The sequence below is a fragment of the Gymnogyps californianus genome, chromosome 5 (genome assembly GCF_018139145.2).
Source record: "Gymnogyps californianus isolate 813 chromosome 5, ASM1813914v2, whole genome shotgun sequence".
Classification (NCBI taxonomy): domain Eukaryota; kingdom Metazoa; phylum Chordata; class Aves; order Accipitriformes; family Cathartidae; genus Gymnogyps; species Gymnogyps californianus.
The window spans coordinates 14,923,539-15,067,717 of NC_059475.1; the positions used below are offsets into that span (position 1 = coordinate 14,923,539).

The window sequence follows — 144,179 nt, forward strand, 5'->3', positions numbered from 1 at the left end:
TCCTGAATCCTTGTCTGCTGCTGTTATTGACATCTGGCAAACACTGGGATTCTGGGAGGGAGTGTGTTTGGGTTCTTTAAAAAAAAAAAAAGGAAAAAAAAAGGAAAAAAGCTCATATAGTTAATGAGAGATGCTTGATTTGACCATATATAGAAATGATGTTTTCATTAAAAACACTCCAAACATTCACAACTGTACTCATTTTTTCAATAGAAAACAAGGAAATTTAATTCCTGCTTTAAGTGTATAAAGGGCTGCAGTGTTAACTCCAGTCATAATCTCAGCCCTGATAATATAACAAATAATTTTATAATTGCTAATACTAATAAGATTTAGCATACATGTTAATGTAGAGTAACTATTGTTAAAATCTAGCTTTTAACAAAGTTATAAAAATATTGCAAGAACAGCTATCATACATTAAAGTTTTAATGGCAACCATTGAAACAATAACTTTTGTATAGGCTCATTCTGGAAATTCATGAACCATAGATGATTGAGAAAGAAAAATCAAAACCTGCCTACAGTGCAAGGAGTGTGGAAGTTAAAGAGTTACACACATGCAAAAATCCAAATGAGTCAACAAATACTGTGAGAGCGCCAAAAAATAGTTTAGTTGAACATGTGTGCTTCTTGTTTATGCAAGCTTTTCAGAGAATGTTTTTCATAAAAGAGATGTAGCACTGTTCAACGCTCAGTCACTGTGTTTCTGGGGATATGTCTTGGCTGCACTATGATCAAGAGTTTAGACGGCTACTGAAGGAGGAAACAATTCTCTCCTGAGGCAGTTATGATTTAAATCTCCTATTAGGGTGGAGAAGTTTGTTTTTTCCCTCCTTTTTTTTGCCGTTATTTGGCGCACGTGGCATCCATCAATTTCTTGCTGCATATTTTGCACGCAAATACAAACAGATAGAAGCATGGTGTTGCAGCTGCAGGACAAATGCATGAAAACATCAATTCTTAAAGGCCAAACAACACAGAAAAAGTATTAGAAAGAAGCTCTAACAAATCATTAATGCAAACATCTGTAAAATCCATGGTCATCAGATGAACATTTGATCAGAAATGATAGCACATAGATTTGGTGATTTATATTACAATGGGCTGAGGAACAAGAAACAGGATTTCATTATGTACTACTGAATGCTCAGTGACTTTCAGGTTGCTTTACCTCATTGGAATCATTCCATGTTATTATAAGTAGAAAGTTAGTTAGAATTTCTCAGGAAAAAGGAATCCCTTTTTAATTTTATCCAATGCTTTTAACAACCACAAATTTTTTTTTCTGCTTGAACAATTGCCCTTTAAAAGCTTTCAGTATGAATTGATGCTCTTACTTATCGTATATTCTTCAAAGCATATACTAAGTGCTCCTAACAAAACCTTGTCACTGCTCATCCCCCTCAATTCTCTGTTGAAGTTGATGAGAGTTTTGTTACTGAATTCAGTGAAAGATTTCATTCTTTCTCATTAGAGGTATTCAGACACCACAGGCTTTTGTTTGGGAAGATCTAGTTTCCATTTTATCCAAACCATCAGAGCTCAGGGAACAGGCAAGGTCAACTCCTTAATGAATTCTGAGATCAATTTGTGTATTTCTCTGTCAACTACAGAATTGTACTCACTCAACTCTCAGGTATTCTTTAAAGTATTTCTTCTTTAGATTTTAAGCATTAAACTAAGACAAGGGGACAAATTCTGTTTCCAGTGATCTTAACATAAATTTAAAGGGCCTGTACTTATACTAATGAAAAATAAGAGATATGGCTTTATTCCTTTCTTTGTGGCAGGGATACTTAAATAGCTTGAAAAGCTGCAAAGCGAAATTTACTCAGATTATCTAATTGATTACCTTAATTCTTCAAATAACTTGTACCTAGAAAAAATGGCTCTTCTGGAAAACATAGTTCAAGTACACTAGTTAGTCATTAAGAAGTATACACATCAGCATCTCTGTACACAGCCTGTATCCAAGTGCTTTGTAAGTGAAGTCCTCCAATACTTAGCTCTGCACATGAAGAAACGTAATTGTGCAATTGTCAAATTTTCCTTGTCTTGAATTTGAGAACCTTAGTCATAAAGGTGGCTCATTATAGCCTGTTAAGTCACCAAGACAAACTAGCTGTTTTATACATAGGGTAAATCAGTTAGTGATTTCATAGCCATTTCACTTCCAGAAGTGTCATATATGTAAGTGGGTGAGGCCACCCACATGGTCCAGTGTTGTGGTCTGGTTGCTCTGTTGGAAAAAGCAGCATAAAGTCAGTTTTTTGGCTTCTGCCAATGCATCCAGATGATTTCAATTTGTTAGGATTCCACTAGAGTGGTCAGCATTACTTTGACAAAGCTGTGCCAACAGACAACTCTTTCTGCAGCCTTAAGAATTTCAGTACACACTGGGACCAGGCAGAGGTAGAGAGCTATCTGCTTTACAATCCGTTACCCATATGGCTTCTCAAATTTGGGTCCATTAGGTAGCTCCCATATATACAAGCGTTTATTATGTGGCTTACACATAATAAACACTTTACTGAGCTCAAGTTTCTACTGATGGAGTAAGGAGAGATTATGACAATAGCCTTACCTTAGGGAACCATATATTGAGTTCATTTTTAAGTACAGTTCAGGCTCCTGAAACTTACGGTGAGACATTAGACTGAACTTACCCATTAGTAGTCAAATCAACAAGTGCCAAAAAAAAATGACATTACAACTTTTATGCTTGTTTCTAAGTAACTTATATTTCGTATGTGGGACAGCAATACCACAGAGGTCATTCTCTTTTCAACTTACGTTTGGCAACCCTACCTATAAGGATGAAAAGTCCTTTGGATCATATAAGATTATCTGTTGCTCACAAAAAAGTTTAAGTATTCAAAAGGTGCTCCTTGAATTTTCTGATGGAGTTTTACTATGCAGTAAAAGAGAGGAAATAGTCTTGGCACTTCTTATATTCCTGGTGTTCAGCAAGTTAACCATCAGCATGAGTCCAGCCTCATATTGGCAAGAATTTCATGTTCTCAGAATTTCCATCTACTAGTTTCTATTTCATTAGAGAGATGGTGTGTGGAGAACAAATGGGTTCTCTTTCTAGACATTCAGACTGTTGTATAGGTTGTTAAATCATCAGAGGAATTAAGTGTTTTAAAAGTATTTGGGACCAAGACTGCGGTGCATAACGTATAAGAAACATTTCTTAGCTAAGTACTGTATGTACTTGGAAAAGCAAATAACATTGCTGATGCCACTGATTAACTCATTACCTGTAACAAAATTTCCAGTTCTGGAACCAGACCCCAAGTAGCAGTTTACTACTTGGAAGTGACAGCAAATGTCTTTCCTTGTACTTCCTCACCTTGTCCTTCTACCTTCACCAAACATGTAAAGATGACTTATAGAATGTGAGATGTTTCTACAACAAAGTGTAATATACAAGTTGAGCGCCTGGACAGAGACAAAGATCATTTCATGACACTATTTCCAGCAGTCAGGGAACAAACCCATCAATTAATAGTAACCCAGCTGGTAGGCACACACATACTTTCCTGATTTTTACTAAATTTATGAGCTTCCTGAGCCAACTAAGAATTTTATGTTTACAGAACTGCTAAAGGCTTGGAACATTTTACAGACCTAACACTGAATTGATATTCTACCCAAGTTAATAAGTCTGATGCACAATGTAAGTGGATTTTACTCCCCAGTAACAACTTGACCTATTTAACAATAGGAAGTCAGGATCATCTCAATGTCTTTGCATGTTTCTTTTGAAAGATATAGACAATAAGTAACTGAGATTACTATGAATTGACTGTGGTACGCAGCAGCAGAAAGGACCAAGCAGATAGTACTTCTCCTTCTGACTCAGCAAATATTGAGCTGAAGTCCAAACACAGTGCTAACAGACAAAGCTATTATAGTAGTTCAGTCTTGTGAACAGTTAGAAAGTGAAGTTTATGGATGCTATAGCTTCTGTGGCATCTTCCCAAAATTAACTGGGGAAATCACTGGTTTCAGGAACTGAAATTTTGCCACTTGTAAGAGATATGCAAAAAACAAAACACAAACCCACATCTTAAACAACTATGAGAAAATCATAGGCTACAAAGTCAAAATATTCTCTTTCCAGCACTGTAGAAACCTCTATAGAAGAAACCATGCTCCTACCCAATAAATCAAAGACATAAAACCAGTATTATTCTTCACATATATGTAGAAACTAACAGATATGCAGATCAAGTCACCCAAACACACAGTAAGATTTTCTCAGAGCTCAGGCTATGACTCTAAGCACCTAACAACTGCAATACACTGTTAAATTCTCTACAGTCTCAAAAGATTCATGCAAGGTCCTGAGTACCTCTGTGTTGACAAGAGGGCAAAAGTGTTCATCCTTTCTGAAGTCATTCAGCACTTATCTACGCTTACTGTATTAAAACTGTTCAGTCAATATGTAAATTGGTAATCTGTTTATTTCAAATAAATGGACAAACTCAGCCTATGTTTCATTATCAAGGAAAGATTTTCTTGCAAGAGTTCTCATCTCACTGGAACGAAAGAGCTGCCAGCTGCATAGAAAACTTTGCTTAAAGAAACATCATTTTGGGAAAACTTAAAATATCCCTGTATCCTTTCCACCTCTTTATGTGTATTTAAATGAGCAGCAACATACCAAATTTGAACTCTTAAAATAAAAGTCTGAACAATGTAATTTCTATATTTAGCATACTAGTAGTCTCATGCCAAGATTTAGTCTTTGGAATATTTGCTGCATACGTACCACATGCATGTTACTACAAGAAGTAACAAATATGTAACATCTGGCATTTTTGTGTTCCAGTCTCAAAACGTGAAAAGTAAATGAGGTATTTTTGCACAAACTAAAAATGTAAAATGCCTAATAGTAGTACATCCAGGCTTAGCTTAGGAAATGATCTAATCGCTAGCACAGGCCATTCTCCCATCTCACGAACACAGGACTTTTTTGAAAGCACTGAACCCCAGCTAATATTTCAGCCAAGCCTGTCTGATCTACTTGGTGGCAGCAAGCCATTAGAACAGTGGACTTCACTTCTTTTTGCTCACAGGGGACAGAAACGTTTCTCTTCTTAAAGGTCCATCCAACAGTTCCAGTATTCATACTAACAGAATTAAGTTGCCATTAAATATCATTCTATTCAAAGAGGAAAGGAACAAACATATTTTAAATTATCTAGTCTTGACCTAACAGTGCCTGGACTTGAAAAAGATGATGAAGGTGCTATGCCAGAGTGTCTTTAATAAGACATCCTGCAAACTACCTTCTAAGCTTTTTATTTTTCTCTTCCACAGGATGAGGAAGGTACAGATGCTGTCACCAGGGAATGAAGTAAGAACGTATCAGGCAGAAGAATATGAATCTGGAAAAGCTGTGTTCAGATGGTAAACACAAGAGACTTCAAAACCAGCACAGACAGCACATCCATCATTAGGATGCAAAAGGAGAACTGATGAGGATGATTAATCTGTGATTTGTATCCAATAAAAATATAGGTAGTAACAGTATAAGAAATTATTGAAAGCATAAAGGAGACGAACTGAATCCAAACAGAACTTAAAAAGAAGATAACCAGATGTTTAAAATTGCATCTTTGTCTAAAAGTTATAGCACTGACCACTGCATAATGGAATGTGCACATTAAGCTTGTTTTCCAAGGATTTTTTTTTAAATCCAATTACACAGACTTTATTATCAATACTATATATATCCAATACTGGAGCTGATTGAAAAAATTCTATGTGATTTCTTGCCGGATACAAATTATATGCCTTGAATAAGGATTAGCTGGATAACTCACAAGTCCCCTAGGGAAAATATGTTGTACAGACTACTCCTCATAAGTGGGGATTAATATCAAATCCCACAGGAAGTCATGCACTGCAGTGTTTGTTTTCATTTCGTTTTATATTTACTGGCAGTTTATACTGTTCTTTCAGCTTGTGTTTAACAGACATTGCAGCATGACAGATTTTTCAGCACATGTAACATCATGTCTCAGATTTTGGCCATCTGATAATATTTACTAGGTATAATTGTTGTCCAGTGGGTCTTACAAAATTGAAGATGGCATGAACTCAAATTTACCACATGGAACGTGTTCCTTTATAGAATTTTTATACTTAAAACATTTCCAAACTTAATATGGTATTGATGTGGCAGCTGCTGCCACTACTCACCATTAATCTCAGTGGTGATGTTCTCACCCTCAAGCAGTCTTCATTCATATTTTACTCTTGTTAAACCTGGATATTTTCCCTGTATCTGTACATTCCCTATTGCTTTAGCTTGCAGCTTAGTTTATGCCATTTCTGGCCAGCTCTGATTACTCTTTTTGTACCTTTCCCCACATTTTCAGAACTCAGTTCTTCCCTGTCCCATCACCAGCCTGTCCTTTGAGATCAGAAAAAAACTTGTCATTGATATAGCTGTGAAAAGGAAAGAATGTCATACAAAAGAGTGTTCAATACATCCCAACACTGATACTATAAAATAAATTTTCCTCTTCATAGCATTCAAAGCGGAGGAATTGTTTGAGCTACCTAATCCAGTATTCTGCCATCAGCTAATTTTAGATACTTTTGTCATTGGCATAAAAACAAACAAATCCAATGGCAGGCAATTTCTACTAAGTTTCCTCATAACTCTTCCTTCAAAACTTGATTGGGTGTGATCTGCACCACCGTGATGGAACTTCAGTCGGCCCTGCTTTGAGTGGAAAGGGAAAAAGGGTGCAGACTAGCTGGCCTCAGGAGGTTTCTTCCACTGAAATTTTTCTATGATTCTACTCATTAACTACAACCTGCCTAATACCCTAAACTGTATCTCTAATCGTGAATTTGTGATTATAGCCATAGCAAGGTCTCATTTACTTAGTGAAGTCAGGCAAGAAGAGCCTGACACAGGCACAGATGCAGGAGCCAGAACACTTATTACTGAGGTTAAATGAAAAGTCAACTATTACTCTGCAGAGCGCCTCAGGAAAGGGAGGGGAAGAAGAAAAAGTGATCGTACTACTGATACTTTTCTATGTACAATCTCTTGACATGGAAACCTTTCTAAAAAAGTGGCAAGTAGGGAGTGTAGGAGAAGAGTTGTTCATTCACTACTGAGAACTACAGAGACAGTGAATGGATAGTACCAACGGCTTTACCTACTGATAAATGCCAGTGCGGTAGACAAATCTTCCATCACATTACCTGAGGCTCAATGTTTGTAAGTCCTTGTGTGACTTACTAGTCTTATTTTTATGAAATACTCATATGCGTCAATGTTATAACATTGTATACATCACTCATGTCTGCGCACACATGTATCATCTGAATTCTTTTAGGTTTACTCTTGTCATCTTTTCAAATTCTCTCTAAATTAAAGAAATTTTCTTTCTCAATAAACTGTCTTGGCCTGCATTACTGTAAGGCTATTGCTATGCTGTACAGGAATCTGTTACTGCACATTTTGTGTATGTTGCACCTTGAGTCTCTCCAGAAAAAGATCATGGAGGGATGGTATAAATTGAAATACATTTGATTGATAAATGATGTTGTGTCATCATACCAAAAATGTCCTTATATCAAAAACAGAAGTCTAGCTGTCCATCCAGTATTGCAACAACAGGCAAAAAATCTGTGCCTAAAAAGGTAAATTTTAAGACATAGTAGTGCATCTCTGCTAACTTAATCTAAGCAACATAGGCAAAGGAGAGCGAAGGCGGTGACAGACTCCAGCATATGCTAACATGTCCTTAAGACTTTGCACTGCAGGTGCCAGCACAAACTAAACCTCACATTGCATGCAAGTGCAAAACATGGTAGAAACCTTAAAAAAATTCCTATTCAGTAAGATCATGTGTGAACCTTCCCTGCAGTGTTCTTCATTCCATGACTGCTTGAAAACCTTTGTAATATTTTATTTAATAGTTTATTTTTTATTGTAATAGTTTTTATTACAAACAATAAGAAGAAATCCTTTATGATCACCAGAGTTGGTCATCTATAGTCTTTCTCTCATCGGTGTGGCAAACACACATTAAATGCTTCAAACGACATTGATTAACAAAATTTAAGGGGGTAAAGGAGGGAGGCAAGGAGGATGCAAAAGAAACACTGCACCTGTCTAAGCAGTGGTTTGCATCTAAAATACTAAATGTTGCCTATGACCAATCAACATTAGCATTACAGGAGAGTCACCTACAGGTAGAGACAGTTTTTATTTGCTCCTTGCAGGTTTGAAGTGGGGATTGGCTTTTTAATTGTTTTTTCACAGTTGGATTTTCCAGTAGCAATTTTGACCACAACTTTTAGGCATTAGAAAACAATTGGATAAAGGGTTGAGAATATACATCCATTCATCTATACATTGTCAAAATATCTTGGTTTGATCCTATAAAGACAGGTAACAATATTCAAGCCTTGAAACTGTTTATGAAGTAATCAGTATTTAATTTGTTCTGTTCAGATTTTAATTATATACCATGTGCCTTCCTGAGAGGACACTACCAGAAGTATAGCTGTCAGATGGAAATTAATTTGCTAGTAGATGACCACATACTTCATGAATTATACATGAAACTGTCTCATGGTGACTGTTGCTAAAAGACTCTTTCATCACTCTTATGTTTAAACAAACCACAATAGTTTTTAAATAAGTCTGATCAGCAGTAAGGAGATTATGATAAAGTGCTAAGAGTGACTTCTAAAATAGTATTTGAGGCACATTTCATATTGATGTGTTTTGCTGCAATTTGGGTCACGTACCTCTGCTCTTAGTTGTTAGCAGAATGATGGGCAGACCATTGCATTCACTTTCAAACACAACATTGATAGCTGGATTTACATTTCTTTTTCAGACTTAGCTTTTGCAAACAAGCCTTAGATTTCAGACATAATTCTGTTATTCAAATGGGAGAAGAGTTTGATAGCTATGCTAATCACTTTTATCTGAGAAAACATAACTAATAGCTTGGTTTACATTTGCCTGCATTTATGAGCATAATTTTAGCACATAATTTTATTGCACTATAAAACATAATACTGCATTAGTCCGCTCTTAAAAAAAAGTTACCTTACAGTAATTTGCACTTAAACCTTCACACTACATTTAAATAACAGTATCATTTTAAAATTTTGACCTTTTAAAATCAATTTAAAAAAAAGAATCTCATATAACAATTAATCCTACAAGGCTATTTTCTGTAGAGATAATATTCAATGAATGTATTTAAGGCAGTCATAGCCACATTGATCACAGGACTGTTTTGAGTCAGTTATTCTCTTGTATAAATTGGACTGAATTAAGATAATTTGTTCTTACATCGCATCAAAAGAATCTCTTAAAGTTCTCCATCGCTGTATACATTAACAAATTATGTGGAAGAGGAATGAGCCACACAATCTTTTTTTTTTTTTTATTCAGTGTTTTCAGCACCGGAAACTGAAAAGGAAATAATGCCTTATATTTTAAGAGGGTCAGTTATTACTTTCAGTGGCACATAAACATAAAGAAAATATGCTCAGAAGAGCTCCATTTTGTAGTATTGTACTTAACATTTCCTCTTGGAATAGTCATAGCTAATAATGATATGAGAACTATTTTCCAGGACGCAACTATGCCAATTGACACAATATAGTGATCTTATTATTAATAATGCACATACGTAGCACGTTTCCTCTCAGAATTTGAAAATACATTTACAAATTTAACCTTACTATTCCCTTGGAGGCAAAAAAGCAAGGTACAAAAATGCTAGACTCCCTGTGATACCAAGAAATTATCCATGACAGAACCTGGATTTTCATGCAGCTCTCATTTTCTAGCTCGTCAAAGACCTCTTCTAAGAAAGCTCTTAGAGAGTCAACAATTGGTCTTGTAATTGCCTGCAGCATGCAACGCATTTTATCCCTCACCAAGTCCCTTCTCCCCCACAATGGATTTTCTTCTGCAGTATGGATTATTACCAAATTAATATCCCTGTTCCTACAAACAGATATCCAGAAGGTTAACCTTAGCAATATGAGTAAGTCCACATACTTTGATCTTAAAGGTAAACACAGGCACATTAAAGGGATATTTTGTCTTCCCTAATATTACAAAAAAATTGTTTTGAAATGACTTGCTTGCTTACTGACTGCAAATTATAGTACTAAGCTATATTTTTGGTACTTGGTTTGATAAGTTTTTTTATTTGTTCTTTGATTTTACAGGATCTTGGTGCTCGTGGAATACTTCATATGGTATATTACATTAACTATAATACTAATATGGCTCGATTGTAGAGTTATTCCATAACATTTACAGACTCTTGTCAGATTGAGACATTGAGAAATTTGCATGCCAAAATGACCACTAAACAGAATCTTTTTACATTGTACTGTAGTGCCATGAATTCATGGTAAGGACAACAGGGAAGATTTGGACATATTATTTTAGTTTAAGAATAAGGCCTTCTCCCAAACTCAATCAGAGAAGTTAAAACACTAAGAATTTCTAACCCAGAAAATATAAGCTGTAAATTGAGAACAAAATACAGCTTTCCATTCATTTCAGTAAACAACACAGCCAAATCTCAATTTTAGGTAGATTGTCACTGCTTCTGAAGAGAGATAGTGTGGCCTAGTTGTAGATGTCCAAAACAAAACTGCTCAGGTCCTGCTAATGGTCCATTCAGCCCATATTGCTATGGAATATGGCACTCGCTGGTGATGTTTCTGCCTCCATCAACTGTAGAGTGTAATTAGACTAGTTATTTAACTTAAGTCATATCAAATAAGATGAACTCCACCAATCTTTTCCTTTAAAAATGCAGTTTCTTGATCACTTCATTTCACAAGAATCTTTTTTTCTATTTTTTTTTTTTTTAGAAGAACATGAAGTTCATGGCCTCATGGTTATAAAAAAAAGCCTTGAAAACATGACCAAAAGTCAATTAACCAGCACAGAATGAAGAAAGCATATAGAAAGGAATGCAAAAAAAAATCATTTAAATAAAAACGCATAATTCTAAGCTCATGCTATGACTTCTGGCATTTGAATCCAAATACCAAATGCTAAATCTTATTTCAAATCTGTTACTGCTAATAATGTCAAAACTGTGCAAGGCAGGTGAAGAATAACCTCGAGTATGACAGCACAGGTTAAAAAGGATTGAGCAGGACAGCAGGAAATGGATATTTTCAGTAGTGCAGAGGTGAAAGAACTAAACGGTTTTCTCTCCCTACAGTAGCATGAGAGTCTCTAAAAACTTCAAGATAGTGCAAAGTAATTTTTAAATTAGTATGGATGTGTGTCATGTAAAGTCTTCCTTCTGGTCCTTTCTTTTCCCTGTTACACCTGAAAGAAAGGAGGAAAAATGGACTAAAAATCCTATTCCTGTGAACCAATGTTTTTCCCCCCACAAAGCTGGCTGCAGAGCCCAGTTAGACTGTTGGTGGAACAACCACTCTGCAATGAAGAATTTCTTCTGCTACGTAACAACGCAGCGTACAGAATTTGTCCTTATCCACAACACGTTAGGCAGAATTGTGATGGGTTCCATCTAAATTTGATGTGAGAGGATATTGGGACTCAGTTATTGTATTTGCATGGATTTGTTCATATTCCTTCACATCTAATACTAGACATTTAATATGTAAGAATAAAGCAGTAGCCTTTTCCTTCTATGGTCAGACTGTGGTGGTCAATGTGGTTAATGACCACCAGCACAAGGGCACCATTAAATCTTCCACCAATAGAAAAGGCATAATGAAAAAGCTAATGTCCAGAAGAAGGGCTCACTTACAGATACTGACACCAAACATATATTTACATATGTATATATACACACCACGTATATTATAAGGTATTATAGACTGTATTTTTATTTTTATATATATGCACACACACACACTCTCCCATTTGAATTCCTGAAAATTCCCCCACAAAAAGATTCTTTTACTTCAGAAAAACTTCAGTTTTAAGTCAGTGTTTCCCCATCCATATAAAAAGGAGTGACTGAATTTTTTAGATGGGGAAGGTTTGTTGACACCAGTATACATCCACTTTTGAGTTATGGGACACCTTTTATTCACTTACAACCCCAAAGAATTAATCCTGGAAAACAGAGTATGGGAGTCACATACGTCAGCAGAAAGTCATGAAATTCCAATTTAAGATTGATGTTCCAGTGTTAATTCACATCACTGTGCGCACCGTGAAGTGGTGTTGAGGGGATTACAGTGGGAAAAAAGCCAGAAATGAGGGCAGAGTATCATCCTTAAATTTTAGCTCCCTAGCTATCTTTAACTTAAGCAAGTCCTCTACCAATTCCAAAGTCAACAAAATTGCACTTGCTCTGTGCTGTGACTGACATTGCCTCCGTATGTCATTAAAAATTAGCTTTATTTCCTTGGGCATTTTATTTGATTGAAGGCTGAATTCTTTGAAAAATGGAAATGATCATTCTCTTCAGTACAATATCTTCAGTGAACAATGCTTCTCAGAGCTACTATCTTTCAGCATCATTGACTTTTTTAAATATCCATAATTACATGTCTAAATTGGTCATTGTTAATTAAGACATTTTCAATTTTTATTCCTAATGCTGGAATCCATATTTATGGAGCAAGCCAGAAGCAACCTCACCAAGCAATTTCCACAAATATGAAAATGAAAATCTTTTATTTAATTATCACATAAATGGCTTTAAATTGAGAATGGTGACAACATTTAGCACTTAAACTATGGGAGCTTGGGGTGGGGAGTGGGGCAGACAGCTCTACTTTTTACATGGTGGAAATCATTAGCTTGGAAACATGGCCTGCTGTTGTAGCGATTTGGTCAGCAAGTCTTTTAAAGGTCTTACTTAACAGTTCCTGGAAAAATTTATTACAAACCAAAGACTTTCAGTTTCTAGGTCTGAGTCTTAACATTGTCCTCAGTGGGCACTATCTGTCTATCACTCTCAAATAGCTTTAACATATGAACTTGTAATGGGCCAACACTTTACTAAAATGAGGATCACAAGCATAATAAATTAACTTAGTGCTGACTGATACTTTGAGAGGTCAAATGTCAGTGCCCCAAATAATTGCAGTTTCACACTCACATTCACCTGAGAAAATAAAATTATTCTATTCTATGAACATGAAAGATGAGCCATGAGGTTATAAAAGACTGGCAGCAGGATTACACAGGAAGTCTGTATCAGATTTGGGAGCAAAGCCTCAACTAAAGTGAAGATTCCAGAAACATATTCATCTTTGGGGGGGCAGGGGGTGCATTTGTCCATTTAATTTGTTTTTTTCCCCCAAGTTATCTCCTAGATTCATTTTTGTGTAACATTTTTATCACTTAAAATAGTCAGACTCTTTAAGATAATAAAATCAGCATGTTTTCTGTCACTCTGATTTTCTCCTAGACTCAATTTTGTAACCGTGATAAAAACTTTCAGAAACTCTGAACTTCAAAATGTATGCATTGCTAGACCTTGAACATAGCAGCATAATATAATATTGACAGGATAATATCTAGCTAAGTAGCTGTTCACTTAGCAGTTAATAGTTCATTCATTTCTATAAGAACTAGGTTCATGTCCGGATGATGATGAAGCTTCCAGTCAGAGAAAAGTGAATAGCAACTGGAGTATAATAAGAATGTAAGAAAATAAGAGAAAAAGGAAATTGGGAAAGCCATTTTGTCCATGACGGGCCATCTAATTATTTCCTAAATGGGAAAATGCTTTTGCCTTACCTGGTTGGCCACTGTGCACATTCAGCATGAAAAATGCTTCCTGACATCTGTTCTGAATTTTCGTCTTATTTCCATGTATGCTCCTTTGTCCTGTCATTTGTGTCAGCCTGCAAACAACAACATGAAATGACAGGTTCTAATCACTTAAATATTGAAAATTGTCCTTTTTCTTTCTTTTTTTTTTAAAGAAAAGGTTTCAATAGCATACTGTTTCCTCTATCTCAGTTAAGTGTCTTCTAATTGCTGTCATGTCACAAAGTTCAATAACGCAGAACCAAACAGAGGTTTTTAACTGAGAAAATATGGGCTGCAAGACACGAAGAGTGAAACTCAGATTTCCAGAGTGGAAATTGGGCTCATTGGAAACACTGATTACCCTCCCCTTTCCACCAGACAAAACACTTTCTAGCATGAATTCTTATTTGTGGGTCTGCCTGCCATTTCTAAAGTGCCTGTTACTCTTATTACTATCTCTCCTCTAGCACTGACACAAAGAGACTACATAGCCTGAAAAGAGGCTGAAGTTGCACGAGTACCTCAGGATAAGTCTCATGAGTTAAAGTCTTTCTGCATTAACGTCATACTAACACAGGCCAATGCCAGTAGGTGAGACAGTGACACCTTCAAAAACCTCAGAGCTTCACTGTAGGATGTATGTGCCTGGTTTGGTTTATATCTCTAGGAGACCCTAGAGACTGAAAGAAGCTAACAAGCACATGGATTATTCCCAGTGTTTTAAAATGGGGAGGATTCCAAATATTGGTCATTTCTGTGACAAGAAAATAAGGTTTGCAAAGTTGCCAATGGGTCTGTTTTGAAGACTTTCTTCAGCCTCTCTTCGTAGGTGTACCATAAAGAGAGCAAGGCTCAAATATCTAGACTATCTTCCCAGGCTCAGGCAATTAGATTTGCAGTCCATGCTGATATGCAGATATATGGATAATGGAACTCAACAGCCACATTCCCATATGAAGATGTGGTGGGTTGACCCTGGCTGGATGCCAGGTGCTCACCAAAGCCACTCTATCACTCCCCTCCTCAGCTGGACAGGGGAGAGAAAATATAACGAAAGGCTCATAGGTTGAGATAAGGACAGGGATATCACTCACCAATTACCATCACAGGCAAAACAGACTCGACTTAGGGAAATTAGTTTAATTTATTGCCAATCAAATCAGAGTAGGATAATGAGAAATGAAACCAAATCTTAAAACACCTTCCCCCCCACCCCTCCCTTCTTCCCGGGCTTAACTTTACTCCAGATTTTCTCTACCTCCTCCCTGCCAGTGGCAGAGGGGGACGGGGAATGGGGGTTGTGGTCAGTTCATCACACGTTGTCTCTGCCACTCCTTCCTCCTCAGGGGGAGGACTTCTCACCCTCTTGCCCTGCTCCAGCGTGGGGTCCCTCCCACGGGAGACAGTCCTCCACTAACTTCTCCAACATGGGTCCTTCCCATGGGCTACAGTTCTTCACGAACTGCTCCAGCATGGGTCCCATCCATGGGGTGCAGTCCTTCAGGAACAGACTGCTCCAGCATGGGTCCCCCGCTGGGTCACAAGTCCTGCCAGCAAACCTGCTACAGTGTGGGCTCCTCTCTCCATGGGTCCACAGGTCCTGCCAGGAGCCTGCTCCAGCACGGGCTTCCCACAGAGTCACAGCCTCCTTTGGGCATCCGCCTGCTCCGGCGTGGGGTCCTCCACGGGCTGCAGGTGGGTATCTGCTCCACTGTTAACCTCCATGGGCTGTGGGGGACAGCCTGCCTCACCATGGTCTTCACTATGGGCTGCAGGGGAATCTCTGCTGGGGTACCTGGAGCACCTCCTCCCCCTCCTTCTTCACTGACCTTGGTGTCTGCAGAGTTGTTTCTCTCACTCCTCTCTCCAGCTGTGGTTGTGCAGGGTGGGTTTTTTTTCCCGCCTTCTTAAGTATGCTCTCACAGAGGCGCTACCACCATCACTGATTGGCTCAGCCGTGGCCAGTGGCGGGTCCGTTATGGAGCCAGCTGGCATTGGCTTTATCAGACATAGGGAAAGCTTTTAGCAGCTTCTCACAGAAGCCACCCCTGTAGCCCCCCGCTACCAAAACCTTGCCACACAAACCCAATACAGAAGACAATGCTTAAATGAGCAACTATTTTCACTGAACTGAGACTGGCATGCAGGTCAGCTTGCTGTAACATTTCATCAAGAAACTCAGGATAAATGTGCTGAACCTTGACTAAGGTCAGGGTTTGGTTCCGGCCTTTTTCCCCCCCCCCCTTCACGAAAAGGCTAAATAAACTTAACATGAGACCTGGTGACTAGTACCAATTTCAGATAATCTACTTGGTTGCAAAGTAGTCATTAAAACATTTATATTGTTCTCTGATATAAACCTATACAATATATGCTATTTGCTAATCTCACAAGTTAAATCCGCATAAGCACCTCCAGGTCTGATTTAATTAAAAGTAAGTTTCACAGTATATAAATTATCTTCTGCCCAGTAGCTGACAGCATCATTATTTTACTGCCCACAAATGAAATATGGGTATCTGGAAGGTTTCTTTTTTTAATCTGTAAGAAAACCAACGTAATGTTTGTAGCTAGAATTTGCATCTAGCATAACAATAGCTATCATTGTGCTGCTCTGCTGCACTGAGAAGTGTACCTGAAGGAGGCTTAGAGTTCTCTTTTCATCTTCTCCTTGCATCCCCTCCAACTGTAAGTTTTAGGCCCCAATCCTGAGGAAATATTTGTGCTGACTGATCTCTTCACCCTCATATAAAGTCCCACAGAGGTCCATAGAGCTGTATGTGCACATATCTCCCAGTTTGAGTTTATTACTGAAGAAGGCCCTAGTAAGGGTTTTTCTCCTCTACCAGAGTTGGTCCGTGTTTTCCAGTAAGTTTAGCAGTCAAACTTGCAGGTTTTCACTTACTACAACTTCAGGCCTGACAGAAATTAATTTATTCTTAAATGTCAGGTATAAAACGATTGGCACCACAAGAAATGCCCTCTATGTCTGTTGCAGATTTGGCAGGATGCATTATGGAATTGTTGCTGCTGTAGCAATAGTCCATACAAGTTTAACTAGCAACATTACATACTGGGCACAGCTGGAAGCCCCATCTGATGATCTGATCTGCTGTGGTTAGATGTATATTTCTCTAAATACATGAAGACATTAAGACTCAAAGACTTGAAGGCTTTTTGGTTTGTTTCTTTTTAATACCTAGTATAGGGGATCCTTTGGCAAGAGTTTGTGCAGCTGAAACTGGTGGTGCAGAAAGATATATGATCAGAAAGCAAGGTAGGAAGGTTGACTCATGAGCTGATTTCCAAGAGCAGCTAAGGTGTGTCAAAATGTGTTCATTTCAAAATTAGGTAGGCTTTACCTAAACTGCCTGAACTGCTTAGGTTATACTAAAATCCACTGCAATTTCTGATTATTAAAAGACAGAATGTTTATTTAACTTCATATTATTTCAACACATTGTTAAACAGCATGGACAAAGCATAGCTTTGACCCAGCTCTAAATGGAAATTAACATTTCCATTTTTTAGTCTGATCCAAAGGCTACTGAATTCAGTAGGTGATTTTTCACAAACCTGAGTTTTGGATTAGGCCTTATAAGATGACATTTTCTTCTTTTTCTTCTTCACTATATCATAGTTTTTGAATGATCTTTTGGTGGTTCATTCAGGAAAGAGCCATGACGAAAGGACAAGGGAAACAGTTTCATTAACTGCAAAATCAACCTAAGTCTTTGATGCAGGCTTCACTTTTGTCATTAATTTACACATCTATAATGTACAGTCCCCAGAGAACAAAAATAAAAGGTGTCTAAGTTGCTGCTGAGTTAGGGCCTTAGTCATAAAAATAATACTGTGAAAAATTTAGTCTGTAGGTAACAATGAAAAGTTAATATAAATGGTCATTGACTTCATTATAGAACTCTTTGGCAACAACTTTTCCAGACTCATGTTAAGCCTTGAGAGAGAAACGTTTCAGCACAGAACCACTTAATCATTTATATGAATGAAAATGAGTGCAAACAGAATGCTGAGATGGCTTTAAGATCACCTCTTTTTTCTTGTACAGAATATCCACTATAATTACATTTTGCTTGTCAGTTCATAAATTTTGCTTATTACAAAACGGGCATTATTGATTGCTTTTTAAAAGTACTAAAACTAAGCTAAGAGCAGTAGATCTCTCAGCAAATTCAAAACATACTATCTTCCAAACTAATCACTGGCAAAGGGACTGTGGAAAAACTATCCAAGTTTATTGTAAGCCTAATGCAAAAAATTGAAGTTACCATGAGTTTTAGGTTAGTAACTTGGCTTTGAGCTTAGCATGTTTTAAGCCACAATGAAAAAAAAGATAAACTTATTTGGCAAAGCAAGACACTTTTAAAGCCAATATCCTGTAATTGTTTCCTCATTTGGCCTGGCAGCTTAAATAAGAAGAAGAAGAAAAAGGAAAGAGGAAAGAGGAAAGAGGAAAGAGGAAAGACAAGAAAAAAGAAGATGGAGAGCGGAAAGGAGGGGGAAAGGAGACAGAAAAATGGCAAAACATTTTGAGAAAGAAAGAAATGGAAGGGAACAAAGAAATCAAGCTATTTGTCTGATTTGTAGTAAATGAATATATAAGTGACCTATTTGCTCCTTTTGTATCCCATTTTAGGTAGCAGTCAACAAAATGAAATGAAGGCAACTCATTGTCTTGTGGGAAAAAGCCTGAATTTAAAATTTTTTTGGTTTGAATTAGTGCAAACAGTGGATATCCTAACACAGTTGACCCTAGCAATGCAGAAGAGCCAAAGTGATAGCAGGCAGCATAAAAGGACTTGGACTCTTTGAGATCAGTTGATTAAACATCTCCAAGTGAGATTAATACATGCTGGGAATATCCTTATTTAGAACCAGTACGGAATAAAAGTGATCAGAAGGGATTTAGAGCTGCCATTCTCATTGAAATAAGGTTAGAGACTGACAGCTACAAATAGTTATAGGAGAGGGAGGGGAAATCTTGCAAAGAAGAAATTAACAATGTTTGCTATTGGATTAAATCTAAACAATCTCTAGGCATACTCAAACTTTTAATTCTTTTACTGCTGTATTGTTGCCAGTCCTGAACTAATACTGAAAAAAATCGATGAGGTAGCTACTGATCTGGCTGGGAAACAATGTCCTATTCAAAGGTAGTATCTGTTCTAAGTATCAAGCAACAAAATAAGCTGTCCTCTGTAAAGAGGGGGAAAAAGAGAACATTTAAGTCAACGTCAAGCCAGGAAAGCACTTTTGTATTAACCTAAGAAGTTAACAAAATAGAATACATAAAAGTATTTTTGAAGTGGAAATAATTTAAGAACCTCCTAAATATCTTAACAGTGCACTTGGCTACACTTAGATTTAGGGAAGCAATATTTTACATGCAGCAGTAGAATTTTTTACAGCTTTAAATCCAAAGACAGGCCTGTACTCCATCAAGAAATGACAACAGCAAACTTAATGCCACTGTGAAAGTACCAAATTAAATTTAACAGTATTCAGAAAATGGCCATAATGAGCAGGATTCAGAAATAAGGCTGTGACTCAACAGGTACAATGAGGGCAGCTGTGTTCAGAACAGTTGCATTTATGAAGCCATTGACACATGGTCCCAGTGTCAGTTGAGTGACAGCTGGAAAAGCCTTTGGTCGCCAAGCTTTTAGATACACCAGAGCAAATCCTATGCAATTATCTGTAAAACCTATTACAAGAGCAAAATGTGTGCAAAATGCCTTTGCAGCACCAGTCGGGGTAGAAAAGAAAAATAATTAAAAAAAGGAAGACTTGGGCTCACACTACTGTCCTTTGCACTGTTCTGGTGATCTAAAGAGACTACCAAGGTACCCTTGCGAGGCAACAGATAACTGTGTAATAAAGGTAAATGATCTGCTGATATACCAGAATCGGAAATCAACTCTCCATATTTTCCATGTTAGCAATCCAAGAACAGAAAATTACTAATATGTAGCGTAGTAAGAAGCTTAATTTTCTCAGGATACACCATGAACTATGTATCTGGAGTGAGAATAAAGACTGCCCTAGAAATAAACAGCAGGAATATGTTGGGAGGCAGGTCCAGGTCTGCTTCTTTGTGGATTATGTGCCTGAATTTCCTTTCCCTGGCATCTAAGTCACAGAGGACAGGAACTCGCATGTGCCCAGAAAACTCAGGTGTTCGGAGATCTGTCCTTTCCTTTGCCTCTGACTCAGCACTTGCCCTCAAGGGGACAGGGGTGGTAGAATGGGAGAAGAAATCAGTCTTCCAGCTACTCAGTTTTGTCCCATGTAGACCCTTCAGCTACAGAGTGACAGTCAAAGCAAACGGGAAATTTAACTAGCTTTTTATGTACTTTGGGGCACCAAACTAGAGCAAAGAGTTGACAGACCGTTGGGATATCTGCCGAGTTGCCTCTTGACAAAGTATATGGGCCAGATTCGTTGATAAGCTGTTGCTGCATGTAGCTGGGAAGTAGCCTACTCTTGGGCCAATGTTCTGGCTGAAGGATACATTAGGTAAGATTGTTGCCCAAACTGGTAGTTCTAGCTTTCATATAGATTGGTATTTTCTATTATTTCACATAGTGTTTACTGATCTCACAATTATGATACACAATCATACCTTCTATAACAGTTCTCCATCTTGCACTATATCAAATACTAATTCCAATAAGATTAGATCTACCAGTGTTGGTTTTTTTAGTCTGGGAAATCAGTTAAATCACCAAAGAAAGATGCAAGGTTAGCCTGTTGCCGTCCCATTTTCCATTAATATTGTTAACTAACCTTTCCTTAAACATTTGTGCATGCCAGCATAGCAGACTTAGAGGTCTGTACATGCTCCAAAGACTTTCACCACCATCTTAAATACTGTGTTTGTTATTCTCCAGCCAGCTGGTGCCTTTCACAGGTGTATTAAAAGCCCTTAAAACAAGACCTGCAGCTTTATTTCTTTCAGCATTCTACACTGAAGGATATCTACTTCCCCCTGTCTAAGCATATTCAGCTCTTCCAATTTTGGTTCCACCTTGGTTAAGTTAATTTCCATTTCCATACTATTATTCCCTAGTCATTTTGCCTTTATCTCTCTATTAAACTTCCTTCTAATTGTTATCACTCCCAACTTGATAAATCCTGTCCTAAATATGATATGATGTTAGATTACATTATTGTAGGAATTTCTGATAATTATGCAGCCATTAATTACATTCTGCAAAATGTTATCTAAAAGAATTTTGTAAGCTACCAAGAGATGTGAAACAGCTTTGCTGCAAACAATGAGAAAAACACCACAAGACCTTTTGTATTCTTGAGCATAACCTGCCAACAGAACAAATTCCTCTATGATTCAGGTAAGCAAAGCTTAGACTGCCAATACCACAAGGAACTACACCGTCCAGGAAATGTGTCATAACTGCAGTAGTTCTCTGGTTATGTTTTACATAAGTACATCTATGTATTAGACATCTTCATCTGCCTACAGCTATCACATCACATAACTATGCTCAAGTCAGTACATTCTGGGAGACTCTAGGCAACATATATTCATAATATTCTTAGTTACTTAGAATACAGCAGAGGGGTGTGGTTTTTTTACTTGAGGACAGTATAGGATTATTTGGTTGTATACAGAGATGAATCTTGTTACAGCTTCATTGTTACTAGCTTGGTTAAAATAGAGTATATTCATACAGTTACATATGTGAAGTCAGAACGTTAATTCTGTGGTGTACATAGGATCTTATGCCATTCCCAAATTATATTATTAACAAAGAACCTCTGTTCTTTAACTGTGTTGAAAACCCAAAACGTTTTGAATGTCAGCCACAACCTCTTTCACAACACTTTTCTCACAGACGTTTATGAGGTTTTATATGCTATTTTGTGTTTCAATAGAGAGGATTAGTAGAATCAGCTATGTTATATTTAATTACAAAGCTGATAACCTCAGAGGACTTGTCTGTGTGGAAGTTTATCTCATAAGTAAATCCCACAAAGTGTATCAAGGAAAGAAATACCAGGTCACACCAATATGTTTAATAACTTTGACTAAAAAAAGTACAAATACTTGATGGTAAAAAACCTTGAAAGCCAGAGAAATAACTCCTTTCACAAAAGGAAAGATCCACCTCCTCCATTTTGAGTATCTTCTTGGTAAAGAAGTCTGTTCTTAACTGAGAAGATGATAGCTGACTAGAAAATCTAGGCATTGGCCTCTTGGCAAGCAGAACGAAACATGCAGAAATTTGTTAAGTCTGTGGGTTTTTATCGCTGAGCTTTGAAGTCAGAAGTCAAAGATGGAAATCCTGTTCTTCAAAAAGGTAGACTATGGACAAGAAAAAACAATAGCAAACATCATGCCAGAAAGAGAGTGTAATGTCATCGAGCTGTCTAAGGAGGCTTGTAGGTCTTCCCATGGAACAGGATTGAATGCCAAGACTTAATGCATTTTGTAAAAAAATCTGTGGTAACCCCCAAGCAGAACTACAAATCCAGTAAATAAACTGATGAGAAAGGGATTCGGCTTGGCAGTAATGGCAACTCTATTGCCCTGCTAGTAAAATAGAAATAAAAATATCTTACAGGGAAAAAGAAGAATCTTACCAGAGTGTATATTTTGACAGTTTGCTGCAACACTTTAAAGCGGTCAGGTTATTCTGCTGGGAGATGGTGTCCCATTGAAAAGGAATCACGATGTTCCACCATGACAAAATCTCTAAACTTTCTGGGAAGATACAGGTTTTGCTATTTCAGGGGGTGTTGAACTGAATTCCCATAAACTGGAGTGGAATAAATAAGATCTGGTCTAATTCATGGTTCCAGAACAGGCTCTGCTTGGAAAAGAACACAGGGATAACAGGGCTCAGTTCTCGGGCTGGTGAAAGGCTGTTCCGGTTGACAGATTATGTTAACAGCTTCTGTGCTGGGAGTCTGGCAAAAGGCTTCAGGAAAACTGTCTTTTTGCTTTCATTCATATTTTATATATGTTATATATACACACAGAGAACCCTACATGTATTAGCCTGTAATTTTCTGTCACAATCATGGTCGTCACACTACGTATGTGAGTAGTCACAGCTAAGAAGGGATATTTCAGATCTTATTTAATAGTCTCCATTCTTATATTCTGGCAAGGAGATCTGAGGAACATTACCTTACAATGTTAAGCAGTGTTCCCTCTCATACAGCAGATGCCACTTCCAGTGCAAATACATATGCTTACAAGTTTAATGTTAGCTGTCAGTAGGTACTCAAGCATGAAAAGTTAACATTTGCTTTCTATCAGGATTCACATGACCAGTGCTCAGTGGCTTGAGTGTTAGAGAAAAGCAAGCACAGAAGGTCCTTGACACCAGAGTAATAAAGCTTTTAAATTTAAAATAAAGCTTTACAGATGTTTTGGCATCTCCCCAATACAATTTAAAGAAAATAACAACAAAACCAAGCAAATATGCAGGTAGTTAACTAATTAGAAATGTTTTTCAGTTGCACCTCAGTTCAAAGCTTACTCATCTGGTAGTTGACTGAAAGCCAGAAATAGCTGATGTTGCACACTGTGATACTGAGGACATTGCTCAGTAGCAGTCCCCCTAGAAAATCCAGAAGGATCCAAGGCTGGTTCTATACTTGTTTACAACAGCAGAATTTTAGGAGTATGTAAAAACAACTGGGTGATCCAACAGATGGGTAATCCAACATGGATTCAAAAGTTTCCTTCCATCATTCACAAATATATCGTGTCAGATCCAATCTAACATTTAAGCCACAGAAACTCAAAATAAATCCCCACATTGAACGAGCTTTCCTTTTCAATTGCTTAGAAATTTTTTATATTGCAAACTATTGAAAAAAGTTTTAACTTTTCAAACTGAATGTAAGAAGTTTTCAAAGTTCCAAACTGTTAAAAATTCAAGAAGGCATTCCAGGTTAGACTGGCAGCCAAATGTAAAAGGCAGGACTATGAGCTGACTACAAGTACTCAACCGGAAGTCTGAGAAGTTACAGTGCATAGAATTATATAAACATTAGCTCAGTAGTGGTCAAAAAAGGAAATGAAAGGTTAGGAATGTTGGAGCTGAAAGGGTAGTGATCAATACTTCCAAGACTAATGGCAGCTGGTTACGAGGAACGTTCCTCAGGGGATACTACTTGGACAATATTGTTTAGCGTGTTCATCAGTAACTCTAAAACAGAGCGCACCCTCGCCAGCTTCACAGATGACACCACACCGTGGGGAGCAGTTGATATGCTGGAAGGCAGGGCTGCCATTCAGGGACACCTCAAACAGCTCAAGGAATGGGCCAACATGAGCCTCATGAAATTGAAAGTCAATGCCAATTCTGGAAGAAATACTCCATGCAGAAATACAGGCTGGGATTCATTTGACTAGAAATCAACTCTGCAGAAAGGAAATTGGGGGTCAAGTTTAAATGAGTTCCAGTGGCAAAGAAGGTCAACCACCTACTGGTCTGCATTAGCAAGAACATAGCCAACAGGTCAAGGGAAGGTGCTCAGCACTTGAGAGGCTACACCTGGAGTACTGTGTCCAGTTTTTGGCACTCCAGTATGAGAGAGATTAACAAACTCCTGAGAGTCCAGAAGAAAGGTCTTAATACAGTTAGGAGCTGGAGCAAATGATATAGAAGAGGCTGAAGGAACAGTATTTAGCCAGAAGAGAAGGCTAGGGTGGGATCTAATTGCAGTCTTCCGTTACCTAAAAACAGGTCATAGAGAAGATGGAATCAAACGCTTCCCAGAGCAAAAGAATGAGATGCAATAGTTACAAGTTGCGATAATGGAAATTAATGTTAGATATGAAGAAAAAAAAATAATGCAGTGGTTGCGGTTAAGCACTGGAACAGGCACTCAGAGTGCCTGTGGAATCTCTATCTCAGGAAATTTTCACAACTCAGCTGGATAAGGCCCTGAACAACCTGATCTAACTTTGAAGTTAGCCCAGCCTTGAGCAGGAGGTTGGATTGGATGACTCCAGATGTGCCTTCCAACCAAAGTTTTTCTGCAATTATATGAACTAGCAGGAAAAGACAAATGACCACATTAAAAATATCATTACCATATAAATTCATTATTTACTTATTCCTCAATTACAGCATGCTGTTTGGCTCCCAATCTCAAAAAGGATGTTTTAGAACTAGAAATAGTCCCTTCCATATAGAAAGTGACTGACTACATTAGGACTCTTTGGCCTGAAAGACAGAGTGTTTAGAAGGTAGTATAAGGTTACAACATCATGAGTGGCATGAAAAAAACCAGATAGGAATCATGTGTTCACTTTTTCCTAATACAAGTATGAAGGACTACCAAACAAAGCTGGAAAAACAAAGTTTAAAAAAAACAAACCAAAACAAAAGGTGGTTCTTCATACAATGGATGGTAGACCAGCTGAATGTTTTTCAAGCAAGGGCACACCAGCACCTTACACTTAAAAAAAAGAAATACACTACGAGTTACTAAACAAACACACAACATGAGGCTCAGGAATTCTAGGCTGAAAAATAGAGGCTAGGAGAAAGCTGGGTTAGAAATATCACATATGTTTTTCCTGTTCTTATTCTATGCTGGGGCTTATTACCACTGTTGAATAAAGGATACTAGGCTAGATAGATCCTTGGCCTTAATCAGTGCTGTCATTCTTACAATAATGTCTTGCAAGGTTCCTAACCCTGTGTTGGCTATCCAGTCATAGCTCTGCAACTTTTGAGTTTTAGTCATCACTAAAAAGAATTATCTTCATGTGATGGTCAGAGTCCTTTGAGTTTTTTGTGAGAGATTCCAGTAACACACACACATGCACGGCAGCTGGATATCTTACAAAGAACCTAAGACACAGGTACTGTTTTGGTATGATGTTCTGTGATATCAGACCATATCATTTATTTAGATAAATATTTTTATATGATAGAAATATATACAGAAAAGAATGTGAAACACCAGAAGATGCAACCACATGAATTAGCTTGATAGAGATATGCTGATTTATGAGACAGAGGTTTATCTGAGCCACGGTTTAGATCAATAAACACACCACTGATTTATAGTAGATGCTCTGCCACAACAGTAAAAATTACAATAGTGTACCCAACAAACCTTTTAGATAGACAGATAATGAAACATGATTAAACACATGAAGCAAGTCAAAAAGATCACACCGAGTACTGAATGTATGCAAAACGAGAGCTCATGTCAGTTGTGCTAATATACAACTGTTGCAACTTTTATTTTACATATAGTGTGATCAGGCGAAGTTGTTTGTTATAAATGAATAGAGCTGATTATCGTTGATTACAGATGCACTAATTAACTCAGTTTTATTTGTTCCAAAACTCTATTAATAATCAATTCTGAAAGATTTGGGCAGCCATGTGTAATTTGACATAGTTTTTATCACCACCAGAAGAAAATGTAGCAGTCCCTTCAGAGAATAATGAAGAGACAGGAAAAAAAACCCAAGAAAAACAAACATTTGGCAGAGAACAAGTGTACCTAAAATAGGCCACTTTTCAATCTAAGCAGCTTGCTAATCACCTTAAGCATCCTCACAATTTAGACAATGAGGATTTAGAGTTCAGCCCATAAAACAATGTTTAAATGAGAGGTGCAAAATTGTGCCAGAGCGCTCTCATATATGAGCCAGGGAGGCTGTGCTTGCGCTTTGCAGAAAAAAATATTAAAAACTTGCCCAGATGTATACTGTTCTGGTTTAAGTGAGAAAAAGTTGCCACTGAGAATCAATCATAAGTCTGGAAACACCTTTTCTTTATCCATAAAAGGACTGACAACATAGGCACAGTTGGGAGTTAAACAGGGAACGATTACTTTGCTGTTATATGGTAGTTAGGGTTATGCCAGCGTTTACTTTTCAAACACTCATGAGCCAGAGACTTACAATAGAGCCATAAACATTCTCTCTAACCTGAGACTAAGCTCTATCTTGAGATCTTATCTCTTTCACCATTTCTGGACAAACACGCACACAAACTGTTCAGTTATGCATGTCTGAAGAGAAAAAGAAGTTTGTTGCACTGAAAAGCTTTTAAAGATTTTTATCTTGGAAAAAAAAACATAGTTCTGGCATGAAGAAAGGCCCTTGGCAAGACATTAGTCCATAGTCTGCTCTACTATCTGTTAGCATTTCCAAAGAGAAGCAAACCGTCTAGTTAAGCTACTGAGATTTCTATAATCGCAGTAACATTTTCCTCTCACATCTTCCAGGGGGATTTCACAACCCAGGGTAGACATAGTAATTTATTACTCTCAAAAATGACTTTTTTTTTTTTTTTTTTTTTTAAACTGGCTGTGCAGTGATGTGCATGAACACTCATTTCCACTCTATCAAACCTAGGTATTCTGTCTGAGAATTTAGTAAACCAAATAAGGTTTGACCTAGTGTTCATGACAGCATAAGTTCTCAGCCAGATATAAATTGAATAAGCTGATCTTATAAAGATCCTTGAAATAAGTAAATACAAGGAAGCAAATGGCAATGATTTAACTGTGTATTTACTGCATGTTGTCTTGATTTGGTTTTCACACTAGTTTGACCCAGGTATAACTCTAGCTTCTGCAACAGATCTGCACTGGGCCTTGTGAAGTCAACTCTGTTTCTGCAGTACCCTTTTATTCTCCAGGTTATCACATGGGAGAAAAAAAACACGATGAAATAAAACATCATGCAAAATCCTCTCATCTCTCAGTCACCTACAGGACCATGACCTCAGTCTGACGACCTCTATTTAAAGTATGTCGTCTTTAATAAAATCACATCAAAATAAAAGAAGGTACACAAGAGACAATAAGCAGTAAATGCAGCTGATGTTAAGCTATTAATGGGACACAAGGCTGAAGAATCTCACTAAATAAACAGCAAGAGTAAGATCCAATGCCCAGTGAACTTAATGGATAAAATCATATGGAAGATATGGACGGCACAGAAACCTGTGTCTACTGGACCACTTACTAAGTTACCTCTGCTTAATAATGAAAGTAACTTAGGGTATGGAACAGGCTGCTTGTGTAAGAGACCTCACTAAGTCTGTCTGTCCTTTCACATGTCTAGCCTCTCCCTAAACTATGCCCCTTCATCCACTTCCTTCATTCACAGCTGAGAGGATAATTATTAGGCAAAGGAACGCAAGTCCCTGACACTGTTCTTGTCATGTCATTGTCCTTAATGTATAGGATCTTGGGATTTGGGGAAAGACCTTTGAAATCAGTGAATCCATTCACATTCCTAAGATTAACTATGTACACACTTTACTGTATAGGGCCATATTATTTGGCATCCTGGAAGATTAAGCCTGTTTGTCAGAAGCTGCTTTTCCCCTTCAGCCACAGGAAAGTGAGACAAAATAACACAGAGGATGTAAGATGACAAAACGTGCTCTGGGTTGACTAGAAAAATGTACCTAGACCGATGTGTTACGCTTTCAGAAAACACAAACACAAGGTGAAAGCATATTTAGGAAACAGGTGAGGAACAGATGCTCTAAGACATTTCCCCTTCACCTCCAACTGCTATGCCTATAAACCACTCAACTTCATTTATGTTCTTTAGAACAGCAACCAGAAGTCCTGGAGGTTCTGAAATTCCCACAGAAGGAAACAGAGAACGTTTCCAAGCATTTTCTTTGCAGATTGAATGCAGAATAATTCCTCTTTTAGTAGTGACTGATGTGGGCAGCCCTTGAACTTTCTAGGAGGTGCTAGAAAAGACCCTGCTGCATGTTCATCAAAATTACAGCAAGAAGCATGGCTAAAAAAACCCAGGAATCGTTGCTTTCATCATCGTCATTATTCTGTGCCTTTTCACATGAGAGGACAACACAGATGCCTGTGTGATTTCCACTGGTTCACAGACTTGCTGGCCTGAATCTTTTTCCCAGCCTACAGGTGCCAATCCTTTTTAGTTTCATTCAGTCTTATTGTAATTCTGAGCACTTGATGGTATGTCCAGCCAGCCCTGCAATTTCTGATAATCATTAAAAATTTTATAAGCAAACCAATATGTGTTTATTGCGATCCCAGCATTAGTGGGCTCTGAATTTCATTCAACCTTTATGAACTATAATAAACAGTAGGAACAAATAGCAACCAACAACACAATGCTACAGAGACTAAAGAGGAATTTTGAGATAGAAGCCAAATAGGTGCCAAATATCATTCAGACACCAAAGAGGGACTGGTGGTCCCTGTATGGAACAAAGCCTAACCATCCCCAAAATGTAGATGTCACAGAGTTGGAATGCAGCTGTCTAATTCAACAGAGAACAGTTTAAAATTCGAAAAGAGAAAGAACACTGTGCCAACTGTGACTGCAGGGCAGTTTAGACAAGCAAATGTAATCACTTTTAAATCCGGCTGGAATACCATGATGGAATGCCTCAGTTTTTACAAAGAATACCACAGGATCCACGTGGACAGAGTTCCATTAGAGGCCCTGTTTCACATATGTTCATCACCGTATAGAAATACAGTGAAGAAATGCACACATAATTACTTGCAACCACTCATTTCAGTGATTTAGATAACAAAACATTTACCTGGAAAAATAACAACAATGCACAAATGTATGAGTGCATAATCTTATGTGAAACAATTGATTTATACTGAAGATTTGGTTCATCGTTGTACCAATGGTCAGGGTTAGAATCTTACATCTTTCCTAGGTAACCTTTCCTTATACTTTCTTTGAGTTTCAAAGTTGCTGACAGAATATTCCATGCAAAAATTGGAAATTAAAGAACTATACTTTTTGTGTTTTTATAAAACTCAAAAAGCAGCTTTACAATAAAGGTTACACTATCTGTCTGCCACACTGCAACAGACGTAATGAGGACTGTCAAATAAACCCTCTGATTTCCCCCACCCTCAATAATGGTTTATTACACATCCTTGTCTAGCATGAAATAATTCTGTGAAAAATAAACCAAGCATGAATCTTATTTGGGTTACAGAAAGGTCTGAATCATTTATAACTGAATTAATTGCTAGAAAGGATTATGAGAAGCCAATTAGTAATATTTGTATTTGGATCTGCCAGTTGGCCCAGAACTGAAAATGAATATTAGTTTCGACATAAAGACTGTAGTGTTCATGGATAAAAAACATTCAATCAACATCAAGAATATCCTTGAGAATTACTGTCTTGAACAGAACATGCCTGATAACTGGCCAGATAATTCTATTAGCCAAAACTGCCTAAGATATTTCCCAACTGCTGATTCAAAAACTGATTCTGCATTCCTCATATAACATCCCAAAGTCTTGATTTTTGGTTGCACTCTTTATAAAGTCCTGAAAAAGTGGGAGGAAAGAATGGTACGACACATGAAACCTGTATAGATGCCAGCAAACTCTTCATTTGTATTCATTAGATTTCCACATGCCTTTTGAGGATTTAATTTTCCCCACTTGGTGTTCCACTTTTCTACAAGCAGTAAATGAGTTTCAAACTCATTGGAATTACCTTGAGAACTATAAGTAAATTCTGCAAATCACCAGGTAACAAAAGCAGTACAGCAATGCACTGCATCTGATGTCCTGCAGAAGCATCCTTTCAAAGACCATTAAGGAAAACACACAGGTTCAGTCATCACTGCTTACAGGATGGAAACACGGGCTAGGATGTGGCTATACCACAGATAATGGCTTCCAGGGAGACAGTATCACTCTTCAATTATTCTTCTTTCCTCCACATCCTCTTCTCAAGCTGAATGTAGCCCAGCAGAATGGGGCACCAGAGGAAATTCTGCAGTTTCTGGAAAAGGAATGTAGTTTTGAGCTTCTTCTATGACTGAGCAAAGACTGCTCCCTGGGAACCTTGTATTTCCTTTGACATGTCATCCTCCCACCACCCAAGTCTGACAAGACTCAGCCCAAAATTAAATATGAGAAATAAAGAGATGGAGAAACACAGAAAGAAGCTACCACAAAATAAAAAGGAATTAAAAAAAAAGAAAATAAGTAAATAAAAAAGAATAAACAATGACAAAAGAATTCAGTACAATCAGAAACTTGTGTGTTAGACAAGCATGTCTTAAGGAGTTATTCTGTAGCTCCTGGTCAGAATATGTATTTTGTGAGTTTTGGCAATTTCTAAATTTTTCACTTAACAGAAAAGTAAATAATTGTATAACACATCAAGGCACAATTCTGGGCTGTCCTCAGGCACTCACACTCCTGGACTTTGTGTTTTTCCTCTTCTTGAATCATTTTTAACAGTGAGCTCTATTTTGAATGTATTCTATGTTCTTTACTACAGACTGTGCTCTCTTTTAGGTTATGAACTTGAGGAGAAGTTGTATAGCCAAAGGGGTTTTTCAGAAATTCAAAGTAACATATTTTGCCCATGAAGAATGCATTCACACTTTCTTGAAGTAAATTACAACAAAATCCTATATAATTAGAGCATAAACTTTAATGTATTTGTACCGGTAAAGAATGCTAGCAAAGGAAGACAGTGGAACATTGTGTAATGTTTAGAGGGGTATTTGAAAGCTTTTAAGTTAAGCATCATTTAAAACAGATTGTAATTAAGGATTTTCCTTTTTTTTATTACATATTAAGGTCTCTAAGAGCGTAACTTCCATAAATAGTCAAGAATAAACTACATTCAGACCTACATATAAGCACATTTCTTGGCACAGACAAATGAAAACTGTGATTGCTGACATCTCTTTGAAGGAAGATTTTCCTTTTTTTTTTTCATTCCAGCCCTTGTTTTATTTATATGGCTCTGCACACTTTTTTATTTTTAATTATCCTAAGGAAAAGAAGGGGTGGCGGGAAAGAGATCTTTGTTTTCCAACTGAGACAGTGAAATAAATTCCAAAGCTGCTTTTGTTTTTAATTTACAGAAGCCCTCATGTCTAATCTACTAAGCCAACAAATAATCTGTTTGCCAGGTTTTACATGAGAGTCATGAAAAGTGCATACAATTGCTGACTTTATTCTTTTTTAGGATACGGATTCATTCTCTGCCATAAACTTGAAAAGATCCTTTTGGAGAACTTTTCACAATGAATTTATTTTTAGCTATGCATTTTGTTTCCCAGGAGTTATTTCATTTTTACCCAGTTACTTGAGTATCTTTGGCTCTCTTTTCCTTAATAACAACAAAAGCAGTGTGTTTGCCTATCTGAAAGATAAGATAGCTAGGCCTGTACCCTTGCTCATGAAAGCAGCTGTTTAAAAAGCAAAAAGGATATCAAGAAATGTGTTCCTCTCTGAAAAAAAGGTACAGAGCCGATAAGCACTCCCACATATTTCCATACACATGAAAAATTACAATTTCCATCCTTCTGTTCTTTTAGAATAACCCTATATCCTACTCTTCCTAATATTTAAAATGAATCTCAGTATTTAAAAACTTAATGTGTATCCTGAGATCCACCAAGAAATTCCATGAGATTATGGGGGAAAAAGTGGAGAAAGCAAGACAGCAACAGAAAAATATAGTGTCTCTACACTGTTGTAAATATATTCTGACAAATTCATGTATGCAGGCAAGGCAGAAATGCTGTTTTACAGTGAGATTTTTGGATGGTATGATCTACCGCAAGGAAATTTCTTCTGGTGCGGAGGAGTACACCACCACATTTTATTTACTTCCCTCCTCTCCATTCTGGTACATCTCCTCCACTAGACAACTATAAATCTAGCACAGCAGTATCAATGAACTTGAAGGACAGAAAGAGCACTACTGAGCTACCTGCCAGCTTCCCCAAAACTGAGTTTTGCTGGGATTTTCACAGGCAACGCCAGGGCTCAGAATGCATTGTGTTCCTCTGGAGATGCTCATTTGTCCCTCTCCTTCTCTTAAAGGATACAGGGCTTGAACTACACTGAAGCTAATAACACAGCTAGCATAGTTCTTGTCTTAAAAATGGCCCATTTATTGACATCTTAAGTAAGGGTATTCAAACCGTACTTAGAAGTGGAACTTACATTGGAGAGAAAGGGGATCAGGATGAAAAATGTTCTAGGTAAAAAACTCTTCTGTGCCAAGATGTGCATCTTACCTTCCATACAGTTACTCCATCCACAGGTACTAACCAATCCTTTCCGCTTCATGCACATTCCCAGAGCATTGTGCTGAAAGCTATGAAGATCCTGGCTATATGACTGTAGATAGACTGAAGCAAAGCAAATGAACAAGGAAAGGCAAAGAGACTTCAAATAGACATAAAACAATGGCTGAGACAACCTTTTTAATACGTTAGACGTGAACAAGAATTTGGGGGAAGTGCAGAAGTATTAATAACAATTTAATTGAGCTCACATCTAAATTGTTTGTAAATATATATGAAGGATGTTCAGAGTCCCAGCCTTTGGGAGGTAGTCTGTAACTTACATCAATTAGAATAAAGGTATCCATTGTCTATCAGCTGTAGGCAAAAGGCTTTGGCCACAGCTCTTACTGCAGAATTGTGGGTGTAGCCAAATACAGCGTTCTTCAGTTCAAAACAAATAAACTTCTAGGTATTTGTTTAAATTTCTTCAAAGATCCACTAGTAAATAGAACTTCACAGGCAGGTGTTGATTTTAGATACACTGCAGAGTGAGCAGATGAAAAACTCACCATTTAGTTTTATGGCTATGAATTCTCATTTCATTCAAGGGGCTTATTTTACCAAATACCTTCTATCTACTGTATTCATGTTGCATTCTGTATTACTGTACAAGTCAACCCACTCTCATGCTAGTCAGAAAATAAAGAGATATTCTGTGCTAGTGAGTTTCAGAATTTAGATTTTCATAATTTTTTTAAACCATCATAACAGATGGAGATTTTCAAATTTTGTTAACCAGTTTCCTGAGAAAAAACAACCGACAATGCAGATTCAGATCTTTTTCTTAATTTGTCTACTTACACTATGTTCACAAGTCCCTTTTACTCAGAGAGACTTATAATCTGTATTCACTGGGTCCTGCTTGCAGAACCATCAGTGCCCCTACACGAAGTAACTCCTTTCTAAAATCTCCATCTCTCAAATACCTTCCTCAACTCTCTTGACTGAAACGAGGACATGCAAATTCCTCCTCAGACCCACATATTGTTATGGAGGAAAACCCCCATTCAAAGTAATTTGCACCCAGGATGGCATGGAGTCAGAATGTGAGCTTAGGTATCCACCCTCCTTCTCCTGTGTAGTTTACCTCCACAACAGAGCAGCCTCAAACAATATTGATGGCTCTGGCATAAGGAGAAATCACAAAAAAAAGTCTCTTAATGAAGGAGAACTGCGGCACAGGGAGACCCAAGCTATAGGTTTAAATGTGAACAACCCAAATACATGGCGTTGCCACCACTCCCCATAAGTACTATGATAACTGCGAAAATTTGCATTGTCCTACAATTCCCCTCCATTGCATCCTTCAGCCAATGTAGTGTAGTAAAATTAGATGGAATGATTACAAGAAATTGGTTTGCAGAAAAAATGAGTTTTCTATCATATGCTGCTATTAATGATGCATTTGCCAGTGTTCAGCAGCTCCCAGGCCACACTTACATCCATAGACAGTTTAAGAAAGTAATCCAGCCTCCCCCCTCCCACTCACCACTCCCAGTCAGGCTGCTGTGCCTTTCATTAAAAAAAATTTTTTTTAATCTCCTGTCTTTACATACCCCTTGAGGCACATGTTCTCCAAAGTGAGAATCACTCAAATATAGTTTACATTACCCCACAGAACATTATAGAGGCAAGAAAATTGTCAAGCAAGGTGACAAGATTCACACCAAAAATCATTTTGTAAACTCTCTGAGATGTTGTCACAACAAACCCAGAGGAAGAATTCTACTTCCTCAGCAGCCAATAATGGAGAAGGTGACAGGAGAGCAGAAAGGGAAAACGAAGACTCCCACATGCGCTTGGGATGCTTTTCAGATCCTCAGCTTTGTCTATACTTAGGCTGCTAGATGATTTATGATCACTAGTCTCTATTGCCAGTGCAACTGTTCACTTCAATTCTGCATGTTCCTTGATGGGTTGGTTACATTTTCACAGATGCTATCATCACACTTTAACTGTAATAATCATGTCTGAATTGTGTTGTTACTATACTATGCTGCCAGCCAGCTCCTCTGTACTGAAATGTCCAATGCTGATGAATAGTGCAACTGCCTGAAATCAAGCCGAGAAACTCCGTTCTTAAAATGTTTCTTAACTGAGTGCTGCTTTGTAGGGAGTGATTATTCCCAAGACCTGATGAGAGGAGACATGATGGAAAGAACAAGTGCCCAACAAAGTGGCAAATTAGAGTATAGACAGATGACTGCAAACTACAGTTAGGACAGCTTAACAAATTCCCACTTACTAGATGAACTGTATGAACGGACCACAGCATACTTCTGATTCACTGCTATTGCAAAGGAAAAGTAGATTACTTTAAACTGGTTGTTAGTTTGAATCATGACATTCTAATACGTAATACTTCTTCCCTTGGAATTACAGTCGGTTAGAAGCATGCACACGAGCAATTAGCAGCAACTCCTTAAACTACCCAATCACTTGCCCCTCGCTGTTCTCTAAATTTCTACCCCAATTTGTGGCAGACCAGTGCTGGACCACAATTTCCATTATCCTAAAAGCACTCGTGGTTCTCACGTGTGGTTTACACAAATAAACAGAAATATAATGTCAAATTTTCAGCTGTAAGTTGTCATCCACAGCGGTCAACCGGACTAGATCAACAGCAGTGTTCCTGCTTGTAAGATGAGACCAAAGGGCACATGCCTGTGTCTGTGCGCAGGCCTAGTCTCCCCAGTCATCCAGACCTATTTGTCCCAACGGACATACCAGAACAGTGTAGCTTCCTCCTTCCTTGTGCACCAAATTTCCTTTGCAAAGAGAATCCAGGTGCATGAGGGGACTGTGCATCACATTGCATTCTGACTCCCGGTTAAGCTGGAAATGCCTGTGTCCTGGAGCACAAACACAGCCGGCAGTATCTTGAAAAAAACTAGCCACTACATTCAACGCTTTGAGGTTTATTAACAGATATGAGAGACTGCCAGCTCAGGCTGAAAATTAACACACTCAGCAGTGCTCTACAGAAAATGAGGCGGGCACAGGAGATGGTAGATTACACAATATCTGTTGCTTTATTTTACCATGACCTATATCACTCTGAGATCCCAAACTTTGATTTAAGCCCCCTCATGCTCAGCACTGTATTTTATTTGTACAGCTCCACTAACTGACAATGTTTAAGTGAAACCAATCTCCTCCTACAAGTATGCACAGAAGTCCCAAAAATTATTTTAGAACAAGAAACTGGACACAACAGCCTCAAGCTTAAGGAAGAGTTGTAATCAGGAAGGATAGTCTCATTCAGAGAGGATCTAACGTTTTAGCAGATCAAGTAAAAAGCCAAAGTTGACTGCAGCACTCAAGCTTTTCCATCAGAAAGGATTTCTGCCTGATAATAGGAATTCAGTGCATACTCCTCCCCTCCAATGAGCCACAAGAACAGAGTTGGACTCCCCTTTACCTCTCCTTCACTGACATGGATGCTCCTGCTAAGCCAAGGTAATATTGTGTCACATGAGGCAGCACGTGAGTAGAGAAAGAAAAGGGATTACTGCACAGATATGAGGCTTTTCATTAGAAGAAACCCACAGGGATACATGCAGGAGGTACTCTAATCCCTGCACCCAGCTGCAGAATAAAGCATATCAGGCATGAATACTTCTGTGCCTACTAGAGTACAATCAAAAAAGAACTGTACTTGTGAGATTAGACCAGAGAGGACAGACTACCTTGGGAACCAATGACAATAAACATCAGCTAACCTTAAAATTTACTACTTTTTTTTTTTTTTTTTTAACCTTTTGTTCACTCTTCACTCAGGATACTCTTTAAAAACTCTTACTTCCCATGGCATTTTTATTAGTTCAGATCAGAGTTTAACCAATTGATTATGCTTTCACTGTTTCAGAAACACAGATGTTATTGTTTAGTGACTTTTTTAGAAATATATTCTTAACATACTTACATACTTGTATAAGAATATGTTTCTTCATAGCCATTAGTATTTCAAAAATGTACAGTAGCTTGAAATCCTGTTTAATCCACAGAATGTATAGCATGTGGACAGTGGCAGGACAAACTCCTCCATGCTGCTCTTACCTGCTGTTTATCCTTCCATGTTTTCAAATGCTGGTTTCTCCACTGAAAGCTATAATGCAAGTGACAATTCTGAGAAGCTCATGGTTCTGCACAAACTGTTAAATGTTCACAGTCACCAGCACAAAGTTACTGAGGATCCTATTCCCCTACGTGAAAACTCATCCTGGCTGAGTCTAAGAGGTGTCCCATCTTGACTTGGACTGAAACTACTGAATTCTGAATATGAAGAAATAGCTATGAATTATTATACTAAGTAACGTCAAAGAGCCTAGAAAGTAAGCAAATGAAGCAGGTGCTATACAACATATCATAAGGCAAACAATGTAAGCTGAACAATGTGAGGTGAAGAATTGGTCAGCTTCTCACAAATACTTTCCTCATTTTAAAATCAGAATTGTTGCTGCCTTTTTAATCTTATGAAAGTTTTAGGGGCATGATGCTCTGTGACACTTAATGGGAAGCCAACTCTTTTTTTAGCTCGGATAAGAATGGCACTGCTGTGCAACCACTTTGTGGCCCATATGAAAACATCTAAGCAAGGCACAGAGAAATCAGTCTTCCTGCTTTTAAACACCACTCTCATTAACAAAAGCATCTGGAGCTAGTCTGGTACTAAAACACACTCATAGGCAGATCACACAGCCTATATGGCACTAAGTAAATAGCTCTGTATCACATTTGTTTCAGAGCTGACAAAACCAAACCAAAACACACACTTAAATCCCTCTTCCCTCACCCTCAGTTACCAGCCACCACCTTATCAGTGGTACCATTACAACTGCTTAGTAAACTAGTTCACTGAAAAGATCTGGCTTAAAGTAGCTCGGTTGAGATGGAGGTGGAACACTTGCTTTGTTTCTTTAACTGAGGACAGTTCACCAATCCAGCTTACAGTGTGGTCACACAGAGATGCATAGACACAAGTAAGAGGGCAGCATACAGCAATACCAGGGCATGAATTTAAGTCTGTTTTGACACTGAAGCAAGCCCATCGAGGAACTACACTTTCCTTTCCACACACCCTAAGGAGAGGCTAAAGGGGTGTAGGAGCAGTTTGGATACTAAGAAAAATAAGACATTGCATTTTTATAAAATCTATTCACTTAGCACTTATAACACTTTACACATTACATCAAAATACCCAGGTCACTACACTGGAGCCCATTCACTAACTTGACAGTATAACTAATAGCAGGACCCTAATCTACTCAATGAATGAGTCCTCTGAATTGTAGATAGGGAAACAGAGCACAGAGGAATGAAGTTTCTTGAAAACAGAAATACAGCAAATGACAAAACCATTCTTGCAGGCAATCCCAGGTTCCTAGTGAGTAAAGAGGTGAAGCCCTAAATTATTCTTTAAGAAAGTGAATTTACCAGCCTCATACTTTGAGGATCTATTTATGTCCCTTGACTGCCTCCCCACACCACAATTCCAAGCCCCTTAGCACTACATACCCAAACTCACATTTCCTCCTTTAGCCTCTTACCTCTCCTGCTCCTTTATCCTACCTGTCATGTCTCCAAAGCAGGACCCTTTATCCCATCCTTTCCTAACTCTGACTACCCCATCTATTCAGCATCTTTTCCTTTACCTCCCAACCTTCCTGAATATATACAACATATACAAGGAATTGTATCACATTATCTAGTGATAAACACAAGATAGCTTATTCTTTTTCAGGACAGCCAATGTGAGGTAGTCTGATATGAGAAGGTTACCCAGGCTAGTTTTCCAAGACTCCACACAGTCACTTTGACTGCTAATGTTGAAGACAAAGCCTGTGTGTTACTGAAACTAGAAACTACTGCCTTGTCTCATGTGGTGAATTCCTGCTTTGCTAGGTCTTGGAATGAAGATTAAAGACTCTGTGGTCAGAACTGAAAGGTATAAAATCAAATGCCTTCTTACCAAGTACTTGTTATTTAGTGGCCCCAACCACTAACTCCAGGAGCTGTTTCCAAGTGCACCTTAGCAATGACACACTGAATTTCTTGGCAGGGGTGGAAGGAGTGGGGGGTGTGTGGGGGAGATATTTTCCAGCCCCTCCATAACACACACACACACACACACACACACACACACACACACACTTCCCTCACATGTTCCTCCATCACATATTTGAGAAATAGAACCTGAACAGTAACCAAAGGCTTGGTATATTCAGTGGAGATTAAAGGCTACATGTTCAAATAGGCGCTAACTTGGGTGGGTTGGTCAAATTCTCCCTACAGTTGTTTTATTCTGGGAACCCCACAATGGAGAAAAGAATTATTTTGATATTCACATTTCAAAGAGCACACTTTACTGAATATTTTCAACAGAAGATGATAGCACTACTGATTTATATAGACTGTGTATAAACCCACACATGCATATGCACAAACATACATGCACAGCATATACATATGTATATGAACTATCTGTAACAGAGGAGGAGATTCTTTCATTTTGCTTTTCGTGCTGCTCACTCCAGGAATCTATCCTTGATCTTGACAGAACTGATAGTTTATAATGAATACTTTTCCAGCTTTCATGGCTGGCATCAAGGAAACACCTGGGAGTAAGGTTTGTTCACTGTGGGTTTGTGTATTTCTTTTTTAAACATAGTTACTGTGCTGTTTGCCTCTAATAAACATTTTTATTGTGTTTAAATATCTTATTCATTCAGGCAAAAATGAAACAAAAGAAAACAGACAGGTAAACAAGAGGGTCTGCTGTGCTTCTGCAAGTGGAAAGAGACCCTGAAAGAATAAATAAACTGGGCCAAAGTCAGGAGATGTGCCATTGACTGTACTACAGATTAACTACCCATGACATTTAATAGTGCCTCATTTTGCCTTTAGTTACCTACATAGAAAGGGAGATGTAGGAAAATGGCAATAACTCTCAGGAAAGCCCTGACTCCTATTTAAAGTACTTGCATGGTCCTCAGAATCTTGGCATTCACTTTCTATTATATTCATCTCCACAACAACCGTGTGAGATTCAGAATACATTCTTCTCATCTAACAGAAAGGAACCGATGCATTAAGAGGCTGAATGATCTACTGAGGATGACACTAGAAATTTCTGGCAAAGCTCTAGAATCTCACATAGAAGATACTAACATTCTGAAGTATAGCATATTTTGTTGCATCAGTTTGATACAACTGATATTAATCCCAGAACTAATATCAAATGGAGGATAAAACACCAGATGTACAGCACAGTAAACAGAATATTTGAAGGAAAAATTTAGAGACACAATACCCCATTCGTTCTATTTTAAGGAACCAAGTCAGCACAGTCAGATAACATTCACATTCTACATTGATGTGGTCAGACTTCCTTTGTCATTATGACATTACTTCCACCTTTCTTTCTGTGTATTTGTCTGCTTGAGATTTGAAACTTCCTTGAATCTAGGTACTAGACTTAAAACTGCCTATTCCAAGATTTGAACTATTTCCAGTAACAACTACTGTTCTAAGTAAGTCATAGAGATCAGAAATATAACTAGCTGAAAAGGTATGATGTATTTTAGGTGATCTGTTTTCAAATGCTTTTGACTAGTTCTGTAAACTGAATAGGAAAAAAAAATTGAAGAATCATATATTTCACAAAATCAGGAACATCTGTTCCACATGTACAGGCTTTGTTATTCAATCTAAATAGAGAACTTTTATCCTACAGTTAAAGCCCTGGTTTGCTATCTTCTTCTTATGTATGAAAATTTCATGTTAAATAGTCTTAAAACACAAGCAGTGAGTGAGGTCTTATTCTATCACCTCTTTGCAAAAGTATAAATTCCATACAGGGTAGAAACCAGTGAAGAGTCAGTCCCTTGTTCACATGGAAATTAGCAGGAGGAGGCTATTTCAAGGCCACTGAAATGCTTATATGAAAGCCCTAGTGCTTATGTAGGCAATTTAAGAAAGCAACTATGGAGTCTGTAAATCTCAACATCCCCCTGTAGTCTACTGCTCCAGCTGAGCGTGGAGAGGAATAGCATTTTGTGCAATGTTTTTGCTTCCTGTCATACCCTGCATTTTAGTCTAGCCCATCTCTGGAAAGAAGCTTCACTGGAAGTTTAATCAATTCCACAGCTTCAAATGTGTTTTAAAACCAGCATACATGAAAAGGGGAATAAAGGGGAGCTTCTAATTCTGTCTCTTTATGAATACTTATGAAAATATGCGGATCAAAGCCTCTTCCTCTGCAAGTAAATTTCAAGCCTCCTGTAGGACTCAAAGGAAAAGTATTAGAACTCATTTTATATTTCAGTTAGCATAAAGTACATGGTCTCACAACAGGCTTTTCCCTAATTTGCGGGGAACTGCTTCAGAAATGGAGCAAAGCAGTCTAAACAGGGCCCTTCTCCTGCCTCCACAACAGGGGAAAATGGGATCAGGAATACAACAAACATTCAAGCTATCTCTGTCATTAGCAACCAGCTTTAGCTACCTTATGCACCTGAAAAGTATACTTAAAGAGAGAAATGACCCTAGGTTAAACATAACCTCCTGAGCTCTCTCCTTGCTGAAACGAACATCAGCCAACCTGGTATCTGCCAAAGCCCTTCTGACCTCAGAGTTATTGATCATACTGAACATTTGTTCCAACACATTGGTTTCAGGTCACAACTCTTCCCAATCACTGCCATTTCTCCTGGAGAAGAGTCGTTCTGTTGCTAAGGGACTGACCACAACAGAGAAGTTCTATGTTCAATACTCAGCTGACCTAAAAAGGACCTGTCAACACAGACAAATACATTTGACCTGAGATTCTCTTCTTAAACTCTGAGTTGCCCAGAATCCAAGCAGTCATGTTGGCACAGGGCAGTGCCTTAGCTACCATGGCCATTCTCCTGAGGGTGAGCTCCTTAGCAAGGCATTCTGGCACAGGAAGAGGTCTGCACCAACATGGATATAACAGCTTCCAGGCCAGCACTAGATATCATCTCCACAGCAAGGAGGGCAGACTAAGGACCACGATGAACCCACCTAACTCAAAAAGTCATACAACCTTTTCCTGCACCATCAGTTATCTTTCCTATTCACATACCTGTTAAGAAATTCAGGAGAAAAAGAAGTTATGTGTAAAATGTTTGCTCTGTATGCAGGATAGAGCTGCAGTGGCTACGGAGGTTTGATCTTTTGGGTGAAGTTCTCTTTCCAGAGAGACAGAAGCAGTACCACAACAGGATAACCAGGAAAGGAACACAAAAAAATTGATTTGGAAATACCTTTTTGGATGTTAGTCAAAAGCAACAAAGAAAAGAAGATGAAAGAAAGTAATTAAGTGAGACTTAATTAAGAAACTTCCTCTGCTTAGGAGGAGGGGAGTTTCTGCTAGCAGGAAGAAGTTAGTTTTGAAAAATACCTGCACCTGTTAAGCAGTACTGCAAAAGGAGAACAGAACAACGAATGAATTCTGTTGAGAGCGCACCTCCCAACTTTCAAAACCTGCCCAGGTCCCTGGGAAAGCCACTGATAACAACAGTTTTGCGTTGGCACAAAACTAGTGTATCTCTTATTACATCTACTCAAATGCCACATAACACCAAAAACTCCAATAACTAGCCAGGAATTTCACAAAACTCAAAATAGAGTAATAACGTGCTTTGAATTTTGGTGCACATCAGTCCTTTCTTTTCACATTTATGGACATTTATTGTGAGAAGAAAGAAATAACTAGGTGAGATCTCATGAGAAAGGGAGTCACCTCCCAGTTCTGGCACAGACTCGATGCACAATTTAAACAAATCATTTAATCTGAGTCTTAGTTCTCCAGCAGTAAAAACCGAGCAGCAGTTCAGTTATTCTGTTCTTTGTCTCATTTACATAGGTTGTAAATGCTGAAGGGCAGGGGCCATCTCTTATTATGGATTTGTGCAGTGTCTAATACAATAGGGATCTGAACACAGCAGGGCCTTTAAGAGCTATCTCATGTTTGAAGTACATTCAAAAGTATATTGTTCCATGTTACGTATGTCTCCCAGAGCTTATTACAGTGAGAGCTAAATAAAGATTCATGATCACTGAGTACAATTTTGTGTCAGAAATGAAAGGGTCAAGGAAAGTTGATAATTGCCCATCTTTTCTCCTTCCCTACGTAGATTACCAACAATACAGCATGCGGGAGAGGGAACGGGAAACAAAAGCTAAACCTGTCTTTGGTGAATAAATAATAGCAAAAAGCTCCTAAGAAATCTCAGTCTAAGTTCTGCAGCCCTAAATTGCTTACAAAAAAAAAGTTTCCATAAATTGGCATTAATGAAGAACAATCCTCTTGCTTTGCCTGGCAGGAAGAGCCACCTTTTCTAAGGGAGAAATGCACAACAATCTAGAAATCCTATTAATAACATTAGAGTCCTGAACTTTAATGTATTAATGAATGGACGTGCACTCATGCTGTAATCATGAATTTCAGCATTGCCTTTGATGCTTCATTGGGCACAAAGCTCTTACAAAATGTTTGAAGTGTCTGGCTGTGTAATAATGATTTATAATTCTCTTGAACCAAAGCAAAATTTACTAGTAAAAATCATTTTTGAAATAAAAAATAAATTGTGACTGGAGGGTCTGGGTTTGTTTCAAAAAGAGAACACCCACAAGCAGCAAATTATTTAAAAAGCCACTGGTTCTAGTGTTTTGAGATAGAGAGCACACAACTCAGAATTTCAAAGTAGTGTTAATTAAGATCAGTTTATTAAAATGTCAATCTTTTTAACCAAAAAATTCTCTACCATGAATACTAGCTGCAGGTTCCTTTATGTTCAACTTTTCATGAAGAAAATTATTTTCCCTTATACCATATATTCAGCTTTATCCCTTTTCCTACCCTTCCATTTTTCCCCCACTTCTGTTCTGTCAGGATTTACGTGTAAAATAAGTGATCTTTGTATGTCTGTTAGATTACTGCTTCCCCTCCTCCCCCCGCACTATCAGAAAGGTCTCTGAATTACGTTAAAACATCTGTTTGGCATTGGAGAAAAATTTAAAATTTCCTGAATTTTCTTTCTTCCTTTTCAGCTCAGTCCAATGCCCACCAGAGTCAATTAAAAGAATATTTTTTACTTCAGAACAATGTGGATCAGGCCTGTATTTGAAATTAATTTCATAGCTTTATTATCATGAGTGCTTCCATTCCAAGACTACTTTCTCAGAAAGTGCAAGGAAAAGGGGTGGACAGAAATGAACCTGGCAAAAGTATGTCCTTATCACTCTCAAAACAGTTATTTTTGCAAAAATATTTAGCAGAACAGTCCAATATTAAAAACAAAAATCTGCCAAGGAAAAAAGAATGGACATGATACAGCTGGAGACAACCCTCTGTATTCCTCTCAGGAACTTGGGGCCAAAGACAAGGGGCGGAGGCGGGGAATGTTGGAGAAACAACTTCAACAACTTTGATCAAGTTCTTCGAAGTCCTCATACCAAATAAGGGGTTTTATTTGTTTTGCTATATATTGTCATTCCTTGTCTGAAAACATAGTGGCTGCGAAAAGTGTTAATGAGTCATACAATTAACTCTTTAAGGTACATGTTGTGGCTGATCTGCTCACACCAGCTGTGGAGCCAAGCAGAGTGATTCTGCCCTGGTCTATGATAAGGTCTCTTCTGATTATGCTAGAACAGTAAGAGGAACTGAATTTCTTCCCAGGTAAGCACCCTGTAACTGTACACAGCACTCGTATGTGACTGCAATCATACTCATCTTAGGTACACCTATAACAAATTTAGTTCAAATTTTAGCAAAAGGAACCCGTTGAAGCCAAGAGCAAGATATTGGCTTCTCTTGAGGCAAGCACAAAAATGGTTAGGCATTCACAAAACCACAAACAACATGTAATGAAGAAGCTTGTAAGCACCTGAAACCACATCTTAGGTGTCGCTGTTACAGTGGTAAGTTCACAGACAACTGAGATTCTTCTGGCTCTTTTGCAGAGTAATCACATGTATTATTAAAAAAACGCGTGGCTTTTGTTTTGCTTTTTTTGTTTGTTTTTTATTTAAAGTTTTCATCAGGATCTTCCCCATGTGTCCAAAATAAATTGTCTATTACAGAGCAAAAGCAAAGAGGATATCAATATAAAAATACAAAAAACCATATAACAAATCACAGAGCATGTGCACACGCTACCTGGGCAGGAAGGGCAAACAGGGCAGTCCTATCCTAGACCAAACTGACCCTGGAAACCAAACTGCCTCTTTTCCCAGCATTTGGAGGCAGGGGGGATTCTACCCTAAATTTCAGACTGATTTTAGATGTTCATTCAACTGTATTCCTTAAAATTATCTTCAATTACTTATGCCTTGAACTGGAAAAACTACCTGGATTTTTAATTGCAAATTAAAAATTATTTCCTCACTTTTCCTTGAAGTGGTGGACTTCTGTTTTTAATATTTGTGATGAACATTAGGGTTTCTTTCCTTTCTCAACCTTTACAAGGAAATCCTTATTTTTTATTTCAAATGAAGCTGTGTTGCTGAAGTAGTTACTGCAAATCAGAGGCAACAAGCAGTGTTTCTAACTGTTTACAGATTCAGGGCTGAACCAACTCCAGAAATCCAAGTAGAAGACCAATAGTGGAGATTATCTGTGGCACACCACAGCAGAAGAAATCCCTAATTCACTGTCACTGTGAACAAGAGTATTACACCTTCTGTCTTAACTTGCCTATAAATTGTTGGGAAAATGTGTGCTAGGATATGCCACCATAAAGAAAATCATGCCAGGAGGAAGGCATTTCCTAAGACCTCACTAAGCTGAGACAGAAGGACAACAGCCTTTCTCCCCGTTAAGACTCAGGATATTATCATGCATGTTTGAGAAATACACTCAGCATAAACAGAGAAAACATCATCCCCTTATTCATTTTTGTCTTTTCTTCCTTGATTCTTTGCCTCAAGAAAATGATGAAAGAACAGGATCCCACTGCTTCGCTACATGTTTAGTTTTCCCCCCCATCAGCTCTTCTTTCCACTTGTTCCTGTTATTAGCACAAACCCTGAATCTGTCTTACAGTTCACCTGTGGGGACCCATACAAATTCACTAGAACTACAGGCTAACACTTGTCAACTCCTCTTCCTATTATAAAATAGTACGAAGGCCTCGACATGATATCCTGTACTGGCGATGGGAATCTTGCTGTTGATTTTAGCAGAACCCCCATTTTCATGAATCAAAGATATGCTACACCTTATCAAATTATGTCCTGCAATACAAAGAGGCTTTCCTTTTTTCATCATCTGCAAATACAGTTTTCAGATGAAATACTGTGAAAAGAAAATACAATAGACCTGTAACCCTCTACAGCACTAACCACCAACTTCTGTACCCCAGAAAAAAATACTATTAATCAACATGGTGAGCCATAGCACTCCTTTCAGCTTTTTCGTCCAAAGGAATAGAAAAATTTCATGAAATCATGAACATACCTGTCCTGTCAGCCAGTAGAATAGTGTCTGATTCCATGCACTGTTAACTTGATTGAGCTCTGATGTACAATTTCATACAGCAAACATCTCCCCAGTAAACTCCTCATATGTCAAGCCTTAAAGTAGAATATTAATATAACTTTTCGAGGAGGTTATGAAGTGCTACTTCTGGACGAATGAAGAAACCCTTTTAAGGAGTAAGGGAACAGTCACACTCAGTGCTAACATATTCGCTCAGATTGCAAAGTTGTTTGCCAGTATGGCTACAATTATTGCTTTCAACAAAGCCACTTTGAGTTATTTAAGTAGAAAGTAATCCTCAAAAATGTTCTATTTTATTTTTATTTAAAAATTTTCATTGTAAAAGGTTATTTTCATGAACAAGTACAAAAAAAGTGACCTGTCAATTGCTCATGAATATTTTCTATATATACACAATGTTTAATATATATTATTATATAAAATATAATATATATTATATAATTTATTGTTGTATACTGTATTAAACTTATATTATGCATATGTATATAATATTTATGTTATCTGTTAAACATTGGGTATGTATACCTACAGATATAATATCATGAATCAAAGCAGATTAGAGATGCTCACGTTAAGTTCAGTCAGGACCTTAACACAGCCTACTTTCCTCTAGAGGCAGATGATCACTTTAGTTAAAAGGTGTAACTGATGTCTTCATATCGTGTTCAATTACCAAAACCCAACCCCATTGGCCTTAACTAATCTTTACTTCATGTAAATTTATGTAAAATGGCTATTGCTGCACTTATGTTCCATACAGATTAAAATCTGTTTCTTTTGTATTTGAACCAGTGATATTCAGGTGCAATAACTGTTTCCACCCAAATTTCTACTTTTAAGTCATTGATAAGCATCACAGCATAAGTTCCTACTCTGCTTCCCATGGAAGGACAAGGACTCCAGTAACCACTGGTTGATTCAAGGGAACTGATGTATGTCAGAAGGCACTGAGGAAACAGCCTTGGATCCATCACTGCAAGGAAGTACAGTTCTCAGTGTTATCCTCTCATTTAAGGAACATGCTATTCCAGATCATAAGTTGTTTAACTAGCTCATCTTCTGACAGGCTTTTAGCTTGTAGAGGGAAGAATTCCTTTTCTGCTGATTTCCACCAGGTTTCCCTATACAGACCCTGTTTGCTTGGGCATAGACAGAACTCAGTGTAATGTAAATAAATTTTCAAAGTCTGGTGATTTAGCTTCCTCTCACTGAAGTCAATGGGATTCTTGCCCAGGAGAAGTTCAGGCCTTTCACTTTAGGACTAAACATTTCCTGCCTCCACTCCAAGGCTTTTTTTTTTCTTTTTTTTTTTTTTTTTTTTTGAGTAGAAGAAAGCAACTAAGCCTGGCAAAATGCCTTATCAATTTACACTCCAAAATACAACAAAACACATTAGCTGAAATAACAAGCCACCATTTGCCAAATATGAACTATCTGTAAGCACATTCCCTAAAGCTGTTTATTGAGACAAAAAAACCCAACAAAACAAATAATACAATTAAAATCTGCAGGAAGCAAGTGATGCAACTCCTCCCATCCTCACATGATATCATGGGGGGGGAAAATCACATTAAAATCTGACGAACATAGTAAGACTAAGTTTTCAGGTATGCTTTGCTTCCACTAAAGGTACAAAATTCTATTGCTCATCTTTCCAAAACTTTCTTCATAATACAATACATTTTTGTTAGCTACTCCTACATTACAATAAATACCCACTTTGCAGAGACTTTAGAAAATTACTTATTTTTCATAGTTATTATTAAATGAAATATACTAATAGTCCAAATCCTGTTTTCACTGCAAATACCTGCAAGAGGTTTATCTAACAAAGCTCCTGCCAGCCTAACAGTCAAGCAGCCTGTTTTCCAAAATTAAGGCAGAGTATAATTTGATAATTTATCATTTAGAAAGCAAAGCATCCAGATATAGAGTATTTGCTACAATATTCCAAGTTGGCCATATTTTAACATTGCAAGAGTTTAACATACCTATATTCTTGGTGAAAACATAGAGTTTTAAGCACCTATATCTTTTCATTTGTATGTCTGTATGTTTAGGTATTTTATATATTCATTTATTTTTATGTATTTATACATAAATGTGCCACATTTATATGGTATAAATATTTTATATATAAATAAATCATTCATATTATGGTTATATAGAAAGAAGGCACAGTATCCAGATCCCTTCTGATCATGATTTAGGCAGGATACTAGCTTTTAATATGAATTGATTAATATCAGTAGAAAGAAGAGAATGAGGACCATTATAGTGAGATTCCCCAATTCCATTAAAATACAGTACTGACATAGCAACCTAACAACTGTAACATTTATAGAGGCACCAAGGAGCCATTCTGCATGAAATCAGATTTGAACACAAGTCATCTTCACACAGAAGTTCAAGTCAATGCAACAGGTTTTACAGAACTGGGATAGCCCTATCTAGATAAAATAGGGATGAACTGGAGGTGCCTTAAAGATGCCGATTTTTTCAAGTCAAATATCATTCGTTTCAGCACCATTAGCCAAGCACAAAAAGACACTGCAAGCAGGGTATACTTAACTGAGAAGTATAATGCAATTATTTATTGGTTAAACACACGCAAAATATAGCGAGGATTTAACAAGCTGTGAAGCCAAGCATTGCTGCTCACCATCCCAATAAGGCAGTTGTACAGCGTTCCCAGGCCAGGCATGCAATGATCTGCCTCCAGAGATCCCTGGAAGGCATTCTCAGCATGGCTGAGTTGCCACCTTCTACCAGCTCCATCGACACAGACTCTCTGTGTGTCAGTTCCCCGACTCCCCTTTTCCTTTTAGGATTCTACACCTTTCCATGCCGGCTTTAACCCTCTAGAACACTTGAGATATTAATGACCCTGTCTCAACAGCCATGAGTCTGCCTGTATTTTTTACCTTTGTTATCTCTTTACAGATTTTTATCACAGGTCTTCTTTAGCAGCTACAGTCCAGATTAAGCAGCTATGCTGTATCAGAGATGGGCCTCGAATCCTTGGTACGCAGGCAGCTTAAACCACATATGCAGGGAAGCTTACAACAGGAGTTGCAGACAGGGCACTACACATCTTTCTGACAAATCCAAGTCTCCAGTATAAAACAGTCTAGAATTTTGCAGGGATCTAGATGTCAACATTGTGAAATCAGCTTCTTGTTATACACAGCAGCTTTCATCATGGCATGTATGGTACAGTTATATCCAGCGATTACAATGAGGTAATGCAATGATAAATCATGTCTCTGACTTCTAAACCAGCTTCCCTTATCGGCCTGGGACCCACTGCTGTTGGACTCTGAAGTCTCCTTTATGACACTGGAAGTTAAGCAAAGCCAAGTAACTCATTCTATAATAGCACATCATACAAACATTTTAAAACGTTCAGTTGGATCCCACTGTTTGTGGAGAACAGTGTCATGTTGTAGATTTATACCATCTTCAGGAGCTTTTTTTAAATTGAAAAAGGGAGGATTGTCATGTAACAAAGTGAAGAGAGAGCTAGGAAATTTAAGCAAGGGGGCAAAATCTATCCCAGGCACAGACTCTGGAGGAACAGAGTACTTTACTCACAGGTCCATCCACAGCTAGTATCAATATATTACTGTCTAGATGTCAAACTGAGAACAGACTGGACAGACTTAGCTTCCCTGTGCAGCTCTGGAAAATGAGAAAAACTACTTCCCCTTTCAAAACAGATACTCTGAGATATAGTACCTTAACATTTCTTTAACACTTACAGATTCTCGGGTAGAATGCATTGGCACTACATAAGTCAAAGTATTATTCTATTATTACCTATTTAACACCTAGTTAAACATTACTTAACCCACTGGCATAAACCCAATACATCCCCATTAAGTTAAATATTGCTAATGCACTATTGTTTAAATTAAGCACTAGTCTAAGCAGCAGTAAATGTCATTCACTGTCATTAGGGTAAATAGGTTCCCTGGGCAACATACCGGGAACACAGGTGTTCTTATTACATGGGTCCTCATTAAATACAGTGCGCTATTTCTTAAAAAATGGAACTCAAGCTGATTGTGACAAAAAACTCCACTATTCCTTTTTGCAGCGAGGGAGGATTCACAAACACAACTACCAGAACGCGCATGCGTCCATCTCCCTGCAGCAACTCTCAGATCCCTTTACAGAACAATGTTTACAAATTGTGTCATGGCTTAGTCACAGGCCCTGAGCACAGAAGAAGCTCTACCAAGATAGGGATCTATGCGAGAACAAGGAACTATTGAAGCCAGGCATCCTCCTGCAGAGAGCTCTTTATATGACTGAAACCTTGAAGCAGATAAGGCTCCGCACAGATGGAAGTACTGCTCCTATAGTAAATTGTGGGACCAGAGCTTGAGATGATAATCACTTGCTATTTATCAAGGATTGTGTCTTCTGTGAAGACCCTAGTATACCTCAGGGGGCTAAATAATAATGAGATATACTGTATCTCACACACCTGAAGTATTACAGATCAGCTGTGATAACACATTCACGTTCTTATTGCATTTTTCAGTTACTAATGTGACCAAATAGCCTAAAGTGTATTAGCTTAATAACCATAAAAACCCCACAGATTTACAAAAATGTGCTACTTTTCTTTCTTTTTTAAAAGAAACACAGGCTTTGAAATGCTAACTTAAGTATTTTTATTACTGTTCAATAAGGGGTTCATGCATTGGAAGAATTAAGAAGTGATAGTAGTGCTGAGAATCATATGAACTGCTCCTGTTAGCAACTACTTTATGGAACTGAAGGACAGCTGGTGATCCTTGCCTTGGGGTTAACAATTCAATATGTATTTCGGGTATTTTTCTTGACAATATGAACCCTGTACGTCATTTACATAATGCAACACACTTGAATTCTTCTGCTGGGCTTCAGAATTTAGATTAGTAACAGAAACATGAGTTGCACTGGTTATACAATATAGATGTCATCCATTAAAATATTAGTTTTACTCATTGTCCCAGTGCAACCTTTTAAAGAGAACATTTTCAGCCCAGAGATGCCGTTCCTTTCACACAGCCCTTTCTAATAAAATTATATGTAGAGTGAATGACAGAGAGGTTTATTGATTCTATTGGTAACGAAAACCAAAGCAATTCATTCTATGGAACCTACAACGAAGCAAGAACATTATAACTTTATGCAATAAACATTAAAGATTTGTATGTTAAGAATCAACTAGAGAAACTGAAATGAAAAATGGGCTTATCCAAAGAATGAAAGCATTTTACGTAAGTAAAGCGTCACACTGGTGCAAATTCACTAGCTGTATGAGCATGTGCACATGCAAAGAGGAGGAGCCTGGGAGGACTAGGCTCCTTCATTAGTCATTTCTGAGGCCCTCAGAGCAGCAAGCATCATATGCTAAGATGTCAAAGTGGTGCTCACCTCCCACCTCATTTCTCCTAACAAGCAAAGCCAATAGTCAGGCAACAAGTTTATGACAAAAATATAGTAACATATATAAAATATATATGTTTTATATATGTTACTAAATATAGTAACTTTCACAGCAACGTAAACCTTACACAAGAGTTTACCTAGAAGCTTTTATACGGGGAAGAGATGCAAGGAGAAGGATTCTGAAGGCGACTGCTATGAGTAGATTTGGATGAAGTCTATTACACTTTGAAAGAAGATGTATATGGTAAGTCATTCTACTCAACTCCTAACATTGCTTGAGCTCTACCAAATGTATGCAGCAAAACCACAGAAAATTTGAAAAATTGCCTAGTTTTGAATTTTGTTTTAAGCTTCAAAATCATTGTGTCTTTATGAAAAGATTTGCTAAGAGACTCATGAACAACACACACCCAGTTTTAAGTATGTCAAGACTGAGTAGTGAGTGACAAGAGGGTGCTATTATAGAAGATCTTACACATTTTGCTAGTGTCTTAATACGCAGGTAGCTAGATGTTGGAGAAGTTCCATCTCCCCAGATGCTGGGAAATTCTGCTATAAATTTTAATATATTATCAATGGAATCCAGCATTGACAAACACGAACATTTAGAAATCTTAAGCAGGACAATTATCAAATCATGAGATTGAACTAAGAATCGTGAGATTTGAGATACACTCAATATGCATTTCTTCCTACTGACTTTTTAATTTCTAAGATTTACATCACATTCAGATCTCATTTTGAGATATTCATGGACAACAACAAAAAAAGGAAAAAAGGGAGAGAAACAGAGAGGGGAAAAAGAAAGCTTCTTGCCTCCAGAATTAGAGCGCACTAAAGACAAGTAGTAATTGAAGCAGTAGCAGCTGACAGAAGAGCGTGTTCTCCCCAACCAAGTCCTTTAGACTATTTAGTTCACTGTTTAGTGAACCAACACTATCTTTACAGCGCCTGTAAGGGTGCAATTGCAGTTCACACAGACACGTGGGAAACAGTTTGAATGCTGGTAGAAGTGTACTAACAGCATATACAACAGGCCAGGCCAGAAGCATTCAGCCAATATTCCAGCCATGGCTTAGCAAATCAAGCTCAGTGCTGCACTAGTTTCATGGCCATGGGTACTGTAAGTTTTTTTAGTTAAAATTTATTTTAGCTAAGAGATGTGATATATATTGAGTATAGCACATTCCATTAATTTCTTATTATTTCAGTTCCTTATCTAATTTGGAATAGTCCCTTTTTCCCCCCTCATCTTTACTTTCATCTGTCTGATTGCAGGAAACTTCTCAGGACAGTATCTTATTTTTTGTTAATTTCATTTAGTTTTTAAAAATCAGGTATATGGAAAACACCCGAGGTAACAAAGCTAAATCACGAGTGGTGTTTGCAGGCACATCTCTCTAACAAAATACAGTACAATTGTACAAGACAGCTGTTGAAATCTAGTAAGCACTTGCAAAGTTTCCTACATACTGAAGCCACCCACAGCTGTGTGTCGTGGTTTAACCCCAGCCAGCAACTAAGCACCACGCAGCCTCTCCCTCACTCCCCCCCTCCTCCCAGTGGGATGGGGAGGAGGAAAAAAAAAAAAAAAAAAAAAAAGGTAAAACTCATGGGTTGAGATAAGAACAGTTTAATAACTAAAGTAAAACAAAATACACTACTACTACTACTAATATAATAATAATTGTAATGAAAAGGAGTATAACAAAAAAAAGAAATAACACCCAAGAAAAGACAAGTGATGCACAATGCAATTGCTCACCACCCGCTGACCGATGCCAGAGCTCCAATCCACCCATCCCGGCCAACTCCCCCCCTGTTTATACACTGAGCATGATGTTCCATGGTATGGAATACCCCTTTGGCTAGTTTGGGTCAGCTGCCCTGGCTATGCTCCCTCCCAGCTTCTTGCACACCTGCTTGCTGGCAGAGCATGGGAAACTGAAAAGTCCTTGGCTTAAGATAAGCGCTACTTAGCAACAACTAAAACATCAACGTGTTATCAACAGTATTCTCACACTAAATCCAAAACACAGTGCTATACCAGCTACTAAGAAGAAAATTAACTCTATCCCAGCCGAAACCAGAACACTGTGGAAGATGCTTGCAAGCATAGATATGGTTGGAATTTTGACCCTTTGCATAAAAAAAATAGAAAGGTTCAGTTCAAACCACAGAGTCTGGGACTTATATCACCAAAACATCCTAAAAGTTCAGTACTGATGCAGCCTCTCCCCACAGCAGAAATAACAACAGTATTGGTAAAATGTGATAACACAATTAGTTTATTTACTAAGCAGAAATCTTAATATAAATGCAGAGGTAGCCTACAACTTAAAATAGCAGTTTAAGCTCAGATTTCTAGCAACAAACTTATGCGAGAACCTGCCAAAACAGTCACAGAAATTATTCTACCTGGTTAAACTACTTATAACTTAAAATATTGAAGAAATAGTGGCTACATAACAGACCATATAACCTGAAAACAAAAAAAAGCACTGAAAGAACAGAAATACGCAAAAGGACAGAAAGATAAACACAGAAGTGTCATTTCTGTAAATCAGGGGAAAAAATTAAAAAAAAAAAAAAAGGCTTCAATACCCTCTTTCTCAGTAATACTGTATTACTGAGTTGGCTCCTCCCATGATGGGCCTTAGCAACAATGCAGCCTCTTGGAATACATTCAGCCATGGCTTTTTCAGACAAACAAAAGTGGAAGGGAAAAAGAAGAGAGAGACACAACAGAATGCCACTTGGCACAAGAGTGTCTATCACTTCCACTGCTAAACACCAATGACTTTTCTATTTGTGCTTATGGGCAGGAAATCCTGGCTCCTTTGCCAAGGAACCCATCATACTGTGATTACGGGAGGAGGGGATTTCCATCTGTGTTATTCCCATAACAACTCTGGCTACTTTCAGAAACTATGTGGAAGAGTTCAAAAAGACTACATTGTGTGAACGTGGTTCCAACCAAATGCAATCAATCTGCGTATTTGCTGTGTGGACAGTCAAATTATTCCCATACCTATGTGGTGGGTTTTTTTTTTTTCCCCAGAAGTGCTGTATCCCTGCATTTCCTGCTGATCTGAAGAGGTGCAGAACTTCTGACCTCAATGCATTTCAGACTTGATAACGGATTGGTATGCACTAAAAACCTACTGCATCCCACTAGGTGATAAAAATTGCTCCCACCAGTTGAAAAGCTAGCTCTTACAAATAACTGATTATGGAATGCATTTCGAATCCTTCCGAACAGCATAGGTTTTTCTGAACCCGGACAATGCTCAAAACTGTCTCAATGGTCTCCTCCTGCAACGTGGCATCGATAACAGTGGTCTGAGCTATTGCATACAATAGTCACCTGTTCCAGAACAGGGGCAGAACAAGACTCCAACAAATAGCAAAGCAAGCCCAAAAGAAAAGGAAGGTGGCTGGATCTGGGCATATGTCCAGAGAGGTGCCAGGAATTATACCCACCTCCATATGCTGAACATCTGGTCCTAACTCCCTATGTCCTGTGAAATAAATGGGGACAGGGAAGGCTTGTGGTTGGAACATACTGCACTTTGGCTCACCTCAATCCTCACAAGAGAAAGCAGTTCTCTATCCTATGGTGTGGTCAGGGCTGGCACAGATGAACCAGGAGAATGAGGGAGGCATAAATCAGTCCAATCCTCCTTCCTTGTGCCAAGCAAACCACAGCAGAGAAGAGAATCCGGACCCTGCTCCTTTGATATTCTAGAGGGCCTACACCCTAATTTACTAGTTAAAGAAGTCCTGTTGCCCCTTATGCAACCTTGGTGATTACACAACGTCATGCAGCATGCTTTGAAACCTCTTCTTTACTCACTCATCCAAATACCAACTTTGCTCATAGCTTTGTACAACACTCAAGATGAGCTAAAACAGTTACCTGGGAATCAAACACTACGCATGACAAAGGAAAGCTGCAATTGAAAAATAAATAAATAAATAATTGTTGGGCTGTCAACTGAGACAAACTATAAACTATTGTGTTTGCAATATCACGCTGCATGTTTCAGTACTTGAAGTCATACACTATATACCTTACTGATCGATTTGCATACCGTATCGATCTCAAGGGTTGTATAATGTGTTTGATTTGTGGCACTTCTGCATAATTTTCTGATTAAGTTACTTATTTAACCTATTGACCTTTACTCTTAATTAAAGAGCCTATGTAAATGTTGAGCCGTAATCAACTTGCACACTACTGAGTGGAATTTACATCTTGTGGAATTTACTTACTCTTTAAGGCTTTACACTGACACTGTGTGGTACACAATGGACATTTTCATCCTTTGCAGTTTAAATTTGTGAAGCATCCTAGGAATCTAACTTTACTTCCAACAACTTTCAAACAAAATTCCCATAGGCATTTGGTCCTTTAAAAAAAATAAAAAATAATAATTAAAAAAAAAAATCACATTAAAAAAACACAACAGAAATTCCTTCTTTGAAAGCCTAAAAGAGAAACAGCAAGTTAAATCAGTTTCTTATGCAACTGATTACTTGTACTAATACCTGTTGAACATTGAAGAATTCAGTTTTGGATCAGATCTCTACTGTGTATGCCTTGTACACCTATGAAGTCTCTGCTTTACAGAGCTAGCTGCACATTATGTTTGGCATTGGTCGCCACTCAAAATTTTAAAGTTACAGTAGAACTAATTATTTCTCGCTAACATGGAATCCTAATTTCAGCAAATCAGTTGGTGAACAAAGAAAAAAAAACAACACACCATAGTCATTGCATTGCACTATATTCTGTTTATTATTGTTGAGAAGTCCAATTTAGTTTTCATAGTTTATGGCACTTGGTTGTTCTTACAAAGCGTAATACAGTATTTTATTGATTCACTGTAAAGCTAGAGGACATCTCAATAATTCAGTTAACAAACAAACTGGAATGTTTTGTGTGTGTGGAAAGCGTTACGTTGATAGTTTGGAAAGTCAGCAGTTTGACAGCAGACATTAACTAAGTATTTAGAAGCTGTGGTTATACCTTCCTTACGATGACATATCCCTCATCTCTCCCTGCATATACCCCAACAAAAGGATGAAGATTAGATAAAAGATGACAAGAAGATAATGTTCAGTAATCACTCTGAGCCAAAGAGTATGACAATGCTATGCCCCTTGAGACAGTTCTTATTGCTCCACAATGAGCAACCAGAAAAAAAAGTCACCGACTTGCTCAATTACCGATGGCCAGTGGTTAGATGCAAAGGATGAAAGTCAAAAACTAACAGGCATAAACATAATTATATAAAACAAGCTACTGAAGGGAAGCTCAGTGGGTTGCACTCCATGCAGACTGAACAAAGCAAAAGACATTTCCAAACAATTGAAACTAAACCCCCGACCTTTCTATACAACTGCTTACTTTCTAATAGTACTCTACATTGAAGTTACCTGCGAGAAGGTCTGTTTTCACACCAATCTTAGTTCTCTTTTTTTAAGCCTAGAAAGCCTTTCTTGACTGGGGATTTTACTTTAGTCACCTTGTTTCCATACGGGCAGCAGCAATAATAGGTATTTTTTCAAACAGCCAATACCCCTCTTATGCCATTTTTTAAGCTGCTGAAACACACAGACTGAAATCTTTCCTCAGTGAAGGATGCCACTGCATGCTGTTGACCACGTGTCCCTGTGTTGAAATCCACAGAGTGAAGCAAACAAAATGGCAGGAGGAGGCTTGACTCAGACCGAAGGAATCAATTCTTCCCTTCAATACATGCAAATGAGTCCATCAGCATTTCACAAACAGAGGAAGAATTCACCCCTAGATTAGACCCAGAAGACCACCAAGGCTAGAACATGTGAACTTGCAACACAGACAGGATATCTACTGGCCCTTATCATCACATGTGGATACAGAGTAGAAATTTGTGGAATTACTTGAGTTTTCAGTATTTGTTCTCTTTCCCCTCTCTTCCACCTTCAGCTTCACTTCCTACCTGTATACTTCACTATGCCCTCTTTAAAAAAAAATAAGATATCTTAGTCTCCTTAATTACACACTTTACCAATATTCTCTAAACTAGTTAGGTTGCATTGTTTCTGGTTACATTGGCTCCATGCAACTTGTTCAGTTCTAGTGCTGAATAACGCAGCTACCAAACTTTCTGCAGCAACTGTTTTTAACTCCATGGCTTCGCACATTTCCCAATATGTTCTATCTGTTATTGGCAAGAGAGGAAGAGACAAAACTGCCATTCTTCTGCCTTGGTAATTAGTTTAGAGCTGTGACTGAGATGCACTGAAGAAAGAGTTCAGAATTAAAACTGAATTAAGATTATCTGAACAAGGACAATAATCATCATGAGAGGGCTTTAAAGATCAGTTACTTCTATGAGAAACCTGCAGACCAAATTGCGATGCAAAAGTCATATGCACCCTTGCTGTTGGTAGGAAGTGCTATGGTAGGAATGTGTTCCAGTGTAATCCAATGAGACTTATCAAAGGGAAATAGTGTCATTTGCTCACTAGGGCTAATTTTGATTACTTCTTCCCTAAGCTCTACTGGAACAAGTATCAAAGTGAAAGCTCACATTCCTTCCATTGTCAGTAATGGAATAGCTGCTGGTGGCTTTTTGCTAGCTATGTATGTAGGCAATAAGAGGACTCCAAGCCAGTTACCAGAGTACATAAAAACCCTCTACATTTAAAATATTCAGCTTGCTCAACAAAGAATGCACCTTGATTAGTAAAGTGTATTAAATTTCACCTACTTAACTTTGCAGCTTGATTAATGAAGTGTGCAGCTTAATCAGCACAGCATGCAACTCATGACAACATGCACCACCTAAAACTGAAACTAATGGTAGGACCCAACAGAATCCCCAGTATACATCTCTAAGTAAAACATGTAGTGTAGGAGATTCTAAGCAGGCTTTTAGGTCTGTAAAAGAACAATTAAAGTGTTCAGTTCCGGCAGCAACCTTGTGGCTTTGTAAGGTGTATGATTCAGGCTGTAAAGTTTCAACTGTCCAGTAGCTGGAGTAGTCAGGCAACAGACAGCTTCTCAGTGCAAAACCAAACAGCACCCTCAGTAATGCTGATCACTGTGACCACAACATCCCTTTACTCATCATCCATGGGCAGTACATAGCCAAATTCAACTTTCAGTATTTAATTTTAAGGACACCTGAGATAGCATCATTGGCCATCCAAAACATTATTTCATTATCCCAGGGAAATTAGGGGGAATATTTGAAGATAGCAAGCATGTCAGCAATTGAGGTAAATTATCATTACAATTTACATACTAGCAAGCTAAACATAAGAGTTAGAAAGGGGTTCAACTCTACACAATTAGGATCTGGAGGCATTTCAGATAGGAACCAAGTTTGGATTTTAAATAATCCTAAAGCTGAAGATCGTTCAGACACAGTGTTTTGGCTTGGACTGCTTTGCTGCCCAGAAATAAAGACAAATTCTGACATAATTAGGAAGTAACTTCACTTTCAGTAGAATATAACTACATGTTCTGTCCCTAGACTTTAAAGAAATGCAGTTATAGCTGTAGCTTTCTGTAGCTATCACTCTACATAGTATTTCCTTAATGATTTCCGCCCCTCCCCCCCCCCGCCATGGTCATCCTATATGCTCTGAACAGATGAGATGAATTCACAGTGTTGTTATTTATGGTACAGATTCTAAGACTGTTGCAGTTAATGGAAACATTGTGTATTGTCTACAGGGGAGTTTTGCAGAATATTTGGCATTTACCACAGCATAAATCTTATCAACAAAGGTACCTGTACTTATATAATTCTTAACCCACACCCTTCCTTTTGGATACTTACACATTCACTAAGGAAAAGAAAAATAGGTATGTGTCTCAAACTCCCGGATACTCAGCTGTTTCTCAGCAGGACTGGATTCCATTCCCATCTCAACAAACCTAGAGCTATTAATAGGCAAGGTTTTGGCCTGGCAACTTCTGCAACACTTAGAAAAAATACAGTTTCAAACTACAACAATTGTCAGACAAATAAAGTACAGAGATTACTACTCACATGCCCTGTGTCAAAAGAAACCCAAACCCACCCAACAAAAAACCCCAAAATCTAATCTTTTTAATTGCTCAGAAAGGTTCACATTACTAAGAAAAACAAGTAAATACCAAACAGCATTGAACTTTGATTGTTGAGGTTTCATCTTATAGCTCCTATACAGCAAATATAAACTCACACACAAAAAAATCTCAATCTTTCAATTAAGAAGTTAACCTTCAGGTAATACTGAACAAAAGCTGCATTGTTCACCCATCTCAAATCACGTACCTAAAAACCCAGCATAGTGATAGAAGTATGCTAACATCAATTCAGACCCACTTCTGAGAGGTGATGCCAGTAGAAACAAGGAGGATACAAGGCTTCACAGTTTGGGAATCAGGACTTCAGCAGCCAACCTGAAAATCCAAAGGTTAATTTTCAGACTTCATCCTTTCTATCACAGTTTGCTAGACTGGGATTTGCATTCTATCATGTTTCTGGAAGTAGTTCAAAGGTGTATTTAGAAGTCCTATGTTGGTCCATTCATCAGGTTCTCTTCTGCTATAAACATCTGTAGAAAAAAAAGCTTTGATATCCTTACACCATTTTACCCCAACCATTCAGTCCCGTGTGCCAGCTGGGTGGTACTGTCCCTGTTGCTCATTGCTGTACATGTATGCAAATATTTCTGCCATGTCTTTCAGAAAAAGTAGTAGAAAATTTTGTATTTCCAAAGTGCTATTTTAAACATCTTAGTTTGAAAAAGAGTAATGTCATATTTTTAGCATCTATATTTTAATTAAAAGTATTTTCTTATTGAACACTCTAATTGGAGTAGCAAATTAAAATAAACAGTGTTCGCTTTCTAAAGCATTCCACTGATCACTTCCTGGTACGGTAAAGGCTAAGATGTTAAGTCTCATTCTATGAATTTAAGCAAGAGAACTTGCAATAAAACTTGAAGTGTATTTAACATTAGATTGAGTGGATTAGGAAAACACATTAGATAGATACTATAGGTCTTAGTGAATTCATAACACCACTGTCTACAGCATTCCCAATTCAGAAGACTCAAAGCTTAGTGAGTTTAAAAAACGTTAATACTCTAACAGAGCAAAGTAGTCCACAGGACAGATGTCCTGAATATGAATATAGATGTGAAGGAGTTTTAACCTGTATTTTCACTCATATCCATTTTACACCATGCTGTATTCATATATCCTTCTTCCAAATATACAGTAATACGACTCTGGGAAGAGTTCCACTGTTCTTTTAATTTGGCAGGCAGAGGATTTTGCATAAATTTTTGGTCATTCTGAATGTTAAGGAAAACATTACCGTAAAAAGATCAATGTAATAGCATTATTTGAAGTACACTACTTCCCCTATTTGAAACATTGCCAGTTATTCCCTTTCCCTTCCTGACACCACAGACATTAAAACAGCAAGTATCTTATTAACTTCACTTCAAGTAAAGCGTAAATATTAACCCATCGATCATCTCTCTCGATTGTGTACCATAGCTGCAGAACTTTTGTACTGGATTTTACACAGACAACAGAAAAATCATTTGAAAGTTAATTTTGGAAGAACAATGCAAGTTTAGTGTACATTCTGAATATAAAATTTATCCTGGTTATGTTGTTGGCAATATCTTTTTCCTTTATAATGGTGTCTAAGACAAAGCTTTGGAAAATGTAGCAATTTTCAGCAGGTTGCTAGTCAGTGTTGCTAATTTACATGTCTCCCGAAATCCGCTGTTTCTCTAAACAAGGTGAAGATGGCATTTCCATCCATCAGCCTAGGACTAGTCAAGAGTTAGAGGTTATTCTGAACTCCCCTTTTCTGAAAATAGTCCCAAGTTGTATTTAGAAGTCCTATCAGCTATGAAAAGCAAGACCAAACGCAACACTGAGATCAGCTCAGTTCTGAGACAGAACTAGACTAAGAAACATGTACAAGTATTTCCTGGTTTGGTTCAACCTAATCTCTCCCTCATTAAAAAAAAAAAAAAAAAAAGTCCAATACAATGGTCATTATTGCAGCTGGTATAATTTACCAAATCTTTCTACACAGCAGTAACACAGGAGTCATGAGCAGGGGCAAGAAGACAGGTACCTAACATTACTGAACAATATCTAGTTATGGTTATTGCCTGGGATACAGCAGAACAGGAGAGAGAAGGGAGTTGGGAAAATCAGAAGCATGGACTGATGACAATAGAAGATTGGTTAGGAGCTCACGTAGGTTCAAGATATTTCAGATGTTTCCTCTCCCACAGGTACTTCCCCTCCTATTCAAAGAAATAGCTGCAGTACCACAGAATCCACCATGTGGTGTCTGTTAGCAAATGTTGACTTTTTCATGGCGACTGGTGTAGGTACATCTAGATTGTGTATTTAAACATCACAGTTTTGTTTTCATTTCTTGCAAGAAGCATTTGACTGAGGTTAATGTTTTATATCAACAGAGTAAAAATAGCTAATTCTGGGCCCAAAGGTCATACACATCAGCACAACTTGAGTTCTGAAGTGCTTTTAACCTTGATTTTTCCTTGTAAGCTAGGTCCTTTAAAATATACAACACTTTTAACCCAGTCTCACAAGCATAGGGGAAAAAAAAACCAAAACATTTTCACTGACTTTGGAAGACCATAAGCATTTGACAATCAGAGGGATCTGATTGTATTTGAGACAATACTTGCCAGGAAATATATAAGACAAATACGGTTCACTTTACAGAAAGGAATACAAATCAGAAGTATCAGCACACAGAAAAAAAAAAAGACATCTTCCCCATCTGATTCATTAGATTTTTGGCACCCCAATTAAGTTCTGACAAGCTAGTATTCCAGGCACAGTAAAATATTGTTGTTCCACTAGGCTCGCTCCAATGTTTAGTCATAAGATCCATACAATAATAACAGAACAGTGGCCTATCTTGACCAACAGTACATTAGTTATTATCTGCAGCACAAACACCTACCACTTTATACTAACATTTTGGCAGTTAATCTAAACATAGCACTTAAAGCTACATCATAATTTGGAGATCTAACTGGGTCATTTTCCTTCCAGCTGGCACCAGTAAAAAGTATTTTATAACAAAAAAGTAAATGAAACTTTTTTTACGAGGGTTTTTTTTTTTCGTTCTTTAATGGCAGGAGCACAAGTATGATTTCAAGCACACACGACACATTTTTCAAGGCCTGTTCGCGGTGATGCTAGCTGGGTGAATTACAATAAGATTTATTGTGCAGTGGTGTATGTCTAATTTTCCATCTACTGCTGGGAGCTTCAGTTGGCGGGAACTAACAGAGACGCCCATTATGTACAGCCTGGTTCAAACTGTGGTTTTGGTGCAAACTCTTAGGCACAGAAACTTACTGCACATGCTGGCAAAAGGACAGGGAGAAAGTTGATGAAAAGAACAAAAAAGGACTTTTTAAATGGCTTCTTAAATATTTGTTATCCCGTCCCTTCTCCAAATTGTTTTGTGGCAAGGGGAGAGGAGGGAGAAGGGAGAAGTCACAACATATTTTCCTGTAAAAATTGTGTCGTATTCAATGGATACAAAACAAGGCAGCTAATGACTTCTTGTTATTGTAGCAAGATCCCCTGCTGACAGGCTTCAAAACGAACAGGAGCTCACCAGAACAGAGTTCTCAGTACTTTACTCGCCCCGTCCTTTTTTTTTTTCCTCCCTAAGTACTGGAAACACAAGTCCCTTTTTAAACAGCCATCTAGAGACTTCTTTCCCTTAACCAGAATAAGGTAGAGGAAGGTTTCTCAAATGTTCCATGCACACTCACAGCTAGCTGACTTGACATAGTCCATGCAAAGTGAGGGTGAAGAGAGGAAATAACAGAAGGAAGGGATGAGGAGAGGGGAAAACCAGAATAGACACAACAAGAAAAAGCAAAGTCCTGGAGGGGTAAGAGAGTAGAGGAGCGAGGCTGTGGACTTCAGGATTGCCAGCAAGAGATACATGCAGGATATGAGAGGTTAGCAGGGGCGGAGAGAGAGCTTGAGGAAAGGAAAAGGTTAGAAAGAAAAATTTTAAAATGGAAGCGGAAAAAACAGTATGAATAATATAGTGGAAGGGTGTAATAAGAGAGTAAATTACTTATTCAGAGCAGAGCTGGGATCCATCTCATTGAGCCACAAAGCACAACAACATCATTTTAATACACTGAGCACCTCATCTCAGAGATGTCGGTAGAGACAAGCTCCACAACCATGTCCCTGCTTCCTTGGGAACAACTTGTCAGGGAGAGAGCAAACCATACAACACATTGTGCTGCTTCTATGCCAGAGCAATGGAGGAAAAAAAAAAAAAGATGCCTGCTCCACAACTGGCACTCAGAAATAGCATTTTGCTTTAACAACGCGAATCAAACGAAAAGTGAAAAATAGAACATCAGGTTTATGGACTGCCATGTTTCTCATTGGTTTGCAAACATTCATATATCCAAACACAGTATTATGCTTCAAGTTTACACTACAGAGTGATGACCTAGGAATAATATCTTTTTCTATCTTTTGGTTTATATTAGGTACCATTTACTATCCTCATAAAATCTGCTTCAACTATCAAATTAGATGTCATCTTTTTAATTCTCTCAGGAGTGCTAGTTCACTATCTGTAACCTACAGTGTAGTTCCATAGCCACACACGGGATGGCACTGTTAAAATTAGTCGTCACACACCAAATTTCTCCTCCATTCTGGCTCTTTGTAGGCAGCAGATTCAAGGCAAAGGTACGTTTTTATTCCCCAGAATTGTACTTATCCACCACAAACTGACATCACTTATTTTTATGCCTGGTTACTCAGTTATATTTTTACTTTTTATCAAGCATGGAAAACCAGTGCCCGTAAATGTATTAATGCTATGTTATGATTTTTGGAAGGTTTGGCAGCGGAGAGGAGAAGCAAGCGATTGGGTGCGGTATTACAATGTGCAATGTGGTATTTCATTCTCTCTAGAGATCTGTAATTTTATGCATGTTGAAAAAAATGTTAAGGAAACTTAATGTACAGAACATATGGAACCAATTTTCTTCCTTAAAGGAGAAAAAAAAATAAAAAACAAAAGAACACCTTTGGGCTGTAAGCATTAAAAACATCAGTCCAAATGGAACCATTCAGCAAACCAGAGTGGGGAGTAGAGAGGGTAGGCAGAGCTAAGAAATAACCATTAATTTTTGTCTGCCTCCTCTTTGCAGCCACATCTCTCTTAATCATCACTCAATTCATTAGTGCTCTATAATTGTATGTCAAAGTGACCATAAATTCTATATATGGGCAACAGCAGACGGAGACTCCCTTGTACCACATTGACTGACTCAGAATAGAGGACATCACAAAAGTTTTTTGTTGTTAGATAAATGCATAGACAGAACAAGGTCCAAAAAGACAGATAAAATACAGTTAGAGTCCACCTAAAGTTAAGTCTCAAGAAAGCAAGCTTTCTTCAGATTTCTGCTATTACACCCTTGCCAAAAATCCCCTTCTGATCTCTAATCAAGTAATCAGCTCAACCATATGCAGGGTAGCAAGAGTGACCCTATACTGTCAATTAGAAAACAACATGGTATTGTACAGTGCAGCACTGTTCTACGTCCCGACATAGAAGCATGGCTCCAGAAACAGCATATACCTATACGTGATATTTAAAAAGAAAACCCACACATATGCTTTCAAGGATCTTTAGTACAACATACACATTGTGTGGACTGTAGTCTGGAACAGCATATTATATAATACAGTGCCAGACAGGCTTCTCAGCACTTAGATTCAAAAACAAGTACTAGACATAGCACATTCTTGATGCCAGTGCCTTTTTTGGCCAGCAGGAAGGGGTACGGAACCCAGTGTTGTACAAAATGGTTATTAACACCTGTCCATTGACAGCAGGGGGCTGAAACTGCATATCCTTTAGGTATATCTTTAGCCAGTCTTTTATAAGAGCTAATGGTAACTGCAGCTCTCTTCTCCACTTACTTCTCGACTTAAGAAACCTTCACATTATACTTGAGAAACAGACTAATCACATACTGCTGTAGTTGCCACTAGCATAAAATAGCACCGCCACATCAATAATATGTCCTTCCAGATAACTGGGTAAGCTCTCTGTTGCCTTCTAGACAGGAAGCAATTCCACGCCCAGAAAAATTCCCTTGAGAAGTCATCAGAGATCTTTGAGAGATACCAATTTGGCACAAGACATGGTAAGGAGGGCATAATTATCTCAAGCGTCCAATGGATTCACGGCACACAAACCAAAATGGGCAAGCTGAGGTAACCTCAAAGGTTCCCAGCATTGTTTTCTATAGACTATCACCCACATTCTTGAATCTTTCTCTATCCTTTTTTTTTTTTTAATGGATGGTTCAACACAACAAGCCAGGAAAACTGTCCCCCATGACACTGGCGCAAGGAAATCTGGCTACACTGATGTCTCTCTAGACTTCACATATCTTGCCCCATGTAGCCTTATCATAACCCACACAGACCAAAAGAGATGGAAAAGAAATGGGTGAAGGATACTGTGCGCTAGCAAACTAACTTCACAAAACATCCAGTTGGTTAGGATCAGCATTTTAGGGCAATAGTTCACCTTCAGGAATTCTACTGAATTCTACTTCAAGTCTTGCAGGAATTTTAGCGTGGCTGGAGTTAGTGGCCTGGACACTTAGTTTCTAGTCACGAAAGAGAGATTCATCAGTATCTGCTTGCTGGAAGCTGGACAAAAACAAGAGTGCAAACCACAAGTTTTCTTGAAAGTATTCACCACTCACATGAACAAAACAAATCCTTTTTCCAACTAGTATTACATGCTGTGGCGGGTTGACCCTGGCCGGATGCCAGGTGCCCACCAAAGCCGCTCTATCACTCCCCCTCCTCAGCTGGACAGGGGGAGAAAATAAAACGAAAGGCTCGTGGGTGGAGATAAGGACAGGGAGATCACTCACCAATTACCGTCATGGGCAAAACAGACTCGACTTGGGGAAAAATTAGTTTAATTTATTGCTAGTCAAATTAGAGCAGGATAATGAGAAATAAAACCAAATCTTAAAACACCTTCCCCCCACCCCTCCCTTCTTCCCGGGCTTAACTTTACTCCTTATTTTTGCCACCTCCTCCCCCCCCCGAGCGGCACAGGGGGACGGGGAATGGGGGTTTGGGTCAGTTCATCACACGTTGTCTCTGCCACTCCTTCCTCCTCAGGGGGAGGACTCCTCACACTCTTCCCCTGCTCCAGTGTGGGGTCCCTCCCACGGGAGACAGTCCTTCACGAACTTCTCCAACGTGAGTCCTTCCCACAGGCTGCAGTTCTTCATGAACTGCTCCAGCGTGGGCCCCAGCCACAGGGTGCAGTCCTTCAGGAACAGACTGCTCCAGCGTGGGTCCCCCGCGGGGTCACAAGTCCTGCCAGCAAACCTGCTCCAGCGTGGGCTCCTCTCTCCACGGGTCCACAGGTCCTGCCAGGAGCCTGCTCCAGCACGGGCTTCCCACAGGGTCACAGCCTCCTTCGGGCATCCACCTGCTCCGGCGTGGGGTCCTCCACGGGCTGCAGGTGGATATCTGCTCCACTGTGGACCTCCATGGGCTGCAGGGGGACAGCCTGCCTCACCATGGTCTTCACCATGGGCTGCAGGGGAATCTCTGCTGGGGTGCCTGGAGCACCTCCTCCCCCTCCTTCTTCACTGACCTTGGTGTCTGTGGAGTTGTTCCTCTCCCATCTTCTCACTCCGCTCTCTCTGGCTGCAACTGCCACTCCCCTGTAACTTTTTTGGCTTTTCTTAAATATGTTATCACAGAGGCGCTACCACTGTTACTGATTGGCTCGGCCTTGGCAAGCGGCGGGTCCGTCTTGGAACCCGCTAGCATTAACTTTATCAGACATAGGGGAAGCTTCTAGCAGCTTCTCACAGAAGCCACCCCTATAGCCCCCCCCGGCTACCAAAACCTTGCCACGCAAACCCAATACACATGCATAATTTTTAAGCTCATAACGCAGAAGAAAGGACATTTTCAAAGGCCATTAGTCACTAAACTCCATCTGCCACTGGCCTTTGTGCTGGAAAATCTCCGCATAATATCAAAGACAAATTTCCCCTGCATTTCATTATGAGTTGTGTTGAACATCACCACCACAACACATACTGATAGAAGTACTATTGCCTTCACATTTAAAATCAGAGGAGCATTTCTTTGGATAAGCTCAGTTCCAAATTACTTTGAAATGCTTCAAGACTTTGAAGAAATCCTACTTTCACATGTATTTCTAATAAGTAAAGAGTAATAAAAGAAACAAATGTCATTATGCTCCATTGTGAAGAAAGCAGAATAAAACGACCCAAAAAACCAATTTACTGAGGAAAAGAACTCTAATAACCAGATGGACAGAATATTAAGAGCACCAGCTTACACTACCTCTTTCTTTATATAGACATATCTAACAAACTGAACAAATTCAGGACAGAGAGCTCACCTAGGACTCCGCAGGTTTCAGAAACGGCAGCGCAAGGTTTTGTGAGTGCTTGTAGTAAAGCCTTCTAGCTTTGCAGATGTAAGCCCTCCTTCCACAAGAGCAAAAAGCAGAGTTCTACCTCTTTTACAGAAAACAGGTGTAATACCTTCTTAACATGTTTGTGTGTATGAGACCCTGATGTGGATCAGTGGAGTCTTCCAAGGAGGGGAGCTCTTCACTAAACAGAGATTTGAGACACCTGTGGCAACATTTCAGTTCCCCAGCTGCCTTCTTCCTCACTCACATCTACCTGGGCAGCACATGGATTGAGGGGTCTTTCTCCTTCCTGAAAAGCTCTCCATCAATGTAATAGGGCAAGGACAGCTTGAGCTCACCTGTACTTTAACATACTAGGTCTGTAGTGCTATCCCAATACCGAGAAGCAAACCCCAGTAATGGCAAGATAAAGTCAAGAATTGTGCTGCTTGCAATCAATGCTGATGCAAGCCTTGCCATTCTTCACTGTTTGAGAACTACGCAGGTACTTGGGCCCTGCTTTACACACTTCCTGCCTTGGACTTACTATGGCAGCTGACTTTGAAGTCAAGGTACAAGACACTCCCAAGCCACTGGTGGTGTAGCTAGCTTGTTCACTCAACATCCAGAACTTTGCAGTCAGATTTTTCATATTGAAAATGTAGGACTGGAAGAGATGCAAGAATAATTTAAAAAAACCCTAAGAATTCCCACCTTTGCTGTAATGTGAGGGGGAGTCCTGCCAAACCAATGTTTAACGGAGTGGGAAGGCAGAAGCAGCAATAGTTCTCATTCTAATACATCTCTAGAAGTCACATTATCCACTGATTAGCTGGCATGTTTATCTTTAAAGAAACTATAAAAGGAATCACAGACAAAAGTGACATTTCATGAAAAAAAAGAAAGTGAGAACGAGTTCCCATTTCTGGTATTCTGTCACATTTCACTGTAGTGTGCACCATCAGCTCATTATTGATAGACTAATAATTTACCAGAATTTTTTGCTTTTGCAATATAGAAAGTATCAGGCTTAAGGTGACTCTTTGAAGTCATCAAGCAGCCCTAGACCTCAGTATGCAGCAGAGTGTTGTGCTCTGTGAAAGGAAGCAGAAACATTGCAAGCTAAGGAAAGCCACTCCCAAAAGTTGAGAACTGAATGTGTTTATTGTTCGTTTTCCAAAAACATCAAGCATCTTAAGGCTAGGATTTTCAAAGGGGCCTAAGAGAATTAGGTACTTCTAAACCTACTGCATTTCAGTGGAATTTAAATACCTCTATTTCCAAGTCTGCCCTGAAAGAGATTTAAGGTGGGATTTTTCCTTTTAATTTGCCATTCTCAAGCTTGGTGCCTTATTTTCAGTGGGCACTGTGAGACATAATACAGACCCCTCAGTCAAAGCCTTCCAGGGCACCAGGAATTTACTACTGTGGTGGCTGTTGTAGGACTAGAATTTCTCTTAGCAATTTTTCAATTTTGTTTTTCAGTCATTTGTACTGTAAATTATTGTCTTCTTTCTTGCACTATGAGGAAAAAAAGCAAGCATAAGAAGAATGCACCATTCAGAAATACAAGCAGATGAAATTCCTGATTAACAGGAGATAAAAATTCCAACATCCATTAGCCTAACAAGAACCCCATTTGCAGTTTAAAAAAACAAACAAACAAACAAAAGTGTGACAAATTATGACTCTGTTCCCACCAACAGCAGTAAAAGCTAGGAACAGGCTTGCACCCAGATAGCTACATTTTGGGTGCCAATATTATATTAATTACATTAAAAATGGAAAAGCAGAAACCCTTCTGCCTTCTTCATTTACCTCATAACCACTTTTTTCCTATTTTTTCTACAAAATGAGTGTTTTTCCATTTAAAAGGTGAGAGCCACTCCGTAGTTACAAGTGGTACTTTTTGAGTTTCTTAATACAACCCTGTGGCTACAATTAACACAACGGATAAATAGCAGATCAAATTAAGGTCTGATCCTGTTTTACTTATAGGTGCAATCCTTGCAATAAATTGCAGGTTAAGCTGTCGGAGGTAAATGAGGAGAGATGAAAGCATGATCTATGATGCCTGAATTTTAAGTGTTCAGACATTAAAAGCAAGTGTGTGAGAGAAGATAAGCAAATATCAAGACAGAAAATTTCAAAACTTTAAGATGCTTTAGTGATTACTGTAAGATTCCAAATATAGCTGAGATGCATGTTTTGCACAAAGCTTTATGAAAAGGTAGCAAATTTTGTATTTCTCTATATGAGGTATTTAATGCTTACTTTTATCCTTCACATGGGAATAACATTTTAAAAAGAGAAAAAAACCATGATTTTTCTTATTATTATTTCAGAGTGCTTTAGGTTCATTTCAGAACTTCATTGTCTTTGAAGTTTGGGGAATAAGGGAATGCAGACTGTTTCCATGCATGGTCTTATTGTTGTGGAAATCCACTATTTCATCCCCTTAAAAATGAATAAATAACTGAACCAATTTGAAGTCCTTCACAACCTGTGATTCTTACAGGCATCTTAAGACTGCATACTGTCTGATCTATTTCATTTGCAATTCAATCATAAACTCCTTGCAGTATAAAAATCAAAATATTGTAAAAGAAGTGTGTACTGTCTTTAAGCATGATCAGTCTAAGGATTTTTAGGGAGGGATTAAATCAAGGAAGGTAGCTTTATGAATCATTGTCTGAAGCATATAACATCTAATATGAATCCTAAGATTGTAGATTTGTATCTGGAAAAATACTGTGCACTTACTGCCAAGCGCTGAACCAACTGTCCGCTTCCTGTGACACGAGTGGGAGCAGGACGTACTCAGAACTCAAAGCAGCAACCTGCTACCTGAAAAAAAAAAGTAACCAGATAATTTAAAATCATTCACTATCTTTTATACCATGAGGTGTTGACCAAACAATATATTTTTATAACTCCACTCTTGCTCTCATCACACAAATTATCAAAAACGGTGCTAGCGAGCTCTTCTGCATTCTTCATCACAGCCTTAGCACTTTCCAAACACCCTGTTTGGTAAGGTGCCTACCAAGGTTGCTCAGTTACACTAGAGCTCTCCTTTCCTTTTGTTTTTTACCATTAAAATTCAGAGAACGCTGTGAAGAAATGTCCCGGTTTCGGCTGGGATAGAGTTAATGGAGTTGGCCGGGAGGGGCGGATCGCTGCTGGGGCATTGGTCAGTGGGTGGTGAGCAATTGCATTGTGCATCACTTGTCTTTCTTGGGGTTTATTTCTCTTTTTTTGTTATATTCCTTTTCATTACGATTATTATTATTATATTTTTAGTAGTAGTAGTAGTATATTTTATTTTACTTTAGGTATTAAACTGCTTTTATCTCAACCCACGAGTTTTACTTTTTTCCCCCAATCTTCCTCCCCATCCCACTGGGAGGGATAAGCAGCTGCATGGTGCTTAGTTGTTGGCTGGGGTTAAACTATGACAAGAAAACATAAGAATATGCTCCAACCTCTGACTTGTGCTTCTTCTTCTGTGAGAAAGACAGAAAGAACAGTACAAGTTATCAGCCCTCACTTTCTCAGGTAACTCTGAACTCTCTTCACCCAGGCCAGGTTTGTCCCATCAGATCAGAAATTTGTGCCAGCTGGGGGCCCTTTGCATCAGCTCACAAAGAAGAATTACTTGTGTGGTGGAGCCTTAAGGGCAGGACTCACAGCTATTCTGCTCAGACTGCATCATTAACTGCCTCTGGGTCCCATTGAAGGTGGGCAGATACATTTAAGACAGATTCCTCAGCGGCAAAGGCTCTGGTAGGAAAAAACGGAGGCTGGGTCAAAACTTAAAGTTGTAAGCTGAGGCATCAAATTTTCTCTGATTCCTCATACCTTGTGACTACTGAATTACACAAGGAAGAAAAACTAAGCTTTCCTATACCCGTTCTGAGATCTTTCTGATGGCACTTCTGCTTCCAGCAGCAGCGTGAGTCACAACACTTGGTCTGCACTCCTTGCACCCCATCCCAGTGACACAAACCCTCCCCAGCCTCACCCAGGAGGCTGCCCACACCTCCAGCCACCCAGCGCCAGCACCCACAGTGGATGCGATGGAGTAAATGCTTTAACCGCTGCTTCCCCTCAGATCAAAATAAGCCCAGGGCTCAACCCGTTCGAGGAGGACTGGCGATGCTAGGAGGGTGCCAGAAGCAGAGAGGGGACGGAGGGGTGGTATTTCCCCCTCCTTTCCCCGGCAGTCACTGCCCTGAAGGAGGACGGGGTGCGGCAGGACAGCAGGGACTCCCAGAGGGCGCCGAGGGAAGAGCCGCGGGCTGGGAGCCCGTACGGGAGCTGGACGTCCGGAGGGGCGGCAGCCCTTACCCTGCAGCAGCGGTGGCGAGGGACGCCGGCAACCGCTGCCCTCGGCCCCGCTGTGCGCGAGAGGCCGTCGGTCGGCCGTTACTAACGGCTCACCGCCCAGGGCGCGCGCCGGGCCGTTGGACGGCTATTACCAACGGCCTCCCGCGCAGGGGAGACCCAGGTGAGGAAGGAGGCGAGCGGCGTCTGTGAGCGTTGCTTTGGCACTGAAGGACACAGGTAGCCGGCGCGCAGGCGGCGGGGCGGCCGCTGCTCAGCGAGGCCCGGGCAGGTGGTCGCCGCGTGGTCCTTCGATGCGCTCCAAAAGACTCCAGAGCGGCGGTCACACGTGTTTAGCTGTGACAGCCCAGAAATACCATGATTATGAATTTGTGAAACGCCGGACGGCATCTCAGAAAGAAATATTCTACCCTGTGTTGGACTTAGAACTGGGTAGTGACGACCGACGGACATTACAAGCCGGCTGAACTCCGCAGTCTTGCTGCCCACTGTAACAGTCTTCCCCATTGACCGCAGGAGGGCCTGGGAGGAGCTGGTGGTTTCTAATAATTATATTAATCTGCTCGTAATTTCGGAGGTCCACCTTAAATAACTGATAAATTGCAAATACAGCAAATGATCATTAAGCAATTTATCATATGATAACAGAGCCATTAATCTTTTATAAACTATTACACATGCATACACCTATACATGGGAGAAGTGAAGTGATGCCATTCTTAGTACAGATTACTGCAGCTCAGAGAAACAGCATAATGTGAATATTCATACTTACTCATTTTCCTTGAAATAAGCCCTTTTTTCCATAACCTAAAGCTGCTAGGATATCTAGTGCTTCCCTCCTATAGTTGGAGTCATATAAAATCAAAGCAGCGTTTAGGGTGATTTTGCGGGCTCTGTCCACAGGAGACGCTGTACAGATAAGAGCATATGCACCAACTATCCCCCACTTTTTCTTTCAACCCATATTATAGTTGTCTACAGTAGAAGAGCTTGCTGGACTCTCCAGTCACACTCCTCGAAATAGGTAGTTTGTACCTAAAGGTTTTTCCAAAAGCCCTTTTTCCTGCATGATCTCTCAACATGTGGCAAGCTTTGCATTTCTTTTTGTATGGGTGGGTCGGTTTTGAGGGATTTCTTTTTCCCTCCCCAGCACTTACACTTTGGTTTTCCGGCAGCTGCAGCTATTCTAGTGGAATTAACTAAGTCTTGCATCAAGTGTGAATTTCCTGATGTTTGAATAAAAGATATTTCATTGTGATTAATTTGATCATTAAAATCAATGATCTCCAGATTTTCTGAATTAAGTCTGTTAAGTTTTAACCAGATCCTGCAAAAAATGGGAGAAGTTTAGCATCGTAAATATTTTGGATCATATGATGGACTTGGCAATTCAGTTGTACGTAGACTGACTGTTTTGATTCTCTGATTTTCTTCCATTAAAAAGAATAAATAGGGCTGTTGCAAAACTCCTTATCAAGGCCCTTCATTGAAAGATCAGGCTGCAAATTTAATTGCTAATTTGCCCCCAATCACTTCATCAACTAAAATACTACACCGTGTTCCTGACTAGGAAAGGGCTGTACCCATTAGCAGCCCATCACAATGACTGTAGATGCTGAGGAATATGAGAACAAGCTGCAGATGTTGGCTAGGCGCAGATGCTCTTGTTAGCTACTATCTCCTATTGCCACTGCTGAACATAAAACTACCAGGCTAGGTGGACTAGTTATTTAACCTGGTAGCACAGTTACTGTGTTTCCAGTTTTGTAGATTATTTGTGACTAATTAGTTGTGAACATACAGTAGCTATAAAGACATTACTAGCCATCATGGGGTCTTGGTGGCAGAGATACCTTTCCACTTGCTGATCGTAGTGTCTTTCAGGATAGGGTCCTGCTGCATGACTGTGGATCATAGCACAATATTTATATTCCCTGATTACCAAATATAACCCTTTGTGGCCTGACTTAAAAAGGAGCTTAGTCATGTGTCTGAAGTGTGAGGTACCTCATTCATAAAATTAAAGCTGGATATTGTGGAGGTAATGCAAGAGTCAGGGGGTTTTGTATTTCACATTTACAGGTTTTGAGCTTACGTCCCATTTTTGAAACTTAATTTAAAATGATTACTTGGTTTCTTCACACGTCCTGCTAGTACCTAATTAACCAGAAGAGTGACAAAAAAATCCCAAATAATCAATATGTATTTCTTTTGTAATTTGATTATTTGAGGAGAATTATTTAAAGCTCTAATAATTACCTTTTTTCTTACCAAGCGATCCTTTGCTGATGAGCTACAATAGCAACCAGACCTTTAAGTAGGTTTTAATACAAGTATAGAAGCTTTTAAAGTCTGCGGTGTCAAAGTAAATTAAAGTGTCCCTAAGTAGTTCTTAATACAACTGACCACAGTGATTTCTACAGGGCAATTACATTTTACTGTGTCAATCATCCAATAGGCATAAATATAAAGCAGAACAGCTCTGAAGAAATTTGTTATGGACTGTCATGTCAAAAATCCAAATACTAACCTGCAACGGCCTTGATATTATTAGAACTACTAAGGGTCAGATTTCAATTAATCCACAGTTTTAACAGTCCTCCACTGTAGTGGGTCTTGATACAATTAAGCAATAATAGATGACAGGAAGGATACTTCCTGGCAGTTAATGACCAATGGCAGTATTTGAAGGCCCTTAACCCAGCTGGTCATTAACTGCTCAGAGACACAACCTGGAGCTCATATTTTCCATTGTAAACCATATATTAAAGAAATAAATCAACTACTATTTTTCTCCCCTTCCTCCCCCCCCCATCCCGTGCAAGCTGCTGCTGTTGGGCTACTGTGGTAGCAATTAATTGCCACAGCAAAATCCCGGTGCAAGTAACCAGTGGGGAGACAGACTATCATGCCGAACCTTGTAATCCTTAACTGCAGTGAGTCCTAAGGGCTCCCAAGGAACCTGCAGCTGGTGAGCAGAATTTGTGTTCTGAGGCTGCATTTCAGTGCCAGCCAGAGGGAGAAACATATCCAAGGGAAGGAGGACGGACCTGAGCAGCAGGAGCACCTCAATTCTCACCTTGATTGTGCTCTGTCACTCGTTTGGTGCCAGAGAAGTGGCTTGGCTTCCAATGCAGTAGATCCTTCCTGTGATGACTGGAATAACAACAGTAACTTAGGAGGCCAAGAGGCTTATTTATTACTCATCCAGCAGTGTGCTATCTTTCCCGTGCAGTGACCTGATGCATACATTGTACTATTAGTAAAATTTCTGAAGGCTAAGATGGCCATTTAGAGTGACAACAAGGCTAGCACAGGGAAACCAGCACGACCGAGTTGGTCCAAGGTGCTGTCCTCCAGGGAACGAAACTGGATGGTGCTTGTGCATGGCCACCCACCTGTCCTGGGCATGCTACTCCTCTCGGCACCAGGAACAACATGCGTGCCGCTCTGTGGCCTCCAACACACTACCTTCTCCAGAAGATTGTTGTATGTGTTGACACAATGCCCTGTCCTGAGTGCTAATTTGTGCGTATGTTTTTAGATTGTCATCTAGAGGTGTCAAATAAACATTTTGTCTCTACTGCTGCAGGAAGCAGTGACTTTTTGTATGCCATTCCTCAGCTTGCTTTTCATTGTACCTATGTAACAATCCAACTGACACCATCAGTGTTTCCCAGATTACTGATCATTATTTACAGCTGCAGATTCCAGCAAGAAAAGGAGACAAATCATGTAGTAAGGGGTGTGTGGGGGGAAAACAGAGAAAAAGCTAAAATTTGGATGGCATAAGCTGACTTAAGTGGAGCAATGTGAAAATACAGCAGCAGAGCATTGGACCCCATTTCAAATATATCGTATGAAAGTAACATTCAGGCCCAATGACATGGTGCTTCATCTGCAGGTGCCTTTGACCTTAGTAGCTTAAGCTGGACTGACTGTGATCTAGTGCCTAATTCTGTTTTTCAAACTTAAGGTATGGCCATCATTGCCACATTTTGTCGAACTGTTGTAGATTCAGTAGCAAAAATACAGTTTTTTTGCTGCCTTCTCTTCAAAACCACTTCAGTGTTGCAGTTTGACTAACTAGTTGATTGCTTACCAGAAACCAAAGCTTAAATTGCACAAGTCAATATTTATGTATTTATCCATTATAACATGTTGGTCAGCAACTTCATTACATCCACTTTTGACCCTGAAGTATTTAATCACATAGATTCATAATGCAGTATGCCATTTTTAATAATTTCATGTATGATCCTCTCTCCAGGGAAGCAAGGGTTCTTTCTCACTTAGATGTTTCAGGGTGGTTTGTGCAATAACTGAAACTAGGCTGAAATCTAATGTAATGCACAATCAAAATGTTCTGTTACATTTCTGTTACAATACAATACACTTCAATGTAATTTATTCTTTTCCTATGAGAACCATGACTAATTACTAAGTCAAAAACCAATCATAATACACAAATGGCAGCAGTTTACAGACATGGCAATATGGCAACTATAGGGGTTTTTTTTGTCAACTTTGGTTAGTTTTTTTAATGTTATATGCAGCGGAAATGGGAAAAGCAAAGAAAGGAGAAACATGAGAACCGTTTTGTCTCATTTCTACTCAATAAAAATCCTTCTGAGATTATGTTGCTACCAACAGCACTTCCTGCTTACAAAATTGACAGTACTCAGTGAATATTATCAAATTAGGTTGGTTATTATGCATGTCTTTTACAGCATATGGCGTTAATGGATTTCAGAGGCTGATAAATGCCTTTGTAGAATGGAAAAGCATGGGGAAAACCTAAGAGCTGGAAGATTCAGTCGCTAAATTTAAAGGAGCCCAGCTGAACAGGCCTAGTTGCATTTTCTTATCCATCAACTCATCATGGTCAATCTTTAATGCTAACTTCAAAGGAATAATAAGGGATGCATAGAAGAAGTCACACACACATCTCATAAAACAAAATTTATCTTTAATTTGTAAGTGTCAACAGCAGTACAAAAGATGGAGTGATGGTGAATAGATTAAGGGTAGAGAGGACAGTCTTGAGGTAAATGAGCATAAATAGGCAGTCTTATAGACACTCCCCTGAGGGGTCTAAACCCCTATCATGGCATATACTGTATCACCCAAGGATGACATGTTTAACATATCAGGAAAGCACCTTGTGCAAAAAAAAAAAAAAAAAATTTAAAAAAAAAATCCCCCCCACCCGAAACATGTAGGTAAGGTGCCAACGTACACCAGAACATACTGTATATGGACAGTGTCTTTCAATTTTGTCTTTTCCATTAATAACTGAGGCAGAGGAGGAGAAGACTCTTAAAAGTACCACTGAAAGATTATTTAATATTTAATTTACCTCACGTCAATACTGCACAACAAAATCCAAGAAGTCTGTTTATGCAATGAAGCAGAGCTAAGAATAACTATTCTCTTTTTTTAAATTGAGAACAGATTTTTTTTTAAATCAGTATCCTTAGCAAACTTTTTTCTTTTTTTTTACTGTATCAAGAGGAGAGTGTGAGATGTGATGGCAACCTTTAAGTTCATTTAAAAACTTTACACTGGACTGTACAAGATTTTTTTGATAAACTATTTACATTTTCAGACTTTAAAACATATTCAAAGCAGCAATAGACACTAGTTTTTCCTCTAAACGCCCAAATAATTACCAGCCATGGGCCCAGGTAGGTACCTGCATTGTATATAGAATTTCTACAAAGAAAACCTGCCCATTAAGTTAGCCAGTGGGTGTCCAACAAGCAGCCCTCACCGTTAAGAGCTGCACCCACAGTGTTGCTATAGGAATCAAAGCATAGTACCTTGACAAGAGAGTCTCAGTTGTCCCAACAGCTCTACACAAACTTTACAATTTGAAACAGCAGCTAGCATGTCAGTCCAGCATGTCAGTGAATTGTGCTGATTAAATTAACATAGAGTACAATCTCACAATATACATCACAAACAAATTACAATGTCAGGAAATAAGAGTTACAGTAAGATAAGTTATGTAGTAACAGCTTATAAGCTTGTCTTAATGTAATAAAAAAATTTTTACATGGGAAATACAATAATGAATGAACATAAATGCTAAGCATTCTAGTTTGCTACAAGCTGAAGAAGGGTACAAGAAAAAAACGTTGCTTTCTAGAAAGCAAAACACAAATGACAAAGGAAGACAAACGGAGAATGCACACTAGCAGGTCTGCAATGTGCAGCATACAAACAGTTAAATATTTGCACATTCCCCATACTCCAAGAGCACCAAGGACCTCACTTGTGGTTTTTAGAAAGCGGAAATTACAAAGCAAGCCATGTCACTAAGTTGCTTTATAGCTTTCATATTGCCATAAATACCAATTTGATAAGTTTTCCTTTAGCCTAGTTCACCCCACCCCACCCCTTTTTACCCAACGCGTGAAATCTCAGAATACTTCTTTGTCACCATTTCCAACAAATCTGGTACTTAAAAAAGGGTGATGGATTAAAATGAAATATATTTGCATATACATTTTTTTCCCTTCTGTAGCAGGACATTACAGTATATCAAAAATGTAGTTTGATCTGAGAAAAATCACAGATATTAATGGGTTATGTAAAAAAAAGGTTCGGGGGAGGTTTTTTTTAAAGGAAAAAGAGTGTTTTGTAAAAGATCAAATGAGGTCATATAGTATTATTCTTTTAAAAGAACATGCTTAAGTGCCAATTTGAATCTTAAAAAAGCATGCAAAACACCAAGGGTCCAAGCCCATTCATCAACTTCTCATAAAAACATGTGAACTCTATCATACATTCTGGTGGCTGCATCTCCAGTGCAGTTGTTCGCACTGTGGCCCTGGCTCAGCAAAGTTTGCCCCGCTTAACGCCAATGCTTTTCTGGTCCTCATGACCACCATGGAAGTACTAACATGCTTAATATTAAGCAGGTAGATAAGTGTTTCGCTGGGGGAGGATGGGGGTGTTAATCTTGTAGTATGTTTTGCTAGGAAATGATTTTGAAATGCCATGCCTTTGATATGACCAAAAAACAAAACCAGAAAGCCAACCCAGAGAGAGGACTATGTTTTAGATTGCATTGGGAGGTGGTTGTGTTTGTACTCAGAGCAGGAACTGCCCACAGCTGACTGCTGTACACTTTGCACAGGTATCGTATTTATTGTGACTAATGCTGCTGTTTGTTTTGCATTCCCATCCCGGAGCAATCCCATCTTTTGCCCTCCCCCGCCTCATGCTGCACCTGAGTACACTGATTCAGGAGCACATTGCGATCCCATGTATTTTCAGCAGGCAGTTTTGCAAGCTAAATGGTGATGCCCAAACATACAGGTAGACCAGAATTGGGTGACTTCGTTAGAGTCATTTCTCCATGTAAACCTGAACCCTGGAAAGCAGTTCTGTTTCCATTAAGACTTTTATCTTCCATTTTTACGAAATATGAAGTGAACTATTCTAGCTGGTATCAGACTGTTTCGGGAGTGTTCGTCACTTGAAAATAAGTATTTAATAATTTTCCAAAAAGAAAATATATTGTATCTGTTAATTAAATAAACTGTCTGTTCACAAAGAAAATAGTATTACTATATTTGTGCATTACCTGAATGGAGTTGTTATTATTTTCAGTCAGAGTTATTAAAGGGGGCTTAAACACAATGCTTAAAAAGCAATTCCACAAGTCCTCTTTGTGTACTGTGTGAACAATTTCCCCTGGTATTATAGCCTAATATGACAATAACATGATTTAATGAATGTAGAAAATAAAAGTTTGTTGTTATTAAGTCTTCACTGCATTGCAAGGGCCATCTTAGTCATGATAATCTTTCCAGGATTATGCTTTTGACTTCCAAATGCCATTCTTGTTAAGAAGTAAAATATCTCATCAGTTTTACTTGGATTCAGAAGACTAACTGTGTTTCCTATCAAATGTATCAGAAATTTGGTATGTTTAATGTATCAATTTTCTAAAAAAGAAGAAAGTATTCTGTGTTTGTGGAATATGCTATTAAAAATCAGTGAGAGCACAAGTGAGGCATCTTGCTGTCCCAGCTACAGGTCCACAATACTGCGCTCACACTGCGGGTGTAAATTCAGCATCTACATGAGGTACAGTGACTTGTCAGCATTTAATATGGACCAACATACACTGATATAGAACAAAAGTAAATACATAACTTATACTTCACTAAGTATCCATGAACAAAAAATAAAATTCTATTTCCTATGTTATATTTACACAATTTAAAAAAATTCTAAAATGAGATGGTAAATTCATCAAAAACTTTGTTTTGAGCTCCAATTAATAAAGTAAAAATGTTGGGTTTTATCCTTATGATTGTCCTTCCTTGATTTCTACTGACATTTTAGAGCCAATGTCGGCTAATAAATAGAATAAAATGCTCATATGCACAATTCAGATTCAAATATGTTCCTCCCACTCCCCCAGCCAATAAATGCAATTTTTACCAGCTGGTGATTCCTGAACAGCCAGTCATTTTCAAGAATGTGGCTTTAACATACAGAGCATCAGCATTGAGGCAGGGCTGGAGCTAAAACAAAGTGTTCATACATACATGTATTTTGCATAAATAAATGAAATAACAAGACATAAAAATGACTCAAATCCGGCAACTGTGAGGCAGGCCCACATGAGTCGAAACAGATGACTTTTGTTCATGTAGTTTTCGTACAACAGTTTCACATTAGTCAGAAGTGATAAAAAATACCATTTATATCCAGTGCTTATAACACTTATGAAACAACATCTGTGAGTGTGTGGTTTTTTGTACTACAAGCAAAATCAAGTTTCAGTCCTAAAGAACAGTCCTTTGTTCTCCACAAGCCTGCAGAATATTATTTTGGCATGGTCATAAAATTTAAAAAAATTAACCAACTAATCTAAATGTTTGCCTTTGTGCAAAAAAATAATTACATAAAATACAATGCTAGCAATACAGCATTCTACCTATGCAACAAAACCAGAAAAAAGAGAGCAAGAGAGAAAGAAAGTGACATGGGGGGAGGGAGAGATACTGCTAACTGGAGATTTATGTAAGACATTAATAAATAGTCATTTTTTTAGGAAGTAATGGTATCCTCCCCCCAATCTGATCTGAATGTATTAAAAACAGTTCAAATTCCCAAGCAATTATAAGAACAAAAAACGCTTTCTATCAGTACCTTAGACAGCTTAAAGAGGGCGCTCACCAGCTAACGACACAGCATATGCCTTTAAAGTCTTGGCTAGACCAGTTTATTGCTTATTAGACATGGACTCAGAACACATTTAAATAAATATTAAAAATATAGCCTTTTGTTCCAAATCACAAAATGGTCAGAGAAATCTGACCATTGTGTTTCTATGCCATTATCTTTATAAATTGTCCTGTAAATTGAACAGTCTTCTTTGTCTTGGGGGTTGTTCTCGCACCTTTAAATGTGATTCCTACAGAGGCAATAATGGCTATCTCTGCTCAAATAGGTATTAGTGGGGCTATGAGGAAATGACTGCTCCTGATACAGCATCTTGTCATTGCACCTCACATGAATTTCTGCAAGACAGGATGACAGCATGAGGATAGTCAGCATTAACACTATACTTCTTTCATTGTCTGGGCCCTAAACAAAGCCCGTTCAGCTCTGTGGGAAGATTCCCACAGACTTCAGGAGGAGCTGCTCTAGGCCCACTCATACCTCTCAGCCTGAGTCTGAATTTATCACCAACGTGCTGAACATATCCAATTTAAAATAAAAGCTGAGGGAGTTGAGGAGCTTCAGCACATGTATGCATCAGGGCCATTGGATCTGCATATATATACAGTGATGTATTTGTGACCAGGAGTGGAGTGAGAGTGAAAAAAATAAAGGCAATTTCTTCTCTGTCTCTGAAATTTAATAAATTCGCAATCTTTGAATATCTCTCTCTCGTATATTTCCCAGAATTTTCTCTAGCAATTGCATTGCTTCTAGTAGCAATACAAATAAAAATTTTAGTTTCTATAGCACCTTACATCCAAAGATCCCAAAGTACTTGACAAGCATTCATCAAGGTCTGGCTCACATTCCCACATGACTAATATTCAATAAATATTTTTGATGCACCATTTTCCCAGATTTGCAAGTCAGATATTTGTGTGGCCTTCCCTCCCCCACTAGGAGTCTCACATATAAATCACTGCATAAATACTTAAGGTAGCAAACAGTTCCTTCAGGTGACAACAGGAACATGATGTACGGAGCCATGATTCACTGCAGGATTCTACAGGCTCTAAAAATTCATCATGGTGGACTCTACATGCAGTTTGGATTTTACATCTGCCTTTGCTCTCTGTCTAAGTATAGAGGTTTACAACTATAAACACAATTTTTTAGGAATATTTGCACTGTATGTATATATAAAAGTACTCACTTTATTTTGCATTACATATAGCAGAGTGTTTCCAAGTGCTCCTTGAACACACAGTGTTACAGGAACAACTGAATTTCTCATTCATAAATGTCATGTTCATTTTAGTAGCAGGTGCACTTTTATATTCATAAACCTGTGTAATTTAGGGGAGGAGAAAGAAGGGGCTCTTTAAAATATCAATAAGGAATTGTAAGTGTAATGCCACCAACAGTACTTTCAAAAATAAATATTAAGTATTTGGACCCTTGACATTCTGGAATGAATAAATTATTTAAGAGAAAATGTGTTAAGACTGAATGCAAGGGTTAAAAGCAAAGGGGTAGAGAATGTAATAAGAGGTGGCCTCACACTGCTAAGACAGGCCCATCCATAGCTGGTGATCGCTCTTTTGTGCTTTCTTGAAGTTTCGCACTAATGGCACATCAAGAGGCAAAAGCAATTGGGCACATGCACTATGGCAACCATGTTCACTACTTAAGAATATCCTGTCTCCAGATTCCTGAGTACTTTACCATATTCTGGAAAAAATTAGGGTTTATACATAATTTTTTTAAGATGCCAAAGGATTGTCTAAGACTTTACAGTGTCTCCTTTAAGACTTTTTTTTAAATGTTAAGATTCAAAAGTTATGAAAAGTTTGGCACATCAGAAGTTCAGCTATACATATGGAAAAAAAATGGAATTCAGAGACTTTTTTAAAGACGAGCTATGATGCACAGATGTGCACACTTGCGGACTTGTTCTGTTTCACAATATGAAATCTGCAGTTTTTGTTTTCTAAAATAATCCAGAATAAAAACACATTCACAACCTGTAGGCTGGCACAGCATACCTGAGTGAGAATGTATAACCCCCATCTAAAACAGTAACTTAAACCTTTATCAGCATCCAAACGGAAAAAGACAAAAGGTAAGACTTGTAAGACAGCTATTGATTCATATAAGTTTTCAAGTCCTGATGTCTGATATTTAATATATGTCTTCATCTAAATTAAAAAAAAAAAAAACAAAAACAAAAAACCCAAGTTCATGAAAAATTAGGGAAACAATCTGTCTCACACATTAAGAAACATTTAAGACCATTCTGCTGATGTAACTGTAGGAGCCACACATGCATGCAGGCTCTTTAAGAACTTTTGTTCAAAAAAAACCCAAAAAACCCCAAATGAGTCTGAGTACTTTAATTCTGTGAACACTCCTCAGTTGGCACTGACTGCCTCATGGGCTTCGTTTTCACTACTATAGTCTGATTTGGGATCATCCTCATAGTCCTCGTACATTTCTATTTCATCCTCTCCATTTATCATTTCATTTCCAGCAAGGCTTCCGCTGTCCGTCTTCATACCATAAGTGCTCTGAATGACAGGGATGCTGGGCTCAGGGCTGGCAGAGGTGCTGGAGCAATCTGATGTCATCTGAGGTGATGGCGTGGTAGTCGCCATGGTAATAGCACCAGGATAGACAACCCCCGTTCCCGTGGTGATTGGAATTTGAGGCTGTTGTCTGGAAGGAAAAACAAGAGGGGAACATGATTTCCTGTGTTCAGAGGAGGGAAGACCTTCTGCAAGTTCAAATGAAAGAAAAGCGAGTGGTTTCCTAGAAAGGGTGCATGCATTCCTCTGGGATTCACAGTCTGGTCCCGTATGGTATTCGTTCGTCTTAGCTCCCCCCAAGGACAACTGGAGAGTAAACTGTTTAGTAACTACCAGACGTTGATTCTTTTATTTTATGTGTTTATTTAAACCATACTGCAAACTAGCACTCAGACAGAGATCATCAAAAGGGTTTAGGCACCTGTGTGATGCCTAACTGCTACTGTAGACATCATGTATCCAAAATCTAAATCCTCCAAACTCCTGACAAGAGCTTCTGTTAATGAGGGGACCTCAAGATTACCTGTAAGTACCTAAAATGACAGACAGGTGACTAAGTAACGTTGTCTAACTGTAAGTATGTAATTTACTATTTAAGTCTTAGGTAGACTCCTACATCACTTAGAAATACTTTTGATATTTTATTGCTGGCTATTGATTTTTATTTAAATCCATGATCAGAATGCCATTTGTTCTTCAGGATTTAATGTGTAAGACTGAGTTTATGAAGCAAAGTACTTAAAAAAAAGAACAAATGTTCTTTTTTCTATGGTAATGGACAGTCTGCAGAAATTAAGGCTTCATCCTCAGGACCCAATGTCAGATCTGATTTATTTTGACAATGCAAATACATGGGAAGACTCAATTAAGGGTGCACTACCTCTACTTTTGACACATCTTACCTTCTGATATCTAACTTTGTACTATGTAAAGTTGTCTTTTTCATGTGTGTGTGATTTTAAGCGTACTGGAGCAATACTACACTTCAACTAAAATAGGCTTATATTACTGCCAGTCAAGAAATTCAACACAAGCTTTACTGCAAGCATGTACATAGTTGTACTAAGTGATGCAATGTCTCTTCTTACAGTAATGTACGTATATTCAAATGCTTTGCTGAGTAAAGGTCAGGTTGCTGAACCCATTCCATGATCAAGCCCTTATTGGCTACAAATTAATTAAATCTACTTCTTACATTTGGGTTAATTAACTAATAACATACTTTCTATATCATAATACTCATACAAATATTCTCATATTATTTCTGGATCATTACTTTTAGTAAAGCTAAGAGAAAAAGAAGGGATGTAACTTGTCTGAAGGAAGAGAATCTCCATCGTACTTTAGATGTAACACGGAATGAATATACTGCAGTACCAGGAATTCCTAAGTGCCCTGGAAGATGCTGTTTTAGTATTGACTAGTTATTGAACATACATTGCATAATGCCTATTTGCATAATCTATTTAAAGACTCATATATTTCAATGTATTCCCAACCTTCTTTAGAGCAATATTGACCAAGTATTAGAGAACTATTATATAATTTTAGCAGGAGAAAGAGTGTCAGATGTGTTTGAATAGTCTAACGAATCTATAACTTCTTAACCACTGTGTCATTCTATGCTAAAGTTCAAAAGGACATTCCATAAACCAATCTCTCACAAATCCTTAATCGTTGGCTGAATCAATACACAAAATAATGTAAAGCTTGTTTACAAGATCCTAAACGTTGAGTCTTTATTGTTCATTGATCAAACTCTAATTTTGATCAATATGACACTACAGAGTTACTGGGAAACCGAAGTCCTTCAAGTTTGGGAACCAATACAGACAGTCAAATCATGAACACTCTGTGTAAGATAATATTAAAATAGCATGTAGTACTGTCATAGCAGTACAAGCAGTACTGCTAGCCCGACTCTTAAAGCCTCTGCACAGCCTGAGAAATTCAAACATCTGTTGTATAAGTATGGTACACCTGGCTAGCAGCGAGCAAAAACATCACAGTAATTCATCTGACACAGTCATTATACTCCTGTTTGCAAATGATGATTTGCAGATGATTTACAAACAGCTAGGGATTTTTCACTAAATTTTCACTTTTTAAATGGTCTGATAAATGTTCTGTGAAAACAATTTTCAGCCAATGTATTTGCTTGCAAGTGATTTTCTGCAAACATCTTTCAATACTTTATCCATAAAATTGAACACCTACCTCACATGGGAACATTTCTGTTTTAGGATTGCATGTTGTCGGGAGTATAAACAATGACTGTTAAAAACTCACATGTATCTCCTCTACAACTTTTAGACACAGAAAATGTTCACATTAATGACTGTTTCCACAAAGCAAAGGAAAAAGAAACCCACATGTGGTCACAGCAAAATTCTACATAGTCGTCACCAGGCCATACACACTTAATTCTCTCTAATCTGGCCATCTAACAACTGCTGGTACTAATCTTTTTCCAATATTTCTTAGAATAAATAAATTCACAAAATAAAGCATCCCCAATCGTTCATCAAAGAACACCACAATATTAATGCCAAAAGATGAGTTGTTTTTACAACTCTTCTAATAAGAGTTGTAGAATTATACTCAGTGAATGATTGAGTGCAAGCTGCTCTTGTGTTATAGATGACACTAAGGATCAGAACCCTAATATCCACCCCTCCGCCTCCCCCCAAAAAAGTTTGCATTTTTTAGAAGCAAATTGCCTTTTTATAAGCAGCAAGAAGGAAAAAAAATCTGTTTAGAACAGGGCTGTGAGGTGTCTTGGTTGTCAGTGTTAAGCCCTAAAGGACAGACTAAGTTAAGAAATTCGGATCTTCTTTCAAATGCTTCTCAAGTCAGCGAAACTCTTTTGCATATCCACGTTTCAATGGGATAGGGTGTATTTGTCCAAGTACCACCCATTTCAAAGTATAAAGGGAGCAGGTCATCTGAGCATAATGAAGCAGAATTTACAGAGTTACCTTTTACTTGAGAATGCAGAAAATGCATGGCAAACTATAGAATTAATCTAACTGGTAAAGAACTTGATCAGTGTAACAGGAAAGTTAAAGGCTTACTGAATTTGTCATTCATAAATGCAATTCTTTGTTACATGCTAAACAAAAATCAGACACAGTGTGCATGCCTGCTGCTGGGTGAGTAATAACTGTGAGTTTTAAATTACCTATATCTCACTGTGGAACTGTAAACATGTGGTAACTGTACCACCTAAAGGGGAAGTGTCTCAAATTGCTACGCATTTGCTAGCAAAAATTTGCTAGCACTTAAACATGGACACCCACACACCCCCAGTAACTGGACATCTACCTCTCATGTGAGCCCTGTTGTTATTTAGAGCTGATCAGGTTGTCACTGTAAATTCTGCTCAAGTTGCTGCATTACATCCCAGAAAGCCTTATTTTAAGATATCACAAAATATATGGATGACATATGTTACTGGAGATGAGTGTTATCATTTTCCAAGTAATTAAATTTTATACGATGAGGAGGGGGGAAGAAATCAAGCATTTATTTAAATTCTAACCACTCTCCCTGAAAGGAAGAGTTGCAGTTTCTAACGTGTGACTCTGGCCATTACGTTTTCTTTTATTTGCAGTTCTTAAAGGCATTCATGTTAATGGTATTTTTTATAACATTAAATTCCACATGTTTAATCCTTGTATCTAGCTAGAGTTTTGCCTATCGTAGGACCTTGGAGTGAGGAGATAAAAATATACTTTACTGCAAGCTACGGGTTACAATTCAGCTGAGTTGCACATGGTTAAAGCAAGGATGTTTTCTGCCTGGTTAAGATTTCCAGAACCCAACATTAATCTTCCTATCTCTTCAGATCTGTGAGCAACAGTGATGCATGGCTACATACCCTGGCTTCAAACCACTCCTGTCTCCACCATCTCCTCTTTGCCAAAGAAGTCCTTATGTGGCCAGTTACTACAGGTCACTTGCCTCTCTGCTCTGCCAGCATTGCTAACATGTCTGTCCAGTCTGGGGCCAAAGATTTGGCCCAAAATAGTTAGGTAAATATAAAAAAGGAGATAACATGAAAATTCTTAGACCAATTGACCTGCTCACAAGTTTGCGGCATTAATATTCTTAGGATTTTCCTGGAGAACGTTCCACTTTTAACTTTTGCAAAACCAGCTAAACATTTAAATTGGCAAATTACCATTGTTTTCTGATCCCTTCCCAACTATTTTCTGACAGCTCTTTAAATGACTGAAGCAAAATCAATTGCATTAAGGAAAATGCTTATATGCTACACACCCCTGAAACTTACATTCCCATAAGGAATGAAATAACAGTAAATCTCTCACAAAAGCACCCATTGTGTACTTACTTTAAGTTCAAGCTACAGGAGTATAACATTACAGCCTTATTCAAAACCGTAGTCTAGCAACATTCAGACTATGTGTGTACAGTAGTTATAAACACTATAAAGGCTTTATTCTAAACATCTTACACTGGTAAAACACACAAAAAAGTTACTGCTTACATCATTTTGCAGACAAATGTATATATCATATACTTGTATTTAGAGTGTATTAGACTGTAAAAATGACTGAGAATTGAATTATTTTTGTAAGACAAGGCAACAAAAGGCAGACTCTTAAAATGTCTGAATTTATGGTTTATATATGATCCATTTGTTAGTTCACATTTATTTATGCATTACAAAAAAAGTACTATTGAAGATAAATTGTAAATCACTTGAAGTCTGTTCAGGGATTAACTTATGCTGAAGTTATCATTCACAACTTCCCATTAATAATTTTATTATTATTAAAAATAACTCAATTATTTTAAAGACATAGCTAGCTTCAGATTCAGCTTCCACTAGATTAAAAGCAGCAGTTTTTTAATATACTCTGCATTAAACATAAATTATTTCTGTATATTATCTGCCTCATTTGGAACAAAATTCATTCATGTAGGGATGCAATAGAAGGCCTATGCACATTTTAAGTTCCACTCTGTTCTTTAAAATACTTGCCAGTTCCTAGATTTTTGTGCTGGTCTATCACATATATAACATTTATCTCAAAACATTAATTTCCTGCCCAATTTATTCCAAGAAATCTTCACTGTCGTTCAATTCTTTGGAAGCTTTTCTTCAAAAACCAGTACAGAACCTGGCCATTCATTATCTTATTTCTCTATTTTATTTTAAAGCCTGGCAAGTTTGTATATTGAGATTCTCTAAACAACTTTTGTGCATCTTACCCAAGTTTATCAAAGAATGCAGCTCACAGAAGCAAGCAGTATGAGCTTTTTGCATCTTAAAAGTTCAAGCAGTGTAAAACTCTTTCTATGTTTGTGGTGGGGGTGTTTTACTTGTACACATGGCAGGATTATTCTATGCTAGCCAATGGCTCACCCAAGGGGATCTGATAGGAACTAGCCCTTACTGGATTGCTTAAGCCATAAATGTACATTTGGTATAAGAGAATACCAAACACAAATATGAAAGAATGTAATTTTTCTTGCTATTTATACTTTCCTCTAGCCACCTGTTTTGAAGGTCTATCTTTCTCTTCACACATCTCCTATTTATCTTTTTATTCTGTGATGATAATTTTTTGCCATTTTGGCATACCCATTCCCGACTTAATTGGTATGTTCTTTAAAAAAAAAGAAAAAAACAGCAGGGCTTCAAGCAGTATGAAGCACTTGGCACATTTCATTGGAGCCTATTTTGTACTTTTGTTCTCTATCTTACAATTAAATATTTACTGTAAACATAGAGTATATTCAATCCTAAAAAACACATTTGTCTCCTATTTCATTCTGAAAAGGAAACTGCATCTTAACTCTCATGTCTACTGTTCTGAAGGACTGTTTATGCTGTTTGTTCCATCAAAACAGTGGAAAAATGATGGGTGTACGAGGTCAGTTAGGAAAACTGTTCCAGCTGATGCTTTATGTGATGTTTATGTTAAACACAAGGAAGAGTAAGTTTAAGAAGTTGATGGGCTCAGTTACTGTGTTTCACTTAATTATAATCTGATTTGGATGAAATGTTGCTTTTTATTGCTCAGTAAACTATTCTGCTGAAATAAATGATGCCATGTTTTATGTTTCAGTTCAAAAAAGCTGCCCTGGTCTGTTGTTTTCACCTTTTTTGCTTGGTCTCTTCCAATAATTTTGTTTTAATTTTTTCTTTAGGGAAAAAGGGAATTTGGGGCAACAGTGGGAAGTCACAGGAAAGTATGAAATAATTTTTTGAAATCACAGCCTGTGTTTCCTCACTATCAAAACTTATATTCATATTGAACTGCAACATGGATCTCATTTCACCTTTATTGAATGCATCCGTTAGACTTCATACCCCTTTTTTCATCACTTGCATAACTAAAAGGCGTTGTTTCCAGTAAAGTCAGCTGCATCATTATATTAGCGCACAAAGGTAATTTACTCTTACTTTAAATCTTCTTCAACATGGATAGAGCATGGTGAAGTGGACTTAGCATAAATATGAATTAGAACCAATCTTTCAAGAAAATTATGACATTCTCATGGTCTTTGTGATCATAGTGTCTGATATATGAGAAAGATGTTACATTTAGGTTGCACCAGCAGTTTAATTTTGAATAGTTTTCATTATATTTTTTTTTAAATCACAATATCACTCTTTAAGTAGGCACTTTTAGAAGTTTCTTAAATCCATCCTCCATATTCATCTCCATATTTAGCCACCACTTCCAATGTGTAAAATACTACAGCTTAATACTGTTTTGAATTAGCAAACAATTCTCAAATTGTTCAGACTGCCGTTTTGGCATTTCTTTTGCATTTCTTGTCTAGATGTGATTTGGTCTGTCAATCTGCTTTGGAAGACATAAGCTAGAGTTTCATTCTCTCAATCTGAATATAATTTGTGATGTGCTGTATAAATTCAGATTTCTATTTAGAGTTCTACGTACAATTTTGATGGAAGCCTATTAGTAAACAATTTCCCTTAGAGTGAAGAATAAAAAACAATGTCAAAACTATAGACTGGAAGGCTATTTCAAGACATCAGAAACACTTCTATTTACTGATTGAAGAAAGAGCCCACATTGTTGCAGGCTGTACCGCAAAATAATTGACTGCAACAGGAGTTCTGCATCCCAAGCCAAAAATGAGGGCACGTAATCGACGTCAAGGTCAATTATCTGGTAGTGAAGTACCCAACAAAAGGAGACTATTGTGATTAGAGAAATAAGCAGAACATTGTGAATTGGGAAAGGCTGGCACTGGAGATAGCTTTTAGACTCTTCGTAAACCACCAGAAACATTGTGTTAGAGCACTGAGCATCACAGATTAATTCATAAAAAACACAGGAGAGAGAAATCAGTTATGGTGCAGTTGTTTCACTGGACTCTTGTTATCTTTAGCCTGTAGATCTTTCATAGTGCTGCTTTCTCTGCTGAAGACTAGAGGAAATACTGTTAAAAAACACACAATGTTTTTAAAACTGTGCCAGGATCTTTTTGAGCCACATATTCCGAGTTGTAAATCTACCCAGTCTATCTGTGCACTATTTGAAAGACTTTTCCTAAAACATTTATTTTTAAAAAATATTTTTTTCCACAGTTCTATATATAACAAAATTCCTAATAGCCTCATGCTATGATATCATTCATTCATGTGTGCTCCTAATGTAACTGCTATTACTCCTGTCCCTTTTCCCTCTCTACTGACTCCTTATTGTACACAGGAATAATCCTTTGTGGTTTTCTCTTTGTTCTTGTCTTAATTTAGGAAATGATCCTGGAGTCATTACTAACCCAGAATGGATTAGCTTACTAATAACTCACAAAAGACATGATTCAAACCTTTCAGGCTAATGGGAAACAACTTCTTTTGACTTTAAAGAATTCCACAATCAGTCTCATAATCAGCATTCAGTGGCAAGCGGGTAGCTCCATATCCCATGATATATCTTACGTTTTTAATAAGGTTTTACAGGTTGAAATCCTTACCTTCTAAATGACATTGTCAGTGACTTAAACAGATAAGTCTATTTGTTTTCAAACAGCATGCTCTGTCTTTGAAAACAATTAACAACAATAGTACTCACCCTACAGTAAAAAACTGCCTCATCTCCTGTCTTCGAGACCTCATCAGTTGTTTGTATTCACCAATACGCAATTTCTTTCCGTCAACAATGCAGGTACGTTTTGGTCGAGGTTTGTATTTGTAATTAGGATACTTTTCTAGGTGGATTTTACTTAGCCGTGCCTGCTCTTCATAATAAGGTTGTTTCTCTTGATTTGACATGGACTTCCAGCGAGATCCTGTTAACACAAAACATTAGTGAGTGCTCAAGTAAAGCAGGTTTAGTTTTACACGTACACATTTCAACATGCCTTCTCACCATAATAAACAAATTTTAAATAAGTTAATCAAATAAACTGATTTGAGTTTACATCAGCCAGCACATATATTGGGATGCACAACCTGAGACACCTTAAAAGAACCTTGACTTTCAGATATTGCTGCAGACCAAACATATGTAAATCTCTATTAAATAGGTGCACTTAAAATCAGTAGTTACTTCTCAAAATCTCAGCCTCATGCTGCAAAACAGACTATTTAATTTTTTACAATATGAGCATTAATCTGTGAATAATTCTATATCTTTGTAATATCATGCACAGTATTATGGGTAAGTAAGATCTACAACCATACTTTTACTGTTAAAAGCTTAACACATTGCCTAGGGATACATGCTTCTTTGATAGTTTTATGAGGATTTGGTTTATACACTTCTACTAATAGATATTAATACCTTGCTCTGTAGCAGGAAAATATTATCAAAACCTTATAGATTCAACAAAATTATGAAAAATCCCTTGCTGTCTGGGTGTCTTAAATTTACTAATCTTCTGAAATAAGCTTGGCATAATATTGGCACCTTACCATATTTTAAATCCTATTATGCATATTGTCTTCCGGCCAGATGTAATAAATGCACAGAACTATATTAAGAAAGTTACATTTAACAAACTTACATTTAAAAAAAAGAAAAACAGAAAGCACATTGTGATTATATACACCACTTCAGGTACTGTAAACTCTCACTGAAAGCTGCACCAATAAAAAAGTTAAAAAATTAACAGAGTGTACACAGGAAAAGGAAAAAGTATTCAGATCTCTTGTATTGTTTATAAGGAGCTATCTAAACACTTGAACAGAGAAGGGATTTTTTTTTTTTTTCCAGGGGATAAGAAATGCAGAAAATAGCTTTTTGGTGTCTTTTAGATGAATAAAACGATTACAGCTGTGGTAAACGTGGGTGGAAGCTATTCTTTTACCAACATTTTTCATACATCAACAAATGGAAAAGTTGTATAAATATTATCCATAGCCAGCAATACTCTGTGTCAGTTCTAATATTTCAGTCTCTTTTCTCATTGTCCTGGAAAAGTTGCACAGATATTATATGGACATAGACTTATTTGTGGCAGAGCAGATACTGACAGGTTAATTCCCTGGTTAACAAACACTCAATTGCTGGCACTTCTGAAATATTTATGCTGGAAGTTTACATTTTAATGAATACAGTTACTATGCTCCTAATAGTTTTTTCACAGAATGCACACAAATAATATAGATTCCCTACAGCTGCCAACACTGAAACAGTGCAGGTTTTATACAAAACTGAAAGGCTATTCATATAACTTACTTATATGGTAGAAAAAATGTGAGAACTACTAAGTAAGATTTTGGAAGTTTTAGGACAAAGTAACATTTATTTCTATGTATTTTTGCCTCTGATTGAACTAACATGCAACAAACTTTGGTAAGAATGTATTTGAACTCAAAGTTTACAATAAAATGATTACAGAGGAAACTTGATTTTTACTTTTCTTTATTACGAGTTACATTTGGAATCTGTCTTTCACTTCAAAGACTCAGAAAGCAAATATAGGTTTTAACATTTCACCGCTCATTCTCACGTATGTTTCTAATTCTCTGGAGGGATCTTAAAAACCAAATCAAAATTTCTCAAAAATGAGCCAATTTCTTTGCACAGTGGCAAAATATAATCCATGGCATATTCCCTGATCATCCCAATCTATACAAGTTAAATATTAACTATGGTGTCTTCTAACTAAGCAATATTTTAATTGTATGATACTAGTGCTTCCTTAGCTTTTTGAACATTGTGACATTTTGACTCAAACATTATTTTGCATGCGAGAAGGTATGAATGTACATGTCTTTTGAACTGTGCCAGGTTTCTTTCTTTGACACTGCACTGTCTGACATAAACCTTTGAATTTGATTTTGCACTTTATTAATTTTTTCCCAGTATTTACTCTAGCAAGTACCATTTTGCATTCAGGTGATTTGTAGTTCAGGTGATTTCTAATGGGATCTTGCAATTAGACCTTTTATCAGGATACACTCTTGCAACAGATTTCTTAAAACTTTCCTTTTGAATGCTCCTAAGTCTTTAAAGCATGTTGTGACTCTGCTGTTGAGAATAAAAAGCATTAGGGAAGGGGCAGAAAGGAAAAAGGAAGGGAATGAAAATGAAAACAACCCATGAGTCTTCATTTGTATAAGTTTCAGTAATTCCAATTTCAGTGAACATCTCCCAAACAAAAAATGTCCTAAAATTAGAGAAGTTGCATATCCAAGAAGGAAGTAACTAGCCTGTGTCACCAATATAAATAACCTCATCTTTCCACAGCTCCAGAAATAACTAACCTCTGCCAATTGCCACTGCTATAGCAGAGCCTTGTAAGCTTCCCTCAGCTTTGGTTCAGTCAGAGTCATGATTTGTTCATTGTCTTGCACTTACCCAGGATTTTGCTAATGTTGGAGTTGTGCATGTCAGGGAAGGCTTGGAGAATTTTTCGACGCTCATCCTTTGCCCAAACCATGAAAGCATTCATTGGTCGTTTGATGTGTGGTTCGCTACTGGCCCGGCCCCGCGAATCCCGGTAGACTCGAGCTTCAGCCACAGTGGCACCTCCTGTTGGCCAACAATAATACTGCTGTAGTTTAGCTGCAGAGCCATTCATTGCTTTACTTCCTGTAATGTCAGGGCAGGAAGAAACAAGATGGATGCAAAACATTATTACGTGGATTACGCAAGCGCTTTCAGTGCTGTGTTTATTTTAGCCTCATTCTCTTTTTCTCTCTCTCTTTTTGCTGCCAGATCTATGAGAGAGAGGGACAGAGAGAGAAAGGATATCCAGTGATTTCAGTGTAATTGATCAGGCTCACCCAGCTGAAGGCATCAACATCTGAGTGAAGAAACAAATTGCACTGGTATTTCTCCAGTTAAGGTATGGAGATTTGAAAAAGTTTCCATTTCGGACTTTAACGTAGCATACGTGTTCTGAATGCTCGACAAAACTCACATAAAAGTTACACTTGAGAATCCAAACTAATGTAGACCTGTTCACACAAGTAATTTACAATGACTTCGCTGCTTGAGCAGTGAAGCACATGCCAAACGTTTCATAAAATAAATTACATAGTACACCAGGTACATGCTGCTAGTTGTATGGATCTGATTATATGTGGAGCTGAACATTTTAAAGTCGCATCTGCCTTAGTTGAATTTTAGATGTGTCTTGGAGCATTTGATTATACATATGTAATAAAACTGTCTGCCTTCAACAGGTACATGCACAGCACCCTAGAGCTTCTGGAATGGGAGACAAGCACTCCAGCTTCTCCATGCCTGCTGTGCTTTAATGTACCCCAGTGTCCTTTCATTACCCACCATCAATTCAACTTATTCATGCTAACCTTAACCGGTTTTTTGAATGCATCCAGCCCTGCTTCTTGACCACAGACAGCAAAGCTTCGTGGGGATTTAGAGTTCACAGAGCTGAGTATGAGGTGTAGAACTAGTTAATACAGGAGAAAGAGATAACTGAGCCTAGATAACGCATGCTTTTACCAGAAAAACTTTTGCAGTTGTGATGATAACATATGTTTTTAGGGTTATACCTTAGCTATAAAAGAAAGGCAAAAAGTCTTTACAGTGGGAGAGTGACAGACTTAGTCTTAGGCCTCATCAAACTGTTCATATAATTCAATACCTTGAAAAAGCAAGGTGCTTGACAACAAATTAACACAGCAATAGGCCTCCTTTTTTGTAAACTATTACAGCTCCTGACAAGGATTTATTTACTAAATAATATAAGATTAGTTCTTTACACTAAGTAAAACACTGAAGATTTACTGATTTCAGTGACTGACTCTCAAGTTTTTATTTGTGCAAAAACTAATTTTCCTAATTTAGTGTGAAAATACTATATGCTGGTATACCATTAAAAAAATTCTATATAGGAAATACATTTGCATGAAAAAAGTCCTAAAATAGAGGATGCATAACTAATACACTACCTTTTTGCCACCAGGTCCACAGTACATTAATTTCATTTAAAACGCACTGACCATACAGGATAAATTGATTTTGCTTTATATGGTGTTGACAGCCATGTTTATTGTGCAGTGAAATGTACTGTAGTTTCAAACTGACTATATCCATCAACACAGGGCAATATGCTGACTACTGGGCCAGATGAAGACATACATTACCCTGAGAGCAAAACACTCATTCGTATACGGCAGTGTCTTCTCCTGAGGATCACCATGGTAATTTATGATGCCTCCAATGCCATTACTTTACAACTGACACCAATTTGGCAATTTGTATACTAACATGCGTGCACATAAAAGAAGACAGGTTTGTGGCAAATGTGAGATGTAAAACTATTTTAATACTATTCTAAGTTAAGTACCATGCTACAGGTGTTCAGCATTTACAGGAGGCTGCAGCTGCAGTCAGCTTTTTATTGCAAAAAGGAACAGTAGTTTTGCTGAGCGATCTCCATGTAGGACCAGTTTAGGGGTGTGTATAGTTAATGAGGCTCTGTCCATTGTTGTCAGAAGGCTTGGAACATGCATATCAAAGATACCGTCTCTTGAGAGAGGATATATTTATTGTGAAACTATAATAACTTACAAACATAGTCAACACTGAAACATTTATTGAGACAAATGGCTATATAATTTGAGAAAAATCAAATATATCATGTAATGGTTGTTCCATCTTTTAAAATAATACTATAAAATTTGTAACTGGTATGTGGGCAATTAGGAAGTTGGTGACAAATTAAAAAAATTAAATTATTATTGATGCAAAAGTTGTCATTTGTTATTCAGCTACTCTACTCACAGCAAAAGAAAGAAGACATATTTGAATCCATATGATGATTTTCCATCTTTTACTTTCCCAAAGGTACTTATTCACTATGGCTAAGTAGTTTGTCTTTAGCCCTTTCTAACACAATTTTGGCCTGATCTTTCAATCCTAATGCAGGCAAAGAGTACCTTTACTAGGATCAAGATTATAGGCCGGCTTTTTAGTCTGGATATAATTTAGATAGAATGAAAAAAAAAAAAAAAGAAGAAAAAAACCCACCATAAATGATCTGTTTTCAGAGAAAGGTTATGTTGGAAAACAATTCTTACTTAGAGTAATAAATTACAACCATCCCAAGAAGGCCAAGAAGCTCTGGCTGCATCTGCTTTAAGCAAGTCCATACTTGAAGGATTTGAAAAAGCAGCCAAAAAGTTGATGTTCTTTGTGCTTGATCTCTGGGGGAATATTTGCATGTTGACCCATAGGCCATCACAAAAGCATCTGCAAAATGAATTTCTGCAAATAACTAAAGTAATATAATCTCCATGTTCTTCTAACTATCAGAACTACACAATTATATTCAGCATATAAAGCATTACAAGAAAATACTTCTGTTAGCATGTGATTCTACGTGGGGAGCCAGAAAGTCTCAGTACCTTTTTAGCTTAGAAATGAGGCGCTAATGATATAAAAAGCACATATGCTCAGTGAGCTCTTACAAGTTGAAACACATAAGAACAAGCTTTCAAACTGGTTGTTCTTGGGTACTTCATCCTGTCAATCAGATATTTAGACAGTATTGTGCCCTATATAAACAATTTCAACAGGTTTTACAAAGTATGGGGTTTTTTCTTATTGCGATAATTATAGTACTGACAGAGGCTGAAAGAGACACCTGAAATTTTTCAAGGAAAGATATATACAACTGCAAAGAAGTAGGTGTTTTACTTCTTTCTGAAAATATTATCAGGAAAGTCTACTAAATAATAAACCCAAAATAATAGATAAAATAAAAATGTACTACTAATGAAGGGGGAGAAGAGAGGAGGAAGTTGGTAATTGTCTCCCTATGGCAACTAATGCTCTATCTGCTAGTTACTGTTCATACTGCAATCATAGGAGGAGGTTTTGATTTTCAGAATTAAGAGCTTGGTCAGAATTAAAAATTATTGCAAAAGTAGTACAGTTTGGCTGCCCTAATGGCTTAGTTGGCAAAGAAGTCTACACTTCGGCCTAAAGGCTGGGGCTGTCCTCAAAGTGACACTTTTAGCTTCTGAGGGTGTGAACTGCCTCACTTCCTAGATGATTTGCATTTGTTCAACTTGTCATGACTTTGATGATTTAAAACTAAAGCAGATTAGAGGAGAATGATCAGCTTTTGTGGATATATGGCAGGCAACTCCTCTGTGGAAACTGGATTCCAGACTAGACTCTAGGGACAATACTGGGTCAAAGAACACCAGAGAATGAATCTAAAAATGTTACATCTTCATTAAAGTAATGTCAAACAATATTTTTGTTCCAAAAGAGACTGATTGCTTTCTAATGACAGTGCAGGGGAAGAAGAACCCCTGTTCTTTAGAAAGAGAAAAGAATCTGATCATCAACAGGAAAGATAAACATTTTCACATTAATTAAATGTTAAGAAACACACAGTAACAATTGTTGCATTGTTTATTTATTTATTCCTGCCTTTATCTGAGTTTCTCACCTTTTATAATGACAAGAATTTTAGAACAGGCACCATCTCTTAGCATGTTCCCTGAAATCTTGGCCACATTAGGGTTAATCCTATTGTCTTTAACGAGATGTGGTTTTACCTTCCATTTTAAACATCTACCACAACAAAACCTCAAACTGGACCTTTACATGTTACCAGAATGCAAACAATAATAAACATGATAGAAAGGAGCAAAAAAAGGGTGACAAAAAGATGAGGAAAGAAAAAGAAGTGACAGCAAAAAGAAAGATATTTTTATCAGTCACTCTGTTATTCCTTAATTACTCTTCACACTCTGGCCATTGATTCATGTTTGAAGTGATACATTTCCTTTAACTCCCCCACAGATAATTTGGCTACTCTAGAGAATATGCTGCATACCATCTTCCATAGACATATACCAAGAGAGGATATATAGAAATAAAGACAATCTTTCTAGGTTCCTAGTGTAAAAGTGACTGGTTAGTAGTAAAGCTCCTATCGTCAGTTACTCATTAAGCTGAGATGACATTTTTGTCTACTTTGGAAAAGACTGACTGTGACCTCCAAAATATCTGGCCCTGTCTGTGGTAATACAACTAGCACTGCTAGCAGCTTGCGTTGCAGAGACTAGAACCTAATGAACATGCAAACAGAAGTCACTCTTTTACTACTAGAGATGGGTTACTCATAAACATGGAAATGCCATAAAAACAGGGAGCATGAAAAACCAGCTTGGTAGTCCCCCTTCCTGCTCTTAACCTGTGGACAGACAAATGCAGCCTTTATGAAAGATACAGCAATATTTCAAATCAAATAGAAAAATGCAAATCTGGAAAGAATAGAATGACGAAGCTTTGGAAAGTTTAGAATACAAGAATAATCATTTAACTATTATTTTGAGTTATTAAGTTCAATATGCAATTTTGGAGGTTACAAAAATTACTACTTCACTGTAATCTAAGTGACTTGTAGCAGTGTTAGTGTAACATTTATCTGTTTTGCCCCTTGCCTGCCTCTTACTTCTTCATCCCCATCCACCATCCACATTCAGAAGACTTTCTCATTCTTTATTACCAGCAAAGGAGGCAAAATAAATGGGTATCTCATGAACTATTGTCATTACTGGCATGTCTCGTCATCACTAGGCGAAACTAATACCCACTTGGAAGGATGACTGGCTCTGGGACGGGGATGCCTGTAGTCACACAGTGGCACAAATGTTCTGCAGGGAAGTGTCTGTTTGTCAAGCTGCTTTTGTTTCAAATGCTAAACAAATATTATTCAGCTGGGATTTGAGGGCTGAATATTTCTTATAGGCTGCACGTCAGTGAATGAAAAGGGGGAAAAAACTGAGAAAAACATGAGTGATTCATGAAATACTTGAATATTTAAATGGGCTCTCAAATATTTCACCTGCAAGGGTTCTGAAATGTGCTAAGTAAATACCAAGAGGTGGGAATATACTGTAGCACAGGTTAGCTACATCCATGCAACACTTGGTTATGATAAGGCTTCTATTTTTCCTGTTAAGAGGCTCCATTCTCTTTAAAACATCAACAAGAAGAACCAAAAGGGAATTCCCTAAGGTCAGCTCTGAGGAAACATAAACCTCTAATTCAATAACTCCGCTACTGCACTGAAAAAGGCCTTATTATTGCAACATCCATATGGAGTCAATTGGACATTAATGACTAATCAATCCCTCCCCTTTCTATTCTACTTATAGTGTCACAAGCCATGTTTAGATTAGCCCATTTCCTGCTTGGGATCGCTCAAGATGTCTTTTGTTCTTTCAGGGCTGGCCTGATGGAGGCAGCTTAAACAAACACATGACCCAAGTGGTGCAGGAGTTATAAACTGCCATATGTGAATGAACAAAGGGGCCATACTAAAGCCTTTTGTGGTATTTGTTAATGTTTTTCATCTGAGTTTAAAAAGACCTAATGACTTTGTGGTGAGCTGATGCATGTGGCTCGTGGCTTTGCAAAATGAAGGAAATTCTAGCCAGTTATATATCAGCATATATTTTCTGAAGTGCCTTGTTTTCAGTTTTGGTGGCAGTGAGTTTACTTTTTTAGTACATTTGTTTTACATATGCAAGCAAAATTCTTAATCTCAAAACACAGCACCGGTTTTCACAGCCATCCTCACAACCTGCATATACGTCTTTCCCCATTTGAAAGTCTAGAGCTAAAATTAATAGTGAAATATCTTCTGTGAGTGAAATCAACTATTCTCAGCTCTATCAGTGGTAGCAGTTCACTTCACCAGTGTTTAAAGCTGAATTGTTAGTTGGGTCATATTAAATACTGAAACAGTATTTCTGAATAAGCTATTAGCACATCCATGCTCCACAGCCAGCCATGCCCAAATCTACAGTATTTAAATGAATTAAAACTGCTAAATGCAACTAATTTCTTGATGGCTTACACAAACAGTTTAGATTTCTTGACCACATTTTATGGCATAATTAACCCTCATGGAAATTTGCCATGGAATACAGCTAAAACAATACAATAATCTTTTAAATTACATGGAATATTAACTGAATAAATTAGTGCTTAAGGCCTGACTTAAGCCCTCAGTGGCCTACATAGTCCCACTTGTGCTGTAACATAGGAGCATGAGAAGTTATTCTGTGGAGATCCATGAAACATCTAGATAGAAATTGGGATGAAGAAGCAGTGTCTACTACAAATTTGGGGAGGTATGTAAGTGTCATAAGATTTTTCAATCATGTGCCACTTGCAGACTTCAAGACCCTTCAGAGATAATTAATTAAATGCTAACAACCCCATACTGACATAGATATTACTGATAGAAAAAATGTGAAACATATTTAAGTTGAAAGTTATTCAGCCTAAGTAATGACACCAGAAGTAAGGGATTGCCAGTCATCAGGTCTAACTACAATCAACATTCCCACGAACACTATTGTTGTTTCCCTTTGATATTTCATTTCATACTCAAATGAGGAAAGCAGAGGCCCACAGAAAGGAAAACCATGGACAAAACAGCCCAGCCCAAGAGAAATATTACCAATAATTATTGTTAGGTATCTGACAAGTTCTATCGATACTGCAAATTGTTTGGGTTTTTTTTTTCAGAAAAACTGTTGTTCTAACAGCTAAGCAATTATTGTTACTATATTAATCATATTCAAACTCAAAACAATACAAAGAGGAATGAACTAATCTATTTAACATAAAAATGTTTCCATAAGAATAACAGCTTTATTGCCAGTGGAGCTGTTACTCACATAATTTCAAATTTCTTCTGAAATTACAGTGTCACCTAGAACATCCAGAAAACATGATACTGATTTAAAACACAGGGATTAATTCTGCAGTCTTCAGTCATCCCTAACAGTTTTTTTTAAAAAATCCTGCCTGAACAAGGGCCATAAGACATGATCCATTCATATTTCAGTAAGTGCTTTATTTTGTTTTAAGATGGAGAAATGACAGACAGGAATTCACCACAGAAAAAAAGGCAGCCTGACTTTGATGGATGCATTATTCAAGGTGTGGCTGAACACTGTTAATGAACTACTTTGCTTGCTCCTTTGTAGCAAAACAATGAGTTTTAAAAGCTTAAGTACAACGTGGTTTATAAAAGGGAACTACGTTTAACAATGGGAGAGAGGTTTACAAAACCACCTCCCTCAAATTATGTGATATTAATGAAATGCAGAATACTTTGCAAAAGGTTTTAATGTGTATTGGAATCACTGCTTTAGTGGCCCATTTCCTGCATTCAGTCTGCAATTGAATTTGTCACCTTCTGGCATATGCAACATCGTTCTTTGTATCAATATAACTAATTCCCTCCATCCAGTGTTTGCTGTTCTCACTTGTCATATTGTATCAGTAATTAGATGGCAAGGACCTAGGGCTAGGATACACATATGCCATTTCTTCTTGCCTTTCACATGGGTTGCTGATATTATAATAGTTAATAATATTATTAGTAAATAATATATCATGAAGGGAGAAAAGCAAAAGCAGCATGATAACAGGAGCTGTAAGTTAACAAGTAAAAATAAATATTAGGAAAAACTCTTAAGGCTAATTTTTCAAATATGCTGCACCTGTGCATTTGGGATTTGTGAGTGAAGCCAGGAAGATGTTTTTACAAACAGGGCAATGGCACGTCCAAATACATTGCCACATTTACCTGGTTTGGATAAAAAATGGGGGATTTGCCATGAAATAGGGGCTTATGTGGAAATTTACACATTAGTCTTTTGTGAAATACTGCACTTTCTGTGAAACCACCCCTGCCAAATTGAAAACATAATCATTTAATATTTGTAGAAGCTGTGAAGATACTGTAATGCCCACCCCACACACATTTTGGACCACTGATGCTGTGAAATTAAATCAAAGTACAAATTAAGAAAATATTGTCCCCTTGCTACTAAGTTCTGCACTAAACGCTTGCTTAGATACTTCGCATACCTATGTGGAAGAAAGGCAGATGCTCTTAAACACTTTTCTATTGCTGAGATACTGAGGTTCCTGAAGGAGAAAATGGTGTGCAGTACAGACTTAGAAAAATAGACAGTTGTACAAAGAGGACTTGTCTGAATCTGTATCAATTGCTCATGCTTAGCCAGAATATATAATGTTCTTTCCTTAATGTATTCATACTTCTGCTCCACTCCCTGTGCTCAAGGAGGTAAGGAAGAAGGGCAAGATTCCTCCCTCCTCCATGCAGTATGATATAATGGTGGCTTTCTCCGTCAGCTGAAAATTCAATTGTGCCTCGAAATTTTACACTATTTTAGGCAGCTTCAAGATCCTTTTGCGATATTGGAGCAATACAAAGACATGTGCAGAGCTAAGAATCAGGACCATGGGGTGTTTTACACCTGTGGTGGCTGTACATAAGTGTGAAAAAGTGTTTTAAACCACTGAACTACTATATTTAATTTTTCACTCACTCCACTTAAAAATAGCTAAGCAAACTGACTGATGCTTTCAGCATTTGTGACAATAATTTTCTCATGGGCAAAGATTTTCTGTGTAAAACTGCAGCCCACAGTTACTTTTTACAGCCTTGTTCTAAATTCCTGAAAATAATGTTTTACTATATAATGGAAATTGTGACAAGCCCTTAACCATAACTGTGCTAATAGGCACCCCTATGTAAAACTCAGGGCATTGTAACAGTGGTTGGTTGTACAACATCAGAAGTTCTAACCACTTTTTTTTTAAATAAAGGTACTATTCTATAAGAATCAATTACTGGAGCATGGAAACAGCAAACGAGAAAGCCTCATATTTAGCAGTAGGAAAAAAATACCTAAGACAGTTGAAAATCAAAAGGTAACACTTGTGGAGGACATCCAGATTTATTATTCTGAAAGTGAGAAGCATGCTATATGCTAAATATTAGTGTCTTGAGAAGAATAAGTTTCAATGCCATGGGAGGATCAGTCCACACACCCCCAGCTCAGATTTTTCAGTACTCAAAGTGGGAGTTCCCCCTGTAAAATGTTGTGGGGATGCTGGCAACAATGAGATTCATGAAGTGGTTGCCATCAGAAGAGTGATGGGATGGTTCTTAAAGACAGAAGATCTTATTCCTATCCCATTTGCAGGCGTTGGGTTACTCCAGGGCTGAGGTGCTGAATCTCATCCAATGCAACTGAAATATTGTGTCTAAGTTCTTTATCCCAGATTCCTGATCTGAGTTATTCTGAAAAATTTAAGCATATCACTCAAGTATCAGGCACAATCAAATAGATTCATGGGTGTTAAAAATGGCAATCACTATTAATGAAGGCCACCTTTTAGCATCTGGTCTAATTAACCAAGATAATAAGTTATTTTATCTTTAAATAATAAAGATACACTTATGGGATTTTTTTTTTAATCAAAGACCTATAACAAGAATTCAGAGGAATAAAAATTCCAGTACTTGAGCTTACTGCATTCTCTCTGGAAACACTTCTCTGTTTTCAGACAGCTTTCACTGTTTTCTGATTTTCATCTTTCCGCTCTCAACTGCCATAACAACTATTACAAATATTTATGTGCGACAAATACTGGCATGGAGAGGCAGTCTTTCCTCCAGTATTTATGAAGCACTGTCACAAAAGTAGCGATGCTTTGTCATGCATGTACTACCTGCTGTTTACACCTCTGCATAGGAGGGTGTTAAACAAGTTACCTCACAGGTTTGGATTGTGTTGGCAGCCTGCCATGATTGATCTGCCTGCAAATCCATGGTTCTCTTTCACCTACCTCTTCAGCTGCTCAACGTTAACCTTTTTTGAAGTTAAGAAGGAACTGTGTCACCCTTTTGTATAAGCAATTATTTACTATTGGGCATATATGAGAATGTTGAGGCCTTGAGTGCTCCTTTAAGAAAGCATTGATCTGTTTTTTACTTAATAGATTTGCAAAACCCAGGCACTTGTCATGATGTCTGTTCTATCACAAGGGAGGGAGAAAATGAAGCTTTGACAGATGGACAGAAATTTGGAGCTGGACAAGGTGGCAGTTTCTCCTCATCCTTAGATATGAGCCTTGTGCTCCCTTTGTAGCTCCTTTTTCTCATGTTTCTCCCCACATGAAACTATGGCCAAGAAACTACACTATACATTGCAAAGACTTCCTGTCTTTTCCCCAGTTAGCTCATTCCTTTCCTCCACATGATTCCACATTCAGTGCTGCTGCTGCCATTGCAACTACTCATTGTTCACCATGTTCTGGCAATTGGTTAAATCTGTGATGATGCCTAACACCATTTCTTTCTTTCTCTGCCATTCAATTTCCCTTGCTTTTGGGCAGATAGAATCTCTCATTGTACTACAACATGCCTTGCAATGTGGCTAGCCAAGTTAAATATGAATGGGAAGTGCTAATTTTATGGACATAAAAAACCAGACTGCTGTTAACTGTTGCAAATATGGAGCGATTCATTGACTTTGTGTGTTGGTCAGCAAATCCACCATCTGAAATGCTGCAGAACTGGGTTCTTAAGCTTACTACTGAATAGAAATATGTTCTTTTAAAAGCAAAGGTGAGCTTGTGCTCCTCCAAGCTTGGGTTTAGGTCCAAAATCAGGTTCAGACCAAAAACTGTGTATATCTGAACTGGAATTAATAAGATCAAGCTAGGGCTTACTGCTGCAACCAGCCTATTACCAACGGTTATGCAGCTTGCAGTCCCCAGCTGGCTTGCATTCAGCCTACTTGGAGCATGGTAAAAGATATCATGATCAAATAGATAAGGCTTAAAGCTATATAAACTCAAACAGTGACTTGGTATATAGAAAAACACAATCTTTAAGTGAAGGAACTTACAAATTAAAGTAAGAGACAGCAGGCAATGAAAGGCAGGACACAGGCACTAAGTCAATGAATTTAAGAAGATGGGCTGGTACCAATCCTATGCTGAGGACTCCAAGATACATCTTAATGACTGACTCAACATCTAGGTTTCATAGCAAAGGTTATCCTTTGGGAGACTTTGAAAAGTCATAGTCCAACACAAGGATAAACAAATACATAGATACAGATAAAGTGGACAGACAGATCCCACCACATTATTTAGAATTGTTTTTATCTAAACTAGCAGGCATGTACCTATCCTCAGAACTATGGTCCATGCTTAACGCACACTGGTAGATTAGTATCAAAGGAAGAAGCAGCAAATGCTAAACACAAAATTTACTACCACATGAGAAATAGAACAAATGAAAACATCAAAACAGGACTCAGAAGAAAAGGTCTTTGTGTATGTTGTCCCAAATGGTAAACTGTGAGGCCAACTATTTAGCTCACAAGCCCCTGATTCTAATATATTAACATGAATGAACATGGAACTAAATGTTAAGTACTAATACGGCACTTTCATCTGTTTCCATTTGCTTTATAAAAATGAATTTAGCTTCACAATGCATCTGATTTTTCACTTGGGAAAACAGGACACAGAGAAGTTATTTCTCTTTTACAAAATCACACAATGAGGCAGTGGCAAAACAATAACATTCAGATGTTTTTGCCCTGAGCCCAGGATCCAATCAAGAAAACTATATTTTAACAGATCCAATTCTTTGGCAGGAATGAAGATCAGGTCTTGATGGAATTTGAATCCCTGACTATGACTGCTGAAGGAAACCACACTGCAACCTGAGCTAAGGTAAAATCAGTAATTGTCAACAGGAACATTAGGTCTATTCTGCAGATTTCTATCTACTACAAAACAAAATCTTAACATACTTCCTGCAAATTTCCAAAGCATTTGACCACAACCACAAAAACAGAAGGATCCAAAAACATAGAGCATATTATACAAGCACAAGATCCATAAACATGGAGCGCATTATACGATTCCAAAGAAGCAGCACTATCACCAAAAGTGAGCATCTGTGACAGGAATATCTTTTTTAGAACTTGAACCAAAAAAACATATTCAGATCATCCAATATTCTCAGATAACTAAGAACTAAATGCTTTAGGTTCCCCCACCTGGAATTCAAACCGGGCTCACCTGTGGCTCCTGACTATATTCTACACACACTGGTCAGTTGATGTATGTCAGTCATGTTCAAAAAGGGGTTTTAGCTATACCTAGATTCAAAGCTGTCTTGGTGTGTCCATGCCAGTTAGCTGTATTTCAGTACTGACAATCTCAAATGTTCAAAATTATGAAGCCGCCTACAGAAAGAATGATGTTTCCTTTAAAATGATGAGGTTTGGAGAAAAAAAAAATCCTTGTTTAGTTCTATAATTGGCTGTTGTTTATAATTTTGCATACCAGTCACCGAACATTTATGAGGCTCTCAAATCATGTTTTTGAATTTTGCTAGCTACAAATGTATCATATATTTTAACATGACAACTGGGATTTCCAGGTAATGATATAAGTCTAATAGCTGTGGATTATTCATCAATGGTGTCACAGTCAGTGGCAATGTTTTTGAATATAGTCTGAGCACGATTTTTAATATAGTTAGCCCAGTCCTGCTGGTGGCTAAGGAATTAACAGAGATGTCCGTTTATGTCATATTTAATATAAAACTCTTGTTGATGATTTTCAGGCCTCCGTTCAGACGACAGTTAGGTCATTATGAGTAACACAAGCTTTGAATACGACTTCATATGTTAGGTCATCTCTGAAAGTACACCTAGTTACCATTAATCTTAAAAAAGTTTTCACACACTGGGCAGGGACAACAAGTTAAGTCTTAAAAGTAATTCTGCAATATCCTTTCATATCTGTCTTATAATTGCATAGAGCTAAATTCAAAGAATTTCAAGACTTGTCTTATACTTCATGATTCAAAAAAAATATACATGTAGCTTCAGCTTCTGATCAATGATCCAGTACCGCAAGCACTCCTAAAATTAAAGGAAAACATGACTCTGATCCTGTCAAACTCAGATCACTGCCATATGTTATAGAAAAGATGTAAGGAGTAGAGAGAAATCATTGCTAGATACTATTACAAAGGCATTCCATAAAACACAGAAGTGTACTGATATTTCTTATAACAAATTACTTGGACCTTAAAGGCTGTGTCAAAGCTATGGGAACCAGGAGCACTTCCCAGATCTGGTCTATCTCGGCTGCCTGTTGGGATGAGACAGACATGTACCATGTCTCTGCACACTTTAGTTTCCTGTGGAAACACAGGTGTGCACGTAGGCAGGGAGTGGAACTGCACTTCCATAGCCCCTTTGGTCTAGATCAGTTGGGGGATCAGGATGCAGCCCAAACTGCACTTCCCGCCAGTTTATGGCCAGCAATGGGACTAAATTTGGAGTCCTTGGCTCAGGAATAAATCTGTTATACCACTCCCCCAGCCCCACCCCCCCACCCCCAAAAAAAGCCCGCTACAAATAGTCAATATATCTTCTCTAAATGTAGTAAATTTCATAATTCTGAAGTTCTAAAATTCTGGTGATGGGAGTAAAACCATCTGACAGATCTAACAGCCACACACTCACTCTGTCACAACTGCACTTGGACCTCAGAGATCTGAATGTATTTCTGATGAAGAAAGATAGGGAGTCAAAAGGTGACCACCAACATGTTACTTCAGAAATCTTTATTTTCTCTATGACTGTGTTATTTGCGTAAAAGCACACAGCAAAACACATAAATATTATCTAAAGATGTCTACAGCAACCTGCACTCAAACGGTATCTAAAAAAAAATAGAAAAAAAGATTAAAAGTAAGTAACAATGACAAAACAGAAAGGAAGGTGTGAAACACACTAAGTTTTCAAAGAATATGACTATGGCTATTAGGAACCTTTGACATTCAGTTGAGTTTGTGACCTTGGCAACACACTAAAATGCAACAAGGCTCTCTTCTTAGAGGAGGCCAAAGAAGAGCAACGAAGCTGGTGAGGGCTCTAGAGAACAAGTCCTATGAGGAGTGGCTGAGGGAACTGGGCTTGTTTAGTCTGGAGAAAAGGAGGCTGAGGGGAGACCTTATCGCTCTCTACAACTACCTGAGTAGCGAGGTGGGTGTCGGTCTCTTCTCGCAAGTAACAAGTGATAGGACGAGAGGAAATGGCCTCAAGTTGCACCAGGGGAGGTTTAGATTGGATATTAGGAAAAATTTCTTCACCGAAAGGGTTATCAAGCACTGGAACAGGCTGCCCAGGGAAGTGGTTGAGTCACTGTCCCTGGAGATATTTAAAAGATGTGTAGACATGGTGCTTAGGGACATGGTTTAGTGGTGGACTTGATAGTGTTACGTTAATGGTTGGACTCGATGATCTTAAGGGTCTTTTCCAACCTAAATGATTCTATGATTCTAAAGAATAAATTTTCAAGTTTCTTAGTAAGCCAGTGCTGAAACGGACACGTATGGAAGCACAAAATAATAGCAACACATATAAAAACTTTGTGACATGGCGAACCTAGAAAGATCTGTATTAGTTTCATGACAATTAGAAGCGTTAATATTCTTGAAGATGAACAGAGTCTGTAGCATGGTACAGTACATCAGAGGCCACGGTTTAACTGCTGATATTTCAGCAGCACTGTTTTCAATGGACTTCCACTCTAAATGATACCACACTAGAAGTGTCATCTCTTAGCTTGCGTGCCAAAGATAAGGGGCAAAACTTGGGTGATATTTTGAATGTCTTTTTTTTATATCCAGCTAATATCTAAATTCACCTTGTCTACAACTAGAAGGACAAATAAGCAGCTCAGTTTTGAACTCCTGCCAATGTTTTTTTTCAGATCAGCAGAGGTATTCATCCAGCACCTCTTTTCCAGAGACATCTCTTGGCTGCTAAACAAAGTCTGGAAATCTGAATCCATTCATGAACTCAGATTTCCCATGTGGCAACACGCCATGCCTCAAACTGCCCCACTAGCTCTAGAAAGATATGCACACTGTCCTTAAGCTGGCGCACATCACTGTAGCTTGGGTTACATATGTCAAAGCTGCGTTCTGCACTATCCAGTAAGAGAGGGGGGCTGTCAGTACCACGAGGTGTATCAAGATACTAAATTAAGGACACTAGAAAGAGAAAGGATGAATTGAAGGAAATTAGCTAAACCAAGAAAGTCGTCAGGGACTTGATGTCATATGAACCAGTAACTGTGTATCTGTAAGTATTCTGTTGCAACTTTTCATCCCAACTGCGGAAAAAAATATCCTCCAACATGCCGAAATATGAGAAGTTGCCGCAGGATGGAAATTCCTTTACAAAGCAGTTTATAAATAACTGATTAGTCAACAAGTACTTTTGAAAGTCCATGTATCTCCTAAGTCCTTTTTTCTAGAAAAAAATCATTGCAAAACACCTGTCTGAAAATTATTTTTTACCTACATTCCATTCATTATTTTTCTGTTCATTATATTTCTGTTCAAAGACCATACAACAGTGGCCAATCACATCCAAAAAAGGATGAATAAATGAAACTCATAAATAATAGCTCCCTAGAAATGAAAATCTGGAAATTATTGGTTTTATAAGGAACTATTTATATATATATATATATATATATGGAAAATCTGAAATGTCTCGTTAAGGTGCTAGCCTCCTTCTGAATATTATTTGTAATAAATAGCTGATGACCTTCAGTCATCATCTTATCTTACTGTTATGGAGACCTGAAATCTTGACTATGTCAAAATACTTAAAAAAAAATTTTAAGCAAAAAACATGTCAGCATGTGCTCCTGGTGCATGTGTCAGTTCCATGTGATAAGTTAATCATGATATTAAGCCAACAAGTAGGAATATTTTGCTGAATTAAATTTGAGAGTTAACTATTCTTCTGTATGGACGAATCAACACAGGAACATCTTGGAACTGAACTTGCAGCTTCTCCATCGTATACAAGTCCTTGCCCAAAATACTTTTAAATTCAGCTTTTCTGGTTTGCCTAGAGACTGATTAAAGATAATGTATGTCGGTTGGCAAGCAAGGAGAATTAGGGCTCTAAAATGTTTTATCACAGGCATATCATGTACTACCTATACAGTAAAGAAAAGAGAACATTTACATGTCCTTTTGTTGTCAGACTTCAACATGAAGGGACAATTCGTGAGACCTTACCTGGACCATTTATTTCTGGGTCACAGAGAGACAGAACAGAAAATGTGCTCATAGGAATATTTCTCTATACAGAAAATATTAATGCCTTTTTATCAGAAAAATTCTGTCACAGTATTTCAAGAATCATTTGAAAATAACTCTATTTGTCAACAATCACAACTTTATTGGTCCTATTCTTTTGAACCAAGAAAAAAAGCAAATTTTGAACCTGTCAGATGTTTGGGTATTAATGGAAAAATTTAGAGATGTTTTAACCTTTTCTCAAGAGCAGGGGCATAACTAGAACTTATCAGGTTAAAAAAGAGCAAGATGATTCTCAAACAGAAGTAAATTGAGGGGGCAAAATGTTGCATAATATTCTATCTGAATAGTACATTAATCTTACTACCGTGACTGGTAGGGTTCCTATCTATCTACATGTTCTCTTCTAACGTATCATAGGGTAGAGAGGATACCAGTGGCATCCATTTCCAGAGCATGCAGGTAACTCTGCTAGAGACTAAGCTCAGTCTTGATAAACACTGATTTCCACCTGTGGCTTGACACTCTATGCCCGATATATAGAACTCTCACTGAAATGAGTGCAAATGCACTGAAGGTTTATATCATGAAAAAGACATTTTCATATAGAAAATGTGAAATATTTTTCCATTATCATTTGACAGCTGCCTGTCAATAAAATTGTGCTTGCTATATCTTGAATAGTTTGTGAGTGCACTGATGGGTAGACTTCTTAAAGAGCTCTAACTTTCATCAAAGCTGCTAAATCCTTAAAAACTGGTGAAAATATATATATGTACATATTACCTTGCTGAGATAATTTTCTGAATGTTTCCTACACTTTTATTAACAGTATAAAATGTAAACACTTAATTGACAGCTGCTGGTGGAAAAAAATAGTTGCGTTGCAGAGGGGCTTAGAGGGCTATACAGTCCTTTTTATGTATCCACCCTTTCCTATGGACTTATTACAATCTCACAAAAACACAGAGAAATCATTCAAGTGTTACCCTGGGATGTAATCTAGACAGTACTTATGACACTGGCAGCATTTCAGCCATACCATTCTGTGATGCAATGTTCAATAACCCATCGTCAAAATTGCAACTCACCTTCTGCATCTTCTGGCCTTGTAAGATCAATGACACCAGGGCCCAGTTTTCCATCTTCATTGGGTTTCCCTGTTAACTGTGGGCCTAAATTTTCAAACCTTGTTCTTTCCTGGAAAAGAATAGAAGTAGTCTTAATACTTCATATAAGTTAGTTCTCATTATATGCCTGTGCATATGTGTATGCACTGATACATGCCTTATTTTTTAAATCTGAACAAATAATGAGTGTATTTAATTAAAATTTTAAATCAGGGACAATTTTTTACAGATTCTGAATGTTTGCATTTATGAAAATCAGTTTTAAATGTGAAACATATACAGAAACTTTGAGATTATTTTGATCTGCGCTGCCATAATGCATAAATGATTGTACATGCAAATACAAAACACTCTTGGCAGCAAACAGTGCTGATCGATGCTGCTCACTTTGCCTTTCCTCTTATTTTCTAACTTAAACTGGAAAAGACAATCAACATTTGGGAGACATGAAAACTCAGAAGTTGAAAGAAGAGTTTGTATTAAAATATACTGCTAATTTGATGGAAAAAGCACGTTTTCCCCACTATGAGATTCAAGTTTGCATTCACACCTCTGAGACAACACAAGTCTGAATTTTATGCAAGAGGTTTTCAAAGATAAGTATTTGAAAGAAGGAATAATAGATGACAGAACTGATATTATTATTTTGTCTAGGAATTTAAATTGTACCTCAGTGGAAAGGGAACCTAAGGAGGTTAAAAAAAAAAAAAGGAAAAAGAATGCACACTCCTAGAAAAACAGAAAGCTTTTGAAAGCTGGAGACCTCCATAGGAAACCTGGAACTAGAAAGTGGAAACTGAAAGGTATTTTATGTGTTAACCCAGTTCCTCAATCAACTGCTGGACAAGGGCACTACAAATGACAGTGTAATATTGTCTCACAATAGTAGTCTCTGTAGTACTGTGTATCAGTAGCAAAGCGTTCAATGGTTATCATTAATTTAGCGTTCTCATTTGAAGGAACATAGCACGTTTTCCCTCTTGCCTTGTTGTTACCTCTTCAGACTAAACTTGGCATTATGTTGTACTTGTGAATGAATGAAACCTTGTTGTTCATTACTATGAAACAATATTAAATGTCATGTCAGCTTGAATTTACAGACATGAAATACCAGCTTTCAGCTCTACGAACAGTTTCTCCATGTTATACTTAATGCATTATGCAGAAGTAGAGTGCTGATTGCTGTTCAGTCTATTGTTCAATGACCTAGTTCTGTGCTGTGCATACTAGACATAAGAAGAAAACATTAGGAGTTTCTCTCCTGCAAGATGGTTAGAAACTTGGAAATGTTCTTAAGGACAAAACATACTTGATGGCTTTGACTCCTCATTTGCTCCACCTCCAAATACTTCTGCTTTCCAATGTGATTATTTTTCTATTATCATTATCTTTCAGTAATAAAACCCCACCAGGCCAACTACTGAGGAATTCTTTTGATTCCTCATTCTTTTAATTCCTTCAGCCATGGATTTTTTAAATTATTTTCTGTTTAATTTGCAGAGGAAGACAAGAAAGCACAACCTGACACTGGATGTGCCACAACATGCAGCTGAGGCATTTCAGGTACTAACTACATTTCTAAAAGTTCCTCAGAATCTTCCAGTTGTCGAACAAAATAACTCTGCATTTTATATTTGGTTAACTTCTTAACCTATTTTCTTCTGTAAAATCTGTGGTTGATGAAGGAGCTTACATATACAAAGGAACTCACAAGAAAAGAAAGAGTTACAAATGAAATGTAACTGCAGAAAGGCACTGCAATACTAGAGGCCCAATATTTTACTGAAAGATGTTGTGCAATTTAACAATACACCTGAATCATCAGGATGGGATCAGTTTTACTGGTAGACAGAATAAAAAAAAAAGTTTGTCAAGGATTCTGTGTTCCATTGCAAAGGGCTGATTTGCAGTTGAGATAAAAACAAAGATTAGTACTAAGAAAACAGGTTTTGGCACATATATTGTCTCTTCCAAAATATTTGAGCTAAAAGCTTTTTCTTAAGGATGTTAATACAGCACCTGCAGTATTCCTGGAAGAACAGCCTTTAAGTGTGTTTCAGAAGAAGGAGAAATACGTTTCTGCTATAAAAATCAACAGAGTCTGCTACATATCAATATGCACATTTGGAATATCTTTCTAGTCATTCATTCCCTTTGATTTTACCAGAAAATATTCTGTTTAAAAAAAAGAAGAAAAAAAGAAAGTTTCTGAAAGAATATCAATATTTTGACATGGAAGGAGAAAAGGGAAAATTACATGATAAGGTTCAGGAACAGTAAAATGAAAGCACTTATACCATAAAAATACCTGCTCTTGTCAAACAAAGGAGATGTACTTATAGTTATTTCATAACCTCCTCCTTCTAATTCATAAAAAGCTGTAACAAAGCTAGCTATATTTAAGTCTTTGAAATGCCTTTTAAAGTCATTCCTTTGCTTTCTTTTTTACTGAAAATAATCTTCATATTGATCGTAAAAAAATTTTCAATATTTGCATTAGGTTTAGATAAATTCAGAGAACTGTAAAAAATAGAAAAATGTTCCTCAATTCTAATAATGTTTGTATCTAGTAGATGCCTTTACAATTCCATGAAATACAACAAATTCATATGAAATTTATTATTAGAGAGGAAACTTGTCCCACTAAGCTCCAATCCTTTTTTATGGGATTTGTCTTTGCGCCTGTCTTGAATTAATCCTAAAGAGAATAGTCACTTGCACTAAACATCTTTTAAAAGTATACCTTTTTTCTAGTATGAGCAAGGACTGACAGGAAGATTGACTCTGTATGTAATATTCCTATATGAACAAAAAAAGACATACCTTCATTAAAAGTAAATGGCTATACATAGCTACACTAACAAATACGTTACCTACATGTGCATTATGTTTGCCCATATGTACATTGACTACTGGATATATTGCTACCTGCCTAACCTACATTAATAGAAAAATTTGGTGTGTTTGTAATAAAGTGCACCACTATGGACAGTGCAGGTGTTTTGTTTCCTGTCACAAAGCCTTTTGGACCTCTATTTTGAACTGATTTTTTGTACTAGCTATGGAGCTTATACTGTATATTCACATTAAGTTTTCCCATTGAAATTTCAGAAAAAGGGTTTAGGACATGTCACTGACAACCCTTTCTCATGCCTGGATCACCACAGTCAATTGGAGTTTGCACTAGAAAACTGAAAGCTCTTCCCAGAACAATTCAGATCCTTTGTGCTTCTTTATATGTTGAACACACATTAAAAATCATCACTTCTTTAAAATGAGAAAAAGAAGAGAAAAAAGATTCTTCTTAGCAGCCAAATCTTAATTTTCCATTCTGTGATATGATTAGGCACTTATTTATGCATTGTCAGTCACAAACATGCAGAAAACGTAAAAGTTATTGAAAAAATTAAAGTCTGCTCAACTGTCTTGCAGGACTGTTGGTTCTCTAAGTGCTTTGAAATTATGATGTATGAGGTAGATGTTGCATATTAAATAAAGATATTTAAATTATAAAGCCCCCGTTAGTGAAAGCTGATGAATGTTAAATGTTATGAGCCACAAGGCTGTGGCATCCATCATATTCACATATTATCACAGTCAGTGATGGAGCAGCCCCAGTGATGACAGATAGACTGCTAGATAGTTATCCCTTATTTCCAGAGTCGCCAAGCAAGCCTTTCAATCCCTTTGGCATTATTTTTAGCTTTGCATTAAATTAGCAACTTTTCCATCACGTTCTGGCAGAAAGTATCAATTCTTTCTTCACGTGTGGAAGGTAAAAGAATGATTTAGTGAAGCAAGGAGTAAAGGAAAAGGAAGCAGTAGCCCCTACCTCTGAAAAGGCTGCAAACTTCAAATGACTAGAAACAAATATAAAATTGTGATCTTGTGAAAGAACAGCAATGAAACAGGAAGCACACAATAATGGCTTTTCTCTGCACTAGGATAAAAGCTGAATTTTTGATGTGAACAGTATATTTTCATAAAATTTTATATACTATGTTTTATACACTTATTGGCTATTCCATAATAATGTGTGTGCTAACAGTAAAATTGCTCTTAAATTTATGTGTGTTATTTATACGTTCCCACGTAACAATGCTTTTTGTTGTAAAAAATATTCTGTTTATTAATGTAACTTTACAACCACTGCATCCAAGATCCGTGGTAAATTAATGACATTTTTATTATTTTATAGTGTCATTAAATTTTTACTGATCACTCCATCAAACAGAAGCAATAAAGGCCATAATGCAAACTGGGACACTTAGATCAGGGGAGCAGGAAGGCATTCCATATAGTCTGAAGTAAACGGCTTGCTATAAATGATATTTATACCATCTTTAAGGATGTGAGAATACTTGGACAAGTTTGGCAAAACTGTTTCTGTAGTACTGTGGATTGTGTACTTAAATAACAGTTTACTTGCCAGCAAGACAATTTTTTTTCAAACCATATGCGAGAAGATGACTGATTGCATCCATCTCTTGAAAAATAATATACGAAATGTAATAATACACTGGGCACCCCTCCCTTCTGGATTACCAAGACTGATCTGACTATACCCATGCCTCAAATTATTTCAACATGCTTGCTTTTTCCACATCTGAAATGTATGCTTAGTCTGAAATGGAAAATGGCATGCATGCCGATCGTTGTGTAAAAGATTTAAAATATATATATTTTTTGCAAACAAATACTTTTTATTTAAGTAGACGTGTTTGGACAATGATGTAATACCCTTTATTTCAATAGTCTAGCATGGAAGCAGTTACCAACATTAATTTAAAGAGCCAGTTTCTAGAAACTGAATTAATACGGGTCATTCACAGAAGCCACAGAGCATATGACTGAAAGGATATTATTTCTTCTGAGGACAGTACTTTAGTTAGAATGACTACAAATAATTATCACATGTTATCTTTATGTATGAAATGTATTTCAATTGAATTATTCCATACTAAATGTTCTAGTAGCTTATTTGCTAACTGTGATCTATTCCCTTCATGTACCATGGACAGTAAACAACAGGCAAACAACTTACTATATTCAAAACATAAAAAGGACATTTCAGTAGAACACAGAGAAAATTATTCCCAGTTTGGATAAGGAGGAATCACAAAACCTGTTTTTTTCCCCCTGGAAAGTCAAGATACAAATGTCTGAAGCTTTTCACCTTCTTCTTACTACTTTTTAAGGGCTAGGACTGAAAAGTTACATTATCCTCCACTTACAACCTTTTGCAACATCTTGGCACAGCAGGGATAATTACAAATTGACTTTCAGCCTTATCTCTGGACATTTTAGTTATTGTGGGTGGGAAGTTTAAACATTAACCTTATTACAACAATGTCAATCATCCTGCTGGTGTGCAGGCATGCAACTGCTGGAATTCTTTGGATGGCAAACTAGATAAACACGATAGTGGCATTATTGTTACAATTAAAAGCAAGGCCTTTGGTTTTGCAGAACTGTGGTGAATATCTAGAACTTGTTTTCAACATCATAGCAGCAGGAGTTGCTCCAAGAAACCAGAGAAATTAAATTAGCAAAGTAGGCAAACTTATTGTAGGAACACTGATATTTTAAGATATTACAAGATACAAAGTATAGCTTTTCCAACCACTGATTTACACATTGCACGAATGAAGGATATCCTGAGTTCTATGATGTTGACACAACCTGACCTTACTTTATTTTTTATGTAAGTGAAATACCTGAATTCAATGATCTCAGGAACCAAAGAGGGACAGTTCAGTGAATTTTCACCCTGACATACTGCTGTTTTCAGTTTTTGAAGGCTCCTATATTGTTCATTAACTGTTCCAGTACTATCTTTGCATGCTGAACATACAGCATGGACTAGCATCCCTGCCACAGACTACAGATTTGTGTTACATTACAGTGCCTCAAAGCAAACAGCTTGCTTGAAAAGATGTGGGGAGAGAGAAGCCATTAGGTCCCCTTTTAAATATATTCTTCCATCTTAAAGCATAACTGAAAAGTAAGACATTAAAAGTAGATAACAGGGAATTTACACTAAAATTTCTTTGCCTGACTGGCAAGCCTCAGCTGGCTTCCACGTGACAATGTGACATATGCAAGACCATCTCAAGCAGAAAATACTCCAAAGTTGTTCAGTAACAGAATTTCATAGTGATGGTCATGATATGGGACTTTCTTCTTTTAAGATCCAGGTTCTGGAGTCAAAATTGAGAATTGCAATTTCATCCAAATTTAGTGTCTAGAAAAAAGTTTGAAACTAGAGTGGTAAAGGCAAAAAATTCATCAGATAAATAAATGCAAACCCAAATGGCCTACCTGTAAACACTCTCTTTAGCTAATTATTTTGGAAGTCTGATTTTAAAGATCAGAATTCCTAGAGCCTCTGGTTAGTGTAAGCACTAGCCATCTTGATCTCCAAAAACAAATAAGAAGGATTTAGATGCATTCCCTGATTGATGGGAGCATTCAGCACATACTAATAAGTTAATAGACTTCAGTGCATTGAGGCTTGCCTTTAAAAATAAGTGTATGAATTTAAAAATATTTTTAAAAAGCAAAAAAAAAAGAACAGATAGCAAATGTTTCCATCTAAGTAGGATATTATGCCCTCCTACACATGAAGTATTGACATACCCGTAACTATTGCCACACTTGCAGGCACTCCTAAGCTATGGATCTGCCCTGGTTAGATTACTTTCAACAGGATTACTGCACTTACTGAGCCCCCTTAACCAAATGCTTTATGTCTTTGTTCATATGGTTTTAATATGGCTTTAACCAATTGCAAGGTTATTTATAAGTTTGCAACTCCCCAGTAGTTAGAGTTATGAAGCGTTCAGGCTTAAGCATATCCAGTTGTGTGGTAACCCAACTACTGCTTTCATGCGGTTTCCAACTTTTTATTCATGCACAAAGGCATGATGCATGGCAGTATCTGAGAACTTTCTGATTAACTCTTTGTTTCAGCAGCAAATTCATAGAGCAGCCTACAGTAAAATTACACATCAACTAAAAGGTAAAGATTTAAAAAACCCGAAAATTAAAAATCATACGAACTGTGGAATTCCACCTTAGACTGATGAGAAGTCATTAGTCCTTGAAAAACAGAAGGACAATCAATTAAATTAACAGCTGGTAAATGAAAAGCAAACAAAAGGAGTTACTACTTTACACTCTGCATAATACGGCTGTAGAATTCACTAGAGGTCAGAAAGAGTCCAAAGCTGGGGCTGTCACTTGTTTTTAAAAGAGCTGGATAATTTTATGACTGTTAATAACATTTGTAGTAACACATGCTAAGATAATCAAATCTCATGTTCCAGAGTGTAAGCTGTTCAACGGCTGGGGTCAAAGAGAAATTCCCTCGTTCTCTCTGCTGCTCCCTTCCCTCCTGACCAACATCCACAGATGATTAACTGGGAGCCTTCTAGGAAGAGAAGTTAATTTTCTTTTACAACATCAGGTATTGCTCACTAGATTTAAGGAAGAACTGGTAAATGGTATAGACCAAATTTATTTACCTTGTAGTTAGAAAGAACCTGAATGCAACCATTTAAAAAAACATATTTTCTTTTAACTAAACACATACATGTGCATTTTTGAGAGACAAAAATAAACACAAATTACAATTGACATGCACTTCTACTAGGAAATAGCAGGACTGGGGTTTTTTTTTCTGTGCTGTAAAGTGACTAATGGAAGCAATTCAACAGCTACTCTTGGATCTACAGAATGGTCATTCAAATTTCTAACATTTGAGTTACAAGAATAAATGCATAAGGACATGGCAAAACAAAGGTTTTTTTTCCCTAGTAGACTAAATATTACTGAGGAATAATAATATACATTTTGCTATATGTCAGTTTAATTTAGCAGCTGGTTAGACCTTGTCAGTTATGGCCTCATTTTCACCAAGTATTTAAAAATGGAGACATTGAAATGCCATAAAAGTGTACAGAAATACTTTTACCAAATTTAGACAATGCCATGATTCTGTATGTATATCTGTATGCTTCCCCAAACTTTTCTGTTTGTGACTAAATTTCATTAAAAGTATTGTCATGCATTAGAATCAAAACAATTTAGAAGATCAGAGATCTGGTTACTAGCCTGAAAACTGTGAATCTCTTTTTCTCTTAATCATCTAGTAATATATTCCAGGCTGGAAACATAGCTTTAGCAAGAAGCCACAGCAGTATAACAACCAGCAAAACTATTCTAGGTTCAGCACAACAATTTTTTTGGAACGGAAAAAAAAAAGGCAGAAAAGAAGTCACCAATTTCAATTTCATTGCGGTGTTCTGCAAACCTCAACAGCACAAAGCAAATTCAGCTGCCCTCCACACAAAGTTGGGAAAAGAGAGGTCTTAAAAAAATCCAGAACACACACACAGACATACACACATGCCACTGGTCAAACATCTTGAGAAGCAATATGATATTCTTTTACGAACAATATGGAAATGTAAGCGCATGCAAACAGACACATATATATGTTTGATTTTAAACCTATAAAAACTAAGAAAAAGACAGATGATGTTCTCATAGATACTTTCATTCCATCATTTCAACTGTGCGTTATGATAGGCACATGTCAGATTTTGTGACATGATCAAACAGTACTGGAAAAACTGTGATAAAAATGGACTACATGATGCAATAATCAATTATCAAATAGCAATAAATGCACTTTTCCTACTCTACATGTGGGTAGTAGTTCTAAAGGTTTAAAAGCAAATATTTCAAATACTCTGTTTGCAAGTATTTTTACAATTAAAGAACTAAACTTCAGGGAAAATCTGAATCTGAGTTTTGTGCATTTTATTACAGCAATCTTTGAACATGAATAGTGTTGCATATTGTAAGTATAGATTCCAGTAGCTCCATTAGGGTAAACCCTCCAGGGCTTTGGAAATAGAGATATCTAACCCAGATACTCTGAGTGACTCACTGGGGGTACCTACCCCTTTTGTTTATAAGCAATGCAGGCCTCTAGGTACGGCTGTTTCATCCCATTTTCAGGAAGACACCTGAAGTAGTTTAAATTGGTGATGCAAAAGACACTTGGGCTTAAATGTTCATATTCATATTTAGAATTAGAAATGCAATCAAGGCAGTTAACAAAATCCCACCAAATGCTACTGTTTTCAAGTATATGCCTTGCCTTGTGCTGGATGTAAATATATAATTGCATACCATGCATATATAGATTAAGTAGGCTTTTTCTGTATTCATCAAGCTGATTTTTTTATTTTGTAGCATTTTAAGTATACTTTTTCAAGGTTGCATTTTATGATTGCTGCTTATATATTACTCTGTTTATACTCAGACCTTTTTTGTTATGTTTAGAGGGAAAAGAAACATATCACTAAGGAATAAGGATGGGTGACAATGGAACAATGATAATAACATCATTATGCAGTGTTTTGCCTCTTGTACCCCCATCACTGCCATGTTTTTCTCTGATTATTTCAGCCTCAGGAAAATGTGCTGCTTACTGTTTATGTCAGGAAGGCAAGATTACTGTTTGCATGATTACAATATCAAGTATGATGTACGTAATGTCTGTGATAATATAGATGTACCCCTCAACTAGCTCCTATCTTTAATCTTCATTCAACAGGAAAAAAAAAAAAAAACAAACCAAAACAGTGAGTTGCAAATTCTTGCAGCCTCGTATAGGCCTTAATCTTGTCGAGTGCTGAGTACTTTCACTCCAGTCCAACAGAGGCCTCAAGAACATAGATAGTCACTACTTAACTCCAGGGGAATACTTATGTGCTTATGTTAAGAATGGACTAATGCACTTCACTGAATCAGGGCCAAAGTGCGTAGTTCTCATATGTTTACACTGAATCTGAGAATAAAAACTAAACAACTTCTTTCCAGGCTGAAAAAGATGCTTTCTCCTTCTTATTGATTACTCCTTTTCCCCTTTGAGACAGGTAGGATTTGAAGGCCTTCTGGTATGAAGAAGAATTATTCTTGTTTAGGAATAAAACAATAGAAAGCCAAGAACACAGTCCTGTAAGGATCTATGCAAGTGGACAAGACCTTGCATTAACAATGTCCTAGCTGGAGGCAAAGGAACAACTCCCTATCAGAGAAATTGCTATATTTACTTACTTATCTTTCTAATACAATCAGAACTAAGTTGCTTATAATTTATGTTTTTAAAATTTGTACTCAAGGAAAAAGCAGCCCAAACTGGATTTATGAACACTATAAATTCATCAAAACAAACAAAAAAAAGCAACTGATAAAGTAGGATAAAGGTTCCATTTGCTACATCTGACATGCAAATGCAGGCAAATAGGTACTTCCTGGAAGCTGGGAGAGATTTACCTCTCTCGGAAGGAGTAACTCTTCCACGCAGGAAGTATCAATCAAAACAATGCAAGAGCGAGAGTACTTTAAAAGGGTAACTGAAGGCTATGCATTTTTTTAATGCAGAATCCAGGAACTCTTACACCTGAAACCACCTTAAATGCAAAATGAATACCTACGGGCTGAAAAAATTATGTGGTTTTACTGCTGCAATATACAAAGACAAAACTGCTAGTCATCTATAGCTAATGCTACTGGCAAAAATCCATTCTCTAGCTTTTCATTTAAAGTAGAATGATTTTGTAAACCTTGTTTTGTTTTTATCATGAAAAGCTTGTTTCAAATTTCCCACGTAAGATATCCATTAAAGTACTCTTCAGCTCAATGCAACAATGACAGTTTAGAAAATGCTTTTATACCTTAAAAACCAATCTTGAATGGGAGTTTCAAAAGTAGTGGTTTCACCCACAGAGCATATTAGCCACTTATGTCCCACTTAAGACCTATTTTTGACCTCGTTTTCGGCATAAGCATAGACTGGGTCCTACTACATCTCTCTGCATTTAAAATGAACTTTTTCCCTCTTTTCCCCTATCCTCATTCATCCACTCTAGATGACATATATGGAAAAATTCATGCGATTCACTGAAGGAACATTCCAGCACCTCATTCCAGTGGAAGATTTTTGCTGCTCTGTGGACAAATACAATCTGTGAGTAAGAGGGAATTTCCTGTCTCATACCTTTCTTACTCCTTTGTATACTCATATACTTTATAACCGTGGTCATATTTTCTAGCTATGTCTTACAGGAAAGAGAATAATAATGTCCTGGGGAAGCAATCAGTATTTTGGAGCTTTTTACTATTATATATGTAGACAATCGCAATACCTACCACTGTGCATTAGTAGTACCCAAATCATTTTAAAAAGGAGGTTGGGAACAGTATCTCCAGGCACAGAGAGGGGAAATTATTATCTTCTGGTTACCCAGAAAGTCAATGATTAAGCTGAGAACTGAACCCAGGACTTCTGAACATTAGGCCAGTCCACTGGCTGTTATGCCACACTGCCTCTGCTGTAAATCTCTTTGATGGATTTTTCAGTCATGGAACATTAAAGGCTCTGCTCTTGTCTAATGAATATGTTTAAAGAAAACAGTACAAACAAAAGCAAATGTAACACTTAAATTATCTGAGATATACTGCTTTGATGTCACACTTGGATAAAGGATTTCCTACTGGAGACCTATGTACACTTATACATATTGAAAAATATTTTAGCCAGTACCACTAGCTGGCATGCTGGTATCTATTTATGTCTGAAAAGGGAACATAATCAGTTTTAGTTGGTTAAGTACAATCTGAGCCAACTTTTATATTATGACCAAAAGCTTGGCAATGCAGTAGCAGTGGCAAGTAGCAGAAAATTGCTTACAGTGTTATTTGCCAGATTACTTGAACGATTTACACTGGGTTTTCAAGAGAGTTTGAAGTATTAAAAACTTAAGATTTGGAAAAGCCTTGGACTGTGGATTCTTGTTCCTAGTTGCAACAAGATGCACAGGAGAGGGTTATGATATAGTATGACTGACTAAATGAAGCATTTTTTAATATAAACCACCTGAAACATTTAGGTGCAGTTCAGTTTGTACTGTTAAGATTTTTTTTTAATTGAAGATTTGGAGAGCCAATTGATTTAGATTAAATGCTCAACCTTTCATATCTACTTGTTTAAGATTCATGTTGACATTGTACTAAATATGGCCATACAGTTTATATTCCAGATAAATTGATCTGACTAAGCCTCACTCTTTAGTATGATTTTTACTCCAAGATAAATCAATATTTAATATCTCCTGCAACAGCCCCAGTAGATAATTTTAAACCTTTTCTCCATCCCATTAAGTTACCTTTAAAAATTCTTTATACAAGGCTTCACAGATGACTTCTGAAAAACTAGTTTATGAAAAGCAGTCTGAAATTCATTAATTCAGATGGAAAGGGTTTTTTAATCTTGCTGCATTGTGCTGATCTCTAAATCCATCTCTGTTTAGCTAATTCTCCTGCTCAGCTAATTTGAAGAATAAATAAATACTTCCTGTAAATCTGTAAAACAGATTTTAAACATAAAGAAAAATATCCTTCTACTGCTTGCTATATGGGACAAGATATCTCTAGGGTGTGGCTTTCTGCAAAGTCAGGCTGACCAAGGCTCTCCCTGACTCCCTGAGAGGATGGATACTCTGCATCATCAGGTACCAACCTCCACCCAGCTCCAACCCTGTTGCCACATCAGCTAAGAGAAGCAGTGATAAGCAGCAGTATGTCGGGCTCAGGCATCAGTCACATCCCAGCCTCCATTTTGAACATTAAAATCTACTGTCTGCTCCCTCTCCCCTCCCCACCCTCCAATCTGGTGGAGTGGCTAAGAAGGAGGAAAAACATCTCTTCCCCCTCCCTCAAACCTCTCCTATGGCTAAGGGCCCCAGTGGGATAGGAGTCTTTGATATCAGAAGAATGCAAACAGCAAGCCTTAGGTTTGCTGCTTCTTAGGGTTTAGAAACAGAGACATAAGAGGAATTTCAAATGATTATATATTGGGAGAACTGAAAGGGATGATGCCAAAAGGAAGGAAAGAACTATATACTCTGGAGCTATCTGGCTGTATATCCACCATTCAAACTACAGGATCTTCATATTCCTATCTGTACTCTACCCTACTCTTATTTCCTACTCTGCGTGACATTCAAAGTGCAGTTTCACGGACACTGTATGCAGCAGTGAAGCTCTGTCCCATCACTCACCTTCCAACCTACTGGTTCCCAACACAAACAGTCCACAATCCTTTAAATCTTCTGATTCAGCTATTTATGGGGTCATGCTGAAAACTCAAACAGTGAAATGATCCAGTTTAATAAAAGGGGAGGGGGGACTTTTTATTTTCAAAGCCTTGTTTTGCCACTTTTACAGCAGAGTTGCTCAAATAGTTGTGTCCTTGAGGGGGCAGTGAGCTGCAGCCCAGATTGCTGAGAACCTCTGCATGGGAGGGGCAGCATGTGGAACCTAGATAGCTCTTGCCTTTCAAATCTATTAAAGATCTTTATCTCAGGAACTATATCTGCTTTGGTTTGATTCAAAGCACAGCCTAAAAGGGTCTGATCCTAAATAAGTTCTTTCATCACTAACAAAATAGCAATATTAAAGAAAAAAGTAATGTGACTGATTAACTTACAATGCAGTTTTCAATTTTATCTCTATTCCTTTGCTACCTCCAAGCAATCAAAAACGTGCTAAATTGTGTATTTTGCTTATGGAAAGTGTTCAGTGTTTAGCTTAGTTGTGAACTCAAATCCAAGGCAGATTTAGCAACAAGAATGCAGTTGTATAGAGAACATACCCACTATATAGCAAAAATATGTGAAATAATATTCACTTTTCACCATGTAAGATGTTAGTGGGAATTCTACTGTGGAAATTGTGTGCTATTCTATTAATTAATTAAGATGTGACACACAACAGCAATATGAGGATGTTGTTTTCATGAGACACTACAAGGGTCCCAGCAAAAGCACAGTGAGGGTAAGCCACAGGGAAAAGCAGCAGCAGGGAAAAAAGGAAAGGAGACCAGAGCTAGCAGATCAGTGCAAAACACTGCAAGAAAATTTCCCTCTTTCTCATGATAAGAGAATGATAGAGACTTCCACTGCCTAAACCATAGTCTGCACCGCATTAGGAGCACTCCTAATACCGCAGGAGTGGAATCTCAGAACAGTTGAAGGATGAATAAGTGATGTGGGTCCTGATTCAGAGAAGCACATGTGCTGAAATCCATCCTTAACTTAGCAAATCTTTTACATTAGGAGAACTTAAATGGGGCCATGAACAGGAAATTGGGTGCTTTTTTCCCCTTTTAACTGGATTCTTTATGTTCTCATAACACATATTCCCAGGTAGCTACAGTAACATGGCATGGATGGAGATAAAGGGAAATCACTTGATAAACCAAGCAAGTAGTACACTTCATCTCCTTCCCTTATAGGATAACTCACACATTCACCACAGATTTCCCATACTGCAGTTCATTACTTTTGCCTGTCCATGGTAGCGAGTATATACTGATAAACTATGGATCCCTTTTGCACTGAATGGAATGGAAATCCTACATAGCAGAGCATGCTATTTAGTGCAGAGGACTGATAGGTATCTTGGTCTGTATATTGTCAGTCTATAACTGTGAATATTAACTCAGCCCATCCCTTGCAAAGAAAAAGAAAAAATAATCCTTGGGGGAAAGAGGGTGGGAGCAAAACTTTGCAGGAAAAAATCTTCCTTTTAGTTTATAAGTTTTGGGTTATTTCTGAAAGGAAACAAAGAGCTGACGCACACTTCATCAATGAGAGATTTGTCATGATGTAGTGTGATCTGTAGTGTGATATTGAAGAATAAAACACAGGAGTTATGCAAAGGTCATGCAGGTAATCCCTTGATAAAGGGGAATCCCTTGACAGGAAGAGTGCAGCCATACAACCTAATCTTATTCATGAGTATTCAAAGAGCTTGAGTGGTATCAGGTGAGGAACAGAATTCTGGCAAGGAGCTGGCAACTGAATATGTTCTGGCAACCTGCTGAACCCTTGACAGACCAAGAAGTTTTACAGTACATGATGTATCAGTGACTCACTTTGTGTACAGTTCTAATGCACATCCTCCCAGTAATGGCTTCTATTCGTACTGGCATCCAAAATATAGCAAAGAGTGTTCCTGGGCTTTAGAAATGGAAGGGAACAAGCATGTAAAGGTCAGATGCACTAAGCAAGAATCTGTATGTATATAAAAAGATAGTTCATCTGAATAGGAGCCATATAATAAAATTGTCACTTAGCAATTGAACTCAAGGATGCAAAGCAAATGGCAGTGAGATAAGAATGTATCCATTGCCTGCTATCTCAAGAAGCCTTTGACAAGATAACAGTGAAAGCATGCACCCAGCTACTGATCAACATGAGTCTGACATTAAACCACAAGTGTCCACTTCTTTTACTGGCTGTTTAATTGCTTCGGAACAGGTGGAGGTGAAGAGGAGATCTTTCCAAAACCTTGTCTCAGTGTTCTCCCTCAGTTAATGAATGTCAGCAAGTGGAAGAGAACAGAAATTTGATATGCTTTTCCAGCCTTTCTTATAGAAGCATTTGCAACATGTTAGAGGCCACAGGCATAAAAGTGTAATACTGGGAAATTAACGTTGTCTATAGATTTTCAGGATGTAAGCTGGGCGATTTCAGCTTGTGGGTTAGGCATACTTTAGGTTTTAAGTAGTGTTACAACAGCTTACTATGACTTCAACATGATTTTAGTACGAGTAATCTGATGTTGAATTTCATTTATTATACTTTTACACATTTCCAATTGAGATAGACCTGTTTATGGAGTTAGTATTATGTGACTACAGATGGACAAGCTATATGTGCAGTGAACAGTTTATTCAACAAATATAGTCTTTCTTATCTTTTCAAACTACCCCTGGAGGATCAGCAATTTCTACACATGCATGAGTAACGTGTCAGTGTTCTAACAATCTAACTTTTGAGTTATGCATGAACTGTGCACTTAAATGCTTGTGATTTATGCTGTAGTTGGTAACCTAAGACAAATTATATTGTTTTCAATGCCTGACTCAGTGATAAGTATTGCAACATTGCCTTAAATTACCTGAAAAGAGCAACTGGGAATTCTCTCAGCCAAAAGACCTCCCAGGTAGTGGAAAGCCTTTACTTCTATCTATCAAGTCCTGCATCCATTAGCTTCAACACCACAGAAAAACTGATGAACCTGCCTCTGGCATACCATTGGTAGGAAAAAGATGGCAGTGGTAAGGCATAGTGCAGCAAGGCCTGCAGGACCCCTAGATTAAATTGCTGCAGAGTTCACAGAGTTGCTGTAAAGATCTATAGTTAGCATTGACATTGTATCAGGGGCTGGAAGAGCTCCCTGGTACTGTGTTCCTCATTTGGTCAACATGGAGTTTGAAGTGGGTGCTGCATCAAAGCCTCTGTTTTTTATGAACAGGGTGTGAGCAATTTGGGCATAAACAGCAAATGCCTAATTGTGCACAAATGTCCATGTTCATATGCAAATACACCCATAGAAATAAAAATCCGTTTGCATGAATATTTGTGAAAAGAAAACAAAGGAAGCAATAAGCATGGTCAAACTCCATTAATCAGATTTCAAACAAACATTTGCAAATATTGTTTTGCATTATTTGCTCAAGTCTTTTCATGAGATAAGACAATTTTACCTGCTAGCATGCTTACTCTTTTGTTTGAAGCAAAACAGTTAAGCCAGCACAAAGTAGCATATAATCCCACAAACAGGCAGCTAAGTAAATATCCTTCAACAACAGGGAGTGTATTTCAATTTATTATACCTATTGACGCAGCCTAAGAATATTTGAGAAACAGGAGACATTTTTAATTTTAGAAAGTAATGAAGTATCAGAGAAAGTAATCCAAATTTATCCTTGCTGTACTTAATCTACTGCAGTTAAGAGAGTTGTACTGGCAATGCTTTTGGTGTTGTGCATTTACTTAGAAGAATACACACAGCTTGGAAATAAATGGCAGTAACTTTTGTGGATGTCTCTGCTTGTATCTAAGTGCAAAATAATATGCAAATGTATTCTGTAGTTTTCAGGACAATTGAAGAAGTGATATGTTAGCATTGTGCAGCTGCCATTCTGACCCACAATTTCAATCAATGAATATATTCCTGTGCTAGCAAATTTATGTTTGAACAATAATTTTCAACCTATCTTTATTGTTTTGTGGAGAAGCATAATAAAAACATGGAATACATTTCAGTATATATCTGCAAAGTCTCCTGAGTAGCTTGGGAAATGTATTGTACATACAAAGAAACAATCATTATACTGTTACAGTCATCACAAAGACACTATCCTTTATGGCAGAACGTCATCCTTCAGGAAAAAATATCCTTGTTGGTTTGTGCAAATTTTTCAACATTCACCCTTGGGACCCATTTTAATCTAATTCTGTTCCTTTGGGATTTTCTGTTGCTCCAAGATTTAAGGGAGAAGACCAAAATAGGGCAAAGCTTTTATCCTTTTCACAGGAAATACCCCATGCGAGTGAAAAAGCAGTGTATTTGGCACTGTTTCTTGAGCTGGAAAGGCAACAGAAGAAAGGAGCCAAATCCCATTATTATTATTATCATCATCATCATCATTATTATTATTAATGAAGTCTAAAACCTGCAGCTAGGCAACCCCTTCAAGTAGCCCTGACAACAGAAATAAAAAAACATAGTTGTGTTCAGCGACCATACAAGCATACTATTAAGCATAGGTAGTGGCAAAAACTCTAGTAGCCAATATTCAAATGCAAAAATAGCTATTAATACCAAAAGAGTGTGCTGGTTTCTTTCCAGAAAATAATATTTTATTGCCAAGTGCTCTTGTCATTGAACTGGAAGCATGAAAAACTTTAAAACTTCAGCTAATATGGGAAGTTTCTTCACTATACAGTGTGTGTGTATATATATACACATACACACCTGTATACATATGTGTATGTAGTTATTCAAATAATAAAGATTCATATAGGTTCCCTATGCTTAGGTGCATTTTCTTTTAATTTCTTACATATGTACATCATTATTGGACTGGTCAAACTTTTTTTAATTTATGGTCCAGTAAAGTTTCCATGATTTATACTTTGCAAAGATTGCATATTTTTCACTTAATTGATTTTGATAATTTAATCAATAGACAAATAATTTAGATTTTATTTTAATCAGCCTCTACATAATTTGAGGGACTAAGCATTTAACTGCACATCTAATATATTGCAACAGAAATGCACAAACTACCAACTTTATTAAGACAATTTTGGAAAGTAAGGCAATTGCGCAAAATGCTTATAAACAAAGGTCTGCACAGCAAATTCTTCCACAGGTGCAAAACTGGATCCATAGTAAGCTGGTGCCAAAGCTAATTTATCTGTAAATTTAGATGACCTACATATGCCAGAGATTTTGCACTGTTTCTTTTTGTCTTTTCACTGTCAGTTCCACAGTTTCAGTGAACATGTATTTTTAATGTGTAAATTTCAAATACATTATTTGTATGTCTCCTACACATAGCATACAAAGTAAATCTGAAAAAAAAAATCGTAGGTATATTGGTAGGCATGAGTATGAATATTTAGGTGTAAATAATAGTATTTGAGCAATAGCATGTGATCAATTAAAGGCTGAATCATGTTACGTACAGACAGAAAGTTAACGTTTCATGAGCAGCTTTAATATTTCTGTCTCTTGAGTTTGAGGAACAGACTTGACAAGATTTCATACCCACAGCCTTCTGCACCTGGTTCCCATTATAAACCTGGCCTTGATAATGGAGCTATGTTCTTCTACAGAGGCTAATGTTAGCAATGGTATTTTCTTCCCATAACTCTCATAACCTGAGTACCAGTGTTATGGCTGTATTTGACCCCTCTGTGCACATGCAGTTACAACTTCCATCACCTTCCTCACTAAATACATAGAGATCAGATAAAACATTTCTTTAAGTACGGGTACAATTTCTAAGCCTGATTTTATTTCCTGTGATAGCTACAAAAGCTAGTGATATAGTGCAGGCTTCAGGGTTATATTGAAAGTCAGATTTTTTTTTTTTCCTTGTTTGTTTATAATGGAACCATTTCTCTTTAAAAGATATGGTTGGAAACCCGGGGATTAATTTCTTTTTTCCAAGATGCTCTGCTTTGAATTTAATTCCAAATTACATTTTAAAGTTCTAATTGTAAAGATAAATTCACTGCAACACTTCTCTGTGTCTGAGAGATATTAAAATCATTCAGCTATTCAAAGATGCATCTAATTCCTGATCAGACCTCACAATAGAAAGAAAAAAAGAAAAACAAAAAAAGACAATGCTCCCTGTGTCCTACTGTTATCCTATAAATACACTGATTCAGAAAACCAATGCAAGCGCATATGACAATGAAATTCATGCAAAGCAAAAATCATCAACACCTTGAACTTCTTGAAAAAATAGCAGGGAATTCCCTGGAGTGATATGCTGCCTAGGAAGTCCAGTCATAACACACACAATATACGCTGCAAAAATTTTGCTTGGAATCATTACTTTCCCCCCCTCATTCATTGTTATAAACTTAAATTGATTTCATGCTTTATCTTATACTGTCAAGCAATTTCAAATATTGGAAGCAACAGCATAAATAAACAGAATTTCTCCAGCTACAAAACTAAATGTTTGAAGTCCAGCATGTTTTCCAGTTCTAATAAAAGGGGGCAGTATTACATCAGCTGAAATTCTGAATTGTCCAAATTATCGTAAAAAGTGCTGGAGAAGGATACAAAACTGCTGAATTTCACTGAAGATAGACTGTTAGTGTATACGCAGTCACAAACCTGCTTGTCTGCCTTGGGGTAAAATTTTCAGAACTAGTTCAATGGGACTTAGGCTCCTGCATTGCAGCTACTTTAGAAAATTTTTACTTGAGTCACTATTTTTCTTTCAAAATTAAGGAAATATTACAGTTGATAAAAAATGAAGGCACATTTTTCATGTAGCTAGGATAACCCCTAAGCTTAAAAAGGAAATTGCAAAATTATTGCAGTTTCAAAAAATTTTGGAAGAAAAATTTTTATACTTCTTTCCCTTTTTTTTTTTTTAAATAAAGTTTTTTTAGAATAAAATACTGGTGCCTAAATATGGCTTTAGGAAGTTAACTTTGAAAACTCAATATTAAAAAATCGTTGCTTATATATATTATGTACAGCCACAAGCAGATTACTAAATTGGCCAAATTCACAGTAAAGTATAAAGGACATTTGTTTTGTAAGAATTATGAGGACTGCTGGGATTTGTGTTTGAAACTTTTCCCTATTCTGGGGCATTTAACTTAGACAAGTCATTTATCTGTTATAAAATGATGGAACTGTAAAGAGGTTGTCTCTGTGCAACGTGTCCTTCTACGTCTCAGAAACTCCCCAGGGAAAGGTTTGTTGACTTGAGCAGAATGACGTATTCAGGAAAAACAGCTTCCCAGTTGCAGTGTCTCTTTGTGGAAATCAGATTCTTCATTAGACAGATGGAATACACTCCCACTGAGCTGAATAAATTGCCTATATTCTTGCAAGAAAGTGAGACCACACTAACAGTTCCTTAAGTAAATCAGTGTCTTTCTTTTTTCTGTCTATACAGTTCCAGATTTTCTATTATAGAATCTAAATATATATATTTAAACTTAAATTAAATTATACGTAAGTGTAAGCTATATGGGGCAGGACCTTCCTTAAGTTGCAGTGAGAACAGAACTTGGTACAATGACTATCGAGACAATACCATAATAAAAGTAATAACTTTGCAAAACTAGTCATTTGCTGTTGATATTGCTATCCATTTTTTGGCCTAATTATGAGGTATTTGTCCTTTAACTACAAGTAGAACTAAGATTAACCAACAGAAATAAGGATCCAATTGAAAATGCTTACAGTTTCTGTTATGTCTCCCAGCAGACTGAAATATAAGCATTGACGTCTTATTTACTAGTTACAAATATTCTTCTATAAGAAACTAAAAGAAAAAAGAAAATATAAGAGTTTTTCTTAAAAGATAAAAGCAAATGAGAATAGATCAGTCTTTGCAAATCCAAACCACTTATTCATAAAGATTTATAAAAATCCACAAGGCCCTTATGACCAATTTATTCACGTTCTCAATTTAAGGGTGGTCATGACTACTTGCAGTAAAAGGAGAAAAGGTAATTGAATGCAGGATGTGTGCTTTTTTTTTTAACTGGGTTGAGAAATGACTAATAACAAGGATGCTAATAACAATGTGTTTCTCTTGGTGATTGAGAAATACCCTGCACTTGCAGAAAAGACAGTGTAACTCCTGCCTCTGCAGTTGTTCTGTCTATAATACTGAACGTATGGGGAGAAAAAAGCTGGTAAAAAACTGTCGGCAACATAATCCAGTACTGCTTGCATTTAGAAAAAAGCAATACAATGATGGAGCCATTGCAGGGCTGTAGGCAGTCAAAAGGAGATTGTGCATGACTACATGCATAGACTTCCTGAAGTGTTTTTATCAGGCGAAGTTTGTACGCATGTGCAGTAGCTTCATATAAATGATGAAGTGTAACAGCTCCAGAGGAGTTGTTACACTCTATTGTGTCAATAATCCACATATTTAACAGTCCCTAAATACAGCAGACCGTAACACCTCCAAAGGGGTCGTTATGGCTTATCAAGTCAAATCCAAGTGCCTAAATATGGATTTGATCAATAGACTGTAACATCTCCAAGGGTAAATAATACACGTTTTTAAGAATGTACACATTTTGCATACAAACTGTGGTCTATATTAGGATAAACGATGTGGATTCAACTTGTAAAACTTTGATTTAGAAATAAGAAAGGAATAAAAGGCTCATTATAAGAGGTGCTAAAGTACCATAATTCCCAGGAAGTGGGCGATGACTCATGTCATTTATTTTGGGGTCTAATTCTGGTTTCCTACTGCAAATACACAGTTGCCTGAAAATCTACAAAAGAGTGGGAATGGAATATAAACATAAAAACGTTATATTAAATTCTACTTCCTCTCAGATCTCAACGAATATGCTTCGTGGGTAAGTAAATGGGGAGGTGGGGGTATATCCTCGGTACTAGCAGATATGTTGTGATTATTAATTGGGTATATGTTCTATCTTGACTTCATGTATTTTTCTCCGATGAAATTAACACATTTCTGCCTATATTTTTTCTACAAAGATTTTCTGAAATGTTTTTGTCAGTGTTTTCATGCTTTATGCACAAAAAAGATAGGATCTGGTCCTTTTAAAAATAATGTCAGTTATCTTATAAATTATATAGCATTTTCAGGTTCATTTAAAGCCTTAAATCAAAGCAAATCTTCTAGGCAAGCATGCTAGTTCAAAATACTAAAATAAATACAAGTAGCTCTAGCAATGCAAATTTTGTTTAAGTACTCTTTTTTGTTGAAGGTAAACATGGCTTGACTGGAAAAAAGTCATATCCTCCAAACAAAGCCAGTTTTTGTATGATTTTACTTTTGCTTATATCACATGGAAAGAGCTATGTAGTCTATTTTCTGGATTTTCCTAATTCTCTCCCCTTCCCCAGTGTTTCTGTTTACTCTGTGAAACCACTGACACGGTTACTTCTTCCCTTTCCTCAGTTAGACCACACCTGATCAGCACCAAGTGGAGTAGAAAAAGTCAACTCTGCTATAATGACTTTTTGCCTTGTGTGCACTGTACTGGTTTTGGCTCGGATAGAGGTAATTTTAGTTTGCATGGTGCTGAGTTTTGGATTTGTGACCAAAACAGTGCTGATAACACAGGGATGTTTTGCCTGTTGCTGAACAGTGCTTCTACAGCATCAAGACCTTTTCTGTTTCTTATGCTGGCCCGCCAGCAAATAGGCTGGGGGTGCACAAGATGCTGGGAGGGGCACAGCCAGGCCAGCTGACCCAAACTGACCGAAGGGATATTCTACACCATAAGACGTCATGCTCAGCAATAAAAGCTGGGGGAAAAAGGAAGAAGGGGAAACGCTTGGAGTTTTGGCATTTGTCTTCCCAAGTAACTGTTACATGTGCTGAAGCCCTGCTTTCCTGGAAATGGCTAAACATCTGCCTGCTGATGGGAAGTAGTGAATGATTTTATTTTGCTTTGCTTGTGCACATAGCTTTTGCTTTACTTATTAAACTGTCTCAACCCACGAGTTTTCTCACTTTTACCCTTCTGATTCTCTTCCCCATCCCACTGGAGGGGAGTGAGTGAGCGGCTGTGTGGTGCCTACCTGCTTACCTTAACCCACAACAGTACACAAACTGAAATAACTCCATAATTGTAGATGTCCGTAGAACGGTATCAACTCAAAAGTATAGCCTAACCTTAATACTTCAGCAAATGACAAAGTTGGACTGTGCCAGAGTACTGCATGTTTTTGTTTTGGTCTTTCTGAAGAGTGAATCTCTGTGAGCACTTTTAAAGCTTTGTAGGAGATTTTTTTGAACAGCAGCATATGAACAGAGGCAATTTTCAATTCTATGTCTCTAACCAAATACAAAGCTTCCAGAGATTTAAATGACACATTTTCAAAAAGGCCTAAGCCCAGGCTTTGAAGCTATGTACATAATTTTGTAAGCGCAATCATTTGCACAACAAACTATTACCAGCCATCTGAACTTGAAGACCAGTAACTGACCAGAACTCAATAGATTTTTTTTTTAAACCAGCTGCAGGCAATTAATTTGTCATCTTTTTCTGGTGCCAGCTTCTAGCTACTCATTTATACAAGTCTAATAACCCGAAGCCAATTTCTGAAAATTTGGTCCTGAAAACATAGGGTCCTGATTCTTCAAAAGAAACCAATCCAAAATTGCAACTATGTTATCAAAGCTTCACTGGGATTATGACAGAAACTATATACAGTCTTCTTGGCATACAATTATTTCAAAATTATGTTTTTCTAATTGAAGTGATCTATCATCCCCCCCCCCATTTTGATCATCCTGCCCATCATTTTTAGAGTAAAAGAAATAGATCATAATGTAAAAATTGAAAGGCAGAGAGTAAAGGGGGAAAGAAGAGTATTCTAGAATTCTGTTTGTGCAAAGGATGCTTCTGGTTTTAATGTCTTTTATACTTGCTATAAAATATAAATACATTCCTTCAATATTCATGACTGACTTAATTCTTTTATTTTCTTTAGGACAGAGAGTGGGGATATATCGTCATTTAAAATGACTGATTTATATCCCATTCTTTTGTAAATCCTGCCTTTTCTTGCATCTGCAGAGCAAGGATAACAGACTAGCATACCAAAGGTAAAACCAGAGTACATATTACAACTTTTTCCTGCCTTAGTGGTTCACTCTGTAGTACATGCTACAATAAATAAACCCAGCAGGATTATATAAGGGCACTGAGAGATTTAACAACAGATTTCCTCGCTGCTGTTTTATTCTTAGGTTTTAAAAGTTGCAAGTGGTACCATGAAAAGTCTCCCCGTAAAAGATGGCATTTGAGAATGATGTTGTTTATATTTGTTAAAGAGTTCCAGTTGACTCTGTTGTATTTGGAAATAAAAAAATTTTTTTTTTCCTCTGACTGCCTGATGTATAACCTCAGTCTGGAAGCTGTACATCAATCTGTGTATTGCTAGTAACCAGCACAAAAAAGAAATTTCAGATTATTCACTGAAATATTTACTGACTCTGCTTTAAAAGGTGAAAGGCGAAATAGAAACTTGTTATATCAAATACAAGACAAACGTAGCACTGAAAATACTCAGGGAGCAGACTTGATAAGGAAGTGGATGCCATTTTTATACTTACTTTTCAAAGTCAAATCAAATCTTAAGAATTCTTTTAATAGCCCTTGTAGTGTATTAGATATTTTTAAATGTTATGCCACTGAAACTCATAAAATATATTTTTAAATAAGCATAATTTTATAAACTCTTAATACTGATGATAGGTGTGACATTTATTTTATTTTTAGAACTTGGGCTTTAGTACCCTACCTCTTAGTTAAGACAAACACTGACTTTACAATTAGAGTGTTGTCTGAATACGGCCTGCTTGATCAGTCATTAATTTCTATATTTTTTCATACTATCAATCTGTATTAAATGAGTTTTTCAATGCTGACATTTAAACTAACACAAGCAGAAATAAATATTTATTAGCCTCTGAATTTGACTTGTAAAAGTATTGTTAATCCTGTGTGGCAACAGTTTAACAAATCTTTTTAATAGACACTGATCCTTTCTCTTGTTTTGAGTACTGTAAAGAACCTATTAAGCAAAAATATAAAATGTAGATTAAAAGGTATGTATCAGTCTTTGATGGATCTCTTTACAACATTTCTTTGCATTTCCATGCCTTGCAACAATCCACTTACTCACCAAGTATTCCCTTGTGGGTTGAGAAAAGATCATAGTATCATCAAATTCACAGTTTAAGATATAGTTAATATTCTGCTGAGTCTTATACTCAGCCTGGACTAAAAATTCATGTTAGTCTTTGGAGTATAATATAATCTTTCTTCCCTCCTCCAAGATACAAAGAACCTACCTTCTAATATACAGATATATCACAGAATTTTCATTAATGAATTATAGGCACTGAAAACTACCTGTTTTTCAATATTTTTTTGCAGCAAATAGTCTGAAACACTAGTTGCTTTACAGGCTAATGAATGTGTCAGTTTTCATTCATTACTAAATTGCGTCATAACTGTTCCTATTTGCCAAGGCCATAGTGATTACTGGGATAATATTTTTCCCTTTCTAGTTAACTGGAATAAGGATTGTGGTATATAACTGATTTTGTGTCAATGGTGAAAACTAACCTGTGTGCTGTATTTTTTGCAGCATAAGCCACCTCTAGGGAAGCTAACAGAGAAGCATTCTTCATCTAAAGGGCTGCCTTATAGCTCAGCCAATTACCTGATTCAGTGTTCACTGGCTCTGTTACACACACAGAGACCTGCCCCTGGAGCAGATCTTGTAGACCTTGGAAAAGCCACAGAACAGGACAACACAGATACAAAGAATTTTCCAAGAGACTTCTTTGTCCTCTGAGCGGTCCTTAAAATGTGTGTGATAGAAACTGTTCCTCACCTTTCGGATGCGATCCCAGCTTGCTATTTTGTAAACTGAATTATGTCCTGCTCAGTCCAATGTTGGTCACGTTCTCTCACCAATTTCTCTCATTTACCGTTTTTTTTTTTAATGCCCCATTTCATTTTAGTGTTTGGAAACTATGGCCAAGATTCAACAAAGAACTTTGATCTCTAATTTTGCATTGAAACTAACAGCCAAAAGCACTGTTTTGAGCCTAAATACTTTGTTGCATCTGATCACAGATTCACACACACTCAGATACATTCAATAGCCTTGTAATACTCAATGATGGTAGTACCTAACTGGCCTTTTTGCCGTATTTATCAATCCAATCATTCTCAAAAGCACAATTCAAAATCTAGTGACCACTTACAATGGTAGCTTCAACCAATTCATTTTCCACATTGTTATATGCATGCTTACAGCTTAATCACATGAGTGCACAGGACTTTTTTTGAATGCTGTCATGTAAACGTAGAGAAGTTTGTAGCACAGCACTGTGAAGTGACAGGGTGTATTTAACCTGAAATCAGAGATGGCTAAAAGCTCTAAAAGAAATTTTATATAAAAATAAGAAGCTATTTGCAGGGAAAAGAAGAATGAATGACAGACTGTGTGGCAATGGGAGACATTACCTTTTCATTCCTGCAGTTGTTTAGACCCATGTTATTCATGGAGGGCAGTTTTCCATCAACACCATGCGGCTGCTGTTGCTGCTGCTGCTCCCTTTGGATCTGCTCTCTCATTTTTCGAGCCTCCTGAATGGCTTTCATTACTGTGTCCTGGTCCCCAAATAGGGCAGGTGAATTAAGACTGGAAAGGATATCTATAAACAGAGAACACACTTTATTTAGGGAATTATCCCAATTAGAATCCCGGGTAAGCACTCAGCTCTCATACTGTTAGAGCTGTACCCAACTCACATCTGCAAAAGGAGGAGGAGTAGCAATTGTTGTCTGTTTGAAGGCTGAATTAATCTATAGAAGTGATTGATACGCCTGTGCTCTTCTTTTGCTGTTATAAATACAGCCACTGATGTCTTGGCATAGCCTGATATGGAAGTATCTGAGCATACTCATGGACTCAAAGTTCAAAGTTAAATATGTTTTTAAGACAACAGTATTCTGAAGCTTAAGTGGGAAGCCTTTGAAGTATTAATAATAATTAATAAAATGAACAAAGAAGGAGAAAGAAATCTTGTTTACTTGGCCATGAAAGTCTATGTCAATTTTTAGAATTTCTTTATCGAGAGAACCATCACTCCAGACATTTAGCTTTCAATTTCAGAAAGAGTACCCACAGTTACTTTTAGGGGACAGAGCTTGTTATCACCTTAACATGAGTATAAAGCTCTAAATCAGTAGAGAAAAAAATGGTTTTCTTTCTATCACTCTGGACAGAAGGAGAAACCTTTAAACATGCATCAAACTCACACGAAACATTCCTGTCGCATCTTAAAATGCATGCTAGAGGTAAAGATGAGTACCCCAGATACAGTTTCTGGTTTGAGACCAAAAAACAGCAATTATTTGGTGACTGGTTGTTTTGTGTTGCTGTGATGAAGCTTTAACTTGATCCACCTGTTCCTGCAAGGGAGTATCCTCTATACAGCACATGGATAGATTTGTGTATATATATTCTAGCTAGGAAATTTTGAGCAGAATTTGTGCATGACCTGTGCAACTGCCTGACAAGCAAATGTCTTTTATAAAAGCTATGAATTTGTTAGATTTGTGTACTTACTAACAGTCCAATGTAAAAAAATCCAAACAAACAAGAAAATCCCCCCAAAACCGAACAGGCTAAGACTTGGAATTCTCCTTCAAAGATAATTTTCACGTTCTCTTGACTTCATTGAAGTTCAGCTGAGTAAAATATAGCAAATTCAACCTCAAAGGACCCTGAATTCTTTTAAAATAAAAAAGGTTAAGATTAAGGGTTTCTCGTGCTTTATCCTGGGAACTAAACAGTTGATAATACTGTGGTCTAGATGAGATGCAAACTGTCATGTTTTAGATGGAACTGTGGTGGTTTGGGCCTGATTGAAGCACTACTCTCCAAAATAAAAGTAACATATTAGAGGGCAACCATTGTTCTTGCTGGGTAAAATTTCCAATGCTCTGAACTGATTCAGCAACTAAGTTCCATTCTGGAGCCTAAGTAAGCTGGGAACCATATTTGCATGACTTTTAATGAGACTTAGACTCCAAATCACCTAAATTTATTGTAAAAATGGAGCAAAAGGTGCTATGTTGCTTGCTGATTTTTAACAATGTTTCCCTGGCTTCTTTTATACTTAAGGATTGAGAGGAAAAGTTTTTATGACTTTACATGAAAAATATTCACACCTTAGGTGTATCTTCTTTAGCCATTTCTCTGGAATGTTCTGTGACTTCAAACGGATATGCCACTTTCTAATGTTAGATAGTGCAGTGATAGCTGGAAATAAATTGACAGGTAGAATATCTAGCTAGCTGCAGAAAGTATCTTTCAGAGATCATGATGTTCCCAAGTGTTTTGGGAATGGAACAAATCATAATTTTTATATATTTAATGTATGTATTTAACATATCTGTTCATTATTTTCAAGTGTTTCTATATATTTTACAAGTACACTTGAGCTACAGATCATGAATAAGTGGTCTGTAGTAAGTATTTAGTCACTGTTAAAATTTACTATTTGAACTTTAGGGCTGATCATCTACATTTTGCAGCTCTTGATTCTGTTTCTTGACTGGTTAAGGTAGTCTTCACACATAGTTTTCAGATCAATTTTGTTTCATGACTTAATAAGCTTTATTTCTTAATTAAAGAATCTTGAACACATGTCAAAAATTCCCTATTCGCAACCATATGAATTAACAAAATCTTGACAGATGGGTGAATAAATAATAAAAACATGAACAAATAATAAAATGAACAAATAATAAAATAAACTGGCTGGACTGAAGCCTTTCTGTCTTTGTTAAAAAAAAAAAAAAGAATATATTCAGCATACGGTCTTTGTAAGATGAACTTAATAACCAGAATGCAGAGGACTAGATTTTTTTTAGAACGCTGTTCTGGGTAAAACTAAAGGTATATTTGGGCTAAATAGCTGAAAACCACATTTGGAGTGACCCTCTTGCCTGGTTTCTGGTTTACTGTAAAACATGGAGATACTGAATGTTCCCTGACCCTGGTTCAACAAAGTGCTTGAAAACTTGTTTATTTTAAGATATGTTACATGGTTGCATTGCATGTACACTAATCACATGAGCCATTATGTGTGTATGTCTAGTATCTAGTCAGGCTCTACGTGCATGCAAAGATATTTGTTTGTTTGTTTAATCCAGAGGGCAAAATTCAAAAGTTAACTTTGCATGTATATACCCAATTGATATCTTTGGGAAAGATATTTATACAAACCTCTTTTACAAGTTTTTTATATGCATCTCTATTTACTTATGTGTATATATTTGTATGTATGTATATTTCTTATGTTATATATTTATTTGCTGTATTTCTTGTAGATGCATCTCACTGCTGCATCATTTTGGTTACTCTTGTAAAACCTTGGCATTCAAGCGTTCTTTGAAAATCTTTCCTGCAATTTTTTTCCCCCCGTTTTAAACAGAAATGTAGGCCCAAATATCTACTTAATTCAGAAGTAAGTGTGCTCAAGCTGAGATTTTATGTAGAAAACTTGCCAGTTTTCTCCTTTCCCCAGGACAGATTAGTTACCTAAAGAGGATCCTCTTCCTAGAGATCCACCGAGCGGGCTGGGGATGCCACTCTTGTTCGTCACTGTCACTGGACTGCTTTTACTAGCTGGGAAGAGGTTCTGTGTTGGAGATGTCGGGGATTTGACAGGTTCAGCTGTTTTGGGTCGGGCTGAAAGATTCAGTGGCTGGGCTGCTTCATCCTACAAGAGTTTAATGTAAATAATTATTAGGAAAAGACAAATGAACACATCATTTTGCAAGCAGCAGTTACTTTACACCTCGAAGACAATACCACATTCTCCAGCAATAATAACAAAAGAAGCTAATTATCTGCCTCCTTTAAGATTCAACGAAAGGAAACCTCATTAATTTCCCAGTGTTATGCTTCTATTTACATTAACTATGTGGCTGGATCGTTCTTTTTGCCAAATTAAAATTTGAATTAGCTCACATTACAGCTTAATTTCCTAATGTGTTTTCAGAGATCTAAATTAACCTAGGGCATTTACAAAGAATTATTTAAAATTTCCAGCAGCTCAGTAATGCTTTTGCATTGGTTCTATTTCAAAAGTTCCTGGCACTATAAAAATAAGCTATATAGCTTATTTTTAAATGTATTAGAAACTAAGGAATCAGAAGTACTTCTATGAAAGAATCATTTGGAAACCCTGACAGTTCTTTGGCCCACATTTAATGCTGCTGCTAACTTATACATTCCATGTATCTTATTTTGAGTGCATGTTTTGTTTAATAAAATAATCTATGCTGTTTCCCCATAATGGAAGATAAGAATTTCACTGAATTCAAATTCCTTGACTTACTATGGTAATGAATGCATAGTATATGCATTTCAAAATATATTTTATTTTCTACTATTTAATTTTGTATATTTTACAATATTTTATTATTCAAATGTGTCATGTATTTTTGACAGATTTATGTAAAATCAAGATTTTTTTTCACATAAATGTTATTCTGCTTCTTGTTTGATACTTCTGTAATTATTTCTGTATTCTGTAATTATTTCTGCTGCATTCAGCCTTTAGTGTATCTGTATGTTTATTTGCATAAAGACAAGGAATTTTTTTTAAGGATATGTAAATCTAGTATCAGCACTTTTATATCTTTTGATACTTTTCATATGCAATTATGGAAGAAATTCTCTGTGATATGTATCTTGTTTCAGTGCTATAGGAGAATAAGTCCTTCTAAGAAATATCTTAACTTTTGGAAGAAGACTCATTCAAGCAATTAATTTCTTTGATCAGGATAGATATTCACAACGTAACCTTCTTCCCATTCTTTGAGCTTGTTCCTTCTGCTTAATA

At 37.4% G+C, this 144,179-nt stretch overlaps 1 protein-coding gene and 1 long non-coding RNA gene across 7 annotated transcripts in view; both read right to left on the reverse strand.

Annotated features, from left to right (window-relative positions):
* Window positions 1-9,964: 9,964 nt before the first annotated feature.
* On the reverse strand, window positions 9,965-68,495 carry LOC127017085 (uncharacterized). The gene is made up of 3 exons (XR_007766538.1): window positions 68,395-68,495; window positions 13,766-13,872; window positions 9,965-11,368 (listed from the first exon to the last, which is right to left on the reverse strand). It is a non-coding gene; the product is annotated as an uncharacterized LOC127017085 (long non-coding RNA).
* A 12,365-nt stretch (window positions 68,496-80,860) lies between these two features.
* The window catches only part of SOX6 (SRY-box transcription factor 6), a 378,275-nt gene continuing 314,956 nt past the window's right edge, over window positions 80,861-144,179 (reverse strand). For 4 of the 6 annotated variants that reach the window (XM_050897879.1, XM_050897880.1, XM_050897881.1 and 1 more), the window contains 6 exons: window positions 142,871-143,051; window positions 139,783-139,973; window positions 113,066-113,174; window positions 95,345-95,578; window positions 92,612-92,828; window positions 80,861-84,663 (listed from right to left, as the gene is read on the reverse strand). In XM_050897879.1, the coding sequence (XP_050753836.1) occupies window positions 84,360-84,663; window positions 92,612-92,828; window positions 95,345-95,578; window positions 113,066-113,174; window positions 139,783-139,973; window positions 142,871-143,051 (1,236 nt within the window). In that variant the 3' untranslated portion in view covers window positions 80,861-84,359. The remainder of the gene's footprint in view (window positions 84,664-92,611; window positions 92,829-95,344; window positions 95,579-113,065; window positions 113,175-139,782; window positions 139,974-142,870; window positions 143,052-144,179) is intronic. The other 2 variants (XM_050897883.1, XM_050897882.1) reach the window with 1 other exon arrangement.